The sequence below is a fragment of the Mesocricetus auratus genome, unplaced genomic scaffold (assembly GCF_017639785.1).
Source record: "Mesocricetus auratus isolate SY011 unplaced genomic scaffold, BCM_Maur_2.0 Super-Scaffold_100022, whole genome shotgun sequence".
Classification (NCBI taxonomy): Eukaryota; Metazoa; Chordata; class Mammalia; order Rodentia; family Cricetidae; genus Mesocricetus; species Mesocricetus auratus.
In genome coordinates, this window is record NW_024429203.1 from 32,440,934 (window position 1) to 32,580,953 (window position 140,020).

Consider the following 140,020-nt stretch of genomic DNA (forward strand, 5'->3'; position numbering starts at 1 on the left):
AACCTTGCTTCCTAGAGAGTCCCTCACCAGCTCATTGGTGTTGTGGAGGGAAAGGCGGAGCTATGCAAATATGGGAGGAGGGTACTGTTCAAATGACCTACAAAGGGCCACACCCAGCCTTTGATCTTCAGCCTCACCTCCACCCTTGGAAGAACCTTTCCCCCTGAATAATCATTTCTTTGTTACTATGCACTCATCTCTGTACAAATCTTTGTGGAGAGACTCAAGTGCCTATATCTCCACGGGTGCCCCCCAGACTCCAACATCCATTCACAGCAGTTCTAGCTCCAACAAGCTTGTAACATCATGCCAGGAAATTCTGACTGTAAAACGTGGGCTGGAGAGACGGTTCAGTGGGTACGGGGACCCAACTTCTGGTCCCCAGCACCTAAGTAAAAACTGAACATGACCCGGGCGTTGGTGGTGCACGACTTTAATCCCAGCACTCGGGAGGCAGAGGCAGGCGGATCTCTGTGAGTTCGAGGCCAGCCTGGTCTACAGAACGAGTTCCAGGACAGCCACCAAAACAATACAGAGAAACTCTGTCTTAAAAAACCAAAACCAAAACAGAACAGAACAAAACAAAACAAACCCCCCCCCCAAAAAACCAAAAAGCAACAACAACAACAAAATGAACATGAGGCCTAAGCACCTACAGCCCAGTACCTGGGATCAGTGTAAGAGGCAGAGATAGGCAGATCCCAGAGCCTTGTTGGCCAGCCAGTTTAACTGAATTGGTGACTTCCTGGTTTAGTGAGAGACTTTCAAAAAGTCAGGAGGAAGGAAACCAAGGAAGACATTGAACTCTGGCCTCCACACCTGTACTCAGATCAAATAGTTAATTCTCTCTCTCTCTCTCTCTCTCTCTCTCTCTCTCTCTCTCTCTCTCTCTCTCTCTCTCTCTCTCTCTCTCCTTAAAAAACAGGTTTATTTAGCACACTGCAAACAGAGCAGCGGGTGTGACAGCAACAGAGAACTACCTGCCAAAAGTTAATACTTTTTAACATAAGGTTATGTAATGTGTTAGCCTCTATGAAAGGACATGTTTTGACACATTTTCAGAGAACATAAAGGATCCGTCGTTCACATTTTAAAAGCTTTAGGAACATTAGGCACCGACAGATCTTCCCACACTACTCTCCCTTTGACCGACCTCTGCATTTTGTTTCTTCTCATTTCACTGTGACAAGGTTTGAGCAAGGCACAGGCGTGCTTTGGTTACCACTCCTGTGATGGCACCCAAGGGGCTCTAACCCCAACCTTCTTCCTGACAGCCAGATTAGACCCAAGGAGAAAGAAGCAGCACCAGACAGACTTCTCTTTAGAACTCAGTGTTGTAAAATTCACAACTGTGTCATTTTCACTTGGAGTGAGTGAGATGAACACGTATTTCCTCAGCTGCACACATGGAGTCTGCACCACGTGACTGTGGTCTGGAGCAGCCTCTGTTTTTGTTTTTGTTTTTGTTTTTGATACAGCTTTGAGAAGGTCCTGGAAAAAAAAAAAAAGGATGTTTGGCCAGGCCCCAGTCAATTTGTCTTCATGATGGCAAACTCTTTGAGAGCCAGAGGCTTCCTGGCGACCTTCAGAAACTTCACCATAAAAGCTGGTCGTACCTTTACTTTGTCCCCTTTAAGTTTTCCGTTCATCCAGAATGGTAAGGCCTTCTAGTGTCTTGCAGTCCATTTTAAAGTTTCTCTTTGGGGGCTGGGGGTGTAGCTCAGTTGATAGAGTGCTTGCTTAGCATGAAAATGAAACCCAGGGTGAGATCCCAACACTGCATAAACCAGGTGTGGTTGCTCCAGTAATCCCAGTACACAGGAGGCAGAGGCAAGAGGTTCAGAAGTTCAAAGTTATTTTCAGCTACATACATAAAATCTTGAAAAAAAAAAAAAACAGCAACCAACTAGCAAAACAATCCAGGAACAAACCACAAAAATAATAACAACCACAACAAACCCTTAAAAGGGAGTAGAGGTGATTTCTCTGTGAATGGAAGAGCTACGGTTGGAATTAATGGCATTTAATTAAGCCATTTCTGTCTCCCTTTCTCACCCTATCTGTATGACAGGAGTCTCACTTAGAATACAGAGCAACAGGAAAAGGGGGAGGCTGGACTTGGTCATGCGGCAGTTCCCATGAATCTTGACTTGGGAATGAGAGAGCCGTGTGCCATGTGAGGGACTGCCAATCTGAGATGTATTAACGGCAGACCACAGGTCACTGACTTTAAGGGTGACTTTGCACCAGTTCATTTTGAATGTCACTCATGAGAGAGCACATCTTTGACATTTAATAGGATGGAAGATTAGTCCCTGAGCCGTTGCACATCCTGGAGCAGAGAAAGACATGAGTAGTAAAACAAACATATGTCTACCCAAGAGAAAGATCTCTGTGCTTGGTCTCATCTTCCTTTTTTTTTTTTCTTCTGCTGCTATTTTCAGTGTCCTGGATATATTTATTCTAATATCACCTGGTTTATACACAGGAGGCTGTATTTAATTTGTTCTTCAGAATAAAAAGATGCCCTTCTTATCTCCAGTGGAATGGTAAAAACAAAAACCAGCCCAATGCTTCAGACCTATATTTTCAAGCTGTAGGGACACTAGTGTCTGGGATTGAGAATGCCAGGCTGGCTCTTCAGGGAGAAAGTGGTATGTTGTACCCGGCAGTTGGGCATACATTTTGATAGGCTCAGTTTTCATTTGCAATTCAAAATTAGCAAATGTTCTTTAGGATATTAGCTATGACTTGAAAAGAAAAGACACTAGGAGATTTTCTTCCATCTAGCTGTCAAACAGAGAAAGAATCTCGACCCTGAATATGAGATGTTCCTGGCCAGGAGAAATGGCTCAGCCATTAGGAACATTGCAGAGGCCCAGAGCTGTGTTCCCAGCACCCACTCTGGGATGCTCACGACTGCCTGTGACTCCAGCTCTAGGGGAGCTAAGATCCTCTTCTGCACTCACATTCAAAAACCCACACCCCGTTCCTAGACATAGGGGTTTTCCTGTGTAGATTTGACTGTCCTGGAACTAGCTCTGTAGGCCAGGCTGGCCTTGAACTCAAGAGACCCACATACCTCTGGTTCCCAAGTGCTGGGATGATAGGCATGCACTACCACGCCTGGCCTAAAAAAAAAATAATCTTAAACAATTATGAGTTGCTCTATGTCACTATATTGATTTAACTATAAATAATTATGTCATAATACATGTTTTAGGACAAGGCAATTTCGTTAGCATTTTCTTGCAGGGGACACAAGGGAGGACAGTGAGGGAGGGGATACCAAGAACATTTTGTTTGGCTTGAATTTCCTTGCTTTAAAAATGAAAATATTTATGTTATTAATTACTCATGTGTGTGTGTGTGTGTGTGTGTGTGTGTGTGTGTGTGTGTGTGTGTGCATATGTGTTTGGGTGCCCACAGAGGCCAGAAGAAGGGTGCCAGATTTCCTGGAGCTTGGAGTTATAGCAGGTTGTGATCTGCCTGATGTGGGTGCTGGCAACAGAATCCAGGTTGTCTTGTGAGAGCAATAATTGCTCTTCGTTGCTGAGCCAGGCTCTAGGAATAAAGTTGTTTGTTTGTTGGTTTCAAGACAAGGTCTCACTGTGAAGTAGCTCTGGCAAACCTGCAATTTGCTATGTAGTCCAGGCTGGTTTCAAACTCATGACAATCCTCTTGCCTCTGCCTCTGCCTCCTTACTTCTGGGATAATAAGCTTATGCCACCAAACCTGGCTTTCTTGAAGCTTTTACATCAATTTCCTAAGTAAATTAGCGCCTAGACACATTTAGTAAGGTAATTCTTAACTCATTTTTTAATTTTTATTTTTAAATTTAAATTAGGAACAAGGTTGCTTCACATGTCAATCCCAGGTCCCTCTCCCTTTCCCTCCCCTCCTCCTATGCCCTCCCACCAACCCACCCAATACCCCCTCATTTCACCAGGGAGGATGAGGCCCTCCATGGGGGTATCCATAGCCTGTCATTTCATCCAGGGCAGGGCCTAGATCCTCCCCGCAGAGTCCAGGGTGAGAGTACATCTCTCATTGTTGGATGGGCACCCAAAGTCCATTTGTATGCCAGGGATAAATACTGATCTATTACCTGAGGCCCAATAGATTGCCTAGGCCTCCTCACTGACACCCACATTCAGGGTGTCTTGATCAGTCCCATGCTGGATTCCCAGCCATCAGTCTGGGATTCAAGAGCTAACCCTTGTCAGTCAGCTGTTTCTGGGGGTTAAACCAGCCCAGTCTTAACCCCTTTGGTCATCAGTCCTCCCTCTCTGTCACTGGGTTCCTTGAGTTCAGCTCAGTGTTTAGCTGTGGGAGTCTGCGGCGGCTTCCATCAGCCATTGGATGAAGGTTCTGTTCCCCAGACACTCTGGCCGTGGGACTATAGGCTGGCACTCCCCAGATCTATGTCTAAAATCCATATATGAGAGAATGCATACCTTGTTTGTCATTTTGTGATTGGGTTACCTCACTCAGGATGGTTTCTTCTAGTGCCATCCATTTGACTGCAAATGTCAGGATTCCATTGTTTTTTTTCTGTTGAATAGTACTCCATTGTGTAAATGTACCACATTTTCTCTATCCACTCTTCAGTTGAGGGGCATCTAGGTTGCTTCCAAGTTCTGGCTATTACAAATAATGCTGCTATGAACATAGTTGCACAGATGTCCTTGTTGTATGGATGTGTATCTTTTGGATATATGCCTAAGAGTGGAATTGCTGGGTGTATGCTTATTCCCATTTTTCTGAGGAATCTCCATACTTATCTCCAAAGTGGCTGGACAAGTTGGCACTCCCACCAGCAGTGGAGGAGTGTTCCCCTTTCTCCACAACCTCTCCAGCATAAATTGTCATTGGTATTTTTGATTTTAGCCATTCTGACAGGAGTGAGATGGTATCTCAGAGTTGTTTGGATTTGCATTTCCCAGATGGTTGGGGATGTTGAGCACTTTCACAAGTGCCTCTCAGCCATTTTAGACTCCTCTATTGAGAATTCTCTATGTAGTTCTGTGTCCCACTTTTTAATTGGATCCTTTGGTGTTTTGGAGACATGCTTCTTGAGGTCTTTGTCAATTTTGGAGATCAGTCCTCTGTCAGATGTGGGGTTAGTGAATATCTTTTCCCATTCTGTGGGCTGTCGTTTTGTCTTGTTGATTGTGTCCTTTTCCCCGAAGAAGCTCCTCAGTTTCAGGAGGTCCCATTTATTAATTGTTGACTTCAGTGTCTGTGCTACTGGTGTTATGTTCAGGAAGTAGTCTCCTGTACTAATTCATTCTAGGTTACCACTCACTTTCTCTTGTAAGTGTTTCAGTGTGGCTGGATTTATGTTGAGGTCTTTGATCCATTTGAACTAAAGTTTTGTGCATGGTGATAGACATGGATCTATCCACATTCTTCTACATGCCAGCATCCAGTTATGTCATCACCATTTGTTGAAGATGCTTTCTTTTTTCCATTGTATATTTTTACCTTCTTTGTGGAAGATCAGATATTCATACATGTATGGGTTAATATCAGGGTGTTCAATTTGATTCCATTGGTCTACCTGTCTATTTTTGTGTCAATACCAAGCTGTTTTCAGGACTACAGCTCTATAATAGAGCTTGAAGTCAGGGATAGTGATGCCTCCAGATGTTGCTTTGTAGAATAAGGTTGTTTTGGCTATCCTGGGTCTTTTGTTTTTCCATACAAAATTGATTATTGCTCTTTCAAGGTCTGTGAAGAATTGTGCTGGTATTTTAATGGGGATTGCATTGAATCTGTAGATTGCTTTTGGCAGGATTGCCCTTTTTACTACATTGATCCTACCTATCCAAGAGCATGGGAGATTTTTCCATTTTCTGATGTCTTCTTTAATTTCTGTCTTTAAAGACTCAAATTTCTTGTGATACAGGTCTTTCACTTGTTTGGTTAGCGTTACCCCAAGGTATTTTATGTTGTTTGTGGCAATTGTAAAAAATGATGTTTCTCTGATTTCTTTCTCAGCCCTTTTATCATCTGTATATAGTAGGGCTACTGATTTTCTTGAGTTGATCTTGTATCCTGCCACTTTGCTGAAAGTATTTATCAGCTGTAGGAGTCCCCTGGTCGAGTTTTTTGAATCACTTATGTAAACTATCATATCATCTGCAAATAGTGAAAGTTTTACCTCTTCCTTTCCAATTTGATCTTGATCTCCTTTTGTTGTCGTATTGCTCTATCTAGAACTTCAAGTACAATACTGAAAAGGTATGGAGAGAGTGGACAGCCTTGTCTTGTTCCTGATCTTAGAAGAATCGCGTTGAGTTTCTCTCCATTCAGTTTGATGTAGGCTGTTGGTTTGCTGTATATAGCTTTTCTTATGTTTAGGTATGTTCCTATTATCCCAGATCTCTCAAAGACCTTTATCATGAAGGGGTGTTGGATTTTGTCAAAGACTTTTTCTGCATCCAGTGAGATGATCAGGTGATTTTTGTTTCTCAGCTTGTTTATGGTGGATTACATTGATGGATTTTCGTATGTTGAACCATCCTTGCATCCCTGGGATGAAACCTACTTGATCGTGGTGAATGATTGTTTGGATGAGTTCTTGGATCCGATTTGCCAGTATTCTATTGAGTATTTTTGCACCAATGTTCATGAGGGATATTGGTCTGAAGTTCTCTTTCTTAGTTATTTCTTTGTGTGGCTTGGGGATCAAGGTTATTGAAGCCTCGTAGAAAGAGTTTGGCAAAGACCCTTCTGCTTCTATTGAGTGGAATACTTTGAGAAGAATTGGTATAAGCTGTTCTTTGAATTTCTGGTAGAATTTTGCATTGAGGCCATCTGGCCCTGGGCTTTTTTTGGTTGGGAGACTTTTGATGACTGCTTCTATTTCCATAGGGGTTATAGGTCTATTTAAATTGCTTATCTGTTCTTTATTTAATTTTGGCAAGTGATATCTATCCAGAAAATTGTCCATTTCCTTTAAATTTTCTAATTTTGTGGAGTACAGGTTTTCAAAGCATGGCCTGATGATTCTCTGAATTTCCTCAGAGTCTGTTGTTATGTCCTCCTTCTCATTTCTGATTTTGTTAATTTGTATGTTCACGCTCTGCTATTTGGTATGTTTGGACAAAGGTTTGTCTATCTTGTTGATTTTCTCAAAGAACCAACTCTTCGTTGCATTGATTCTTTGTATTGTTTTCCTAGTTCATTGTTCATTGTCAGCCCTCAGTTTGATTATTTCCTGGTGTCTACTCCTCCTGGGTGAGTTTGCTTCTTTGTGTTCTAGAGCTTTCAGCTGTGTTGTTAATTTTCTAGTGTATCTATTCTCCAGTTTCTTCATGTGGGCACTTAGTGCTATGAACTTCTCTCGTAGCACTGCTTTCAAAGTGTCCCATAGGTTTGGGTATGTTATGTCTTCATTCTCAATGATTTCTAGGAAGTCTTTAATTTCTTTTTTTATTTCTTCTTTGACCCAGGAATGATGCAATTGTGCATTATTCAATTTTCATTAGTTTGTAGGGTTTCTGCAATTTGTGTTGTTGTTGAATTCTAATTTTAACACATGGCAGTCTGATAAGATGCATTGAGCTATTCCAATTTTTTGTACCTGTTTAGGTTTGATATGTTGTCAAGTCTGTAGTTGATTTTTGAGACGGTTCCATGTGGTGCTGAGAAGAAGGTATATTCTTTTTTATTTGTATGGAATATTCTATAGATGTATGTTAATCCCAATTGAGTCATAACTTCTATTAGCCCCTTTGCTTCTTCGTTAAGTTTTTGTCTGGTATTCCTGTCTAGTGGTGAGAGTGGGGTGTTGAAGTCTCCCACTATAAGTGTGTGGGGCTTTATATGTGATTTGAGTTTTAGTAATGTTTCTTTTACGAAAGTGGATGCCTTCATATTTGGGGCATAGATGTTCAGAATTGAAACTTCATCTTGGTGAATTTCTCCTGTGATGAGTATGTAGTGACCTCCTTCATCTCTTTTGATTGATTTTATTTTAAAGTCTAATTTGTTAGATATTCGGATTGCTACCCCTACTTGTTTCTTGGGTCCATTTGATTGGAAAATCTTTTCCCAACCTTTAACTCTGAGGTAATGTTTGTCTTTGAGGCTGAGGTGTGTTTCTTGTATGCAGCAGAAGGATGGGTTCTGTCTTTGAATCCATTCTGTTAGCCTGTGTCTTTTTATGGGCGAGTTAAGACCATTAATACTGAGGGATATTAATGACCATTGATTGCTCATTCTTCTTTGATTTGGAATGGTTGTTGTTGGTGGAATTATGTGTGGAATTCCACCCCTTTTTTTCTTTTGGCTGTTGGTAAGGTGGGGTTATCTAATGCCTATGTTTTTCTGGTTGTAGTTAACTTCCGTGGGTTGGAGTTTTCCTTCCAGAACTTTCTGTAGGGCTGGGTTAGTGGATATGTATTGTTTAAATCTGGTTTTGTCATGGAATATCTTGTTTTCTCCATCTATAGTGATTGAAAGCTTTGATGGGTATAGTAGTCTGGGCTGTTATCCATGATCTCTTAGTGTTGGTAGAATATCTAGGAGCTTCTGGCTTTCAGAGTTTCAATGGAGAAGTGCGGTGTAATTCTGATAGGTTTGCCTTTATATGTTACTTGGCTTTTTTCCTTAGCTGCTCTTAATATTCTTTCTTTATTCTGTATATTTGGGGTCTTGATTATTATGTGGCGAGGGGACTTTTTTTTTTTGTGGTCAACTCTATTTTTGGTCTGTAAGCTTCTTGTACCTTCATTGGCATGTCTTTCTTTAGCTTGGGAAAGTTTTCTTCTATGACTTTGTTGTATATATTTTCTTCCCCTTTGAGGTGGTTTTCTTCACTTTTTATTCTTAGATTTGGTCTTTTCATGGTGTCCCATATTTCCTGGATGTTTTGTGTTAGGGATTTGTTGGACTTAAGATTTTCTTTAGTCGATGAATCAATTTCTCCTAGTGTATCTTCAACACCTGAGATTCTCTCTTCCATCTCTTGTATTCTGTTGTTTATGCTTGCATCTGTAGTACCTGACCATTTGCCCAGCTTTTCTATTTCCAGCTTTCCTTCAGATTGTGTGTTTTTTTTTTATTGTCCCTATTTCAGTTTTCAACCCTTGCATTGTTTGAATTGTTTCTTGCAATTTTTGCTTTGTCTTTTTGTCCATTTGTTGCATTTTTTTAATTTTTTGGTTTGTTTTTTCCTCTATTTCTTTCATTTTTGGTTTGTTTTTTCTTCCATTTCTTTGAGGGATTTTCCTATATCCTCTTTTAGGGCCTCTATCATTTTCATGAAGTTGTTTTTAAGGTCATTCTCTTCTGCTTCATTTGCATGGGAATGTTGGAGTCTTGCTGGTGTGGAGTCTCTTGAATCTGGAGGTGTCACATTTGTTTTTCTGTTGCTGAGTGTGTTTTTGTATTGTCTCTTTCCCATCCCTTCTTTTAGTGGGTGCAAAAAGAGCCCCTTACTGGTCTGGTGATTAGGGGACCAGAGTTCCCTTTCGGTGGGTATAAGCAATCCAATACTCTGGTAGTTCTCTTCCTGGTCCTAGTCCTGGTCCTGTGGGTGGAGAAGAAGACCCAGAATCTGGGGCATGTAGGATCCCACCTGGGTGTGCAGGCTTGCGCTGGGAGGGAAAGCTCACTGGTGGTCTGCAGGTACTGTTCCCCTGGTCCTGTTGGTGGAAGAGAAGACCAGGAATCTGGGGTGCATGGCTCCCGCTGGGAGGGGAGGCTCTGTGGCAGTCCCCAGGCAGTCCCCAGGCACTGGACAATTCTTAACTCTTCTATAAACAATAACTTAGTAATGTTTGATGAGATTTGTTCTAATATTTTACAACTACAAAATGTTTCAGATCAAGGTGTTTGCATATGACAGTGTTCATCTATAACCTCATGTGTAAGCTGGAATTGGAGAAGTAGGGGTGTGTGTGTGGAGTGTTGTGGGGACAGGCAAGACCCCTAGAGTTCACTGACCAGCTGGTCTAGCTGAAGCTGGAGCTCAGGTTCGGTGAGAAACCCTGAATCAAATCAAACAAAAAAACAAAAACCAACTAACCAAACAAACAAAAAACTGGATTCTAAAGTTTTCAGATTTTTTTTTGAAAGATAGGATTAACCTAAAACCCAGGCTGGCCTTCAACTCATGATATTTCCTGCCTCAGTCTCCCAAATTGTAGGCATGTGCTATCATTCCTGGCTGGGCAGTGGGAAGAGTTGACATTTTAGCTGTGTGGAAAACAGGCAGTTGCCATGACCTCTGAGATTCCTACCATCTGGTTGGCTGGTTCCCTTGAGAACTTTGCTTATAGATGTTAAAAGCAGCTGCTTACAAATATCTTTCCCTACTCTCAAGGGACATGATCTAAATATGAACCATCACAGGCACCAAGTGTTTTGGCTAGAAAATCCTCCTACTGACACAGTATCCCCTTCCCTGAGATGAGCCAGAGACATTCTTTCCATAGCCTCTTCCTCAGAAGAGAGGTGGTGGTGTAGCAGCAGAAGCATGGGCTTTCACAGTGCCAGCTTGGATTTTAATCCTGATCTAGTCACTTAGTGATCGAGCCAGCATAAGTAAATGAAAGCCCCTGAGTCACAGTCTTCACGTCTGAAGATGGAGATGCTGGTACTTGCCTCAGAAAGTAAGGATGAAAGTTGAAAGAGCAGATGTAAAAAAGAGATAGGAAGAACCCAATACAGTAGATTCTAGATTAAGCGAAAACGTGTAACTGTGAGGTTTAGTTTAGGTGTGGCTAGTAGGATGGCTATTACACACACTTTCTATATAATGTGGGGTGTGAGAGTTTATTAGTCTCCAGAGCTGTGCTCAATGGTGTGTGTGTGTGTGTGTGTGTGTGTGTGTGTGTGTGTGTGCATGTTGGACTGGTTGAGAAAAGACAAGAAACATGTTCTTGTCTTTTTACTACAACTTTAGCATTTAAAAATGTTTTTCTGTTTCTTTTATTTCTTATTTACCTTAAAATATGTACTTTAAAAGTGCTGACACAGTCTTATTAAACAATGTAAGGAGGAGCAATCTTGGCAACCCTTTTTTCTGACTAAAGGAGTGTCATAGTAGAGTTGCTGCTAAGAGATGAAGCTTTAGCAGGCACACAGGCCAGACTATCCCTCCTGTCAGACGCACTGCTCCCTAAAGTGTCTGCACATTCATTCTGTTTAGAATCCATTTTTTTTGAGAACTAAAATAATCAAAATACCAAATATTCCCACCATACACAGAGTATCCCCCCCTCCGATTTTCTAATCTGTTCTTTTTAAAATAAGCTCTTCAGAACCGGCATAGTGTGCACATCTTTAATCCTAATACTAGCTTGGTGGCATACTCAGATATCTGTGTTTGAGGCCAGCCTGATTTACATAGAGAGTTCTAGGTGCAAAGACTACATAGTGAGACCTCATGCGTTACGATTTTTCTTTTAGGCCACCAACCAACTCCAAAATCATGACAAGGAGATGTCTTAATTGTTATGAATGCTCAGCCTAGCTTAGGCTCATTTCTGGCTAACTCTTTTAACTTTAACTTGTTTTTCTTCATTTACCTTTTGCGTTGGGGCTTTTACTTTTCTTTCTTTCTGTATGTCTTGCTTTCACTGCTTCACATGTCTGGCTGGCTGACAGCTGCCTGGCTTCTTGCCCCAGATGTGTCCCTCTCTTTCTCCCTTGTTCTCGCCTCCTCCTCCTCATCCTTCTTTTTTTTTTTTTTTTTTTGAGACAGAATTTCTCTGTATTGTTTTAGAGGCTGTTCTGGAACTCGCTCTGTAGACCAGGATGGCCTCGAACTCACAGATATCCGCCTGCCTCTGCCTCCCGAGTGCTGGGATTACAGGCTTGCGCCACCAATGCCTGGCTTTCCTCCTTCTTCTTCTTCTCTTTTCGAGCCTAGCTTTCTCCTCCCATTTATTCTTTCTGCCTGCCACCCCCACCTATCCTTTCTCGGCCTAGCTATTTGCCATTCAGCTCTTTATTAGACCAATCAGGTGTCTTAAGCTAGGTAAGCTGAAACAAATTAACATATCTTTACACAATTAAACACAGTCTTACATCATTAAAAATTAGAATAAACAAAAGTAGCAAACCTTTACACAGTTAAAGTAATTTTCCGAAGCATAAACAAATATAACATATCTTTTAGTAGTTAAAATAGTATTCTACAACAACTTCATCTCTAAAGCGGGTGGGGGTGGGCAGGACAGGTGCAATGGTTAAGAAAATTGTGTAGTCTTCCAGAGGACCTGGGTTCAGTTCCCATCACTCACCCACATAGCCACTCACAGCTGTTCCAGGGGGATCCAGCACCCACTGTGGCATTGTATGCATTTGGTACACACACATACATGCAGATAAAACACCCATATAAAAATAAAAAAAGCTAAAAAGGGGAAATTTCAAGAAAATATTTGGTTTTATTTAAAAGAGCTCATACATTCTTCTTATTAGAGTTATTTATGGTTCATATTTTTTTGCAATCACAAAATAAATGATTTCTATTATTTTTAAAATACTTAAAAATAAGTTGGCCATTGATAAGTTTATTAGCATGCTTGGGCATTTACTGTTCATCCAGTCACATGACTCAACTCCAAAGAGTGTTGCTTTCATTTCGTGGAACACATCAGAATGACTGCATTGAATTTCTTGTCTAACAGTGTCAACGTTTGGTCATCTCAGGGTGGCTGTCTGCTGACTGTCTCTCCTACTGAGAGTTGCTATGAGTTTCCCAATTATTCCTATGTTGAGTAAGTTTTAGTTATTTCCTGGATAGTTTAAAGATTGTGTTACAAGGCTCCTAATTATGAGAGCCTGCATTCTTAGATACAAATCCTGGTCTGTCATCTGTTCTTCAGGTCCAAAGACAGCCCATTAAAAAAAGACCTTGCCTTAATTGGTTTTATTTGTGTGTGTGTGTGTGTGTGTGTGTGTGTGTGTGTGTGTGTGTGTGTGTGTGTGTAGGTCACTGTGGAAGCCAGAAGAGAGCCTTGGATCTTGAAGCTGGAGTGACAGGTGTTTATGAGCCACCTGACGTGGGTGCTGGGATCCAACGTCCAGTCCTCAAGACTGAGCAGCAAGCACTCTTAGCAACTGAGCTTCTCTCCAGCCACAGAAGTCTATTATATATTCACCACTATTTTTCTTTCATGGTGCCAAGGACTGAACCCAGGGCCTAACTTACACTAGGCAAATGCATTACCCTCAAACTACAACCACAGTACAAAAAAAAAAAAAACAAAAAAACAAGGCAAAATACCCCTCTTTCTCTTTTAATTTGAGGCAAGGGCTTGCTTACCCAGATTGCTCTTGAACTCCTGCCCCTTCTCCTTCAGGTATCTGGGATTACGGGCCTTTGCCACAGCACTCAACTTCTGGTGTAGCATTTCAGCAGTGCTACTTTGGTAGAGGATGCTGTGCTCCACCCATTGACTGGATTGGGACATGGGCAGTGGTCTACATTGGTTTGGTTTTCAAAATCTTTGCCACACCAGTTCCTTTGGGAATAAAGGATTTTTCTGTGAGTTTAGATGCCCTTGGGTCCCTGGATACGGCTACTACAGTTCTGTGATTTACCACAAGGCAGAACCAAGAGGTTAAGAGTTAACTAAAGGCAGAAAATAGAGTTTATTGAGGGCTTTACTGTCCATTCCTGATGTGCAGTTCCAGGGTTTGGGCTGTCCCATGGTCTGTTAGGACATATGGATGGAAAAGTACAAACGCAGGAAGTCACTCATCTAGCAGATATCCTGTGCGTTCTGAGAAAGAAATAAGTTGGGTCAAGTTTACTTGTTTTAGCTAAAGTCAGAATTCTCTGAAGCCAAAATTGAAGTCTCTAAGTCTCTGAATAGTGATAGTGATAAGAAGTTGATGACGTCACAGGAGTCTTGTAAAGTACATGAAAACTCTCAGGAGGACAATAAAACCATAGGTTCCCAAATTATTATTATTTTGCAATTATATTTGGTACTCAAAAAAAGAAACCATGCATGATGCTAGCACCCAATGAGACACTACAAGTTTGGCAGAGCAATGTTCTTTGAATATGATTTTGGAATTTTAAAATTTATTTATGTATTTACTTACATGTATATGTGTGTGGGTACACATGTGTCATATGTGGCAGTCAGAGAACAACTCTTTCTCCCATGTGGGTTCTGGGGATCAAACTCAGGTCCTCAGGCTTGGTAGCAAACACCTTTACCCGCTGAACCATCTCACTAGCACAGAATATGTTTTTTAAGTAGAAACAAAACCCAAACCAAAAAGTCTCAACCAAAATGACATTACCTGACAATATTCCCCTTCTTACAATAGTATACAGCAGTAGCTGCTACTACAGAAATGATACATTCTTTTTAGGCAGAAAGTTACTCTTGTTGTAACAAAATTCTCAATAAAAGAAAGACTTTTTTTTCCTCTAGCTGGGAAGGCAGGACTGGGGGTGGTGTGACTGGTCACATTTTGTCTGCAGTCAGGAAGCTGAGAGAGATGAATGCATGAGCTCAGCTCACTTTCTTCTTTTTACTCAATCTGGGATCCCAGAACAGTGCATGGTTCTCCCCAGTGAAATCTCTATGGAAACAGTCTCCCCTCTCCCCCCCTCCTCCCCCCCTTATTATGTCTCTTAGGTGATTCTCACCAGTCAAATTTGCAATGAAACTTGTGTAGTCCACCTCCTGTCAAGCTAACACCCAAACATTTTATTTACTTATTTATTTTTGGGACAGAATCTAACTATGTAGCTCTGGCTGGCCTGGAACTGGATTATGTAGAACAGGTCTTGAACTTAAAGAAATCAACCTGCCTCTGCCTCTGCCTCCTGAGTAGTGGTGTGAAAGGTGTGCACTGCCACCCAACTCACCCGAACATTTAAGTCCTTGGCTTAAGCCTTAGCCACATATTCAGTTCATAATTCAAAACATGTCCATTTGCCTTTAGACTCTAACGGTGCCCTCACTCCTCGGAAGTCCAAAGTCTCTTCTGAGATTAAAGACAACTGCTTAACTGTGTGTAATTATAAAACCAAACACCAGTTGCATCCTTCCAGTATACAATTGCACAGAGAAATATTCTCATTCTGAAAGGGAGGAATGTGACCCCAGCAAAAAAATGATTGAGGCGAACAAGAATGGAAGAAAATAAGCCCCACTCAATCCTGCAGTTCCATTTTTGGCATCTTGAATTTCTATTGAAACATCTGAGCTCCAATAATCTTGGATAGTTCTTCCCTACCACACACATGACCTCCCCCAAGTCGCAGTGGGTGTCTTTGCCAGCTAGTTTCATGTCAATTTGACACAAGCTGGAGTCATCAGAGAGGAGGAACCACAATTAAGAAAATTCCTTCATAATGTTGGACTGTAGGCAAGCTTGTAAGGTGTTTTCTTAATTAGCGATTGATGGGGGGGGGAGGGACCAACCCATTGTGGGTATGTCATCCCTGAGATGGTGGTCCCGGGTTCTATAAAAAAGCAGGCTAGCAAGCAGCACCCTTCCGTGGTTCCTCCTTCCAGGTTCTTGCCCTGCCTGTCCTCACTTCCTTCAATAATGAATAGTGGTATGAAAGCGTAAGCCAAATAGACCCTTCCCCCCACCAGGTTACTTTGGTCATGGTGTGTTGCACCCTTCCCATGGGAGACTGCTGACCAGCTTGTGACTAGGAGCTTCTAGCAAAACACCTCTTATCCCCTCCTCCCAGTAAGGCCTACATGCAAGTTCCTGTTTTCTGTCCATCCTTATTGTCTAAATGCTAATTCCTGTTATGGGCCCATCCTTTGCTGGAGGGTGCTGGGAACCTAGGCTTCTGACTTTGCTGGTTTTCCACCATGCCTGATATTGGTACATAATGCTCCACTCTTGTTACAATAAATGCCATTCTCCTTCTAAGAATGATCTGCTGTCTTTGTCTTCATTTACATCCTTAGCCCTTTGCTGGGATCTTTGTGAAGTGTTGTAGCCCCATAACCGAAATGGTCGCTACAAAGATGTTTCATCGCAGCAATAGTAACTCTAAGACAACATCTCATGATCCTGGCATCTCCATCATCTAGGAGGTCTTCTTTGTAACTCAGGCTTATCTGTAGCCATACAATGGCCTCTCAGGACCTCTGGTAAGTGATATGGCTTTGCCACATACTGCCTGGCTTTAGAAGCTTGCTGGAAAGTTGGTGCAGGCCTCTATGAATCCCTGACTCAAGAGTTTTGCTTGTCTGCAAAATGAGGGTGGTGTGGATACTGTTGCCAAGGTCTGTTGCCAGTTTGTAATGCAGTCTGACTCTCATCTGTTTCAGCTACACTGGCCTCTGTGTGTCTCTGCTATTGAACTTGGGAAAAACACTTCCCTAGGTGATGGCTTCTTGGTAAAGAACTTCTGTGGCTGTGTTCTCAGTCCAGATTCTCTGCTTTCTAATTAATTTGCATTTTCTTGAATTAGGGCCTTTGGTGGGTTGGATCTTGCCACACTGTCTCAGTGCAGAGCACAAGGTGAACACAAGGCTTCTCTTTAATGACACTAATCCTTTTAACACATATATCTATTTTTCTCACTCAAGTCTTTAAATGTATTCTCTCTTCTTTCCTTGCTCACATGTAAACTTTCCAGCCCTTTCCCTCTCCTCCCTGTTATCTGAGTAAGTGCAATGAACAATAACCTTGTTGCAGCTTGAGTGCTGTGATGTCTTGAAATTCCCTCCACTAAAGAAATTGGTTCATTATCTTAAAATTCAGCCCCATGTCTTGGTAAAGCTTGGCAGTCACTTTCTTTTGCATCCTGCTGGTCCAGTTTGAACACTATATTGTCAGCAATTGAGGTGAGGGTAGTTTTCTGCTCAAATGGCTAGCTTTTGCCATAAAGAAAACAAACTTCTTACAGAATTTCTTCGATGGCCATCATCTTCTCTGAGGTAGATGCTGCTGCCAGGAGTAGATGTGTCTCACTGTCATAAATAGCCTAAGTTATTGAACATATTAGTTCTGTATTTTGTAGATCTTTGAAGGGTTTGAAGATCATTTATCCATCTAAATATATCTGTTTATGACCTTGAAAACATACCTAACATGACTATAAGTACGACTATTATAGATGACTATTAACCTGTATTTCTTAATTATATATTACATTTTAAATGAGCTGCATAAACACAATACCCTAAACAAGAGTAGAAATATACATTAAGTAAAAGAAATTAACTTTAGGTTTATATCAATATACCAAAAATCCATACCAATATAAAATATTTAAGATTAGTAGGGTTCTTTTAGTTTAAAAGTAGATTCAACAATCTACCCTTATCCTATCGTATCTATATCCCCCCTTTTCTTTTCAGAAAGAGATTATTGAATCTAATCTCCTTTGTCACCTTTTTTCCAAACCATAATAACAACTTGTAACCACCCCCCCTTAAATGATAATAAATATCCATAATCCATCTTTTTTGGAGTGTGGGCATTATTCTCTACACTGCTTTCTGTTGTTTGAGGTGCTGGTAATCTTTGGAGGAACCTTGAGAAAATCAGGATAATTGTTAGATCTTGGCTGGAATAGTCTGTGAGGCTGGACCACCGCAGACAGGAACCTTGAAGCTTTTCTGGGTGTTGGATCATGTGGGCCATCTGTTTTCACTAGTGTCTGGTCCCCTTGTTTGGAAAATTCATAAACTTTTAAAGTTAACATACATATCCTTATTAATACAAGTATAGACTGTGTATTGTACACAAGTCAGCCAGAGATGATTTTTTTTTGTTATGTGTCTGATCTGGTAAAATATATATCTTGTGTCTTGTAGTTCTTTTAAGTTTGTTTCTTTCTGTCTGCAGTCAGGATTTCAGGGGGTCTTACTTGATCAAAGTAGGACAGTCCTTCAAAATTCTCTGCTTCTCAGAAAAATCTTTAAGTTATTCTAGGCCTGTAGACCAAAGATGGATGCTCCAATGTTACAGAAGAGCTTAGGGTGACTGTCCAGGCATCCAGATGTCCCTGCCATTAGGTATTTCACCCTTCTGGGGTCTTTGCCAGAGTTAAAGACTAAATAATTAGACTTAAAGTTTTCTTTAGTTAGGATAGAAAGTGAATTAGGTATAAAACCTCAAACTTACCAAAGTAAGATAGATAATAAGTATTTTCTCTAAATTTGCCAAATACAAATGAACTAGTGATTGTAACTGTAATTCTTACCGACTGGCCTATAGCTGGGTAAGAAGAGTTTGGGCAGGAGAGCCAGACTAGAAAATTTTGGGAAGAAGGGTGGAGTCAGAGGAGAGATGCCAGTAGGTGCACAGGAAGCAGAACTTGTAAAAATGAGGTAATACTTCATGAGCACTTGGCAAAGCATAGATAAGAAATATGAGTTAATTTAAAATGTAAGAGTTAGCTAGTAACAAGCCTGGGCTATTGGCTGAACATTTATAATTAATATTAAAAAATTCAGCCTCATTAATTTTTTTAGGACATAGAGGAATGTGGTCAGTGTCTTTGTCAAAGGATAAGCTGAATGGCCTGATTCCAGTTCCCCTTTGGATCCTCACAAGCTGGGTCTCTACTGTTTGAATTTGGTCAACATTCTGGCCTTCCTAACTCTCCCCAGAACGGCCCACTCAGCTCTCCTTAGAGTGTTCTCAGGTTTCTCTGGCCCACAACTGCAAACTTCTCCGGCTTCTTTGCACAAACTGGTTCCAAAGGCTTAATGCATGATGACATGGTTTATCAGAGCAGTGGCACTTCCTAGTAGCGTATTTGTTAATTTTCTCATTGTTTCCACAACATACCTGACAAAGGCACCATGGTAAATGTTTACTCAGACTCGCAGCTTGAGGATGCAGTCCATTATGGCAGAAAGGCTGTAGCGGTGAGAACGGCTTCAGTTCTGGCTGCGGGAGGTGAGGTAATTGGTCATATTGTGCCTGCAGTCGGGATGCAGAGAGGGGCAAATGCTGGTTCAACCAGTTGTTTTCTTCTTATTATTTAGATTGGGATACTGGACCGTGGGATAGTGTCACCCATACTCGAGGTGGAGCTTTCCTTACATAAAGCCCTGCAGTGCTTGGAGATTTGTCTTCTAGTGATTCTGTACCTAGTCAAGTTCATGATGAAGGTTATCCATCACAGCAAATGTAAGTGATTTGTTAAAAGGTCAATCTTGAAATTTTATCTTTGCTATTTTAATAATGTAACAGTGATATGACTAGTAATCATGACCTATAAATTTGTTTATGAAAATTTTCATGTGGTAATCTGAGGAATTTCTTTATTCCCTCAACTGCAACACTGCATTCAGATGCCTATTATTAAACTCCTTTTTGTGTAGTTGCTTTCTGTCTTTCAGATAAGGCGGTGTTTTATTTTTCATCTCTAATATAATTTCTAGCTATCCATCTCCATTGCTGAAGGGATTATTTTCAATCTAAACAAGATACAAAGCCTAAACCAAAATATTTTATTGATTCAAACCACCAATAGGGGTAACATGTCTGTGACAAAGTCGGCACAGTGACTTTGGGGACTGGCATTCTTAGACTTTGTCTGGGTGGTCCTGATTGTGTGAACTCTGGGTCTAGATTAGTCCTTCCCCTACTTGAGGGCCTTTGGCTACTTTCTCCCCAATTGCCAGAAGCTGTGCTCTGGACACTGCAGGTTATCTCAAGGCGACTTTTTACAACCTCAGGAAAGATGCTGAGAGCTGCAGGACTAGACCCAGAAGGACAAACCTCCTCAGGTTAGCCAGGAGGGGGCTGGGTGGCTGTTCTCTGACACCTTAGCCCATTACAGCTAGGACGGCTCTTTCTTATTCCTCATTAAATGGCAGCTTTATTTTTCTACCAACAAACAAATACACATTAGTGACAGCTGTGAAAGGAACTGACCCTGGTTATGGCCCCAGGGAGAGGCCCAGAACACCCATGATTAAGGGCGCTTTGCCTGGAATGAGCCATTCTGGAAACTCATTCCCTAGTAGTGTGCACAAGACACACATGCACACAGCAGAGGGCGCCCCAGTACAACACAAGAGTAGATCTGACATTGAGCTTTGTAAAAGGCACCCGATTTAGCGCTTGACTTTTATGACATCATTTGCCCCTCATAAATAAGACTATTACTATTCTTTAGTCATGCCAAGACATGCTTTAATTGAGGAAAGATAGTGCTTGGGGAGAAATAAGAAAAATAATATGAGCCAGGCATGGTGGCATACTTCTTTAAACTAGGCACTTGGGAAGCAGAGGAAGTGGATCTGTATGAGTTCGAAGCTAACCTGGTTTACACAGTGAATTCCAGGCCAGCCAAGGCTACATAGAAAGACCATGACTCAAAAAGCTGGAAAAAATATGAAAAAAAACAGTGTCAAGAGAAAGAAAGAGGAGAGTAAGATAAATTAACTGGTTGGCTTTCCTTCACCAGCGATCTGGGGAGTGTACAGATGGCCATATTCAATTCTGACATCTCAGAGTCCTGTCTCAATAAATAACCGATGAATGGATGAGCATGCTCGTTGATGGACTGTGAATGATGAGTATAAATGCAAGATAAGGAAGAGAAACAAGCCTCCACAGCAGAGGGAACAGCATGCCAAGGCACTGAAATATGATTGTGAGACTCAGGCAATATTAAGTAGTTTGAGCTGACTGGAGGGAGGTGGGGAAGAAGTCAGAAGCTACACTGAGGTCTCAGAGAGCAATTATTGGATAACAAATCATCCTAAATGGGAGGCTTACCAGTAGGCTAGCTCAAGTTTTCTGCTGAACGGGGTCAGACTTGATTGGTTTCGGCTGGGCTTGATCATAAGTAGGTGGTGACCTGGCAGTAGGCTGAGAGCTAGCTTGCCTAGGCTGTGTAGGTTGGTTGGATGTTGACTGGGTGGATGGAGGTGATAGAACTGTATGATTCTTAACAATTAGTAGGGTACCCTGGGATTGTGCATGTGCATGTGTCCTAGAAGAAGGAGTGAATGTGGGCAAGGCCCCTTGAGACCTTGGTTTGGACTTGGTACTCTGTCATTTCTGCCATACACTATTTGTTGGAATGGGTTTCATGGAGGCAATGTAGAGATAAAAGACAGAAGGCGAGAATCCCCAGAAGAAGAATCATTCTTTTAACCAGAATAGTGGAAGGGCCACAGTCTCTTCGAGGAAATTGAGACTGTGCTCTGGCACTGGGGCCTTGAGGTTTTGTAGAGCATGAAGCAGGGAAAGGAAAGGGCATATCAGGGTGGGGGCTCAGTGGACTTGAGGTTTTGTAGATCATGAAGCAGGGAAAGGAAAGGGCATATCAGGGTGGGGGCTCAGTGGACTTGAGGTTTTGTAGAGCATGAAGCAGGGAAAGGAAAGGGCATATCAGGGTGGGGGCTCACTGGACAATTCTCTGGCCTCAGTTCTACCGTCACAGTTTCAGACAGGAACTGTCCATGTTATTCTTAACATGAGAAGTTTCCAGGCAAATGTTTGCCAAACTAAAATGCTTTTATTCTTTATTATTGGCCACCTCCCCACACGCCCACAGCCTAAATTCAAAGGTGGGGTACCGAGAGAGGAGTAGAATGGAGACATGTTTGCATTGAAGCTATTCCGTTGAGGTCAGAAAATACAGGGTGATCACTTTCTGAATGCTGGATTTGGACTTTATCTTGTAAGAATGGGGAACACTTAAAGTCATGACATAATTGGGTTTTAGAAAGATCTTTCTATGTTAGTGGCATCCTAAAAGGTTTGGAGGGAGCAGAGCATGAAGGTAAAGTTCCTTTGGGCAAGTTACTATAGCAGTCTACAAATGGGGGTTTGAGCAAAACCCATGATAATTTATTCCATCTAGTTAGCCAAGTATGGTCGTTGGAGGGGGGTAATATGTTTGAATGCTTAGTCACCAGAGAGTAGAGCTTCTTGGGAAGGATTAGAAACATTAGGAAGCATGTCCTTGTTGGAGGAAGTGTGTTGCTTGTGGTAGGCTTTGAGGTTTCAAAAACCCACACTAGGCACAATCTCTCTCTCTGTCTGTCTCTGTCTCTGTCTCTCTGTCTCTGTCTCTCTGTGTCTCTCCGTCTCTCTCTGTCTCTCTGTATCTTTCTGTCTCTCTGTCTCTGTCTCTCTCTCCCTCTCTGTCTTTGTCTCTCTGTCTCTCTGTGTCTCTCTCTGTCTCTGTCTCTCTGTCTCTCTGTCTCTCTCTCCCTCTGTCTCTCTGTCTCTGTCTCTGTCTCTCTGTGTCTCTCTCTTTCTCCCTTTGTCTCTCTCTTTCTCTCTGTCTGTCTGTCTCTGTCTCTGACTCTGTCTCTCTGTCTCTGTCTCTGTCTCTCTCTGTCTCTCTCTTTCTCCCTTTCTCTCTCTCTCTCTCTGTCTGTCTCTGTCTCTGTCTCTGCTTGCTGCTTGTGAATCAGTATGTAAAGCTCTCAACTGCTTCTGCAGCACCACGTCAGTCTGCCTGCCACCATGATTCCCGTCATTCTGATAATGGACTGACCCTGTAAAACTGTACGTGAGCGCCCAAGTTAAATGCTTTCTTTTGTAAGAGTTGCTTTGGTCATGGTGTCTTGTCTCTTCACAGCAACACAACAGTGACCAAGACACCAAGTTAGATCAAGGCCGCATCCTCTATTCTCATCTGCCACTAATTCACTTTGCACAACAATTTAAATAAGGAGTGAATTTAATCATGTAGGTCTAGAAAACAATTTAGTTGTGTAAATGTGATCCCTATGTTGTTGTCCCATCAGTCTAGGAAGAGTCTTGCCTATGATTATTGCAAAAGAATTGAGGATAAGCTGTGTCTTGATAGGGATGTCCTTTTGTATGCTGTGAATGTATGTTTCTCTTACTGGTTGATGAATAAATGCTGATTGGCCAGTAGCCAGGCAGGAAGTATAGGAGGGGCTACCAGACTAGGAGAATTCTTGGAAGAGGAAAGGCAGAGAAGCAGTTGCCAGAGGAGATGCCATGTAGCCACCAAAGGAGTAACATGCTGGAACATTATGGGTAAACCACAGCCTCCTGGCAATACATAGTTTGATAGAAATGGGTTAATAATTAAGAGAGAGCTAGCTAGTAAGAAGCCATCAGTCAAACAGTTTATGATTAATATAAGCCTCTGTGTTTATTTGGGATTAAATGACTGTGGGGCAGGGCAGGAAAGAAACTTCATCTACAGTGTCTAAAAAGTATTATTTTACATAAAATAAACATAACTTGTGTGGAATCAAGGAGGGCTTTGACCAATTAAATAATACAATGAGCACCATCTTTGATAGGTTCACATTTCACAATGGAAATGGGGTACATTTGTTGAGGAAGTTGTGAAGAGAGGCAATGTTTGCAGAATGTGATGGTTTGAATCCAGAATGCTCCTCAAGACTTCTTATGTTGAAGTACCAGTTCTCAACTGGTAGGTCACAACCCTTTGGGAGTCAAATGACCCCTTCACAGGGGTCGCATATCAGATATCCTCCATATCAGATATTTATAATACAATCCATAACAGTAGCAAAATTACAGTTATGAAGTAGCAATGAAAATAATTTTATGGTTGGGGTTACCACAACATAAGGAACTATATTAAAGGGTCACAGCATTAGGAAGGCTGGGAACCAGTTTAACAACAGCTAAAGGCTTCCTCCTCAGCCTGCTGGGCTGTTGGGAAGTGGTGGAGTCTTAGGAGACCTCACAGAAGCAAGTTGAGTCACTGGAGTTTGAGACAGGTGTCTGATCCAGTCCCTTCTCTCTTCCTGATAAATATGAAGCCTCCAGCCTTCCTTGTCACGAGCTCTTGTATTACTTAGCAATTTTCCCAAGTTGAAACATGCTACCCTAGGGGAGGCTCCTTAAAGCTGGGGAATTTCAAAGTTGGAGCTCTCCATCCAGGAAGGATGGGGAGGCTCACAAGAAATGTCCTATATCTGAAAAAGCTGAAACTTTGAAGGTTCACAAGGCTGCTCCCCAGGTTATAGAAAGAGCAGACAGCTGCTGAGGGAAGAGGCTCTCACCAGCAAACTGCCTGGGGAAAGGCTCAGACTTACAGAGCACCTGAAAGGCCTGCAGATGGTCCAAGGTTACAGTTTTTGAGTCGTCACTCATGTGGGGTGGTGGGTGGTGTAAGAAACCCCCTTCTATGTTCCTGTAAGCAATACCCCCTCCCGTGTTTACTATAAGCAAGCCCCTGCTATGTTACTGTAAGCTACCCCCTTCCATGTTACTGTAAGCAACCCCATCCTATGCCCCTGTAAGCAGCTCCCTCCTATACTCTCGTAAGTAACCTTTTCCTATGTTCCTGTAAACTACCCCTATAAGATCACTGGTTTTCTAAGTTGGGCTGATGTCATCGGTACTCTTGTCTGCTGTTGGGTCCCTATCTGGGGTGAGTAGATTCTTGTGTCTTGTCTCCCCAGGAAAGTCTCACTCAATGTCCTGCCATACCGCTCTGTGCTGCTCCAGAGACCAGCAATAGGGCCAATCAACTGTGGGCCGAGGCATCTGAAACTGGGAAACCAAATAAATCTTTCCTCTTAGCTAGATTATCTCAGATATCTGTCACAGTGACAGACACTACCCACGCAGAGACACAGAAACAGGGAGAAACAAAACTCCTGTCTTTCTAGAAAAGGAAGCGGGGGGGGGGAAGAAAATTGCTCAGACCCCTTCTCCTGTCCCCAATTACAATTTTGGAATGCACTGTCCTCCATGCCGCCTCTCTCTGTATGTGTCTGTCATTCAACAGCATTTTGAAGGCTGAATAAACACAACTGCGTAACTGCTTCTCTCAGTACAACCCCCTTCCTTACCATGCACCTATTGCTGCTGTCTCTTGCCAGGATGGGAGCCGGGGCACTCTCTACGCCTCAGTTCACTCATGTGTCAACAGGAGATGTCAATACTTCCCTCATGTGTGGCCGTGAGGCCCAAGTTAGTATATTTGTAAGTGCCTCATACAGCATAAGTTGTAGTGCAAGCTCTCAATAAATTTTGCAAGAATGTTATTATTATCAATATTATAAAACATCATCATTTACTATCCTACTGTAGTATTGGCCTGTTTACATTGTCTTCATTTTTAAGTATTACTAAGTTAATATTTCTTTGTATAACATACCCTCCACTCAGGTTATACCCTTGACGCCAATCTCTCAGAAGTGCAAAAGCTGTTTTGTGCTCAGTGGCTGTGGCATTTGACTTCGATGGATCAGCTGCCCATGTAAACTGAGCTGACTAACTTTGGTGCTCCAGACTGTGCTGTATAATGTGAATACAGGGCCCAAAGACCTGGCTCTAGGGCTGCGATTTGCCTCCCATGTTCTTTTCATTGGCGTTGCTTCATTGGTTTCTCACTTATATGGCATTTTGTTGCATTGAAGTCTCCGTTCTGAGGTCTGCCTTGGCAAAGGAAGCCTAGTCCTCACTTTGAAGGAATGTGTAACCCAGAGACAGTTACAATTCGGTGATATTGACTGAGTAGTATTGTAACCCGTTGTAGGAGGAAACAGTGTTCCGCCATTAACCATGTGACTTATTAGAGGCGCATACAGATGAGGTAATAAAAGGGCGGTTTACCGCACCACTAACCACACCCATTTTAGGCATGACTAAAGACATATACGGACGTAGGCGGTGAACTACGTCACTAGCCAGGCCCACTTTTGGGCATGGCTAGGGGGGTGTTATGGAGGAAGGTAAATAAGACTGAACAGCGGAAGTCTAGCTCTCTTTTCCGGCTTTCCGGCTTCCAGTTTGGCGGCGGAAAACTACTCGGCTCATCTGGGTTACTTGTTTGTCTCTTGTGAGTAATTTCTACAATAAATACTTATTTTTACTTTCTGTAAGTGTGCTGTTTATTGTTGCAGCATCAACCCGTCTTTGTGGGGGTTTCAGTAGGATCCAGCCAACTTGCCCAGTTCGTACCTGAGATGGGGAGTGTGGATTGAGAAACAGCAGGTAAAGATGCTATGAAAAAGACAGGGACACAGGATAGAGTCAGGAGGGCAATCCAGTGAAGTGCCCCAAGTTTGTTCTTCATCATTCTTGTATACCACAACCCAAAAGGGGAACATGGCAAAAGACTTTTTTATCATGTACTAGGAACAAACAGACTTTCTTCCTTAATTCTCCAAACATCTGCTAACCCTACCTTAGACTCAATTTCTTGTTATCTGGCCTTGAGGGTCAAGAGTAACCATACCTCAGACCAAGTCTGTTGTTATTTAGATAAGACATCCATAACCAAGATCAAACATCCTACAGTAGCCATGCCTTAGACCTTTAAGTCTTAAGACTTTAACCTGGGAAGACTAAGGACAGTTTTGAACTCTCTGACCTTAAATCAAGATGAAGTGGAGCATCTCTGTGGGACCCAACAAAGTAGAACAGGTCTTGATCAAAGCTAACAGAGAAGGGGATTCCTCCAACCAAGCTTCAGAATGTCAAGGCTTTCTGAAGGAAATAAACTCAAGGTGAGGCAGACAGCCAGACACTGGCATGGAATTGATTCTGCCACTGTTGCTAGATATAAGACTTAAGTCTTCAAATTCTTTGTGCCTCAGTCTACTCTTATTTACAATGGGTACAACTGTGCCTATTCTAAAAAAAGTATTGTAACAGGCTTAGGTAATTGTCTATGAAGTACTTAGTACATAATAGCAATAGTAAATAATTATCTAGCATTCACCAAATGATGGACACAACTCTCATTCAATACATTATTGAATTTCCTAAGCACTTATTTTCAGTGTGCTAGTCAGTTCTATTGCTGTGAAGAGACACCTTGACTATAGCAACTTTTATAAAGGAAGACATTCAATTGGGGCTGGCTTACAGTTTCAGAAGTTTAGTCCATTATCATCTTGGCAGGGAGCATGGTGACATGCAGACAAACCTAGTGCATTTGTGCTAGAGAAGTCAACTAGGGTTCTACATCTGGAACCACAGGTAACAGGACTGGCTGGGCTTTTGAAACCCCAAAGCTCACTCCCAGTGACACCCTTCCTCCAACAAGGCCATACCTCTTAATCCCTCTCAAGTAGTGCCATTCCTTGAAGACTAAGCATTCAAATAAATGAGCCTATAGGGGCCATTCCTATTCAAACCACACTCAGACACAATTATTTGCTGACTAGTCATAACAACTTTTTCTACTTTACTCTTTACACATGAAGAAACCTAAGTCCCAAACCTAGTTTGTGACACCGTTTCTGAGTAGATAAGGCAGGATTGTTAATCTGAACTTCTAATTGTTATCCTAGAGTTCCCCTAAAAATGTTTGTCATTCTTGCTGGGTAGAATGACTCAGTGGTAAGAAGCTGGAGAACCTTAAGATTAAATATCTAGCACCCATAAGTTGGGTGTGGTCAGTGCTGTGAGAGGTAGAGAGAGGAGGATCTTTGGGGCTTGCTGACTTCCAGCTTAGCTTGGGTTTCAGTAAGAAACCCTGTCTCTAAGGAATAAGGTAGAGAGTGATGGAACAGGATATCCAGCATCCTCCTCTGGCCTATGAATGTGTGTACATGAATACATATACCTAGACACTGAACACACACATGTACATAAACCACACACACACACACACACACACATGCACACACAGACATCTCTGTCTATTTCTTTTTATCATTTGATTAGATTACGTGCACAATCTCCCTTTTAATCCTAGTATGGCTTTTATGTGACCTTTTCAGAAAAAAATGAAAGTAAAAAGCAGAAATCTTAAAGTAAAACCCATATTTAATACACAAATTAAATGTACCTCCAAGCTTTCTCACAGCTACATCAATTCAGTGAAATATGATTCAGGCTGTACCACTCTCCTAAATTTTAAAAAGAGAAAAAATATAAACTGGGTGTGGTGTAGTATATCTGTAATTGTAGTACCTGGGAGACAGAAGCAGGAAGATCAAGGGCAGCCTGGGCTATGTAGGCCCTGCCATTAAAAAATGCCAAATACAGTGAGTTGTGATGAGTAGAAGAAAAAGCAAAGGATGCAGAGGGAACAGCATGTTAGAAGACAGGAAGTGAGAGGCATCCCCAGTCTGTGACTTCTGCATGAGACTGGTTCTGCCAGGGTGTCAGTCAGGGCATTCATCTGCCAACAAGCTTAAAAGCAAGATGGTCTTCCAGTAACATCAGTGAGCATGCTCAGACAGAGATTTGGATTGAAGCACCAGGCTTTAAAAACAGGTAGGCTGTGCTCGCTTCTGCGGCACATGTACTAAAAACAGGTAGGTTGTTTCCCCATCAGAAAACAGGCATGCTCTGTGAATGGTGGTAGATGTTAGAAGCTTGTTGATGTCTTGGTCTGCTACATATATTAAGAAAGTAATGACAATTGATACGGAGGTATCACTTCCATGTCATCAAACAAATATTTGAACCTCAAGGCTCTGTGTACCGAGGAAAGGAAGACACACACCCTAAGTGTATAACATTATGTACTCGCATACACTATGTATATAGAATAGTACTGGATATCACACTCAGAGCCTCACACATGCTAGGCAAGGGCTCTATCACTCAGCCCTAGCCCCAGCCTTGTGCTCCATGTATTCTTAGTCATTTTCTTCTGCTCCCTTTATCTCTACCCAGATTATAGTGTACCGCCGAATAGTATTTCAATGAATGTGTGAACGGAAACTTGCAGATTGAGTGGTTTGATTGGGCAGCCACTCTCTTCTTTTCTTCCAGCTTCTAACAGTTGAAGGCCTCAGGCTGCCAGTGTGCCCAGTGCAGCACTCAATTTAGGCAGCAGCCACGTGCACACCTCTTGCTCTGCTCTCAACCCACAAAACAACCTGTGAGTTTCTTAGGCTTAACTGCCTCTGATAATAATTGTATTAGTCTCCTTTAGATATGGATCAGTGCTTTATAAATCCTAAAATTTAGTGTCAGGTGATAGCTACTTATTTTTCATGAGTCTGTGGCTGGGTACCCTGCTGCTCTGCACCAGGCTTGGCTGATCTTGGCGAGGTGTGTGCAAGCATCTGTGCTTAGTTCACAGACCAGCTGGGGACTGGCTGATCTGGGAGAGCTCTGACATGCGCAACTTGGCTCTCCCTACATGGTCTTTAGTCTTCCAGCAGGCCAACTCAAGCCTGCTCTCATGGTGGCAGCCAAGTTCAAGTGGAGGAACAGCAGGGAATGCACAACATCTTCAAGCCTTTGCCTGTGTCAAGTTGATCTTGTCTATCGGCCAAGAGTAAGGCACCAGGCAGGCCCAGAATCAGTGGGAATTGCAGAGAGATTATACCAAGGGAAAGGGTGAAATTTGGGATGACTGGTCTAATCCACTGATATTGTAGACATCCACCTGGAGTGAAGATGTTCTAAGGAGAGACATTTGTGTCCCTCCTTATGACCCTTAGACTGTGAGAAAGTGGAACTTCCTCCAGGAATCTCATGCTGGGAGGAGGAAAAAGATGAAGCCTGTTGCCAGCCAGATGGGGGAGTGGAGCTTGTCTCCACCCAGTTCTTACAACTTGTCGGATCCTGGAGCTGAGATGATGATGGCTCAGGGACTGTCTGGGGGTGAAGCAGGCAAGCTATATCTTAACCAGCATTGTTTACTTATTATCCTCTATTTAAACCTGGACTTCATGTTAGAGTCCAAAAGACAGACTTGGGAAGCACCATGGAACCTCTTTTATTCCTCTTCTCGATGTGATCACATCAAATAAATCTCTCTTCTCTACTTTCATTATTACCTGTCGTCTCTCATTGGCTTGTTAAGGATGAATGCTCAAGTCTGGCTTGTAAGGACTACCAGAGCCCAGGCTCTGACTCTACCAACTCCAGGAACAGTACAAAATTCAAATTAAAGTAGTTTAAAACCGTGTAGGTTAGTTGGTTGTTAATGTAAAGTGAATAGTAGCTGGGTTTTGGCATTTGCCCCTTACTTTCCATTTCCACAACTTCTTGTAAAGGAACTTGGTTTCTTTAGTGGTGCATAACTCTCCCTGTGTAAGTGAGAGATGTTTTCAAAAACCATGTTTAGCCAATCAAAGCATCATGCTCTCCTAGCAATGACGATTGCTCAGGGATGGGCATATCTCAAATTGGGCTAATAAGACCCTTTAGTCATTGTTTGAAGTAGCCTCTCCCTTGCCTTGCTGGGTCACAAATCTCACAGATTGCAGAGCGGGAATTGCTTTTGCCATTATGGAGCCAAAGGATGGGGACTAACTTAAGTCAGCTGCTGTTTCTTTGAGCTGCTAGCTTTATGTGACACAGACATATGTCTCAGTTTTTCAGCCACACCAGACAATACATCATTTATTTTTATTTAAATGAATTCAAGATTTGTACTTATCAAATACTTAGATCCATGTCTTCAGGAAATACTCAAATATGTGCTATTATTTGTTTATACCAATTCAAGTTGGATTTTATGTCCTTTGCAACAAAAAGAATCTGAACTGATGCAACTAATACAAAATTAAGATGACAAAAGAACTCATTTACAGTAGCAACATGGGAAATTAAAATAGCAAAAAAACAAACAAAAAGACAAACAAAACCTATAGGTACTGACCTAAGAAATAAGAGAGAAGATATATGTGAAGAAAATGACTTAAATTTTTTATATGATCTAAAGAAGTTCTGAATATAGGAAAAAATCAGAGCCTGTGTGGAAAGACACCATATTTAAATGAATTAAATTTCCCTAAAATAATCTATAAAAATTTCTCTTAATGGATTCTCATCTCCCACCCTATACCCTTCCCTCATCCTTCCAAGTGGATACCCTTCTTCTATAATCATTGTTATGGTTTGAATGAAAATGGCCCCTATAGGCTCATATATTTGAATGCTTGGACCTCAGTTGGTGGAACTGCTAGGGAAGGATTAGGAGGTGTGGTCTTGTTGGAGGAGGTGTGTCTCTGAGGATAAGTTTTTTTTGTTGCAAAATCCTGTGCCATTGCCAGTTTTTCCCCCCTTTGTATCTCTGCCTCCAACTTGTGGATCAAACTGTAAGCTCTCAGCTTTTGCTTCAGAGTCATACCTGCCTGTCTTCCTACCATGCTTCCAGCCATGTTGGTCATGGACTATAACTCTGTAACCATGAGACCCCCCCCAATTAAATACTTTCTTATATAGGTTGCCTTGGTTATGGTGTTTTTGTCATGGTGATGGGAAAGTAACTAAGACAACCATGCCCTATTTCCTTCTGTTTTAATCATATGCATATTTTTGAATCTGTTTCTTCTACATATCCACCTCCACACTTCCAGTTTGGGAGTCTATAAACTGGGACTGCATTGCACTGTAAATCCCCCAACAGTCTTGCTGACATTTTCAAATTCACTAGCTCTTTAACAAAGCATTGAAGGTCACCATTATCTTGTCTCCCTTCTTATCCTATGTTCTTTTTCTCTGATAACTCTGAATGGTTTGTAATGCTCTGCTCTGATCACTTTTCCTCACTCTGTGTCTTTGTGCATGTCCTCAAGACTGGCTTCCCCAACACCATCCATGGTTCAGTAACAGCTAAGCTTGTTCATGCATCTACCTCTCAACTTGACTTGAAAGAAATATACCTTGCTCACATTGGTAAACTGGCTCTGTGTCTGGTATATGGTATGGCTTTGTGAGGATTTACTAATGAATAGATGAACGAATAAATAGCTCCCATTATCTCTACTGCGCAGGAGCAGGGAAAACAAGCATTTCCTGGAGGGATATTCCATCTATACAATAGAGACATAAGCAAGTCTGCTCTAGGATATGTGGAACTCATGGCTGAGAGGACCTAGGCAGGGTATTCAGGGTTGAACTCAAGCAGAATATGCAGGATTGAGCATCAAGAGGGAACTGAATATAGTCACTGAAACTGTCATTCCCTGAAGCAGTGACAATAACAAGACATACATATTCATGATGTCATTATCCTGAGACTTTACGAGGTGTTGGCAGAGGATGAACTTTCCGGAATTTTCGCTTCACTGCCTGAAATTATTACTGATAAAATAACAGTAATAACAAAACCCAACAAAGCAAAACCCAGCAGTCTCTGTGAGCCAACGAGATGGGAAGCTCAAGGTACTGGAAATGCCTGAGTGGAGGCAGGTTTGGGTGAGCGCCCGCCCAGGGCTCCTGTCTGCCAAGATGTTTACTGGGAATATCCTCAAGCTTGGCTTGCACTCCTAGGCCTGATTGCTGAAGACAGTTTCTTCCTTGCCAAGGAACATGCATAAATTTAGACTCCCAAGGCTATGCTTGCTTCCTCAGAGAGATTTATTTTATTATTCAAATGAAACTATAAATTTCTTCAAATTATGGGCACCATATGTGCTCATGGGAGGAAACATGGAAAATATAAGATATGCACACAGTAAAAGTAACTTCTAATCCCATTTTTCCAATACAATAATTTTGGCCTATTTTTGTTTTGCAGAATAAAGCTTAGTAAGTGGGATCTACTTTCTGGCTGCCTAATGAAGACCTGAAGAAAACCAGAACAACTGGGTTTGCTAGTTAGCAGCTGGAGAGCTTGGAACTTGGCTGCTCCTCAGTTTCTCAATCTATGAAGGATGGATAAAGGTAGCATTCCCCAGAGTGAGTTCTGAAGTGAACAAGACAATGATGTAAATAACCCGACTCAAAGAGTAGCATGGAGGAGGTAGCTGGTGACTGGGAGCTGTTGCTATTGTAACTTCCCAGAAGTCATTCTGCCCTCCTCTAAATAGCTAACTGCTGCATCCAATCAGTTTCCAAATCCTATTGATTTTACATATTTTGCATTGTTCTAATGTCAATGCCTTTCTGGAGGAGACGAGATACCTTATTTTATTCTCCTAGTGTCTGCTTTGGTTTAGGACCTCAGGGTTTCTTGCACAGGTGCCACCATTCCTTTTGCTACTTTTCCTACTAACTTCCCAATTATTGATCATGACAGAAGCAGAGAGAATTTCTTAAATGTGCTCTGATCATATCATATTTCTATGCCAGTCACTTCATTATCCCTCCAATTCTAACAAGGAGTGAACTATTGATGTATATAAAACAGGAATGGGATGGATCTGAAGGGAATTCTACTGAGTTATAGAACCAGTTTTTTAAAAAAAACCCCAAAAAACAACAACTCAGGGCTGGAGAGATGGCTCAGGAGTTAAGAGTGCTTACTGCTCTACCAGAGGACCTGAGTGTGAGTCCTGGCATCCATGCCTGTAGCCCCAGTTCCAGGGGATCCAATACTTCTATAGATAGACACTCTCATAAGCACTTATCTACACACACACACACACACACACACACACACACACACACACTCATAATATAAATAACAAACACTAAAAGAAAATGAAACCTCATACATACTGTGTAGCCCCATTTTTAACTCTTGAGATAATCAAACAGTAGGTACTGTTAGTGACTGCTAGGACTTGAGACTGGGGTGAAGGGTAGAAAGTGGGTGTGGTTATAAAAGAACAGAACAGGGGCTGGAGGGATAGATCAGCCGTTAAAAGCTAGGCTCACAACCGAACATAGAAAAGAACAGAACAAAATAACTTTCTCCCCAAAATTAATTAATTTTATCTACACTCCCTATAAAAAGCATTTAAATTTTGCATAATACCATTAACATAGAGAATCATTGTTCTAAATATTGTCAGTGTTGGTGGTGGTGCAAATCTGCCTTCATGTTAAATTACCTTAAAACTAAACAACAGACACTTTGGTTCATGTAAGCGTTGGTAGAACTGTATCAGCGATAGGTTTCTGATAGCCATATTTCACTATACTAACGTAAAGCATCATGGCAGGAAAAGAATGTAGGTTAGAAATGATCTTCTTATAGCATTCATGAAAGTTGTTTGTTATAAGACAAGATTCATAGAGGCTTCATAAAAATGCACGAGAACTGGGTTTAAAAACCAATATGATCTAAAAGTGTCAATAAGTAAAAAATAAACCCACAGAAAAACAAGAGTGTTTCAGAAGAATCCTATTTAGACCATTCCTGCAGACTTGGATAAACAGGAGTGATTAAGAAGAGAGAGCTTCACCCATTTGTATATCCACACCTGTTAATTCATTTACGTGGCTTACAACAAGGCTAAATGTAACCCTACAGTCTGATAAGAGCATTAAAATAACTGTCTTGTAATTGGATAGCATTTTAAATTGACTTTATATACATCATATTATAGATCATGAAGAGAGAATCAGATTGTTGTTAGTTGTTTCATTTAAATATTGTTGCTATATTATTCTTCAACAATTTGGTGCTGCTTAAAACGGGGTCAGCAGAATAAAGCAGAGTTCATTGTTTTGGTAGAATTGGTAGATTTAAGCTCCTGCACCCAATCCAGGAAGTACAAGGCTCAGACTTCAAGTAACTTCTACAAAAAATTACTGCTAAAGATTGAATCATGTGTGTCCCTCACCCATTCATACACTGAAACCCTCATATTTGATGTAACTATATCTGGAAATAATTAAGGTTAAAGAGTTTATAAGGGTGGGGCCTTAATCCAGTGGAGTTGGTGTCCTTTTAATAAAAGATTGATAAGTATCCCTCCATGTGAATACCCTGAGGAGGCCATATGGGCATAAATTAGAAGGTGGCTGTCACCAAGACATGGTTGTCCTGACATGCTGATTTTGGACTTCTGGCCTCCAAATCCTTGAGTATGATTAAGTCATCCTGCCTATGGCATTGTGAATAGTAGCCCGAGCAGATGAAAACAGTTGCCAAGCTACAACGGGGTGATTTTATTGCAGTGGTTAAAATGTAGAGTCTACTTGTTTTTACCACCATCTAGGAGGCTGGCCATCCTAGCAGACAACTTCAGAGAAGGAAATTCAAAGAAAGCCCTGCAGTGGGAGTCTGTACCCAGCTTTGCCTACTATAGGAAACACCCCGGGGAAGATACTGGTAGAAAGTGAAAACAAAATCTCCAGAAGCAGCTGTGTCAGCAGAGACTGATTGGCTCACTAGAATGTCAGTGATGGAAATGTCACAGGTGTAAAGGCTAGCTGCCTTAGCTTGGGCTAGTTCTAACCCTCAAAAAATAGCCATTCCTTGCTCACTTCTGGGTTGATACTAACATTGAAAGACCCCGGCCCAGCACAGGTGGCTGAGGCCTATGGAAAATTCCTTTCCCCCACAGCTCGGCCGAATAGTCATTTTTTTGATCAGAAAGAAGCTCAGCTCAAGGTCTTTACAGCTGAATAGTCACTACTATCTCTGTCCAGGCAGGACACAGGTGTCTGCTATCTGCATAGCGTCCGCATAGCCAGCCCAGCAAGATTGGGCAGGCACAGAGACCTATTGTTCCTCAGATAGGGCCAAGGCCGAGACTTGAGTTCTGAGAGAAACCTCAATAGCCCTCATTCTGTGAGCCCCGGCCTCATTGTCCAATCAGGGTCCTGTAACTAGGCTTCTTGCTTCTGTACTCCGCTTTTTGCTATAAAAGGACCCCTGAGCCCCCAGCTTGGGGCTCTCAGTTCCCGAGACTGAGATGCCCCGGGTACCCGTGTATTATCAATAAAGCCTCTTGCTGTTGCATCCAAGCTCGTGGTCTCGGTGTTCCTTGGGTTCGGGTCTCCCTCCCGTGAAAGTCCCCCGCCTGGGGTCTTTCATTTGGTGCATTGGCCGGGAAGTGAGACCCCGCCCAGGGACCACCGACCCACTTCTGGGAGGTAAGAATTGTCCGGACTAAATTTCTGTTGTTCTGTTGTCTGCTGTCTGTCTATGCCTGTTATTTTCTTGCGCCTGCGTTTGTAGTATACAGCTGTATGCATTTGTAAGCTCCAGGAGACGTCCTGGTAGCGTTTGGAGTACTCATTTGTTTGGGGGCCCCGTTTGTATTTGGAGTACTCATTTGTAGGGGTGGATGTCAGTCTGCCCCGTTTGTATTTGGAGTACTCATTTGTAGGGGTGGATGTCAGTCTGCCCCGTTTGTATTTGGAGTACTCATTTGTAGGGGTGGATGTCAGTCTGCCCCGTTTGTATTTGGAGTTCTTAAGGGACTCGGTTGTTTGGGGTAGATGCCTAGGAATCTGCCCCATCTGTTTGGGGAAGTCCCACTGGCCGAGGGAGTTTCCATCCTGATAGGGGACAAGGACGGGAGCACAAGGCCCCCGTCCCCGATCTGAATTTGCTTTTGACTTTCGTCAAAGCCGCGCAGCGAAAATCTGTTTGTTTTTGTTTCTTATCTGTTCGTCCGTCTTAGTGTCGTTTGTCATCGCTCTCGAGAAAATGGGCCAGACAGTTACCACTCTGCTTAGCCTGACCTTTTCACATTGGCAACAGGTCCAGGAGTACGCTCGTAACCGGACTGTCGATGTGCGCAAGAAGCAATGAATCACCTTTTGCTCTTCTGGATGGCCAACTTTTGATGTTGGCTGGCCACGAGATGGCACCTTTAACCCTCAAATTATCTTCCAGGTGAAAGAGAAAGCCATGGATCCTGGACCCCAGGGCCACCCGGACCAAGTACCCTATATAGTTACCTGGGAAGTGCTGGTCTATGACCCTCCTCCCTGGGTGCGCTCCTTTGTACACCCAGGAGGTCACTCCTCCTCCTCTCCCCACCCCCTGGCCTCCGGACTGCGAGGCCGCAGGGAGCAGCCGCTCCGGATTCCACTGCCCTGCCTCCGGACGGGCCATGATGGCCAGTTGCAGTACTGGCCGTTCTCTGCCTCAGATCTTTATAACTGGAAAAACAATAACCCCTCCTTTTCAGCTTTTTGCAAGTCCTCCTAACTTCGGAGGAGAGACAGCGGATCCTTCTTGAAGCCCGGAAAAATTGTTCCTGGGGCAAATGGACAACCTACGCAGCTTCCAAATGAAATTGATGCTGCTCAGACTGGGACTTCACCACTGAGGCAGGTAGGACCCATCTATGTCTTTAATGCCAGTTGCTTGTAGCGAGTCTCCGAGAGACGGATAAGCAATCTATAAATTTGGCCCAGGTAAGACAGATAGTTCAGAAGGCAGAGGAATCTCCAGCCGCATTTTTTTTGAAAGACTTAAGGAAGCTTACAGAATGTATACCCCATATGACAGGGGTATACACTACCAGATGTATTAAGGGAGACAGAACGTATTTTTTTAATGAAAAGAGAAGCTCAGACAGAGAGAGAAAAGATGGAAACAGAATGTCAGAGACAGGAAATGAGAGAGACAGGATAGCAAGGGACAAGAAGCGTAACAGAGAAATGACTAAACTGTTGGCCACAGTAGTCGCAGAGCAGAGACAGGATAGGAGAGAGAGGGACAAAAGGGGGCCTCACTTAGAAAGAAGGACCTTTCAGAGACCCAAACCCCCTGCCGGTCCCCCTGGAACACTCCCCTGTTGCCAGTCAAGAAGCCAGGAACCAATGACTATAGGCCGGTCCAGGACCTCCAGGAAGTCAATGAGTGGGTTGAGGACATACACCCCACGGTCCCCAATCCCTATAACCTCCTGAGTGGACTGCCACCTGACTATGTTTGATACTCAGTCCTGGATTTAAAGGGTGCCTTCTTCTGCCTGCGATTACACAAAGACAGTCAGCCACTGTTTGCCTTTGAATGGCAGGATGCAGACCTAGGAATCTCGGGACAGCTTTGACTGGGGGAGAGCCAGGAGAAAGCCTTCATGGACATCAAGAAGGCTCTGCTCAGCTCCCCAGCCCTGGGGTTACCTGATCTGACTAAACCCTTTGACAAATTGACTTTGGGGCAGCCTTTAACTATCTATGCCCCCCCCGCTATGGAGGCGGTCATCAGACAGCCACCGGGCCGCTGGCTCACCAATGCCAGGATGACCCATTATCAGACTCTGTTGCTGGACAAGGACCGAATTCACTTCGGGGCTCCGGTGACCCTGAACCCCGCCTCGCTACTTCCCCTCCCCGGGGAAGCAGAGACTCATGACTGCTTGCAGGTCCTGGCTGAGGTCCATGGGGCGAGAGCTGACCTCACGGATCAACCCCTTCCCAACCCCGACCATGTCTGGTTCACGGACGGAAGCAGCTTCGTACATCAAGGGGAAAGGAAAGCCGGTGCTGCAGTGACAACTGAGTCAGAAACAATTTGGGCCGAAGCCCTGCCGCCAGGAACATTGGCTCAACGAGCAGAACTGATTGCCTTAACACAGGCCCTGAGACTGGCAGAAGGTAAGAAACTCACTGTCTACACAGACAGCCGCTATGCTTTTGCCACCGCTCACATCCATGGTGAAATTTATAGGCGAAGGGGGCTATTGACCTCAGAGGGCAGAGACATTAAAAATAAAAAGGAAATCCTGGCCCTCTTAGAGGCTCTGCACCTCCCAACCGCCCTCAGTATCATACATTGCCCAGGGCATCAGAAAGGCGACAGTCCAGTCGCCCGGGGAAACCGGAGGGCAGACCTGGCCGCCCGGGAGGCTGCCCTGGCTTTGGAAAGCAGCAGTCACCTCCTCCAGGCAGCTGTAGTCCCTGTAACTAATGAGGCTTCCGAGAAGACCTCCCCGTCATGGGACTATGAGATAAAAGACATCAAAGCCATGAAAAGACTGGGGGCGACCCGAGTACATGATGGTCTCTGGACCTATCAAGGAAAAACTGTCCTTCCCCGCCTAATGACTAGATATCTGGTTAACAGCCTACACAAACTCACTCATTTGAGCTCCAGGAAAATGAGAGAACTGTTAGCCCGGGAAGAGAATACTCGCCACCTGTTGGGAATAGAAGAAATAATAAAACAAGTGACTGAGCAATGTGACGCCTGCGCCCGCGTCAATATGACCAGGCTAAAGCTACCCATGGGGACCCGAGCTCGGGGGCACCGGCCTGGGGTGCACTGGGAAATAGATTTCACAGATCTCCTGGTTTTTGTTAACACCTTCTCGGGATGGACTGAAGCCTACCCCACCAAGCACGAGACGGCAAAGGTGGTCACCAAGAAACTTCTTGAAGAAATCTTCCCCCGTTACGGAATGCCACAGGTATTGGGGACAGACAACGGGCCTGCCTTTGTTTCTCAGGTAAGTCAGTCTGTGGCCACCTTGTTGGGGATTAATTGGAAATTGCATTGTGCTTACTGACCCCAAAGCTCAGGACAGGTAGAACAAATGAATAGAACCATTGAGGAGACTCTAACTAAATTATCGCTTGCAGCTGGCACTAAAGACTGGGTCCTCTTGCTCCCCCTTGCCCTCTATCGTGCCCGGAATACACCGGGCCCCCATGGCCTCACCCCTTTTGAGATTTTACATGGAACCACCATTCCCTTTGTTCAGTTCTTTGACCAAGACATTTCTGATTATGCCAATTCCTCCTCTCTTCAAGCTCACCTGCAGGCACTCCAGCTGGTACAGCAGGAAGTCTGGAAGCCTCTGGCCCAAGCCTACCGAGACCAGAGGAGACACCCTATTGTCCCCCACTCCTATTACGTGGGAGACAGCGTTTGGGTCTGGCGCCACCAGGCTAAGAACCTTGAACCTCGCTGGAAGGGACCATACACGGTCCTGTTGACCATCCCTACTGCTCTCAAGGTGGACGGGATTGCTGCTTGGATACATGCCTGGCACGTAAAAGCTGCCTTCCCTGAGGATCTGGACCCAGGATGAAAGGCTCAGTGCACTCAAAATCCTCTAAAAATAAAACTTACCCGCTCCTCTCCCTCCTGCTAATAGCCCTCCTCATAAAATCAGACACTGGTGTGGCCTCCAGTCCCCATACCGTTTATAAATTAACCTGGGAGGTTCTCTCCCAAGTGGGGGAGGTCATTTATGCTGTCACGGAACCACATGCACTTGGGACATGGTGGCCTACTCTATGGCCTGAATTTTGTGATTTGGTAGCAGGGTTGGACACTTGGGACATTCCCCATTGCCACCCAAAGGCATGCGCCAGTGGTTCCCACTTTTACAGACGTCGACGTGCACTCATGGACTCCAGAAAAACCACCCCCGGGGTCTTTCAACATCTTGTGACTAACAGATTAAAACTTTTTGGAATCTATTAACTTAGCAGACTATTAGCTTCTCCCAATCCAAAAGTGAAGAATACCATCAGATATTGCTTTGGATCTATAGGAGACCTTTCCCCGTCTCACTATATTTGTCTCTCTGACATACCCACCAATGTATTTCAAACTTACCATGATTTAACTCTCTTTGTTCTGGAAAGCTAGCTTGATGAAACTACTTCCACATTGGAACATGGAACTTAGGGGGATCCAGATTTGTGTTCCTAGGCCGTGGTCACTCAAAATGGCTCCAGTAAAAAAACTCTTTTATTCCCTTTAAGATGTGATCTGTGGTTATGGAGCCAATGGAAAGCAAGTACCTGTTCTGGTGATGCCCCCCAGCCCTCACCATGCCCACTTGCTTGTACCATGAGATAAGTGACAACACAGCACACAACGTTTTTTATGATAGTGGTTGTTGTGTGAGTTTTTCTGTGTGACGTGGACTATGTCTACTGACACAGACCCAATAAGTGATCCCATCAAAACCTAGCTTAGTGAACTGCGGAGTTCATTGACATTACTTACTGGGTCAGAGGTGGGGGGTTACTTGTAGGATCATGGGTGACTCAATGACAGCTGAAGCATCAAAAAACCCACCCCAGAATGGATGACAACTCCCAGAAAGCTGCAAGGCTGGAGCTCCATGTATGACCTGCAGGCATGTCAGCCTGCTCAGTCTCTCTTCAGTTATGGCTACTGCTTTGGCAACCTTGAGGAGGGGCCTGTGAATTTCTTCTGCACTGGGAGTCTAGTAAGCCTCCTTTATCAGATAAGTCCTATGAAGCCCCCTCCCTGATCCCAGGAGAGGATTTTCCAAGTCTGAGGAAATAGCTACACTGCTGAGGAGACACGGTGTCAAGTTGTACTGATGAGAGTGGAGGGAAAACAAAGGGAAGGGTTACTCCCTTTCCAGATCATTTGCATTTGAAGGCAAACCTTGTCAGGTTTCAGTGGAGAGCCACTGGATCAATACCCCAGCGCAGCTTCTCAGCTTGGTGTACACAAATCACCCAGCCAGGGAGTTAATAGGACTGGAGAGGGCCATGGGACTGTACCTCAGTGACAACTACCTTCAACAAGCTGACCCACTGCTCACTAGACGTTATTGGGGACCCCCACTATGCAAAGCCATGTGACTACTGACAGTGAATGACTGGTTGTTTTCTGTCTGTAACTTTCTCAGGTACCACTCTTATACCTCCCTAATAAGAACAACTGTGGGGTTCTTTCCACAGCCCGTTGTTGGTGTGTTTTACATTTGTTGGGCACATATATAGCTGTGGATGATCTAGAGGATGGTTCTGTTTAAATTATATGATATTGATGGACAGAAATAATACTAGGATAATTTTCATAACGCAGACTGACATAAGAGAATTCTCAGCTACAAAGACAGCCTTTTATACATTAAGCCAAGACCTCAGCAGATTCTAAGCCGGCTGGTTGCCCCTGGAGACAACATCTGGTTGCCCCTAGAGAAAAATACACAAGGTCATTCTCCCAGGTGTTGTTTACTGATTCAAAGCCAGAGTTGGAAGCGACTTTAGTCTGCACATAGTTCCAGGCTCAGGCTCAAGGTCCAGCTAACACACAGTTATTAAGCCTCAACTTGCAATGTCATTTTCTGTCTGGGAACCCTCACCGACTTAGCTGTGTGCATGGGTCATTGTGACATTCCGAGGTTGAGAGGAACTACCTGACTTGACTTATATTTTGCGTTTGGGTAGGGGCCTGTAAAACAACCTGTAATTTAGTTGTTCAGAGTTTGGCGATGAGAGAAGAGACAGCGAAGGGAGAGGCAGCAGCGGAGAAGAGGCATGAGGCATGAGGCAGAGTGAGAGGGGAGAGGGCAACAATGGAGAGAGGCAGAGAGAGCAAGGGCAGAGGCAGCAGGGCGACCACGGCAACCCAGAGAGCAAAGAGATCTTTTAGAGAGAGCTCTGAAGAAGCAGTGATAAAGTTACTCTCAGATCCTGTGAACCTGTGCTTTTCTAATGGCCTTTTTGGGTAGATGAGAAACTTTTTTCCTACCTTTACTACGATGAGGTCTTCTTTTTGTTACCCTGGAAGCAGACTTTGGGAGCTGGCCTCTCACGGTCTGTGACACATGACAGTGTCACTGAGTGGGCCTTAGGGAGCCAGACCTAATGCTTGGGTTTCACTCAACAGATGTGGGAAAGTTCCTAGTTTTAGGCTCTGGTGCACCTGAGAGCAAAGTCACCATCTTGCTTCCCATTTGATCCCCAGACTTGGCCTGATGCCCAGCACAGAAATAATTCCTCAATAAATATTTGCTGAAGTGAATTGAGAGGTATTGGCTATAAGGACAAATCTTATAGATTCTTCTCTTGGTGTTAGCTCCTAGCCAAAGCTCAAATAGATACAAACTAAACCACAAGTAAACATGTGTTTATTACTTTGAAGCCTCCAAGCGCTTTAATTAATAATAACATATTTGATTCTCATGCTTCCCAGAATCCTCCCAGGAGGAATGGTCGCTATTAATTTGTTATGGGTATAAAAGCAAACTCAGACATTAGGTCACTGCCCTAAGGAAGGCTAGCAGCACGGACACTAGAAAATTGACCTTGCAGTTGCCAGGGTTCTTCCTGCTATACTTGAGGAAAGGTAAAAGCATAAATAATTCTTGTCAGCTTGAGACTGTTGCTGTCCCCAATTCCCTATTGTTGGTATGCACTCAGCATAGCAGCACCACTATAACAAAAATGTAATGAGGAAGTTTCTCAAAAACTTTGTTGAGCTCTGTTTGGGAGACTTGGGAAAACATCCTAACAGAACACTTACATCTCTTTTCAGTTTCTCCCAATCCTTGAGATGTATTTTTTTTTTTTTGCCCAGAACAGTATCCCACAGATGCCATGCTCTCCAGACAGGAGGGGCCAAGTCCAGCCAGCCAGCAACCAAGTACTGCCTGCCTGGCTCAATATAGCTCTGATAGTTTGTTTTCTTGCTTGTTCAAAAAGAAAAGAAAAGAAAGAAAAAAAGGAACAGGGAAGGAGCTCTCTACACATGAATTCAAATTTTGTCTTCTCCTCATTTTTGGATTTTGGAATTAGAAATATCCTGAATAAAACTGATTCTCCTGAGTCTTTTCATGTACTGTAGGTGACAACCATCAAGGGACATGTTGACGTGTGGGGTAGGGAGGGTTTAACTATTTCTCTTTTTAAGTGTGTGTGTGTGTGTGTATGTGTGTGTGTGTGTTCACATGGGTGTGCAGGTGTGCTTGCTTGTATGCAAATATGCAGAAGCCAGGGCAGGAGACCAGATGTCTTCAGGGTTCTTGTTACTGCTCTGAGACAGGGTCTCTAGCTGAACCAGGAGCTCGTCATTCAACTTGGCCAGTGGGTTCTCAGGATCCACCTGTCTCCATCCACTGATGCTGGGGTTCCAAACATGCATGTAACTTTTTACATGGGTTCTGGGGATTTAGATTCAAGTCTTCATGCTTGTAGAACAAGGCTCTCACCCACTCAGCCATCTCTCCAGGCCTGGGTTTTTCCAAATTTAATCTTACTTCCTCTTGTCTTTGCTATACTTCCCAAATTTTCTTCCATGGCTTCCCCTGAAAGCATAACATGGTCCTAGGTATTTAGGTAAAAGATAACTGTTGATCTGTGACCTTACTCTGACTTCTTTCCTTACCATGTCTGTTGGGCATCTGTGAAATACCTCAGGGATAATAACAGATGGCATCATACTTGTTAGGGTGTTTGTAAGCAGTAGCACTCTGGAGGCTGTGCCAGGTCAGTGGGATGGGGGCAGATATATTATTAATGGAGAGTCCACGTGTTAACTGTCTCACATGCTTCTTTTTCCACAGACATGCCCAGTAGTATCTGACCTGAGCATGACCCAGCCCAGGCTCTGCAAATCCATTTTGCTGAGGCTTCCCACTAGGAAGCAGGAAGAAGGAAAGTCAGCTTCCTTCCCCAGGGAGGCAGAAGAGAAAAAAAACTTAGGATGCTGTCACAATTGTTTGTGTATCAAAGCAGGGAATTCCCCCAAAGGCAAATAGGAAATGGGAAAATGCAATAGTATTTGTAGGTATGAACTTACCTTACAGGTATCGGAGTGAGTAATATTAATATGTTATCACTTAGGAGCAAGGTGCGAGCATCTATAGATGTTTACAATCCACCAGAAGCACAGACAGTAGGGTAGAATTCTAAGTGGAGGGTGTGGTGCTTTGAAAGAAAATGACCCCCAAAAGGACTATTAGGGAGTGTGGCTTTGTGGGTGTGGGCTTTGAAGTCTCATATATGCATGCTTAAGTCACTCCCAGTAACTCAGACTACTTCCTGTTGCTTGTGAGTCAAGATGTAAGAACTCTGAGTTCCTTCTCCAGCACCATGTCTGCCTGTGAGCTGCCATGATGTAATGGACTGAACCTCTGAACTATATCTGAGCCACCATGGTCAAATATTTTCCTTTCTAAAGTTACCATGGGCATGTTGTCTTTTTACAGCAATAGAAACCCTAAGACAGAGGATACAATGCTTGGCCATGGCCTTGTTTGGAGTCAAGGTTTAGCTTAGCATTCTTCTTATACCTTCTCGTTCTCCTTTCCTCCCCTTCCTTCTCCTTTTTTTCTGTCTCTACTTTTGGATTTTGAGATAGGATCTCACTCTGTAGTCCAGGCTGGCCTCGAACTTGTGATTCTCTTGCCTCAGTCTCCACAGTACCAGAATTGTGGGTGTGAGCTACCATCTCACTCATTTCCTTCCATGTCTTGATTCCTTTGGCACTGCACTGAAATCCTATACGCCTGTGTGTCAAGAAAAGCACCTGGCAAGGTGCTGGAGAGATGGCTCAGAGGTTAAGAGCACTGACTGCTCTTTAGGGGACTTGGGTTCAATTCCCAGCCACCACAACCATCTGATACCCTCTTCTGACATCCTTAGCTGCCAAGCATGCATATGGTACACATACATATACACATGCAAAGCACTCACACATGAAATAAAATGAATAAATCTAGTAATTAAAGAAAGAGAAGAAAAGAAAAGCAAACAATAAGGTAAGCAAAAGCTACCGGATGCTGTCAAGGAGCTGAAGCCGTTCAAGGTCAGGGCTAGCAGGGTCCTGACACATGGCACTGGGACTCACTAAATGCTACCATTAGAAATGGAATCCATGCTGGGGTCTCTTTCCAGGGCTTGATGTTGCAGTAGTGCTTTTTCGTCCTGTCTTGGAATTAGAACCTGCCCCGGATTATGCTCCCGGGAGAGTTGGAGGCTCTGCTTTGGCACACATGTGTTACTGTGCCTCAGGTTCCTCCATGTGGCTCTGGGCTCAGCGAACTGAGAGTTTCTGCTTTCCATTTTTCTGTCCTTTTCCTCTTTTCTCTGGAACCCTCTATTTCCTCCACTCTGGTCTGACCTCTACTCCCATTCAGTCTGGACCTGGCCTTCTATGTTTGAGATCAGTATAGATATGCCCATGAAATTTGATTGCCAGGTTTCATTTCCCCATCATATTTTAGGCCCAGCCTTTGCAGTTGAAATTCTCAACTCAGACAAACCATACCTCTGATGGGTACGGGCAGTATTTATGACAGGATCTCATGATGCACTTCTTCTAGAGTAAGAAAGCAAAGCAATGCATTTGTGTCTGCATCAATGAGTTATGAGCAGACAATTCTTATTTATAATCTGTCTTTTGGTCTACCTCAGTTATACAGCATCTCTATTTCCTTAGACTGATCCTTTCCAGCCTGTTGCATCAAAGAATTCAACAGCATCCTCTCTCTCTCTCTCTCTCTCTCTGTCTCCCTGTCCCCTCCCTCCCTCCCTCTCTCCCTTCCTTCCTCCCTCCTCTCTCTCACATTCTCTGATTTGGAAGATGTATTGCAAAGTCATCCCTTCCCATCTTTGAAATGATGGTTATCTAGGCTTCTTTACAAATACAGACAAGAGGATGGATTACCAGGAAAATGTTTTTCATTACAGCATAATAACAAGAACTGTGAGAAGGCATATCCAGCCGAAGTCTTGTTTTAGAAATGATGATTCAAAGAGCATTTTTTAATTTCTTTCCCTGTAGTGCAAACTAGAAATATTTTAAAAATCATATATCAAGTAGTGTTTTGGAAAACATGAAGGAAATGTGCTACACAATTTACATTTTATGTGGTCAACCCTTGCTCAATGGAATAAATATGAGACAAACTAAAAATACCCTAGGGAACCACATACACACATAGCATACATCACATATCTCTGATGCTTTTGAAACCCCCTTTTCTTTTTCTCACCCCACTCTGTGTTACTGGGTAGACTGCATCTCCTACAATGAGGTGTGAATGAGAAGGATAATAATACCTTGAAGGAGCCAGTAGCAACTGTTCATCCTAAAAGTCTACAGGAGCTGGGAGGGGAATGTCTTAGCTTGGTAACGTGAGCTGTCGATACCTGAGCACATGCCGTCACGCTGCATTGCTGATACAGGACTACAGTAAATAGGAAAAGGCACTGAGCATATGTGGCTGCCCTGACTGTGGAACCATACCTGTGTCTGCAGGCGCAAGTACTGCATGCTCAAGACAGACCATCGCAGCTTGGAGCTTTCACTTCTTGGTATGCATTAAGCATTCACGGACTCTCCTCTTCCACTGTCTAACAGAGCACAGGTTGAAGGAGAGGCAGTGGAAAGGCTACCACCTGGCTCCGGGACTGAAGAGAAAGCTGGCAATCCTAGAGTAGGGACATCCTACCAGGCAACAACAGGCAGCCAAGGGCTTTTAAAAACCAGACGCAGATTTTATAGGAAGTAATGAAGAAAAGAGGGTAAGGCATGGTGACACATGCCTTTAATCCTAATTTAACTGGTGATGGGGGCAGGTGAATATCTGAATTCCAGGCCAGCTTAGTCTACACAGTGAGTTCCATGTCAGGCAGGGTTACATAGTGAAATTCTGTCAAAAGTTAATTTTTTAAAGAGCTTATTCATTACAGCATGGTCTGACCTCAAGCTTAAGGAAATCTCTCAGCCATAGCACACTCTAAGTTACACCTGACCACTCTGAAAGACAGTAATTTATAACCAGTTGTTTGACAGTCCACAAACTCACATACTTGCATATCTTAAGACCTATAGAGCACAAAGACATTTGAATGAAACCCACTCTCCATTACTGTAGAATGATATGTAATTTATTCATATACCACACAGTTAGGCAGTACTCAAAATTCATTTAAGTAAGCAAGTGATTACATAAACATCTAATAATACTAAAATCGATAGTCCCAAAGTATAAAATACCATGGTTATGAAACACCATGGTAAATACTATTCAACAGACTACAATCATAATTCCAAACTAAATCACATTTTAAAGAAGATGATTCTTAGCAGTTTGAGGATGGTTTTGTTTTTCTTCTCCCAAGCACCTTCTTCCACTGTTGTAAGGATGCTAATTTCAAGAAATAGTGCATGGTATCATTGCTCAGGTTCCTGTGTTGCAAAAAAAAATTTAAAATATTGTCCTTCAACATAGAAAACAATCGAGTCAGCCCTCAATCCCCAAACAAATATGCTTGGTTTGGGGTAGTGCTAAGGGCTAACTCTGGGTTTAGCAAGAGGCAGGCAGTGAGAAACCCTTCGCAGCCTTGGGAAGATATGGCTTCTTTTCTGGGGCTCCAAGCATCATACACATACTTAGACATCCAAGCCATGATGTGATGGGAATAATATAAGTTTCTATCCTGATGACTACGGCACAGTTGCAACTGTGGTTAAGTTAGGCTACAGGTCTGCAGGATTTCATATAAGGATGGCTCTTTTAAAGCTAATTTCTTATAGCCTCATTACATTTTTTGTGAAGTGCAGTTATATGTGCAGGAAGAGTTTGGCTTATCATGTGTCTGTCTGTGTTAAAGTCTTATACTTTACCAGAATGAGGTCCAAGCACAAACCTGGCCTGAGAAGCTAGCAGCAGTCCTCATGAAACATTTTAATAAATATGAACACAGTATGAGATTCAGTTACATCCCTTACATACAAATTACAGGTAGAGAATCCTTACACATTTTTAATATTGAATGATGAGGGGCGGGGGAGGAAAAATCTAAAAAAATAGAAAACTTTCTCCATACCTGGGTGTCAAGGACAGATGCTAACACTGCATAATGCCACAATATGAGCAGTCGCTGGAGAGTAGATACTCCAGAAATAGTTGTATTTGGGGGAATCTTGGAATTCTGGCCAAGAGATGAAAATACTGTACCAAAAGGCATGCATATGTATATATATATATGTATAATCACTATGTGCATCGGTGTGTGAGCTGTCACCTAAGCAGAGATCTAAGACAACAATGAGGCAGTGTTCTTGGAGATCCATTGAAACCAGCGTGGGCACTACATGTTGATCAAACCCTCAGATGCAGCAAAATGCGGGCACAGCGCCATGTTTGGGTTCTGCAGCTGTTTTATGATCCTCTTGCGGAATTTCTCCCGTACGCGATTAAATTCCATTATGTCCATGGGGTCCTCCTCAATCCAAAACTTGTGAAACTCGTGCATCAAATAGCCTGTTAGGGACAAGACAGTGAGAAGACTGCAAGAGAATAGTTCCTAGCCACATTACAAACCACTGTGAATGAGTTAGACCAAAGCAACAGTCTCTGAGGAGTTCACAGGAAACAAGATCTCAATCCTCTGTTCATTTCAGTGAATGGAAACGTTTCTAAGATATCTCAGGAATAGCCTGGGGTAATTTTTTAGCCATGCAGACCCACCTAGATTCAGTCAGATGAATCTCTAACACTGAAGTTTAAAACCTAAGATCCAGAAGACTCCATTTTTTTACATCCCTGCAGGTCTCCTTCTAGGAATGTTTCAACTGATATGGTTATAAAAGAAATGAATGATAATTCATATTTTCTTTTCTTAATATATAAAACATACATACTATTTCTAAGTTTGAGCTCAAATAAACATACTGAGTTGCTTGGCTAGGAGAGTCAGATTTCTAGTATTATGGGTTAAAATCATCCATGATGCATCCATCTAATTAGCATCTCATTAGCATATTTCCATTGACATTGATAAAGCAGGTACTATGGGAACCATTTTTTAAATTTTGCGTTTTGGCTGTATTTTTGTGGTACAATCTGATAATTTGATGCATGAGTATGCTGTGGGCTATCAGATCAGATTATGTAGCATCATGATCTCCTTTTAATGAATACTTTATTTTTCTGTAGTATACATAAAGATGCTCACTTTTCTACAATGTGCAGATACCCTGGCATCTCACTTTTAACCGGATGTAACACATCACAGAGTTCTAGGATAACTGAGACACAGTTGTTTCCCTCATTTTTCTATTGCACACACAACTACAGATGACCACGTTGGAAGGTGATGGTGCCTCATAATCTGACACCATTCTCATGATACTGCCTTGATATGTACAAATGTAAACTGCAAATCATACAGACAGATAACTCTGGTACTCTCCCCATCTTATTGGGAAAATGAGTAGAGACCACATAACATGATTGCAATAAAAATACAGAGATGATGACCTGGTTTCCAAAGTACATATTATAATCATAAAACTCCACTCACTTATGTATTATTGCACAGCATTCAAATATTCATTCAGCCAGTTGTCTGCACAAGCCATCTACCAATTATATGTGTAACAGGTACACCATTAGGTGCTGAGGATGGAGAAAAGGGTAGAGTTCTCATATTTCCTAATTCTCTGTCTCTTGGAGAGAGAGAGACAGAGAGAGAGAGAGAGAGAGAGAGAGAGAGAGAGAGAGAGAGAGAGAGAGAGAGAGAGAGAGGGATGGGTATTCAATTTCTGACAATGATTTGTTAGCTGAGGAAGCTAACAAAGTGGTGTGGCAAGGGGAAGGAGAAAACAGAGTCGATCTATTGCCTCTTCAATTTCATTCATTCCCCAGCACTGTAGGTTGGCCAAGCAGATTATACATCTCTGCCTTACAGATGTGGACACTGGGTTCAGTCAGGAAGCTTGTACAGTGCACACTCACACAGTTAACACCTGGAAGCCAGGGCAGAAAAAGGTGTCTTCCCATTGTTGCTACAGGTTGCCACCTCTGGTGCTTATTTCTGTGTTAACAGTTCTCTCTCTTGAAGGTCAAAGAACAGATAATCTGCCCTGTCTTCTGTGCTTGTCCTTTTCTCTGCTCACTACACCTACCCCATTACAGTTGGGTCGTGTGTTCAGTGGAGCTTTAGATTGGATGGCATTTTTGCAACACGGTGCCTTGGCAGCGCAGCGTTCCCTGACTAAGACTGTAAAGTCAGGACGATAGAGCCATTACATTCTTATTTCCTTTTCTCTAAATGAAATACTTGTTTTGAATACTAATTTGGCTTGCCATCTGAAGCCTGCTGCATATTTATTGTTGCTCAAATGTGTCTTGGTTTTGCTTCACTGCATCCTGTTAGTAGAGGGCAGAGGCATGTGCAAGGACACAGATAATTGCAAGAATATTATGGAGGAGATTGCAGAAGTGACCAAGCCCAGTGGAGGGACATCTAGTCTCTCTGACCATAACCTAATCCACTGGTGATTGCTGCTCTTTCTAAAACCCTGAAAAGTGTCTCGGGAAATAAGATACCCTGCTTCATGCTTCTGATCTGGGCTATGACTCTTCTGAAAAACCTATCAACTGGGTAAGGCTAAAACATTTCCAGATCAGCTACATCCTCTTTTTGCCTGAAAAGAATATCCTTCAACATTGCAGTATCTTATCTGTCATCCATCCATCCATCCATCCATCCATCCATCCATCCATCCATCCATCCATCCAATATAGAGTTACTAAACATTCTACTAGGCTGAGAATATAACAATAAACAAAACATCTCCTCCTACCCTTACATGCCAATTCTTCTTGGTTTTAACTCTGATTCTTTCCCTGGAGATATCATTTGCTGTGTGGTTCTGATTTTTTACTCCAAGAGGATGAATTAAAAGTCTGTAGTCAGAGCCATTCTAACCCTTCAGAGCCCTATGGCTCCCCATAGGAATGTCCATTTTGTGGCTCCAAATAGATTTCCCCAAAGGAATGTACCTTCGGTTTGCCTCAAACTAAACTCATCCTATTTTCCCTTACAAGAGTTTCCTTGATTTCCCCCAAGAAAGGTGGAAATTATAGAATAGGGCAACATATAAAAGGCTAACAAAAACACAGGGCAAGAGAATTTATTTGTTAATAGCTATGCTTGTGCTCTCCAACATGGCTCCAAGCTCGGCAGGGTCCATTCCAAATTCTTCTCATAAATTTCCTGTATCATATCTGATCATACCCTCTCAATATCATATCTGATCATACCCTCTGTACTATATTGTTTGGATCTGCTGTACACTGTCTCATGGCCTGTGTCCTTACCACTTCTCTGGCTGGATCACTCAGCCCCCATTGCTTCTGCGACCCAGCCCTTGGTTTTCACTGGAAATGGCATTTGCCATAGGGTGCTCTCTCTGCTTCAGACTCAGTGGGTGATGACGGCCATATGCCTTTGCAGCATTTTAAAATGGTATGTTTATTTCCGAGTATGTTGTACTTATTTGTTTCCTCAGTTTAGACCCTGATCTACAGTAAAACCCCAGTTTTTTGGGGATAGAGTTGTTACAGGAGTGACTATAATCACCCACAGGTAAAAACGGGAGCTATGAATGTCAGGTGAGAGAACTTAGATTTTCTACTAACAAGTTATAAACACTTCTTAAATATCCTTTTCTTTTTTGCCAGTTATACTTGCATCGTTCAGCATCAGATAGTTTCACATGTTTTGATGGAAAATGAAGGACCATGAATATGGTAGCCTCTCCTACCCTAATCCTTGCTCTATAGTCACTCTGGCTATGCCTTCTGACTGCCAAACTCTACCTACTCTACTTTCCTGGGCTGTTTTTTTTAACCCCTATTTACAGAAGATACTGGTTTAGCCCCTGCTCACAGGGCCCAGTCATCTCTGTTCCTTACTGTTTTTAACCCAGGACCAAATGCCTACTTGTTCATTTACTTAGTTTTCCATTTAATTTAACCACAGACCACTTTCCCTAAGGAGTCCAAATGCATCCTAGATGTGTTCAAACATGGTAGACATTTGCTCAGTTCCAGAGCTTGGTCAAAATCTAGATCTGTTTAGCGGGCCCTTTCCTTCACCTGAGGGTTCCCTTCACTCTCCTCCTGGAAAGACTTCCTGTTTTCTGGCTTCATTTACTCTTCCTGGAATTACTCTCTTATTTTGTAGAAACATCATATTTTTCAGGAGTTTCCTTATCAAGTTATGGAGAAGTTAAATATTTAAGACCTTGTATTTATTAAAAAAATAGTCTGTCCTATTTTGATAATACTCAATTGATAAGTTAGACTGGGAATATAATTTGAAATTGTAAATCATATTCCCTTTATGCCATCTAAGTTTTTGTCATCATTATCCATTGTGTTTTAGAATAAAAGGCTGCTCCGGAGAAATCCAGTGTAGTTTTGATTCTGAAGTTTTTGAGTGACAGACAGTTTTAGAAAATTTCAGGATCATCTCTTCATAGTGCCATAGTATCTCACAGTGATGTAGACTTTGGTTTGGCAGACTTATTAGCTTGTGTGTGTGTGTGTGTGTGTGTGTGTGTGTGTGTGTGTGTGTGTGTGTGTCTGAGAGAGAGAGACAGAGAGGGAGAGAGAAAGAGACAGAGAGAGAGAGAGAGAGAGAGAGAGAGAGAGAGAGAGAGAGAGAGAGAGAGAGAGAGAGAGAGAGAGAGAGAGAGAGAGAATGCGTGAGAGGTCAGAGGACAACTTGTAGAAGTTGGTCCCAGCCTTCCATCATGCAGGTCTTGGGGATCAAACTCAGATCTTCAAGTTTGGCTTGGCAGCAAGAGCCTTCACCCACACAGCCATCTTGGTGGCTTGATTTTTTCTGGATTTATAGATTTGCTTCCTTTCCCTGAGTTTCTCCTTTTTGTGACATCCCCCTCCTCAGATGGGAGACTTCCCACAATGGCCTTTTTCACGTTTCAACCTTTATTTTTTTGCTTTTCATCAATACCCTTTTGATCTACTTTCTAGGCAAGTCTTTCAACCTTACTTTCTAATCTTCTTGTGAATTTCATTTCTGTCAAAACATAGGACCTGGCAGCCAACTCAGGCTGTCTTTATAGTTGTATTCCTCAGTGTTAAGCTGTGCTAGATCAGAAGGAGATGAACAAAATCAGACCTGAAGTTGACACATTGCATATCACATAAGAGCTGAGAAAAATCCACGAAACCCAGAGATATAAGTGTAAGTATTTAAATGATAAAATAATCAGACAATGAAGATACATGCAATGGAACTCCTTCCAAGGGACCAGTGTAGCGTCACCACAGTGATTTCTCAGCGTTGACTCTTGTCTGCGCTACAGAAATCCATACTGATCATTAAACAACAGGACACTTACAGAACGCTTGTTGGAAGTGAGACAGTGTTGGTGCTTCAGGGGCGATGTTGTAGAAATGAGTTTTCAGAGCACCACTCACGAGCAGATTATATGCCAGATCGGTGATGTTGATGCCCACAATTGCAAAGGAGTACCTGCAAGTAGGACCCACAAAACCCGAAAGTGTTGCAATACTGGTTACAGGCACTTCAAAAACCTGAGCTCTAAATTCCTATTAAACCACTAGGATGGCAAACCATCTGTCCATCGCTGCTTTATCGACGTTTTGTCCTCTAAATCTAGCACAAGGTTTTGATATCGCGTGCTGAGAGAACTGAGAGTTCACATGCTTTGACTGGGCAACTCTACTCCCAAACATACTGTAGGTCAGTGTCCGAAGTGGACAAAGCTTTATACATAAGAATATTTATCATGGCAAGGCAGAAACCACTCAAATATACTAAGAATATTCCTAGAGAAATTAATTATGGTAATTTTTGTGTTAACTAAATTATGGTAAATTTGTAGCTAACTGAAATTGTGTTTCTAGAGACTTTAAAGCAAGAAACGTGTGTAGAACAAGCCTCGTTTAGTGTAGGTGCACAGGGATGCATGGAGAACACTTAGGCTGAAAGGCTGTGAGTCCTTACTATGGGTGTGCAAAGACAATAGGATAGGCTGATGGACTGAGTTCTGGTCTACATTCCTGCATTTTTCTAAATTTAAATTTTATGTAAGAAAGATTTAAGGTATTACCACAAAGTGTATTTTATGTCCATCTTCTACAGAAAAGGAAACAGAATTCTTAAATTCTCTCTGTTCTTATAAATCCAGCAAAGAAATAATTTTGAATGGAACAGTTAATTAAGAACATATTAATTTGTTTGTTTGTTTATTTGTGTGTGTGTCTGTGCCACAACATGCGTGTGTGGATTTCATAGACAATTGGAGCATTATTTCCTTCTGCACATGGGTTCTGGGGATCAAATCAGGTCATCAGGCTCAGTGGCAAGTTCTTTACCTACTAACACATGTTATCAGGGTAATAATGTAAACATTCAAAACAGTTTTTAAATTTTATTTAATTATTTACGAGTATTGTCCACATGTATATCTTTGTACTGTGTGAGTGCCTGGTACACATGGAGGCATAAAAAGGGGCATTGAATGTCCTGGAACTGAAGTTACAGATGGTGGTGAGCTATGTGGGTTTTGCTGGGTCACGGCTGACAACCTTCATGTATGATCCCACACTTACCCAATTGCTTTATCCATCCTTTTCTTTTCCCATTCTGCTTTGCTGAATTTGCTGAAAGAAAGAATGAATAAATAAACGAACGTCGAATGTTTAATATGTTTTTGCTCTCTTTGTATGCTCATATTAAACAATTAACTACATGTGGAGATATATGTAACTCTATTATTACACTAGTCAGTCTGAATATATTACTACTAAAGGCAGTAGTATAAGCATGATGGCACACACCTGGAATCCCATCATCCACACTTGTATTGTTGCTACTAGAGTTGATTATATATATATATATCCAAACTGATTAGTGTTAGATAGTGTACATATACATACAGGTAACAGTGCTAACATAAGCCAACGCAGGAAGATTTTGAGTTCTAGACCAGCCTGGGTTACATAGTAAGACCTTGTCTAAAAAAACAAACAAACTTTAGCATTGGAGCTACATACAAATTTAAATCCATCTAAGCAGGAAAAAGGAGAATTTTCTAGAATAGATGGCAGATGACACACTACAAACACTCATGTACTACCACAGCACACAATCACAGAAATGCAGTACATAATGGATATTTACACAAATGTACTTTGTGAATGACTGATGCCAAGTACCTGCTGGAATTCATGGTAAAATATCCCACCTATTTTTAAAGTTCAATTTCTAACCAACAAAGTAAGCTAAAGAGGCACCAGGAGAGTTTTGCCTCTAAAAGATTCATCTTCAAAATGAGTTGAATTGCATGTGAAATTTAAAAATTTTGTAAGTATCCATTTTATCTTCAACAAATCTTTGAAAAGTCCACAGTATATCTGTATTTATTAAGTGAAATATTGTGTCTATATTTGTTAAATGAAATCTTTGTATTTGAAATATAATAAAAGGCTAAGTAGCTTCTACTCATTTGATAACTTTGGGAGCCCATTCCACAAAGAGGGATACTCTCTCAGCCTAGACACATGGGGAAGGGCCTAGGCCCTGCTCCAAATGATATGACAGGTTTTGAAGATCCCCCATGAAAGGCCTCACCCTCCCTGGGAAGCAGAAAGGGGATGGGATAGGGGGTTAGTGGGGTGCAGGAGAGGAGGGAAGGGAGAAGTAACTGGGACTGACACATAAAAAAGTTTGTTTCTAATTTAAATAAAAAAATAGAAAAAAAGATGGTCCCCAAGTAAACAAGCAAGAGTCAACAGGCATCATTCTCCTCTTAAAACTGCGTCTACCTTTATCCCTCAAGTTTCTTCGGGACCCTGTGAATGGTCCTGAACAAAAGTAACAATGCATCATGCTTGCTGAAGAAGAGCTGGGAACGTGTCCTTAGCACACATGTTCACATCTCACTGTTGAATTTCTGAAATGTGTAGGATCTGATAGAAGCTATGATGATACCATAATTGGTCAAAATATACCTCTTTCAGACAATCATATAAGAAATAGATTAGTGTTTTCCAGACATTTTGATTCAACTTGGTAACCTTCAACATCAGTTTGAAGAAATGAATACAAAAGCTTCTTTTTCTTTGACTGGATTGTAGCATGAGGGACAAACTAGGTTCCTTACAGCACACACATGAAGGCCAGTCTCTTTAAGGCCTCTTAGTCCCTCAAGCCCTCTCTGATGGCCGATGAAGGAGCCACAACTTCGGAACCTCTGTCTGCCCTCTCTTTGCTTGAGGATGGCTCGCCGTCAGAATGAATCTCCCTTCAACAGTCATTCAAGAACTATTTTAAGCTTATTGTCACTTCCCCAGGATCACAGAAAATCCATGATTCCTGGTTCTGATGCAGGAAACACCACTTAGAAACACACGCAGACTCTCAGCCAACTTTAATTAGAGGATGTTCCACAATGCAGAACCATGCAATCCAGAAGATACAGTTTAAAAGCCAAAAGAGCTTGAGGTTGATCATGCAATCTATCAAGAAAGAGCTAGACGATTTTCAGTTTTTTTCTTGAAATAAATAAAAGTCAAGAAGATGAATTTTTAATCTCATGAAAGACCATAAATGTAAGTTTGGGAAAGTAATGTAATCTAATGAACCTTAGCCACATGGAGCTAGGAGGAGGATAATAGTAACATGTAACATCAGTGAAGTGAACCCAAGTCAACTGCTTCCTGAATTTTAAGACCACTGTAGTAAAGCTTTAGGTTTATTTAGCCAATAATAACTAAGTGCTATTAGGTGGAAGACAAAAAAAATCTAATGGGACCAGGACAGTAAAACAGGAGGAATTCTCAGAAAAGCCACTAACTTACACATTAACTACTATTTATAATAATCAAATTGGAAATATATCAACCAAGGGCAGAAGTGGTGGGACAGGCTTTTAATCTTATCTCTAGGGGGGTAGAAGCAGGTGGATCACTGTGAGTTTGAGGCCAGCCTGGTCTATATAGTAAGCTCCAAGCCATCCATGGCTACATAACAACATATGTCTCCAAAAAAATTACTAATTGAAGAACAAATTTTCACTATGCAAGAAAATCCCAAATAAAATGTCCCTTGAGGGGATTTGGTCATGTGTGTGAGATGGTCACCTCTTTAGAGGAAGGGATTAAATCTCCCTCAAACTGGGTGTAGTTCTGAATACTTGATCCTGTCATTAGATTAGAACAATCTGTCTCTTAGCTAATAAAAATGAAAATGCAGCTCACAAGTAAACAACCATATAAGATTAAAAGCTGGCGAATGCTTGCCTTTAAAGGTGTTTTTCACAAATCTACTCATTCTAAAACAGAATAAAAACAACAAAACACAAAAGCAAAGAAAAATACCTTATTTCTTCTTTAGTGATATCCCTTCATGTGTTCAGTTAAAGGAAAGAAATCAGGTAAATGCAAATGCGAATACGGTCTTGAACTTTAAAACAAAAAAGGCTTAGAAAGTCCAGCTTCTTCTGTGGGGCTTGACTTCCTTTCTTCCTTATGCCACACCACACTCCTTTGTCCCTGAATTCTTTTCTCCATAGCCGTCTCTCCATGCTCACCTTTCAACTTTCCTAGACATACATCTTGACATACATCTTGCTTGAAGGACACCGCTCTACTTTCTAAGTCCTGCAATGAGTATCTGAAATGCTAACCTTCCTGTTTGGCACCTGTCCAAAGGGCTAGCGAGAGCACTTTCGCTTGGCTCCCAGTGAGCAGGCTCTCCTGATAACATTTCTCTGCAGGTCCATGAGGGAAATGATATTTAATGATCCCCAAACCGCTAACCCATCTTTCATTTGGAACAATTACCTGCATTTTGGATGAAGAGAGTCAGAGAGGACCTGCTGAGCCACTGTGGCGTCCCGTTCTGCGAAATATCTACAGGCCAAGGGAAAGAACACCATGATTGCATCGTCTGCAAGACAGCCACCCTCATCTGGTGGGAGGCCACTTGGCACCCAGAGGTAGACACTGGCATGAAGTCACCGCTCTTCCAGAGCCAGCGGACTTGAAAACTTAATTATAAACTTCATTACTACCCAGAGAGCCAAGTATATAATCAAGCATTATAGACAAGGGGTTGGGTGGCTCGGGATTGGAGACCCCTAGAGGCAGAAGGGTTAGAGAAGCAACATGGCAAAGGAGGGAGGGAACTCTAGGGCTCCTCCCTTCCCTCCCCCCTCCCCTCCCCTCCCCTCCCCCCTCCCTTCCCCTCCCCTTCCTTCCCTCCCCTCCCCTCCCTTCCCTTTCCCTCCCTTCCCTTCTCCTCCCTCTTTTCCTTTCTCCTCCCCTCTCTCTTCCTTTTCCCCTTCCATCCTTCCTTTCTTCCTGTTTTGTCTAAGACACTATCCTGCAGCTCAGGTTAGCATTAACCACATTATACAGTCAGGAATGAGTCCTGATCCCCTTGTTTCTGTCTTCCAAGAGTTAGGATTACGGGTATGAGCCACAATGCCCAGATCAAATGCGTCTTGCTGTGTTTGAATTCATAATGATCAGATAACATCTCACAGAACTTAGGGATGTTAATAAAATGAAATTTCTGCCCTGGGGGGAATTGGCAAAGAACTTACACAACATTAAAAGTACTTTATAAAGAGCATTTAACACGGGCAATAATAAAATTGAATTATAAAACCAAAATTACTAATGTATGGCTAGATATTTTATTACACAAATCTAAGAGGGTACAGGAAAATTCAAAACTACTTTTAGATTTGCTTATTTTGTATGTCTGTGCACATGTGGGTGTGCACAACTTAGCAGAGTCAGCTCTTGCTTTTTGCTAAGTAGGTTCCTGGGCTCAAACCCAAGTCACTGCATGTGACAGCAGGCAATTTTCCCTGCTGAGCCATTTCAAGGACCAGTATTGGTATTTTCAGAGGTACATGTTGAAATATGAGAGGTGAAATGACAAATAGTATAGGATTTTTATTAAGTTTTTTTGTCTAAAAATGTTGCAATTTCTGAATTCAGGCTATCAATATGAGCGAGTGCTTTTACATATGCTTGAATAAAAGATTAAGAAGACACAGCTAAGAGCTGCTTTAAAATTTTTCTGCGAAGTCTGTTGAAATATAGGCAAGGTGTTGGCAAGTTTGTATGAACCTGAGTTTCCTCTTAGAGGATTTGAATATTCTCCTGGCATCTTTTGGGAAGTGACTTTTGGAAGTGATAATTCTTCTTTGCCATTTCAACACCAGCAGATCAGCGCATTGCTCTAATGCTCAATCATTCTTCAGTTTACTCACTGTAAATTATAAAGTCCCAGGAGACCCATTCCTCGAAAATCTGTTTTTGGATCATCACCTTGGAAACCAATCTCACACCACTGCTTAGAGATTCGAGATTCCAGTGGTGTGTTGGGCTTCAGGAACTCCCAGAGCTGCAGTGGAAGAAAAGAGAACCACTCCTGGGTGTGCGCACACAAGTGCCCTGTCTTATTGGTTCAGATGCTGTGAGCTGTATTTTGACAAGAGGGCTTGCAAAGGTGAGTATATGCACATATATTACAATAGCAGTTCTTGAAGGATGATAGAAAGGCAAACATGTTATTTCATAATAAAAACAAGAGGTTATAAGCCTTTACTCTCAAGTGTGAGCTGTAGAACGCTGTTATAGAGTTGTTGCTTTGAAGGCAATGGAATGCATGCATGTAGATCCTAGTGTTTTAAACCTTTATACTTTTGTTCCTAATCAATGAGGTAAATAGATAAGTAATATTCTACAAAAATGCTCTTTTGGTGGGGTCTCTAAAATATTTAAGACTACAAAAGAAAAGGAGAATGGAAAATGTTGAGGTCACCTGTTGTTCAACTCCACAGAAACCTTTTTCTAATATTCCGTCAACATGCTTAGCATGAACACCATTTATTAAAACAACAGTGAACCCGCTCGAGTTTCATTTCTCAGGTCTCACCCGTGACAGGAGTGAGAGCAAATATCATACAGCCAGGTAAGGAAACATAACAGTGTTCATGAGTAAGCCTCAAAATACATTATTGTCTTGAAGGATTGCTTAAAATAATTTCATTCAAAATCACCTATATACTAGTGGAAAACATAAATTCAGTACATTATACTCTTCACTGCTTTATAAATTTAGTTTATTTTCCAGGTTTTCAGTAGAAAACTAGATTTAGCACACACCATAATGATAGAGATAGGTAGACAGATGGCAGGGATTGTGATCCATGGTTCTATACAATGTATAATGCTTAGAGGTAAATGCTGCTCTTAGCCTCCTGACTCAGGTGCTGAACCATCTCTCCAGCACCACAAATACTATATAAATCCATATATTCATATATCCATAAAGTATAAGTTACATTTTATTTCCTAGTGTATTTTGTGTATGTATATGTTGTGGTGTGTATGTATATGTTGTGGTGTGTTCCTGTGTGTGAGGGCATGTGTGTGGACATGTGTGCACATGTCTGTCCATATGAGTGGGGCCACAGTTTGTTATTGAGGGTGTTCTTCAATTGCTCTTTATCTTATTTTACTTTTTTAACCAGGAGCTCACCAATTCAGCTAGCCTGGCTGGCTAATGAGCTCCAGGGAGCCTTCAGAGTCTCTGCCTCCTCTTGTTTGTGGGTTACAGATACATGCCCATCTGCTTGGTTTTTGCAGGGTGCTGCAGATTCAAACTGCAGGTCCTCGTGCTTGTACAGTAAGCACTGTGCCGACAGCCTTTTCTCCAGGCCCGGAGATCATATTTTCTTCTGACTATCTCACAAATAGTTAAGCTTCTGAATTTTTATATTATACTATATGAATCTTAAAGCTTCAATAAAGCAGTCATATGACATTATCTTGCTTTACTGTGAATCGTCAGGTATCAGGCACAGGGTAAAGTCTGCTATTTAATGGCAGAAAACACAGAGGTGGAAATCTGCAGTTCACAGGTAGAGAGACGGCTCAGTAGGGCACGTGCTTGCTGCACAAGCATGACGACCTGAGGTCGATTCCCAGAATTCTGTACAGAAGCTTGGAGTGATGGCTCCTGCATTCAATTCCACTTCTGAGGATGGAAAGAGAGGTGAAACTCTAGAATTTGGTGGCTCCGGGTCAATGAGAAACACAGTTTCAAAAAGCAAGGTGTGGACTCTGAGGAGCGACACCTCCACAGTCACATGCATCAATGCACCCACACTTCGGTGCCCCCCAATCCTGCAGTTCACTTTCATGTAGTGTGGTTATTATAGACATGACTCTGATATTACCTCTTAATAAGATACAGCATTTATGCTGGTATCACAGCACTCTAATTCAACTTATCTAAAGGTACAGAGACATAGAGATATCCGGCATGGTGGTACATGCCTGAAATAATGGCACTTGGGAGGTAAAGGCAGGTGGAGCAGGAGTTCAAGGTCAGCCTTGGTTACACAGTGAACTGAAGGCTAGCCTGGGTTAGCCGAGCTTATAAACTGGGTTAGCAAACTCCGTACATGATCCTTGCGGCACTTTGGGCAGCAAGCTGTGTGTGGACTCTGCTGTAATTACTTCCTTTTGTCTTTGTAGTAGGATAGCAGCCAGGGACAACAGAAACACTCACATGTGGATATGTGACCATGAGACACTAATAAAAATGGGCGGTAGGCTAAACGTGGGAACACCAGACCTTGAGCAGAGACCCACTTCCCCTTCTGCCTGGGAGTAGGCAGCTGTAAGACAATGTTTAGTAAAAACATGTTTACTAAAAACGATACAATAAGTTCCTGGAAAAGGCCTTCCCACGGAAACCGCCCTGACCTCGACCTTGTCCAAAGACTAACCGCACCTTCAAAACCCACACACATCCATCTCTGGTGTCAGAGCAGAACCAGCCAGGGTAGAGGAGAGAGCAGAAGCTTCTCTGGTGGGAGCCTTTCTTAGGAGGTTTTCTTGAACCTTTTTGGAGCCTGTTTAAAGTTCTCTTTATATCATTGAACGAGTCTCTGTGTTTTCAATACCCGACACCCTCCGCACGTTCTCGGACACAGGCCGCGCAGCAGACGTGACAATTGGAGGTCCCACTGAGATCGTGAAAGCGAGGTAAGTGGACGGGGTTAAGAAACTATGGGGAATAGTTCTGGGAAGCTAGAATCATTACAGTATCAACTAAAAAAGTTACTTAAAGAACATGGGACTGCAATCAAGTCTAAAACCCTAGAAGGCTTTCTAAAATCCATCGAACGAGCCAGTCCATGGTTCATTACTGGGGGAAGCTTAAATATTCCAGATTGGGAGGAGGTTCGCCGTGATCTTCATAGACTTTTACGAAAAGAGGGATCTGAGTCCTTGCCCCCTACGACATTCTCCTTATGGAGATTAGTGAGGGGGAGCACTTTTGACAGATAAGGTTCGTCACCACCAGGTAGTTCAGGACACAAAAGAGGCTTTTTAGAGTTACAAGAGACTGAGACTCAAGCCTCCTTGAGTTCAGGGGCAGAGAGTGATGATGAAGAGACCGTGATTGAAACTAGAGGCTCCATTGTTAGTGAGGATGAGGAGGAGTCTCTTAGTAACAACAAAAAAACGGGTAGACATCTCCGGGCGCGACCCAAAAGAAGGACTCCGGTCAGAATCGGTTATATCCTTCTCTATCAGACCTAGAAAATGGAAGTAGCTCAGACTCAGACTCGTCACAGTCTGAAAAGGAACGGTTACTTGCTGAGATCGCGGCCCTTAAAAAAGAACTAAAAAAGATTCTAATTAAGGAAAGACAGGACAGGGAGAGAAACCCTTCCCCATACTCTGAAAAAAGGGACTCCTCCTATGAGATAACCCAGTCCTTCTTGGACCTGGAGGGAAGACCCAGAGGAGGGGTCCAATGCTGCCCGGTGGTGGCCCCGGTAATGGAAGTTCCAGACCCGAACAATTCTCGACAGGTCATTCGGCGCCATGACCCTTTAAGTTTCAAAGATATAAAACAACTGAAAGAGGCAACTTTAAATTATGGAGCACAGGCTCCCTTTACACTTTCCTTAATGGAATCTTTTGCGTCTCTTAATTTGACACCTGGCGATTGGCAGCAGCTTTGCAGAGCAGCTCTGTCGGGGGGAGATTATTTGATTTGGAGAGGTGAGTTTCAGGAAAGATGCAGCCAGACAGCCCAAAGGAATGCACAGGCCGGACAGCCCCAGAGAAATGTGGAGATGCTTACCGGGAGTGGTCAATACGCCACCATTCAGCAACAAATGCAATATGACATTGCAGTCTATGCCCAAGTGGCAGCAGCAGCCCAAGGTGCTTGGAAAGCATTGCCTTCCAAGGAAGGAGGGGATCATCTGTCCAAAATCCTTCAAGGACCTTCCGAACCTTTTCAAGACTTCGTAGACCGTCTCAGTCAGGTAGCAGAAAGAATATTTGGGGGCATTGGGCCTGCGATGCCAGTCATCAAGCAGATGGCATTTGAAAACGCAAATAAGTACTGTAAGGAAGCCCTTCGCCCCTATCGCAATAAAAGTCTAAATGACTATATCCGGATCTGTAGGGACATTGATGGGAACTTCATCCAGGGCCAAGTGTTAGCTGCTGCTATTCGGCCCCAAGTGGGGAAAGAAAGACCTACTCTGGGAGGGAGAAAAACATGTTTCAGCTGTGGTAGAGAGGGACACTTCCGTAGAGAGCGCCCTCAAAATAGTACTACGGGTCTCAAGAGACCTGGTTTATGCCCCTGTTGTCGAAGGGGATATCATTGGGCCAATAACTGCTACTCTAAAACTGACAGGGAGGGAAATTTCCTTTCTGCTAATAATAATCAGGGAAACGGGAGGAGGGCCCCGCCCCAGGGCCCCAAAACCAATGTGTACGGGGCAATGACCCCTGCTCTGGGCAGTGGCAGGACTCATTTTCTCTCCCAGAGCAACCCCTTCATATCTCAGACCTCCTTAGAGCCACCTCGGGGAGTGCAGGATTGGACCTCGCTCCCTCTGCCCGGGCAATCCTAACACCGGAAATGGGGATCCAGGCCCTCCCTACTGGGGTGCATGGGCCATTGCCCCCAGGCACGGTCAGACTACTCTTGGGACAGTCCAGTACTATTCTTCGAGGCCAGGCTGGACTGACAGCCTCAAACAATACAGAGAAACCCTGACTCAAAAAAAAATTTTTTTTGTAACAGTAAAGAGGTACTGGTATTAAGTAAAGAAAAAGACAAAGGTATATGGAATGAAAAATTTTGTTTACATTTAAGTTCTATTTTGTGAGTCATCTCTAAAAATTTTTGGCCAAAAGCCTGGCCTCTCCACCTTGCATCTACAGAATTACAAGGAGTAGGTATGGCTATACCCCATGACTGTAGCTCAAATGGAGGAATGATAAAGAACATACAGGACTTTTTAACCCTTGTAGTTCAAGGATTGGCTGGAGTTGTTCTTTTACATAGATTTCAATTAAGGAAGCTTCATTGCAACAGACTAATCATGACCTAGGGAAAAAGGATGACTGAAAGATGCATGTATGTTCTGAATGTATGGTGTGGCCACACCGGTATGTATGAAATGTGATTGTGAATGCGTGAGTGTAAACTGCTTATATGATTAAAAGGATACTTAAATCCCTTCAAAAAATAGTTAAGAAGCTACCTAGATTGCTTTATATATAGCCAAAAGGAACATCCAGCCAGTCTGTTAATGTTTTAACAGAAAAATTTAAGATGCAAATGAGGCCTTGTCAGCTAGTGAGAGCTCTACAGGTTAGATTGGGAAAGACTGCTCACAGACTTCAAATAATTTTCAAAAGTTATTTGGACACAGTATAGTTTACAATCTTTGAGTGATTTTCAGAAGTTTTTGGGAAATATTTAATGGATATGTCCTTTTTAATGGGAATCTACAAATAATCTAAGTAATAATATCAATTTACCTAGATAGTTAACCAAGGAGGGTAGACAAATCCTTCTACTGTTATGGTCCAGCTTCAACAGTTCAAAAAAATTTTTTTTAAAAAAAGGGGAAATAATGCCCCCAGTCCCCACATGACTCATCCAATAATACACTCTTCATTTAAAAATTTTATAATGTGAATGCCAGTGAGCTTCATTCAGACAGATTCTGGCATGATGGAACTTGAGCAACTATTGCTCAGGTCAAAATGGAGACATCCATGCACTAGACAGTGGAGAAGACCCTAATTTGGGGTCGAGGGCATGTTTGTGTTTTCTTGCAGGAAAAGAATAAAGCTTCGGCAGCCGTCAGACCATTTAGTGAGATGCATGGAGCAGAGAAAAACTGGACCTGAGACCATGGGAGCCCACCTAAGCCAGTTTGAGTGAGATCTCCTAAATCAGTGTTCCTGACCCTTGATGTCATGGAATCTAGAGCCCAAGAAAGAAAGAAAACAGTCGGTTCGAGATTTCCAGTTTCTCAACAGACCTGCTGCATCAACCTTCCAGACCCATGAGTTTTCATCATGAAGCCAACAGAGAAAAAAGGACCCATTTAAAGCATTTGGACATTGGTATGGACTATGATGAGTGGCAAAAGCCTCTTTTCAGTATTTGAACAGGACATGGTCACTTGAAATATCAGACTTGATGGTTCCTGTTTCTGGAATCACGACTAGGCCAGTGTATTTTTCTGGAGAAATGCAACTTGTCCTAATGCGACAACTACTGTTCATATTTTTCATAATGCTACATGTGTAACATCAATGATTGTGCCCAATGTATCTGTGCAAGTGCACTTTCTAAATGCTTTCCTGAGCAGATCTTGAAACGATTGTAAACTTTATCAAATTGTAAATGTAAATCACATGCGGGTTACCCTTGTAACAGAATGAAAATCACATGCATGTTACTCTTGTAACAGATGAAGGCTGGTAGAATGTTATGGCCCAGATCTGGTGATGGGTATGGTGATGGAGAGGCGCTATGTCAATGGGGGTCCTGGAAATGGTGGCAGTGGCAGTAGGCATTCTGGCTTTATGCCGAGCTCAAACGTGCCTTGTTCCAGAGGCAAGAGATCCGTAACCAAGTATTGCTTAGCTTAGCCCATGGCAATCCCGATAGCCATGAAGGTTGGTTACAGATGATTTAAGATTGGGGTGTCTCCGACGACGGGCAACCTGTGGGGAAGACCCCTCCCACCTAAGACAGGGGTTCAAGGTCCCCCAAAGACGGGAAAGGGAGGGTGACCCTACTTGACCTAAGTCAGGAGTGCCTCATTTGAAAATAAAAAGGGGTGAATTGTGGGAACACCAGACCTTGAGCAGAGACCCACTTCCCCTTCTGCCTGGGAGTAGGCAGCTGTAAGACAATGTTTAGTAAAAACATGTTTACTAAAAACGATACAATAAGTTCCTGGAAAAGGCCTTCCCACGGAAACCGCCCTGACCTCGACCTTGTCCAAAGACTAACCGCACCTTCAAAACCCACACACATCCATCTCTGGTGTCAGAGCAGAACCAGCCAGGGTAGAGGAGAGAGCAGAAGCTTCTCTGGTGGGAGCCTTTCTTAGGAGGTTTTCTTGAACCTTTTTGGAGCCTGTTTAAAGTTCTCTTTATATCATTGAACGAGTCTCTGTGTTTTCAATACCCGACACCCTCCGCACGTTCTTGGACACAGGCCGCGCAGCAGACGTGACAGGCTAAATTTGGCCCATGACTTTTGCTTGCTGACTCTTGTCCTCAACAATTTTGTGATGTAGAAGCAAGGGTCTCATCACTCATCTTAAAGATGAAGCTTGAACCCAGGCAATTAAATACCTGCACTGGCCAGTAGACCAGGCATGGTTTCCTCTGAAGAGATAATGCAGTGTAGTGGTTGGAACACTTTCTAATGATGTGAGCCTGCACGGCTACTTCTCAGCCTCGGTTTTCTCATGCCCCTCTCCAAATGGAGACAATACCAGTACATCTGCACAAGGCACTGTGAGAATTAAGACGGAGAACTCAGTGTAGGATTTATTGTCGTGACCAGAACACAGCAAACATCCAGTAAGAGTTTCAATATTATTATACTTAGAACCCAAATACCCAGAAGGGCAGAATAAAGATCTGTGTGTGTTCAGGAAGGCTAGACATTATTTCAAAATCCAGAGAATAAGAATTAAGAAAGCCAGGTGGCTTCTTCTGAGAGAGCAACGAATAGCAATAGAGCAGCATGGGAAGATTCCTGGACACTTGGTTGTCACAGCTTCCCCTATGCTATGGTGAAATGCGCTGTATGTAATGGAGGGGGTGCAGCAGATAGAGCTGAAAGAGATACATCAGGAAGGGGCTACCATGCTGCTCTGAGCAATATGGACTCCGCGCTAGCACACAGGAAGTTTGAAGGTGTTTTGCTTTGTTTGAGAAAGGATCTTTAAGGCCCGTCATTTTTGCTTCGGCCTCCCCAGTGCTGGGATTTCAGGTGTCTAGGGTTAATAATCCATCTTAATGGCTATACTTGCCTCATGAAAACCTCTCTGTCAGTATTTAGAAGATGGAAGAGAAGAGTCTGATAGTCAGGTTCAGGATTAGAATACTGTAAAAGCCAAACTGGAGACGATAGCAAGATAAGAGAATGGGCGCAGACCCACTGGAGACATATTTGGTGTGGATAAGAATTAGGGATTTCTGTAGATGTAGAGCATGTCCTGACTACATTGCAAACCACGTAAGATCAAAAGGGAAAAGCCTGTCCTCAAAGGACCTAGCTCAGAGACAGGCATGGTGACTCACATCTGTAATCTCAGCATTTTGGAAGCTGAGGCAGGAGGATTGCTCCAAAGTCAAAGACAGACTATTTGGCTACATGGTGAGTTCAGGACCAATTCACAATAACATAGCAAGACTTTGTCTCAAAACAATAAAAACAAAAAAGTGCTAAACCCGATAGTAAACAGTTGTGGATTTACTATTTACTATATATGTGATAGTCAGCCTGAACTAAAATAAATGTAGTTTTCTTACCTCTAAACAAAGAAAATAATCACTACCCCTCTTCTTTAGCCATGACATCGGAATGATAGCATGTACATACTCATATTATAACCACTGGTAAACATTAACAGACTAATCCAGGGGTTCTCAACTTTCTTAATGCTGCAACCCTTTAATACAGTTCCCCATGCTGTTGTGATGCCCAACCATAAAATTATTTTCATTGCTATGTCATGGTGGTAATTTTGCTTCTGTTATGAATTATATCAGAAATATGCGACCCCTTTGAAAAAGTTGTTTGACCCCCAAAGGGGCTGTGATCCACAGGTTGAGAACCACTGGAGTTGTCACATGTGTCTGAAATGAATGCATTACACTGGCCGAGATAAATTCAAAATTAACAAATAGGATTTGGTGTCTGCTCTGTGCCATCTTTAGCTATTCTTAACATATAGCTAAGTGTGATGGCTAATCTTGGCTGTCACTTGACCACATCTGAATTAACAGAAACCCAAGCAGCTGGGCACATTTGTAGTAGGTTTTTCTCAGATGGAGCACTTGAGATGGGGAAGCCCAACCTAAATCTGGGCCACATAAAAGGGCATGGAAGAGGGAAATCTTTGCTTTTTGCCTGCTTGTCCTCACTCTCACTGGCAAGCCCATCTGCCCTGTTCCTGGGCCTTTGTTGGTGCTAGAACCACCAATTCTAGCAGTTGCTTCAGGGTTTCAACCCAGACTGAAAATTGACAGCTCTCTAGGAATTCCCTGGGACTCCAGCACCAGATTGCAACTGATGAAACACAGCCATTGTTGGATTACTTGAACAATAGCTGGTAAGTCACTCTAATAAAATATATATATTCTGTCAGTTCTTTAGAATACTCTGACTAAGAAATTTCAGTGAATCACGCATTCACCCCATTCCTCTTTTTGCTGAACACCTGCTATCCTACTATAACCCAGTTCATATACCAGACAAGCCACATTGCAGGCATCCAAATACCATCAGCTAATTTTGAGTTTATCTCAGCCATTGTGAAGCATTTCAGACATGTATAACCAGGCTGTTAATTGTGCTTATTCATTTTATTCTAATTTTCCTTGATCCTTGCTATTATATAATGTTGCTGAGTTTGACAACCTCCATTAGAAAACAGTCAGGGAGATGGGCAATAGGAGAAGGCAGAACTCAGTGAGTAGGCTAGCTGAAATTAGCAAGAATGAGGTTTCTTCAGTTTTTTATGCTCACCTCAGATCCAGCACTACTTAGTAGAGATAAATGAATCACCAACTTAAGTACTCGTATACACAAAACACGCACTCTTTCACATAAAACACAAGACACATTAAAAAATTACATCTGTTGACATTTCCAGTTAAACAAAGGTGAGGCAGATAAACAAACAAATGCTTTCCCCCCTCTCCCTTTCCCTTCCTCTTTCCCTCTCCCCCCTCTCTCTTTCCTTTTTTTGAGATAAACCATGTATATGCGATCAGTGTATGACTACACACACATGAGTGCAGGTGCCTGAAGCGGCCAGCAGAGGGTATCATAGCCCTTGGAGCTGGAGTTACTTGCAGTTGAGAGCCACCAACTTTAAGCAGCGTGCTCTCTTGACTGAACCATCTCTCCAGCCCCTCCCCTTGTTTCATCACTGCCCATTTTACAAAACCAGTGCTCTAACCCCTGAGCTATGGAGCCCATCACTGCCCATTTTAATTTGAGGAAGACAGAGAGGAACACTTGATGCCAGGAGAGTGTCTATTTTCAGAAGTGCAGGTCTAAAACATTTTAATTTAGCTAGTACCTCCAAATGTTGCTCTGCACTTTATTCTTGGGGTTTTATTTACCACATAGTTTGGTGTTTTGTGGAAAGTTTTATTGCTATTTGATGATGCTGCAGCATTAGAGTTCACAAGATTTGAAGCAAGGAATACTTACAATTCCACATTACCTTCCTGGCAGTTTTAATGTGCCGAGTCTAAACCTTTAACCTGCTCTTTGAATGTTTGCCAAGTCACATGAATAAATAATCAGTGTGAGGATCTTGGGTAATTTCCCCAGAGGGCTATTGCTGAAGCAGAAATCAACCTTATTGTCTTTGATGTGTATTGCAGTCGTAAGTTAAAAACCCCATGACACTCTGACAAACACTGCCTCGTTTCTCCTACAGCTGTCAACACATTTGAAACAATCCCAAACTTGAGCCAAGTATGAGGTGCCCCTCCCTCATGGAAATCACCTCTGATGCTTTCTCAGATATAAAAGTCAACTAACTTTAATGTTAATTTCTCAGATTAATTTCTCCTATGAAAATTTTGCCCCCAACCAGCAAGAGAAGCCACCCTGCCAGTCTGCCACAGCACCCATGCCTCACTCGTTTTGCTGTCCTCGACGCACACAACAGCCTGGTCTGAGAGCTGGGCAGCCATCGGCTGATGTTAGAGAAGGACTCACCTTCAAAAGCATCTCTTCGTGCTGGGGGTTGTCAGAATCGTAGGGCTCTCTGCGCAGCTTTTCCACATCTGCAATGAGGTTTCTGTAACCCACAATTTGCAGAAGGCAAGCCTGGAGAGAGATCCCCAACCTAAAGCACAGAAGGGCTGAGTGTGAGGAGAAGAGGACTCGTGTGCTGTCGGCATTCGCTCACTTGATGCCTGTATGCTAGCAGTTGTGTAAATATCGCCACGTGATTTTCAGGGGTGCACATTCACGTACATATTCACCCTTCCCTTTTCTCCTTCCTTGTTTAGTTTCTCCAGACATGGCCTCAGGCTGGCCTAGAACTCACTTCATAGCCCAGGCTGGCCTCATATTCTAGACAATCCTCCTGCCTCAGTCACGCACCATGCTTGGCTAGAAGCACGCTTTTTGTTGAACTGTGAAAATCCTTTCCCTTCATTGTAGCTTTGTGCAAGTGCAAGTTTAACGGTTTGACTTAAAAACAAACAAGGGAGGCCTTCAGGAAGGTGGCCTGAAAGATGTAAAAACAGGGTTGACAGAGTCTTGGGGACCATTTAGGTGGGTATATTCCATTTACTTCTAAAGTCTGTGAGTGAGAGAGAGACAGAGGGAGAGAGGGAAAGAGGGAGGGAGCCCTCAGGAGATTCAGGACAAGAAACTTTTAGACAAAATAAAAGAAACAAAATGGCAGTGGCGATGGCCATGGTGACATCTCCTCTGTGTGCTCTGAAAGATTTACCTCCACCATTCCCCTTCCAGGTCCTGCTTGTTTTATGATGTCTATTCTTCTAGTCCAGGGGTTCTCAACCTTCCTAACGCTGCGGTCTTTTAATACAGTTCTTCCTGTGGTGGTGACCTCCAACCATAAAATTATTTCTATTGCTACCTCATGACTGTAATTTTGCTACTGTTATGAATCATAATATCACAAATATCTGATATGCAGGATATCTGATATGTGACCCCATGTGAGAATGTCATTCAAACCCCAAATGGCCAAGACCCACAGGTTGAGAACCACTGTTCTAGTCTCATTTTCCAGGGCTAGAAAAAAAATCAGTCCTATTCCTTCAATTCCCTCTCATGGGCATGGATTCTGATTCATACAGTACACATTCTGCTGTGAGTGCATAGCATGTTGAACATATCTATATCTATGCATACATATGTAACAATAATAATTAGAGAAAAAGAAGCTATGAATTAGAGGGGTAAGAAGGGCTGTAAGGGAGGAGGAGAAGGGAAATGATGTAATTACATTTTATTAAAAAATAAAAATGCCAGCTTTAAAATTTTAATGAAGATTTATTATTTGTGTATGTGTCTGAATTTATGTGCATCATGTGCATGCAAGTGACTGCAGAAGCCAGAAGGGGGCATCAGATCTCTCAGAACTGGATTTATAGGTAGCTGTGAGTTGCCAGTTGGGTCCTGGGAACCAAACTCAAGTTCTCTGCAGGAACATTAAGTGCTCCTAACTGCTGAACCATCTCTCCAGGCCATGAGAAAATTTTAAAGCTATATTTACTACATAATTAAAATAATTAAATCAACCTTAACATCTGAATGAGGCAAATGTACAACTTACTTACTAGCTTAGAGGAAATAGAGGTTTTTTTTCTGAGCTCCTGGATAGATGGAGAGAAAGAGCAGTGCCTAACATACTCTGAAATTCCCTTTAACTCTGTCTCCATCTTTGTTATTAACAGTCTTTCCCAGTAGTGACATCTGAAGTGCTCATGCACATAGATCTACGAGACAGTTTGATTGTTACCAACTTCAAGCTATCTTTAAATATACCTGTATTTAGAATTAATTCTCCTTAATGCCTGTAAGGTCCAAATTTCACTGAAAAATTGTTGCACCCAGTGGGAAATATAAAGCTAATTTAAAATGTCACGAACATTGCCAAATGCATTTTAATACTTCCAAGATGAGAGGAATAAATTATAAAGTTCTAAAGTATTCAGATAAAAACCATCTCTTCCTCCCACACAGGCCTGTCTTCTTGACAAGCAGGTAGGAACTGTCTCCAAGATTTTCAGCCCTGCATGATGGAATATTCATGAGGGACCTGAAGGACTATTCTAGATGGAGCGGAATCAGTGTAAGCACATTTATGATTTGAGCATATGAAACTAATGTAAAGCACAGAAATCAAGTGGCGTCCTGTTGATGAATGGGCTTTCATGATCTCATATTTTTGCTGCCAGCTTGCACACCCCTTTTCTCATTCATGGCAAGAGGCCCATAAGCTTACAAACCCAAAGCCTAAAGTCACTGCCACTTACAAACGTGAAGCACCTCTGTTTTACTTAATATTCATCCAGAAATCAAAACACTGCAGATAATTATTTTAAAAAAGGGGGGGGGGGGGGGAGAAAGGGGGAGAGAGAAAAAAGGCAGACACAGTCATGTGATCTGTGCTCTGTATTTCTCACACGCAAGTCCCATTCTTACTGTGGGTTGATGTCAGGGTTAATTTGTTTCAGCTCCATGATGTCGTCAATAGTCTTTTCGATGGCATCGGGGTGAACACTCACTGATGTCTGCAACAGCTGGAAAACATCTTTCAGTCAGTTTCTTTCATTAGCTTCAGTGGCTTAAATAATACCTCCTGGGACGAAGGCTTCAAGTACTACACTTCTATTTGAAAGTGGGCTCTAGAAACAGACTGGTGAGTGTTTGGATCCCAATGCACTGTGTGTTTCCACAACTGGGGTAGTGCCATCTTCCCAGTCAAGGTATTTGACATAAAGCAGTCACACAGAAGGTTTGTGTTTTGCTTTGTTCTTTTCATTGTCATTTGCTTTAAGCTATTTATATTACACTGGTATGGTTTCCTTTTCACCTGATAGAATGAGCCCCCCCCAATAGTCTAAAGGTTGCCAAAGTTAAAGAAGATTAAGATGAAAATTACTAAAAAATCTTGCAAAATAAAGCGTATTTTCTCTTATGTAGATAGTCAACTGTCTACTATTTTTTAAAAATTACTTTTTTTTCTGTATGTATGGGTGTTTTACCTGTGTGTATGCCTGTGTACCAGGAGTGTGCAGTGCACTTGGAGGTCAGAAGAGGGTGTCAGATACCCCAGACTGGAGTTACTGATGCTTGTGAGCCCATGTGGGTGCTGGGAATCCAACTTGGGTCCTCTGAAGAGCTTCTAGTCACTGAGCCCTCTCTCCAGCCCTGTGCTGTTATTACAATTCCTTTTTGTTTCTTTTTTTTTTTTTAGACAGAGTGTCTCTGTGTAGCTTTGGAGTCTGTCCTGGAACTCACTCTGTATACCAGACTGGCCTTGAACTCAGAGATTTGCCTGCTTCTGCCTCCCAAGTGCTGGGATTGAAGGTGTGCACCACCACCGCTGGCTATTATTGTTTTATGATTTAAGAGGTGGTATAAAATGAGTTAATTCAACACTAGACTAAACTTTACAAGTCTGCCTAGAAACTGTTACATATGTAAAAATGTATATTACTTTCTGTTTACATTAGCTTCTGGCCAGTGATATATTTTTGTCCTTGCAATTTTATTTTAGTCTTTATTGTCTTAAAGCATTTTATTCCATTGTGTATATAGCTGTGTGGGGTGCACACAGTACACAGCATGTATGGAAGTCAGAGGATAGTCTGAGGAGTCAGTTTCTCCATGTGGGACCTGGGGATCAAACCCAGGCTTGGTGGCAGCCACCGTTACCCGCTGAGCCGTGTCACTGTTCCACAATTTGTATGTTTTCTGATCAAGATAAGCCCCTCACTGAAAAGTCACTGAAAAATGAGGAAACTATTTCCTTACCTTACTTTTCGAATCCCTCAGTGATGTCTCTGTTAAGGCAATGACAAACACACACACACACACACACACACACACACACACACACAAATGTCGTTAGCTATAACCGGTTATGAGGGCTTGAATATTATTTACTTATATATCATATGGCATTCTCAATCCCACAACCCTGAACCCTGCCTTCCCATGCACTCCTCGCTCACCGATTTTCATGGTTCTAGAAGCTCCAGGCTTGGTGCTGTAGCAAATCCTTTGCAGCTCGCACCTTCCTGTGAGCTTCCGCATCACAAACTTCATGCAGCGCCACAAAAATTTACAGTAGAAATACAGGCAAACCTGGATCAGCATCCTGTGGGGAACAAAAGACAGCGCCCTTCCGATAGAAAGCTGGGAGAGGACAGAAAGCAACCACCACCAGCAAGAAAAGCAGCAGGGAAGAGAACCAGTTATTAGATCTCAGTGTCCACAGGTACTCATCAAGCCACTCCTGAGAGGGACAGTTACCATGGCTACACAACTCCAACAAGCGAGGGGAAACCCGAGGATTCTGTTTTCTCCCATCTTTGTCTAAATATTTTGGCAATCAATCAGTGTTGATATGGCCTCTGCCTGAGACATAAGGTGTGGGTGCCTCCTCTTGCCTGGAGGACTGGGTGTTTACCCCCCTCCGCACCTCCCATCCCAAACCCGCCTCCAGCCTTAATTCCTTAATGTCCTCCACTGGTGCCCCACTGCCAGCATTTTCTCCTTTCCGTTCTCCCGTCCTTTCGTGTCTGTCTGTGCTTTCCGTGGCCTCTGCTCGTCCCCTTTGGTTGTGTGGTTACTGCCTTCCTTGCTGACCACTCCCAGCATGCCTTGCTTCTGCCCAAAGGCTTCCTCATCAATCTGCAGAGGCAGCATTTTTGACCTTTCATTCTTCCTCCGAGAGGACAACGTTCTCTGATTTAAAATTTTCAGAAACTCTATGGGAGTCTTTTCTGGGTTCCTACAAAGCACTCTGTTCTTTACCACACACACACGCAACTCACTCCAGTGACACCTCAGCAAACCGTCATGTCTCCAAGCATGCGAGTATTCACATGTAACTCAACTCATGACTTTGTTTTTATTTTTATTTATTTATTTATTATTATTTTATTTTTTGGTTTTTCGAGATAGGGGTTCTCTGTGTTGTTTTGGAGGCTGGAACTAGCTCTTATAGACCAGGCTGGCCTCGAACTCACAAAGATCCTCCTGCCTCTGCCTCCCAAGTGCTGGGATTAAAGGTGTGTGCCACCAACGCCCATCTGTGACTTTGTTTTTATTAATGTAGATTTTTTGATTTAAAAATGGAAATGCCTGCTACTTTCTGCTATTGTTCAGAATCTCATGGTGACTCCAGGCTTTAGAAACAATGACAACCTGTCACCCAGAACGTTATGTTCAGCCCCTCTTCACACTGTGTTCTTAGGAGACAGAGTTATATCTATTACTTCCCTTTGATGTCATTTCTTTTTTTTCTCAAATGTTCTCTGATTTTTTTCTTGTTCCAAAATAAGGTGTTTGGGTCTATTTGGATCAATTACGGTGGTTAGCATTCTTAACAATGTGTCTCATTTAGTTGGCCAATTAGTCAACTAATTTGTTTATATTCATGTGTTCGAATTGTTCTGGTTCTAATATCATCAACAGCCTTGTGTTAAAAGTAGAGTCTAATGTGTATAAAGGCACATGGTTTAGATTTTATAAACACAAAGGAAATGATGATAAGAAACAGCACAGCACCCAAACTGTTCCACAAAGAAGATACCATGGAGTACTCCACAGGCAGGAAAATCACACCGCAGGATAGTAAATAACATGAGAACACTCATGATATTTACTTGATAGAAAAAAAAACCGCACACAAATACACATGCAATGACCTAGATTTCCTCCAAGAAGTAAAACAACTTTAATAGTGATATGTAAACAGTAGGAGGGGGCTAGCCAGCTACCTGATGAAATGTTAATAATAGTATTGCTAGCTATAGGAGTCATCAGTAAGAATTTCTTCTTGATTTACTAAGTACAGTTTCTTTTTCCTAAATATTATCTTAAGAAACATGACAATGATAGAAACCCTAACGTGTAAAATTATCACCAAAAGTCATGCTTTTTCTGTGTGCAGCCAGTTACTATGAAACTGACAGAATGCTGCACTTACTGTGTTAATCAAGCCTGACATTTAAGTGTTCTAGTCAAAAATATTCTGAGCTCTGGTAGGATTTGGGTTAACAGGTTTCAAAAAAAAAGTTACCCTAAAAAATAGTTAGTAGAACATTTTAATTAGTCAAGTAAGAAGGTTATAAAACCTCGATATGTTCATTTGGAAAATAAATTCTATTTTCTATCCGTTGGATGACTATTGCAGAAAAAAAGATTGAGTTGTATCTTTGTTGACTAGTATCCAGCCAAATGCTCATGACAGTAATCCTGGGAAGTATTGTCCTGTTACAATGTAAAGAAGGAAAGTTGTCATATCTGTTCTGTGTGTAGTTTTCAATGGCAAACGGCCTCAGCATGTGGATCAAGGTCCAGAAAAACCCCCTTTCAAGCCCGTGCAGCAGGACTCTACACCATGATCTCTGGGTCCTTGTAGAACTAAGTCTCCCAAGAGTTAAAAGGCTCTGAGAATTGCTTATGAAGTGCTATTGTTTATGACTTGCACATCCTCTAAAGGCCCATGTGTTAAAGCCTTGGTCCCTAGGAAGGTACTCTTGGGACCTAGCAGGAAGGGTTTAGGTCACTGGGGGCCTGTCTGTGACAGTGACTATGGGAGCCTGTCCCTCTACTCCTCTCCTCCTCCTTTTCTGTGTGGCCATGAGGTGAACAGCTTTGCTCCTTGGGTACCTCCAACCTGAAGTGCTGCCTCATCAGAGGTCCAGAGTGACAGGACACAGTCATGAGTCAAGTAAATCTCATTGAAGTTGCTCTCCGGTATTGATTATAGCAAGAGGAGTTTATTAACACATGGAGCTCCTTCATCATCACTCTACCCAGGGTAAAGGCACCACCATTTTACAGCTTAAATTAAGCTCAGGATGACTCCACTGTGACTACTTCAACAGGCCTACACAGAGGTGTGGCTTGAGACTTAGTTGTCATCCTAGGCATCAGGAAAGTGTCACTCTTAGTGACTTAGAGCCTGGGTATCATTTCTTCCCTAGGTCTCCTTGTATTGCAGGAGAAAAAAAAAACCCATGTGGGTTTCATAAGCAGATAAAAGACATCCTATCCTGTGTGCTTTTCTCTGTCTCTGTCTCTCTTTTCATACTCACAAGGATATTTACATTGTCAAAAGTAATGAAATGCAGTAGAAATGCCATGGTGGGTTAGGACAGAGGCATCACTCTGAAGGTATGCAGAAGACTGCGACAGCCCATAGTCACATGAACCACACCACAAAACACAAATGACAAACTCCTAAATGAACTGGCATACTACCTACTCTTTTGTAAGTTTCATTCTTGCAGTCTTTGTAACACTATTTGTTATCCAAGATAAATTTAAATTTCCCCTTATTTTTCTCTTGTTTTTTTGAAAGAAGTAAAGTTTGTTTTTTTTATGGTATAAGAGTTGTGCCAGCATGTATGTTTGTATACCATATGTGTGCCTGGTACTGAGAAATCCAGAAGAGGGAGTTGGATCCCCTGAACTGGAGTTAGGGATATTTGTGAGTCACTGCGTGGGTGCCAGGAGCCAGTCCCTCCCTTATTTTTCTAATGAGCCAACATCCACAGTCATTTCACCTAAGGAACAGCTTGCCATGCTAAGCACTATCTTTTGTTGTTGTTAGGTAGTGTCTTTAAAAAAAAATCACCAGATGAATCAGTATTTTGATAGACATAATCTTTTAGGTCCAGTCTAGGCAAGGCATGCTTGAAGGTGGAAGCTTGGAGTTCCCCGCTATATTGACAGTCCTATTTTGAGGACAGAAACTATATCCAACTTTCTGCTATGCAGAAAAAGCATATTGGCACAACTCTTCAAGCACGTCCCAAAGCTTGAAGTTTGAAGGGGAAACTCGAGATGGTCAAGAGCAGAACAAATTTTAAAATGGTGGCAAGCTTTGTGAGGTTCTTAGCTACTTTGACGTATTACTCTGAGAAGGAGGAAATTAAGGAACAGATGCATGAATATGTTTTTCCTTTCTGCTTGAGGAAGGAGAGGAATGGGGCGAGGGAGGAAGGACCTGTCTAGCTCTTAGGGTTGTGGAACTCTCAGACTCACTCTTCCTCATTTCCCATTGTGGGTTTCTGCTTGTCTGTTTTTCCTTTTTTGCTTGTTTGTTTGTTTGAGACAGGGTTTCTCTGTGGCTTTGGAGGATGTCCTGGCACTAGCTCTTTGAGACAGGGTTTCTCTGTGGCTTTGGAGGATCTCCTGGCACTAGCTCTTGTGGACCAGGCTGGTCTTGAACTCACAGAGATCCGCCTGCCTCTGCCTCCCGAGTGCTGAGATTAAAGGCGAGCACCACCATTGCCTGGCTCCCATTGTGTTTTATGCCCTAAGGTTTGAGAGGAGGCATTGTACACACTCATGCAACAGACCTTGTTGGCTTCCTCTTTCACAGCCAGTCATCCTGTTTTTCTATCTCTCACCACGTCCACAAACAACCCGTGCTCAGAGTGGCTTCTCCCAGCTTGAACTGACATAAGCTTAGTTTTCAGGACACTTGCTTTACTCCTTTCACTTCTGATAAAGTCTGTCATATTTTAAAAGGATTCTCACGACTAGAAAGCAAAGCCTCTGACAGTCACCCATGCACAGGCAGCAAGGTTTTGCACTTGCTTCTGATTTTCATTCTTGTCTTCCTGATAATGTTCCAGAATGAGGAGCTGCAGCCTCTGAGCAGGAATGCTTTGCTGAAACACAGGGGACTTTGACTCAATTGTAAGAGCTAGTATAAATCTCACATCTCCAACATTGTCTGCTACTGCTGTTTATTAACACACTGTATAGTGGGGTTTATTGCTGAGTTCACTGCAATGTTCTTCCATAAAACAGTTATGACTATGTTTAGTATTGAAAATCACTCTCTAGCCTGAGCCAGAATAGCATCCAGTGTAAATTATTGAAAATAAATCATATCCTTGTCACCGAATAAAAGTGAACTCCTGTCTGGGCTGCTTCATTAGAGGAACACCGTCAGCATGGACGGGGTCTCAGAAAAAGGGGATTTAACTAGAGCTAGGTCGTGCCTCGCTCCGAGGGTGAGGGTGGGTACCTGTGTTGCACACTACTCCATGATCTTAAATTTGGGGATCTGATGTCTTCATTTGAAATGATAAGAGAAAACAGGGTTTAAAAACATAGTTTCATTGAATGTGCTAATGAAAGTCAATTCCTGCTTGGAGAAATCCTGCAATAAACAAGAAGCCGACTCTTGGTGAGAAAAGGAGATATCCAAAGGCAAATCAGTGCTTGCTCACATCACAGTTTCTCAAATGAAACACTTCTCACGGAAATGAGCATTAAGCACAGCAAGCCACTCAGCATTCGCAGCATCAAATACATACTCTAACATGAGTGAAGAAATCTATGGTTGTCCTCCTGAAGTTCTTAATCAGAGATACTGCGCAGTTAGAGTGGGATTAACATGACAAAAGGTGTTTGACCTTGTGAAGGGGACCCTTTCCCATGTAAACTTCCCAAGGGGAAGAGAAATTCAGAAGATTTGAAATGTGACCAGAATGTGAAATCACACATGGAAAAGATTCCCCTCTTAAAGAGCAGGGAGTCCCCGATCTTGTCACCAGCTGGAGTGGGGCTCACAGTCTTTCCTAACATTCTTTGTCCAGAAACCATCCTGTTTTCTGAAAAGTAAAAATTAAAGGGGCTGCTGGGTAACTGTCTTCCATGGTTTCATGTTATCGCTAACTCTGTTGCCATGGTGACAGGCATCATGTTGCTGTTCAGAGAAATTTTGTCTGTGGGTTTAGAGAACAAGCAGTGATTGTGGGTCAGTGAGATAATTAATTAATTAATGGCTCGTCCTTTTCCATTCAAGGAGAAGGGGATGGAGGTTTAATTCAACGTATTAATGGCATCATTACTCTAGTTAAAAATCTGATTTATAAGAGCTTTCCTTTTATAAGACTCATTTTTCTGAAAGTCACGACTTTTTTCTTCTGTGTATATGAAGGGAGCAGCAAACACTATATGTTGACATTTAGAAATACTTAAATGTCACATCAACTGTGAACCTTTATTGGTAAATTAAAGTGTTTTTTAAAACTAGGGTCAGGGGAGGTGACTCAGTTAGTAAGTGCTTTCTTCACAGGCATGAGGACCAGAGTTCAATCCCTAGCATCCACATAAAGAGTCAAGGGTGGGACTGTGCTCTACACTGGTGATGAGGAGGCAGAGAGAGAGGAGGATCTCTCAGGCTTACTTCTCAGCTGCTCGAGCCAAACCAGAGAGTTCCATGCTTAATGAAAGGCTCTGTCTCAAAATTAAGGAGGTAAGTAACTGGGGAAAATACCCAGTATTGACCTTTGGCCTCCACATACATAAACATACATATGCATGTACACCTGACCATCCATGTGCACACAAACACATCCACGTAAAAATACCTCTCAAACCATGAAAATTAAATAAATAAACAAATACAGCACGGCCATCTGTGGTAGTTTGGATGTAATTGGCCTCCCTAAGCTCATAGGAAGTGGCACTATTGGGAGGTGTGTCCTTGCTAAAGGAAGTGTGTCACTGTGGGGCAGGCTTTAAGGTCTCTATTTTGCTTAAGCTTCTCTCAGTGTCACCATCCATTTCCTGTCACTTTCTGATTAAGATGTAGCCAGCACCATGTCTGCCTGCACAGTGCCTCGCTCCCTGCTATGGTGATAATGGAATGAACCTCTGAAACTACAAGTGAGCTACCCCAATTAAATGTTTCCCTTGTAAGAGTTGTCATGATCATGGTGTCTCTTCACTGAAGTTGCTACCAGGAGTGGGGTATTGCTGTGATAGGCTGGACCGTGTTTTTTTTTGGAGTAATATGGACTTTGGTACTTTGGGTTAGAAAAGCAGTGGAATGCTTTAAGCACTGTTTAATGGGCCATGCTAGTAGGAACATGGTAGACAGTGGTGCTGATGAGATTTGATAAACTGTGGAGGGCTACCTCAAAAGGTTTCAGAGGAGAAGAATTTTAATGTGTTGCTTAGAGATCATTCTTGTGATATTTTGGTGAAGAATGTGGTTGCTTTTTGCCGGTGTCCAAAAAGTCTGCCTGAGGATAAAATAAAGAGTTTTGAGTTAATTCTGTTGGCAGAAGAAATCCTCAAACAGCCTAGTATAGACTGATGTGTGGCTATAGTGAAGGTTTATAATGAAAAGGAGCAAGCAGAGCAAAAAAAAAAAACAAAATGTACATATTGAGAAAAGGGGGCAGGAAGTGGAATAGAGCTAAATCCTGTGTTCAAGGAGATAAACCGATTAAGAAATCAAATAAAGGGAGTGGTGACCTCAGGGCAAGATCCCACCCAGCTAAGTTTCCAACTTGTGAAAAGGAATTAAAGAAGAGTTTAGAGCTGGATGTGGTGGTTCACACCTTTAATCCCAGCACTCAGAAGGCAGAGGTTTTCTATTTCTGAATTTAAGGCTAGTTTGGTTTACAGAGCTAGTTCAAGGACAGCCAAGCATAGGTAGTAAAGGTAACAATTAAAAACAGAAAGCTAGTGAAGATGTAATTGAATGAGGAGGCCATGTTCCAGCTCCAGCAAGCAGAAGACCTTGGTGACTTCAGCCATGTCATTCTGGTGTTAGAGTTAAGGATAGAAGAAATGGGTTATGGAATTTGTCTCTGAGCCTAAAGAAAGCCACAGAGGTGAGGCATGTGTCAGGGGTCTTACTGAATGGAGGCCTAGAGAGACCAGTTAGTGAAGCCGTGAAGGTGAAGCCTTGATTGCCTTGGATACCCTAAGATGTCAGAGATGCCAAAGCCATTGGTCACCTGCTGAGGAAAATTGCTAACAGGGAGTGGAACCATCCAAAGAGAAAGAACTGTGTTGTAGTCAACACAGATGAATAGAGTTGGAGATCTGAAGAGCATTTTGACATCAGACATGGACATGCAGAGTTTGGAGTTTGCCCATCTGGTTTTCGGTCTTGCTCTGGTCCAGCATTTCCTCAATATGCTCCCTTACCTACATTTTCAAATGGTAATGTATACCTTGTACCATTATATGTTGGAAGTATGTGATCTGTTTTTTTTTTAATTTTGCTTTTATAGGGTATTACAGTTAAGAGATTACATGCATCTCAGAAGAGACTTTGAACTTTGCACTTTAAAGTATTGTTGAGACTGTGATAGACAGTGGGGACTTTTGAAGTTGGATTAAATGTATTTTGCATTATGATATTGGTATAAGCTTATAGGGGCCAGGGAGTGAATGCAGTAGTTTGAATGTAATTGGCCCCCATAAGCTCATAGGGAGTAGCACTGTTGGGAGGTGTGGCTTTGTTGAAGTGTGTCACTGTGGGGCAGGCTTTGAGGTCTCTAACACTTCTTAAGCTTTGCTCAGCATCACGGTCCATTTCTTGTTGCCTTCTGGTCACAGTCCATTTCTTGTTGCTTTCTGAGGAAGATGCAGCCAGCACCATGTCTGCCTGCACACTACTACGCTCCCTACTATGATGATAATGGATTGAACCTCTGAAACTGTAAACCAGTCCCAGTGAAATGTTTTCCTTGTAAGAGCTGCTATGGTCATGGTGTCTTCACAACACTAGAAACCCTAATTAAGACATCCTCTAAAGGTAACATTAATGTTTTATCATCTATTATAGACCTCAAAATATTCTTATAGGAGATAGAAATGGGCCTTTTTATTATTGATTTGATATATAATATAATAAAAAACCTTAGACCACTAGGTCAGAGGATCTTATCATTATTGTGAATAACCCAATTTCCGTTAATAGCCTAGAGGATTTTGAGGACAGAGACCTGAAGTGAGTTTAGGTGAAAGCTAACATTACCCTCAGACAGTGGACTTAGTCCCTCATGGAACTGAACACACACACAATGGAACTTACAATGTCATAAAGAGGAATGAAGAGCAGGAATCATGGAAGAGGAAGAAGAGAGTCATTTAATATCCTTGTCCCTAATGTATTCACAGTCTAGTAAGGAAAAAGGACAAGAAGAACAAAATATGGGGGTCGGCAAGATGGCTCAGTGGGTAAGTCAGTAAAGACTGGTGACCTGAGTTTGCTTCCTGGAACACATATGAAGGTGGACTGAAAGAATGAACTCCACAGAACTGTCCTTTGGCTGCCATACATGTGCTGACACACACACACACACACACACACACACACACACACACACGTGCGCGTCCATGCACAAACTTAGCAACAACAATAATAAATAATTAAAAACTGAAATATTGAAAAATAGAACAATAATTCTAGAGGAGGATATATGGTTCTATCCTGTGAGATGGAAGAGAAAAGCTAGTCTTTAAAAGATTCTTTTGAAGATTGATCTTATTTTTAATTATGTGTGCATGCATGTGTAATGAGTGTGTGTGCATATGAGTGCAGGTGCCTACAGAGACCAAAAGAGGGTGTAGGATCACTTGATATAGTTGTGAGTTGACAGATGTGGGTCCTGGGAACTGAACTATCTCTGATCCTCTGCAAGACCAGATGCGTTCTTAAACACTGAGCCACCTCTTAGACAATAGGAAAGCCAACCTTGATTGTCCCACAGGGAGATAAGAAATGCCTGGGAAGTCAGTGTGTTTTCCTTCAGAGGATGAGGGGAAATTCCAACTGATAAATAAATAGAATCCAGAGCATCTTATATGGAGTGCCTCTGGCTTTCATTGATATTACCTCTGTAGGAGAGGGCTTAACAGTCACATAGCCAAAGAGTGAGCCCCTGAAAAACTGATGGAAAAGAGTGGACAGGATGGGCAATATCACACTCTGGAGGTGTAACCCAGAGGGAATCACCTGGAAAAGGATTTAATAAATTTTACGAGAGTGTGGAGATAGTTGACCATTTGAATGCATGGAAAATGTATGCACATAGAAATATGTACATTAGTCAGTTATATGTATGCATATGTACACTTAAGGTCTACATGTATGCTTTGTATACACATATGAACATGTTTGTGTATGTATGTATGTATGTATGCATGTATGTATGTATGTGTCCTGAAAAAGGGAAAATTATGACAAGGGATTAAAGAACCCAGCTGATGTGAAAGGAATTGGGTGTGTGGGCCATCCATTCACTTTTCTGGTTTTTTGTTTTTGACTTATCTTCTCTATCTAATAAGATCATCAGTGCTTCAAGTGATATTAAGCAAATTCAGGGACAATCACATGCCCCTATGCTGTTGTCCTTTAAGAACAGAAGAAACCAGTTGGTACTGAGGGGATATTTGCCTGGGTAGTGTAGAAATCAGACTTCAAATCTACTCAAAATTTGCCAGGATGGGCTGTGTGTCTTCAGACGAGCTACTATGCCTCTCTGGATCTCTGCTTTCACATTTATGTTAAGGGACAGAATTGGACTAGGTTTTAAATTCTTAAAAAATATGAGATGTTCTACCAGAGAAAAAGATTCTCTTCACAGCCTGCTTTGAATTGGGGCAAAAATGTTAACATGCTCCTGGACTTTGGATGCTACACTTGCAAATGTGTCCACAGACTGCTTCTGCATTCCTTATCTACCCTCTGCTCACTCTGACAGAGTCCACATCTACTGAAGTGGACCACTGGCCCTGTGGCGCTCACTCAAACTGCACCTTGCTCATGGTGGCTTTCCGTCTTGAATGCCTGCTGTCCTTATTCTAAACTGCTAAGGTCCTAGGTTCTGGAGATGGCGTTCAGTGACCCAGGACATTCTAGGAATGTGAAGGCCCAGAGTTTGACTACCAGTTCCAAATGACAATGTCTTAACTACCCTTGTCAGTATTACCTTAATGAAGACTTCTGTGAACAGAAAGCCTGCAACCTGCTACAGGCCACATCCTTCCTCATATCTTTACTTGGCATTACCTCTCCAGTTGCTCTGTTGTTTGGGTGCAGAGACTATCTCTCAGCCATTCATCTCACCCAGAAAGACTAGAAGTGGCACACGGTAAGGGGATACATAATGCAGAAGCTACCAGAAATACTTCTGGGCTCAAATATCTGTATGCCTTTGAACAGGCCACTCAACCAACTAAACTGCCTTGTCTTCGAATATAAGATGGTCCATTAAGTCCTTTCTCCCACTTGCTCTGAGAAGAAAAATGATATAATATGGGTGTCATCACAGCAAAAGCTGATTAAAAGAATCAGTGGACCAAACTGTTAGCCAAGTGTGAATGACTTACAGGGCCCCAATCAGTTACATTTGTGAGTGATGAGACTTTTATTTAGCCAATCAGAATACTAAAATATTTCCCCCAATTACTCCAAAGCCTGGAGGGAGGGACGGGTCTGCCGAGTTGCTCAGTTCCTCTCATGGAGGTTTGAGTTTGGCAAATTCTTGCCATTCCTTTGTTACCTCAAGAACAAACACACACATGAAGGTTTGCTATGGAGAAGTGGGAATCGAGGCTGGAAAAGTCCGTGGCAATTATTTATGAGGCGTGGAGTTTAAAATTCCCTTTCTTTGCTTCAGGAGGTCCCATTTATTAATTGTCTGTCTCAGTGTCTGTGCTACTGGTGTTATGTTCAGGAAGCTGTCTCCTGTACCAATTCATTTGAGGGTACCACCTACCTTCTCTTCTAAGAGGATCAGTGTGGCTGGATTTATGTTGAGGTCTTTGATTCATTTGGACTTACGTTTTGTGCATGGTGATAGACATGGATCTATCTGCAGTCTTCTACATGCCAGCATCCAGTTATGCCAGCACCATTTGTTGAATATGCTTTCTTTTTTTCATTATGTAATTTTAGCTTCTTTGTCAAAAATCAGTTGTTCGTAGGCGTGTAGGTTAATATCAGGGTATTTAATTTGATTCCATTGGTCTCCCTGTCTGTTTTGTGCCAATACCAAGCTGTTTTCAGGACTATAGCTCTATAATAGAGCTTGAAGTCAGGGATGGTGATGCCTTCGGATGTTCCTTTATTGTACAGGGTTGTTTTGGCTATCCTGGGTCTTTTGTTTTTCCGTATACAGTTGAGAATTGTTCTTTCAAAGTCTGTGAAGAATTGTGCTGGGATTTTAATGGGGGATTGTATTGACTCTGTAGATTGCTTTTGGCAAGATTGCCATTTTCACTACGTTGATCCTACCTATCTAAGAGCATAGGATCTTTCCATTTTCTGGTATCTTCTTTAATTCTTTAATGACTCGAAGTTCTTGTGATACAGGTCTAAATGACAGAGCACAGAATGGGAAAAGATATTCACCAACCCCACATCTGAAAGAGGGCTGATTTCCAAAATATACAAAGAACTCAAGAAGCTAGTCATCAAAACACCAAATAATCTAATTAAAAAGTAGGGTGCAGAACTAAATAGAGAATTCTCAATGGAGGAATCTAAAATGGTTGAGAGACACATAAGAAAGTGCTTAACATCCTTAGCCATCAGGGAAATGCAAATCAAAACAACTCTGAGATACCATCTTACTCCTGTCAGAATGGCTAAAATCAGAAACACCAATGACAGTTTATGCTGAAAAGGATGTGGAGAAAGAGGAACACTCCTCCACTGCTGGTGGGAGTGCAAACTCGTACAGCCACTTTGGAAATCAGTACGGAGATTCCTTAGGAAAATGGGAATCAGTCTACCACAAGATCCAGCAATTCCACTCTTAGGCATATACCCAAAAGATGCACATTCATATAAGGACATCTGTTCAACCATGTTCATATCAGCATTATTTGTAATAGCTAGAACCTGGAAGCAACCTAGATGCGCCTCAACTGAAGAATGAATTAAGAAAATGTGGTATATTTACACAATGGAGTGCTATTCAGTGGGAAAAAATGGAATCTTGAAATTCACAGGCTAATGGATGGAACTAGAAGACACCATCCTAAGTGAGGCAACCCAGTGACAAAAAGACAAACATAGTGTGTACTCACTCATATATGGATTTTAGACATAGGGGAAAGGAGTACCAGCCTACAATCCACACCACCAGAGAAGCTAGGAAACAAGGAGGACCCTAAGAGAGACAGACATATATGGTCCCCCGGAGAAGGGGAAAGGGACAAGATCTCCTGAGCTAATTGGGAGCATGGGAAGGGGCGGGGGAGGGAAGAGGGAGTTAGAGGAAAGAGAAGGGGAAAAGAGGAGGGGGGAGGAGGACAGGAGAGAGCAGGAAGATTGAGTCAGGGGAAGAATAGAGGAGAGCAAGAAAAGAGATACCATAATAGAGGGAGCCATTATAGGTTTAAAGAAAAATCTGGCACTGGGGACATGTCAAGAGATCTACAAGGTTAACCCAATTAATAATCTAAGTAAAAGTAGAGAGGCTACCTTAAATGGCCTTCCCCAATAATGAGACTGATGACTACCTTATATGCCATCCTAGAGCCTTCATCTAGTAGCTGATGGAAGCAGAATCAGACACCCACAGCTAAACTCTTAGCTGAACTCTAAAATCCAGTTGCAGAGAGGGAAGAGTGATGAGCAAAGGGGTCAAAACCAGGTTGAAGACACCCACAAAGACCACTGACCTGAACAAGGGGGAGCTCATGACCCTCGACTGACAGCTGGGAAACCAGCATAGGTCTGTTCCAGACCCCCCGAATGAGAATGTTAATTTGGAGGTCTGGTTAATTTATGGGGCCTCTGGTAGTGGATCAGTATTTATCCCTAGTACACGAGTGGACTTTGGGAGCACATTCCACATAGAGGGTACTCTCTCAGCCTATACAGACACACAGGGTAACCACAGACAGTTACTTAGTCAATATTCCAGGACTGCATTAAGTTACAAACATATCCTCTAGATGGATGTACTCATCTTGTAGTAATTATTTGTTATCCCTAATGTATTAAATAACACACATGAAACATTTTCTCCATTCCGTTATGCTCTGGGTAGCTCCATCATTGCTATATTCATGGCGGCAGCAACAGCAGAAGAGACTGCTATTGCTATGCTTTGACTGCCCCGTGCAAAACTCATGTTCAGATTGATCTCCACTGCAAAGTGGAGGGACCAGAGGCGCCTTTCAGAAGTGTCTAGGCCATGGATGTGCCACCCTCGTGGATGAGTCCATTTATGGGTTAGTAGATGAATCCACTTATGATCTTGGAGTGGGGCTGTTATATAATCTGGTTTGAGTGTCTGTCATGTGCTCCTCTCACCACGTAAAACTTTGTGAAGTCTTGGGATTCTTCAGGGTCTCTGGCAGCAAGTAGGTCCTCTCCAAATGCAGTCCTTCAACCTTGGACCTCCCAGTTTCCAAGAATCATGAGCTGAATAACCCTTTCTTATAAACTTCTTGGATTGAGGCAGCACTTAGGAAAAAAGTACTAAGACAGACACCACATCCTTTAAATGTGAGTTAAAATTCATTATTTCTTACAATCTTGATTCCTCAAAGTTCATTTAGTTTTTTCTGGTCTGGGCATGGAGCATTTCATTTCAGAACATTTCAGAAGCTGACAGATTAATCTCTCTGTGGCCTTTTAAATAACGCTGAAACTCTCCTCAGTAAAAGTCAGCTCCTCAACGACTTAATGTAGAATCAGGAATTAATACCTAATTCATTCAGGCTGTGTTTACACAACCTTCTTTGTGGCTGAAATGATAAATAATCAATGGAAACGTGTGTGTGTGTGTGTGTGTGTGTGTGTGTGTGTGTGTGTGTTGGCTCAGGTTTTTCTGAAACACATTGAGACACTGTAGAAAAAGTTCATCAGTACAGGCTTGACACACACCTCACTATCACATCCCATAGCCCCTCCTGGATGCTAGAATTCATATCATATTGAAGCTTCCTGTTGGAATGATTCTACAGCTAAAGGATCCACATTTGCATTTAGGAGATAGTCATACATACCAGCCTTCCTTGACTGTATAAATAGGTGAGTATAATAAGCATAGCAACCAAAAAACATTATCAGGTCAAACAAATGTCTTAGTGATATCTCAAATCCTATTTTGTCACATGGCTGAGATAAACAGGTTAGTGACTATTCTGTTCAAGATAATAAACTCCAACATTTGGAAATGGTTTAACTGTGGTCTCCAGATAGTGTTGTATAATTACCTAGTAGTCACCACTGATCACACCCAAGCACAGCGAATCCCTCACTCCCCTACCTATGTCTCCAGAAGCAATGATGGAAACAAAACCAGTGGGGAGAAGAAAGCCTTAAATTGCCTCTGATAGCGTCAAATAATTTCTTGAAAGAAGAAAGCCCACCTACAACTCACTTAGAGGGTAACGCGAGCAGAACAAGGAATGTGTAACAGCTGGAGGTCACTATCTTGAGGGAAAGAAGACTACATTGGAAAATGTGTTGAATTTTCTAACACTCAGACTAACTTTACTTTGGCATATTTTAATGTGACTCAATATATTTCATTAATAAAAATTGATGGCAATTAACAGCCCAGGAGTTGGTCATAAGAGGTCCAGTCAATGGCTTCTAAACAGCAAGATCGTCCAAACACAAATATACGCAGGCCAGCATGGGAGCTGGTAATGGATATTGCAGAGACGTCACTGGGCAGCAGGAACAAGCTGAACGCAGGCTTTGATCAGGGAGAAGAAGTACTAGTGTGGACTGGTGTGTTAGCCAAGCACTAAATTTTGGAGACTTAGAATTCTTTATTTCAGAACGATTTTACACAAATGACATTCATTGATCCCTTGATAGCTGGTTCGTAGACCTCAACTTTTAGGCAGCTGCATATCATCCTTTAGGGACACATTTCTCCAAAGTTGTGAGGAAAATTCAAGCTCTTGAGCCCAGGCTCTCCTGGCATCTACAAGTGCTCGTTCAACATCAAAATGCATACAGAATTACAGGTTACCCTCATCTAAAATGCAAATACAATGACCCCATCTCAGGACCACAACTGAGTAGCAGTGGAAAAAGCTCTGTCACTGGCAAGGAAGTTTATCCATGTTGCAGGGCTTGCCCGGGGAGCCTTGGTCACTTACCTCAGGAAGTGCTTCATTGTGCTACTGTTGATTCCCCAGATGCGATGCCAACTGTCTCCAAGCAACTGCTTCCAAATTTTCTTTTGCCAAGTAAGTGTGGGCTACAGTGAAAAAAATTAGAGTTACTGGGATTTCTAAAAACCTCCTTCTTTTCTGGGGTAAGACAACATGCTCCGTGCCCAGAATACTATCACTAGAACCACCCACAAAAGGAATTCAAGGGCTGGTGATGGACACCACAGCCTTTCACCTAATAATGCTGTATTTAACTTTCCATTTTAAGGCACTCACTGGGGATGATTTTATAAGCTTCAATAGTAAGCTTTTCTTTTTGGGGTGTGTGTGTATTTTTCCTAAATTTCTGGGAATAATGCATGCAAGAAAAATAAAATAAAGAACCATAAACATTACTAAGGACTGTAAAATGCCATCTTCTGGACATGACATGGTCATTGCAGTCTTGAATGCACAGGAGCTGCGCTTATATGCACTTGGCCTTCACAAGACTGGTCCTGTCAACAATAAGTTATGAATGGGACAATACACACCCCCTCCCACTGAACTATTTGGCTACTGATAGATTCTGGGAGAGGAGAAGTCATTATCCTCAGTTGTGTATACATTGGTAAGGGCACCAAGTTCCAAGTGACAGCCCTGGTTAAAGTCAATGGGTAATGAAATAAGATAGGAAGTCATGAATGTGAGAAAGAGATTTACAGGGAGGAACTGGGTTGACAGGGGAGGAAGAGAGAGTGTGTGTGAAAGCAATTAGAATGCATTATAGGCATGTATGAAATTGTCAAACAACAAATTTAATTTTAAAAAGTCTCAAAGCTTACAACATCTGGCATGACACCCTCTGTGGTGGTTTGAAAGAAAATGGTTCCCAAAGGGAGTGGCACTATTTATGAGATGTGGCCTTGTTGAAGTAGGTGTAGTCTTGTTGGAGGAAGTGTGCCACTGTGAAAGTAGGCTTTGAGTTCTCATATATGTTCAAGCCATGCCCAGTGAATTAGTTCACTTCCTTTCACCTTTGGATCACGATGTAGGACTCTCTGCTCTGGCACCATGTCTGCCTGCATGCTGCCCAATGATAATGAACTAAACCTCTGAACTGTAAACAAACCACCCCAATAAAATGATTTCTTTTATAAGAGTTGCTGTGGTCATGGTGCCTCTTCATAACAACAGAAATCCTAACTAAGATATCTTCTTTCCATCCTCTTTCTTCTGGGAAGGATGATACATGGGTCAGCCTAGGGAGAATCAAGGATGGGTGAGATGGATGCAAATAAGAGCAGAGAGAAGATACCCTGAAGGAGGGGCAAGGGGCAAGTCCAGCTTTAGGAGGAATGGAACAATGGAGGGAAAAGTAACAGTTACCACCTAGAGCAGCTCAGAAGTCAGGAGACACAGGACAATTAAAGACCAGTCTTTTCTGTAACATGCTTTGCTTCTGCAAGTACTCTCTACAGTGTAGAGTCTACATGTTTGAAGAAGACAATCTACAAGTGGAGACTGTGGTTGATTGAGGTGAGAAATGACCTTTAATCTTTTAAGCCTTTTCTCTTAAAACATGTCGGAAACAAAATTAAAAATACTTGTTCATTTTGGGTGGTGTGACTATTACATCATCTTTTACATTGTGACTTCTAAATGAATCAAAATTCAAATTTAATTATGTAGTACCTCCAGAGATCCTAAGGTTTCTCATCACCTTTGAAAGGAGCCAGGGAGTCTTGGAGGAATGATCAATCTAAGACAGTTAGAGTTGGCAAGACTTTTATGAACTGACCGATTGATGTTGGGGTTGGTGAAGGAAAAGTAAGAGCCAACACATGCCCCTGTTTGTGGATGGCAACTGGATAGAGAATTCACTGAGATTCAGAACTTTGAGAATTGGACTTTTTGGAATCTAGGGTATTCTAGGTTTTAGGGCCAAGTGATGGTATAGAGATAGATGCATTGGAGATTAGGAGATCAGTCTAAATTCTAGATAAATATTTAGAATATAATTAGAGCCATAGTTCAGCAGGAATTACTAAGCAAACCAGAAATACAACCCACGTTCATGACAACTGTTCTTCTTTGTGAGGATGAGACTAAATTAGAGTTCTCTTAAATACAGAGGTAGCAAAGAAGAGATTACAGCCAGAATGCATTACAGCCATGCATGTGTTGTCAGACTTAACAATTTATCCTCGAGTAGTTCAATTTCATGTGGTTAAGATATTTTTATCTTAAAAACTTTTATGTCCATTTAGCAGAATAATAGTACTAAGTTTTGCTCTAGGGGCTGTGACCTTTCTAGTCACAGGTTCTTGGCTGGACACCAAGATGGGTGGGTGGATCAGGGAGAAGCCGGGAGAGGGGTGGATGTGATAAAAACACATTGCCTGCAATTCTCAAAGAACTAGCAAAACTTTAAAAGATAAAATTAAAATATACAGACTTCATTTCATAACAATATGGGGAAAATGAAACGATACAACACTAATGCTTTCTCTGCTATATACACCATAGTCCCTGAATTTACCCATGAGGAAAAAACTTCTCAAGTGTGTGTATGGACAGCACTGCTCTGAATGTGCAACACAGTTTGAAACTATGAGGAAGACTTACTAACCTGGGAAAAGCCACCTATGTGGTAGGGAGGGTTACGAGCAAAAATTGTGGTTATGAGAAAAAATTGTGGAGAGAAAGTACACACAAGTACAATGAGCCAGCTGATAGCTTTAGTCAAGTGACTTAGCCTGTCTAGGGTTCAGTGGAAAGGGTAGGTATAGCTGCCTTGCAAGGTAATTCCAAGGACTGAATGGACCAAAGCATATAGGCGCTGAGTATACTTATAGGTACATATGGGCACCTGGGACCTGATCACTCATGTCATGGTGCTATTACTTTGTTATTGTTATTTTTAATCAATTTATTTTTATGTATGAGCTCTCTGTCTTCATGTACACCTGCAGGCCAGAAGAGGACATCAGATCCAATTATAGATGGTTGTGAGCCACCATGTGGGTGCTGGGAATTGAACTCCAGACCTCTGGAAGAGCAGCCAGTGCTCTTAACTGCTGAGCCATCTCAGCTCCAGACTGTCATTATTATTATATCTTCACCTACAGTAAGAGATCATTTTGTCAAGAGTCACTTAAGAAATTGTCAAAATATGTTCTGGTACATTTTCTGACCTGAATTGACACTATGATGGTGGTACCAGAGAGAAGCAAAGGGGTGAGGAATATCCATCAGGTAGAATCAACTGGGTTCGCTTATTGGGTGGAAAAAAGTGATGGGAAAAAGTAATCATCAGTTTTAGCCTCCTGCCCTCCAAATAGGAGGGGCAGCACAACTAGGTCTAATTTATTTTCACCCCTTGGGGGGAAAAAGAGACACCAAACATGGCTGGTGTTAAAGAGTAAGCGAAATACCATTTAACTCATTGCTCATTTGGCAAGTCATTAAATAAGTTAGCTCAAATTTGGCCTATTTCTTTGTGTTTCAAGAGGGACACCGTTTACTGTTAGACAATCTTTGTAGCCGGGTGTTATGGGGTGTGATCTATGATGCTCTGATCTGCTGTTGATAAGGAATATCCTTTGCTTGATTTTTGGTGAGGGTGCCAAGTGCTGTAGTCCTCCTTTGTGGCCAACTTAGCACTTTCTGGGTTTCTCCTCATCTTCACCACTGTCACAACAGACATTGGTGTAACAGACATCTTGACAGTACACACCAAGCCACTGAGTTTAATGATTAAATGTAAATTACCTGTGTGGTTACAGCTAGTTCACTCACTGGCTAATACAGACAGCAACCTTTTTTGTTTAATTCAGACAAAGCTTCTCATTTTTCTGGCTAGACATTGTTGCCACCTCTTTCATGGGAATTAAGGAGAACATAAAAGCCATTCTGTGCACTGTCCCTTAACCATTATTTTCTCTCTAGAGGGAGGTTATTCTGGGGTGGGCATCAGAATTTTCTGTTGTATTCTGTATCCTTAACAGTGTTTCAAAACTTAAAAAAATTTTGAGTGTGTGTGTGTGTGCGCGTATCTGACACACACACACATACACACACCCACACACGCTTGTGCGTGCAAGCATGCACATGCGAGACTCACCCATGCGCTTGCCTGAAGACCAAAGGAGAATGCCAAAATTTCTGCTTTGGGGGTTTCTTGTTTATTTCCTTGAATCAAGCCCCAGAAATCCTCCCATCTCTGCCCCTACCAGGACTGGAGTTATAGGTGCTTGCATCTATGTCCAGCAAAAGCACAGTACATGGATACAAGGGATCTGGACTTAGGTCCCCATGCTGTGCAGCAAGCATCGTTTCCACTAAGCCATCTCTTTACCCCCCACTAATGATCTGTGTTATGTTTCTTTCCTACCCAGGCTCCTGAACTGTATGATGCCTGATATGCTACACACTGTCATATTTGTCAGACTGAATTCTATACCTTTCTTAGGAAAATACACTTTATAAAAAGCAATTGATAATAACACTAGTAAAACAAACTCTAAATTTCCCACCTGGAAGAAAAAAATCATAGAGCTTACTTTCCCCATAATAAAGAATACGATTATAAACCAGGCTTGTTAAGCTTGGCAAGACATGGCAGTGATTTGTCTCCATGTGCACAGAGATGAACAGATCCAAAGAGAAAGATCAAATGGTTGGGCTTGCTGATCAAATACCCCAAGATGAGCTGGCACTTCAGTATGGGGCTCCGCTGTTATCTGACTCGTCTCTTTTTCCAGCTGGGAGGGAAGGGATGGTGATTAGTGGTCCAAGACTTCTGAAAGGCTTCTCACCCCGACATCATGGTGCTTGCCCTGCCTTCTTTGAACATGAAGCTCCCAGAGGTTCTTTGTAAAGTACCACAGTGTAACCCCATCTCTTCCATCTAGTCATTGAACACACCAGGGAATGAGTTAGAGACTCCACTAAAGGCATCAGAGCTCCTTTGTTCAAAATCTTAATTCCTACATCTCTCTCTCTCTCTCTCTCTCTCTCTCACACACACACACACACACACACAGAGAGAGAGAGAGAGAGAGAGAGAGAGAGAGAGAGGAGAGAGAGCACCTTTAAATTTTAACTGACTCTATCCTCTAACAAACACGAGGTGCTTACACACACATAAAAAGCAACCCACAAAGTGAGTGCTATTTCATTCTAACATCTGTCCAACTTGTGATTATCCCAGTAGTTAAAAAAGTAGTTAACATTTGAAAATAAAGTTCTAAAATCCATTTATGAGTGAGTACACATCATGTTTGTTACTGGGTTACCTCACTCAGGATAGTTAATTCTATTGCCATCCATTTGCCTGCATGGATCAGGGGACGGCCAGCCTAGGATCCCGATGCCAGAGTCTGGGAAACAGGGAGGACCCTAAGAGAGATATGTATGGTACCCCAGAGAAGAGGAATGGGCAAGATCTCCTGAGTGGATTGGGAGCATGGGGGGAGGGAAGAGGGAGATGGGAAAAAGGGGGGGAGCAGGAAGGTTGAGTCAGGGGAAGAATAGAGGAGAGCAGGATGAGAGATACCATAATAAAGGGAGTCATTATAGGTTTGAGGAGAGATGTGGCACTAGTGACATTTCCAGAGATCTACAAGGATGACACCAACTGGCAATCTAAGCAATAGTGGAGAGGCTACCTTAAATGCCCTTCCTTGATAATGAGCTTGACTACTACCTTAAATGCCATCCTAGAATCTCTATCCAGTGGCTGATGGAAGCAGAGGCAGACACCCACAGCTAGACACTGAATTGAACTCCTGGAACTCAGTGGCAAAGAGGGAGGAGTGATGAGCAAAGGGGTCAAGACCAAGCTGGAGAAATCCACAGAGACAGCTGACCTGAACAAGGGGGAGCTCTTAGACCCCAGACTGATGGCTGATCCAGACCCCCTGAATGTGGGTGTCAGTGAGGAGGCCTAGGCAATCTATGGGGCCTTGGGTAGTAGATCAGTATTTATCCCTGGCATACAAATGGACTTTGGGTGCCCATCTCACATTGAGGGATGCTCTCTCAGCCTGGACACATGGGGGAGGGCCTAGGCCCTGCCCTGGATGAATTGACAGACTCTGGATATCCCCCATGGAGGGCCACACCCTCCCTGGGGAGAGGAGAGGGATTGGGGGTTGCTGGGGGAGGAGGGGAGGGAGAGTGAGCTGGGATTGACATGTGAAGCAAGCTTTTTTCTAATTTAAATAAAAATACATAAAAAAATAAAGTTCGAATTCCAGCACTCAGGAGGCAGAGGCAGGTGGACTCTATGAGATCCAGGCCAGCCTGGTTTACAAAGTAAGTTCCAAGACAGCCAGGGCTCTTACACAGAGAAACCCTGTATTGAAAAACCAAAATAGATAAAAATAAAATTCAACCTGCAGAATTAAATCTTAGTTTAAGGTTTTGTGGAATTAATAACAGCTAATATTCATACACAAGTTGCTAAGAGTTGTTTATATAAACTCAATCCTAACCACTTCAGAAGTGAATCATAACTACTGTCTTCACTTTGCTGCTGGAGAAATAGAGCTAAAGGGGTTAAGGGACATTCTGAGGAAGGTCTGTGGTTAGCATGGGACAGAGCTGAAATTCAAGAGGCAGTGGCACTGGGCTTTCTTCTGTGCTGCCTCTAGAAGCCACTGGGACAAGACTCCAGATAGACACAGAAAAGAGAATGAAAACTCCATTTAAATTACTCTAAAGTACAAAGCCAGGAAGCCATCAAGGTGTGGGTCTGCGCCTGTACCCCAAGCTTCACAGCATCCTTGGGGAGCTACCTGGGAGACCACCTTCCAGACACTTCTGATCTTATGATGCTTGTGTGCCTTCTAGAATGCAATGAACTAAGAACAGAGATGGCATTCCTCAGTCAGGTAGAGATTTGGAAATCTAGTAGAAATAGATATATCGGCCCAGAGAGATGGCTCAGCGGTTAAGAGCACTGGGTCTCTTCCAGAGGACCAGGGGGTTTGACTCCACTACTCACATGGTGGCTCAGTCTCACAGCCTTCTGTAGTGCCAGCCCTAGGTGATCCAACCCTCTCTTGTGGCTTCCACAGACACTGCACACATGTGGCGCACAGATACACATGCGGGTTAGCCCCCCACCCCCACAGAGTAACTATAAAATAAATATTAAAAAGAGAAATAGATATGTTTCTTTTTGACCCACCCTTTCCTCAGTGATGACATGTTAAGCGGAGAAGGCAAAATGGAGGGAAAACATGAGCATTCTAGAAGAGGCTCGCACTAACAAATACCTTAAGCTGGGCTAGTTTTAAGATCAGGGGAACTCAGCTCACATTAATTCTTTCTTATGCTTTGCATGTATGTCTGTCTGCGAATGATTCCCAGTAAATTAGAAATAAAAATCTATCTAAAATGAGCATGGCAGAAAGGAACACATCTGCACGGGACACGATGTGTGGGTAAGGAGGCTGGGTAAAAACAACTTGTTGAACTGTTGGGTTCTGCTTGAGCAGGACCACAAACCAAAGGATACCATAAGTCTTTTCAGATCGAATAGGCCTAGCAGCAGATTTAGGTTGGGTGAGTAAATAGGTCTAAATTTAGTGTGGTGCTTTCAAAGAAAATGGCCTCCAAAGGGAGTGGCACTATTAGGAGGCGTGGCCTTGTTGGAGGAAGCATGTTACTGTGGAGGCGGGCTTTGAGGATTATTTTCTCAAGGTTCACTCAGTGTGACAGCCAGTTGACTTCCTGTTGCCTGAAAGATGTAGGACTCTCAGGTCCAACACCTGCATCTGCCATGCTCCCCTTCAAGATCATAATGGACTGAACCTATGAAACAGCAAGCGAGTCACCCTCAACTAGATGTTTCCTTTATAAGAGTTGCTGTGGTAATGGTGTCTCTTCATAACAATCCCTAACTAAGACAATTAGCAAATTCAAATAATGTCTCTATTTTCAGCCTGCTTCATACTTGAGAAAGTTCTATGAAGTAACAAATCTAGGTAAAGAAAGAGACTTCTGATTTTAAAAGAATATAATGCATTAAAATAGCAAATTGAATTAAAAAGACAAAATAGAAGGAATCAGTAAGGTGGTGGAGGGCTGAAATGGAATGGGGAAAAAAAGGAAAGAAAAGAAAAAAATCCTAAGGCTGTGAACATTTGAAGTATGGATAAAATGTAATTTTGGGTTTAAGGTATTTACACGATGACAGAAAACTAGCAATATGAAAAACACCACCCTGGAGAATGAAAAGGTCTTTGAAATTTTACAGTTACTATTCACACATGCCACCCAGCACATCTCACTAGAGGTGCAATGCTCACTGATGACCATCTCCCTGAGGCCACGTTCTGGAGCCGTTCTTTTCTCCTTCCTCAGCAATTATCTTTAAAACCGACCCACTGAATGCCCTAACATGACAACTCTGAAGCCTTTTCCCTTCCTCAGATACACGCACTCATCTGGGATTATTTTGTGATTTACAGCAATGGCAGGCAGTCCATGTTCGCTATAGAAGTCAAGGCTGCCCATAAATTTACTTATGACCTGCTTCAAAAGCATATGGTTTTCTGCCTTTCCAGGCGGCGAACTGTTGGCGAGCACAGTGGATGAGATATGTCTCTGACCTTTAAAAGACTATGGAAATGTTAAAAAGTAACAGTTCATTTGACATAAAATGTTCTCAACATTAATTTTGAAAATTAAAATTCTAAATAAAAACCACTGTAAAAGACAACAAAAGATGTGGACACAGTTTCTCACATAAAAAGTAAAATGTGTTTTCCTGAGAAAGACAAGTTTGGCATGAAGAAGGATTGGGTCCTAGGGACTGGAGTACCAAGACTTACTATTGTGATGTTTTAAGTAATGTGAAAGTATTACCTGGTATAAATAAAACACTTATTTCATGTATTTATTTTCTTACCTTATTTCTAGTTTTGTGTATAGTGCATGTGTGTGGATGGGTATGTGTGCCTCTGTGTGTGTGTGTGTGTGTGGTGGATGGGTATATGTGTGTGTGTGGTGGATGGGTATATGTGTGTGTGTGTGTATGGGTATATGTGGGTGTGTGTGGATGGGTATGTGTGCCTGGGTATGGATGTGTGTGTGTGTGTGTGTGTGTGTGTGTGTGTGTATGCGTGTATGTGTATGGGTATGTGTGGCTGTGTGTGTGTGTGTGTGTGTGTGTGTGTGTGTGTGTGTGTATGTGTGGACATGAATGCAGGCAGTCATGGAAATCAGAGGCCTCCTCTGTTGCTTGCTGCCATATTTCTTGAGTTAGGGTCTCTCACTGAACCTAGATCTCACTGATTTGGCAAGATTGACTCCACACACCCTCTTATGTCACCAGCCCCTCCCCCCCTTCAGCTCTGAGACTACAGGGACACACCACTGCACCTGGCTTTTTACATGGGGATTCAGGCTCATGTCCTCTTGGTTATGTGGCAAGAACTTTACAGACTGAGCCATCTTCCCAGTTCCTTACTGAACTTTTTACTCAGAATATGATAGTTTATATCAATAGCATCCTAGGTTCAGTGAAATATACATGGGGTGAGCAGGGACAGATGATGATGGAGACATGACAGCGACATACTAGGTTTAGTGACATATGGACATGATACACTCTAGGGACTTCCATACTTTATATGTTAAAAAAGAAAAAAATTGTTGCATCCTGAAATAGTTGAAACATAATATTTATTCTAACAAATATCATTTCTTATACCAACTTCCCATTTCCACACTAAAGCAATCTTTAAGATCACTATAATCATAGATTCACACGTTACCACTTAAGTTTGCCACTGAGGTTACCCCTCCTTACTTATCCCCAGAACACAAGCTTAGGCCAAGCAAGGTGTCTTATCTCATAAATACCAAGAGAATGAATAAAATCTCCCCCACCTTGTGCCTTTCACGGTGTTGTGCACTCAGTGGGTCCCCGTGGCTGAAGAATGTCCCTCCATTAGCATGGGATTAGTCCTGTGGCTTTATTTTTATTATTGCAGAAACAGAAACTAGTGGGCCATGATGGATCAAGCTAATGACCCCAACGTTTAAGAGGCAAGGACAGGAAGATCTTCAAGAGTTCAAGGCCAGTCTGGGCTACTCTCTTAAAAAACAAACCCCAAACCAAACAAACCATCTCTCCTATTTAAACAGAAAATGTAATGAAAGCAATCCCTAGATTTCGCAGTGGGCAAGGAAAGGAAATCAGGTTTGGAGGCTGTATAGCCAAAAAAAAAAAAAAAAAAAAAAAAAAAAAGGATGCTTAACATGTGACATAGTAAAGAAACCTCCACTGCCACCACCAGACACCGGCTGGTACTGCTTCTGCACTGTCTGGCATTGGTAGAGAGGCTTTAGTGACTAGACTCCCTGCAATGGAATTTGGATGCCAGGAGCAAGTCTCAGGCTCAAAGGTATGTGAAAAAAAGAAACACCTGACTCCTTCAAAGTCTGTTGTGGGAAGTGGATCTGTTTCATAATGTAGGGGAGTCTTGTGATGGTTAATTATACATGTCAACTCTACTAACCCAAGGAATCCCAAGTACATTATTTCTGGGGATGTCTGAATGTAGTTTCTGAATAAGATCAGTGTTTGAATCCCTAGACTCAATAAGGCATATTTCTCTTCCCAGTGTGGGTCACCAGTATCCAATCTACAGTGGGCCTGAATGGAACAAAAGGTGGAGGAAGGAGGAACTAGACTCTCCCATGGTGGGCTGAGGACTGGTGTCTTCTTGCTCTTGGACAGTCTCCAGTTTGCAGACAACAGATTAAGGACGTTTCAGCTGCCACAATCAAAAGTGACCACTTTAAAAAAATAAATCTTTTCATGTATACACACAATTGCGCGTGTGCGCACGCACGTGCGCGCACACACACACACACACACTCAGAACATGTGTGTGTGCACAAATGTGTCCATCTCCTGTTGATTCTGTTTCTCTGTATAACATTGAATACAGTTCCCAATATAGGACAGGGATTTTGAAGGCAGTGTTTAAAGGAGTAACAAATGTCCATTCTAGAGTATAAACACATGTCTTTGAAAGAAGAAGACCACACACCCACTGTCATGCTCAATTATATGTACAACTTAAGACACATGCCTAGTTTTCCAGCTGCTGAAAAATATCATCATCCAGAAAGAACATTTTCAAATATGATCTTAGATAATTAAAGAATATTCTGGAAATAACCCAGTGGTAGTCACAGAATAGATGTGCTTATTTAATTTTTATTGATTAATTTTTGACTGTTAGTTGCCTAGACAATAATTAAGTATGAAATAATGAAGTTATATATTCATTTTAGAACAAAGGACAAGCTGGGTGGTGGTGGTGCATACCTTTAATCCCAGTACTCAGGAGGTAGAGGCAGAGGCAAGTAGATCTCTGTGAGTTTGAGGCCAGTCTGGTCTACAGAGCTACCCAGAGAAACCCTGTTTCAAAAAACAAAAACAAAAGTTCTTCAAGTGAAAAAAAACTGTTTCCATAATCCAATAGTAGAAAAACGGGTACTTCCACGCTGTGGTCTTGGAATTGATTTTAGATCCTAAGTGAACCTCATAACCATCCCTTTAAAAACAATCTTACTCTTGATTATTTTTTCTGGGCTAAGGGATATCAAATTGAATCCTATTGTCCAAATTCTCTATTTTTGAGATGTTCATGATGACCTGTGTAGATTTGGATCATTGATAAAGATACAAAAATATTATTGCCAGTAAGGAATTCTAAAGGGAACCAGAAAAGCCCACCTTCCACACTGGTTTCCACATTCTTTCAACCTAGTTGGTCAGCATGAGTCCACATCTCAGATTTCAGCTCTGTATGGAACTCTTGGGTTATTCAAGGGCTGAACTGATGAGCTGTGTTCCAGAAGGATTCTATATGTATAAGTAACTTTTATGGATCTGTGATGAATATTTCTGGATGAACTATCATTTAAAGGAACAGTGAAGGAAATATCTGCTATAGAACTGCAACTAAGACGCAGTCATTTGTAGTGTTAAATCTTGCTTTGTATTTATTGGGCCACACATTGGGTCATGCACACTTTAAACACAGGGTAGAATATGAAGGCATTCTATGTTAGGCATTTTAATAAAGGCTTTTTAAATCATGACTAATGATATGTGTAATATACATCTCAATTAACATAGTTTTAATGAGTGTTTACCATTTTAAGGCAACCTATGATTAAGCTTCACAACTAAAAGTAATTACTTGCATTTTTAAAAAGTAGTAAATTAATCTCCAGGCTAAAGACACTTTAAAACTAAAACCTAAGTGTCCCACTTTAGTTTCAGGATCTAGAGATATCAGTTTGGACTGGCCATCGAATTTCTTTTCTGCTGGCCAACTTTTGGAGTGCTAGCAGGTGTTATACAAGCCACTGGAAGAGAGAAGACACTAGTCCTACCTAGCACTGGATCCTGTGTTATTCCCATAAATTAATGCTGTGCCCAACCTTGATCAGAGGAGCTTCTTTTTAGAAACGGGCATCAGTTAGTACAGAGACTCAAAACTGGTCCAAATGTTGAGAATAAGGGGTTGTGGGTACCCGGGCCTAATCAGACAACTGTATCAATTCCTCCCCTTCCAGGACTCAGGAAATACCATGGAAAGGGGAGCAGAAAGAATGCACTCACTGGAGGATGGGGAGAGTGTTGTAAAGTGCTGTCTTGTGGAGATGACATTATCATTGCACTCCTGAACTCACAGCAGCTAGTGAGCTACACCGGATCAAGATAGTCAAAATCCCAGGATGAATACGGACAGGTTCAGATGGCCTCATCTCTGGCTAAGGAGCTGCTGGCGGTTAATGACTGCCAGAGAAAGAATCATGGGTATGGGCACTGATAGGCTGCCCATGCTCCAGTGAATGGCCCCATACCCATGGGCAAATGGATAGCACTAATTTGATTCACTGGGTTATTAAAAAGAAGAAGCAAAGAAGAAAGAATGAATGAGCTTGGGAGAGGCTGTGCTGGTGGAGTTTGGTAGGAATTGGAGAAGAGGAAAGGTACGTTATCAAAATCCATTGTATGCTTGTGTGAAATTGTCAAAGAATAAATAAAAGTATAGGGGTCAAAGCTGGGCGAAGTGGTGCATGTCTTTTATTCCAGCACTTGGGAGGCAAAGGTAGGAGAAACTCTGGGTTAGAGGCCAGTTTGGTCTACATAACGAGTTACAGGTCAGCCAGAGCTCTATAATAGAGGGACCCTGTCTCAAAAAACAAAGCAAAACACACAAGCAAACAAAGATAAAACAGAAAAGTAAACGGTTTACTACACTATACAACTTTTAGACAATTTTCTTTCATATTTTGAATAGAATATCTCTCTGCTTCATTAAAAAAGGAAGAAATGTATTTGTACAATAAATGCTCCCTAGTGACTGATTTACATTTCATATATTTACAGTGCCAACTGATGGAGGGGAAAAAAGATGTAGGGAACAGAATTCAAGTCATTGATGATACCTGTTAAACTAAAACAAAAAATCAAAACATCTATGAGATAGATAAGTGATAAGTTTCATCATGAATGAAACCTTCAGAACGCATGGCAGGGGCTGGAGCGATGGCACAGTGGTCAATGGCACATACAGCAGAGGTCTTGCAGAGGACCATATATAGCTCAATTCTTAGACCCATGTCAGGGGTCACACAGCAGTCTTTGGCTCTAGTTCCCCTGAGGACACTGGCCCTCACACACATACACAGACACACATAGTTTTATCTTTGGGTGTGAGCCTAGCCCTGCACACATAGTTTTAAAAGTCAGCTTTTCATTACCTAGTTGCACAAGGAGGAAATGGGAAGGAGAATTATAGTGACATAAATAAGCTCTTATATCAGGCTTTTAATTAGTAAGTTCAGCCTAATAATTGAAATGGAAACTTCATTGCAAGAGTATGTAAAGAACTCTGAATCTGCATCATTAGCTTGCTTGTGACTGGTCTTTAAAATTACATTTTTTAGTTTGTGTGTGTGTGTGTGTGTGTGTGTATGACTTGCACATGCATGTACCATAGTGCATGCAGAGACCAGAGGACAATCTACTGAGTTGGTCCTCATATTCCATTATGTGGGGCTCAGGAAAGTCAGGCCATCATGCTCGAAGGCAAGTGTCTTTACTGTATGAGCCATCTTGACTCTAAGGACTGATCTTTGTCTTTTTGGGGTTTTGTTTGTCTGTTTGAGACTGTTTTTTTTTTTTTGAAATAGGGTCCCTGACTGGCCAGAAACTTATTATGTACATTAGGCTGGTCTTGAATGAGTAGAGATCAGCCAGCCTGGTCTCCCAAATGCTGGGACTAAATGTGTGTGCAGCACCACATCCAGCTTAATAAATTCTACTTAGGCAACAACTAAACTGCTTCACCTCCAAAATGTAAAAATAAAAAAAGTCAAATCTGTGTAATTATTTCAACAGCATGGGAAACATCACATGGATTATACTTACTTTCTATACATTCCTAATTTCTTTAAGAACAAAGCTATTTGCCTATTAAAACCCCAGTGACGCCTCAAATTTATTTTATAGATACAGACATCCGGGTTGACATCATATCATTATTTTAAGCTTTCATATTTCCCCTCTTACAGAAGAGGAACTGGAGTAAGATGTGATGCTCTTTGTCCACGGCCAGCATGAGAGGGTGGGAAGATTGCCTGCTTGTGGGATGCATGAGCATTCTGTATGCAGAATGTTCGGATTCAGGGTGTTTACTAAGGACTTAGATGGCAGATGGGCATCTGGTATTTCACCTGAGGCTCTCTGGGTGGTAGTTCACATAAGTTGTCACTGGGGACCGCCACAGCAGCAAAGTTTCCTTTAATAAGCTGTGTGAAACCTTCCCGAAAACAAGACCTAAGCTCTAATTGCCTTGAACTTTAATAATTTCGGTATATCCTTTGGCCACAATTTTGTCTCTCGTATAAACTCAGAATTATAAGGCAAGAAGATGTTTGATCTTCTGCAAAAGGACTGGAGTAAGTTCCTGAATTAGACTCTTTTCTGCTCTATCTTGGAGGATGATTGTTTATTTGATATCAAAGACTATCTCACTAGATACTACAGTGTAGGGCAATTCTTAGGATTTTGAGAATTTGTGGTAGAATATGAGCTAGGCCTCATGGGTCAGGCCTGTTAATCCCAGTTTCTCTAGAAACTGAGGCAGGTGGAGCACATGCTCAGGACATTCCTTGACTACAGAGAATGTTCAAGGCCACACTGAACAACTTAGTCAAACTGTCTCAAAATTTTAAAAAAATGTTTTTTCTTTTTCTTTCAGGGATGCAATACGGCTCAGTACTAGAATGTTTGTCTGGCACCCATAAACCCTAGGCACACCCCAAGCACTTTTTTCTTAAAAAAAACGAAACTAAATTGAAAATTATCCCACATGTGGATAATTAAACATTTGAGGCTCTCTGAGGGAAGATTGCTAAGATAGCTAGGTTTCTTGAGAAGGGTGATCTAGATTGGCATTCTGTTACTGGGCATGGCACTTTTGCCAGTTAGAATCATGAAAAAATGGGTGATAGGTCTCTCCACTGACTGCGTGGGTTTAACCTTCACCTTCCAATCATCATCCTACACTGTTCCTCAGTGCTAAGCACTTTCAGCGTCTTTACAGACACAGTCGTGTTTGCCGTGTATTGTTTTGGAATTAGTTTCCTTTAGAACACTAAGTAGGTATTCTCTGATACTACAAGCATATGGTCATTTTCACACGGCACTATTTCTGTAAAATATACTTTCTTTCCATCACCAGCATCTGCTTCCTTCAAGACAACTCAAATGAAACAGAAAATGATAGCAATTTAATGTCTTTTCCCACTTGGAGCAACAGATTTGCTAAAACCTAAACATATGCTTATCTTATTTCAAGAAAGTGTACCAAAAGAAACTGAATATTGATTGTCCCCTTAAATTATACATTTAAATATCTACATTTATATCAAAGTAAAAATTTAAAGAAACCATGCTTTCCGATACTGTGTAACAGTTTTTTATCCGAAGAGACCAGGAGATGGTACTGGAATAATGAAAGAGAACCCAATAATTCTAGTCAAAAGTGGGTGGCCTGCTTTATAAAATGCAATGAGAGGGACTGGAGAGATTGTTCACTGGTTAAGAGCACTGGCTGCCCTTCCAGAAGACCCAGGTTCAATTCCCAGCACCTGCATGGCAGTTCATAACCATCTGTAACTCCAGTTCCAGAGAATCCATTGCTTTCTTTGGGCCTCCAAAGGCACTAAGTACATACATGGTGCACAGACTTACATGCAGGCAAAACACCCACACACATTTAAAAATGTTAAAGATTTTTTTTAATGCAGAGATACCTTTGCCTAACTGCCATTGCCAGTCTCTACACTTGCCTCATCTCAGGTCCCTCTGCGTTCTGGTCAGTAACTCTTTAAAAGTCTTCCTTTGGGGGAGGAAACAATGCAAAAGCTGGAAGATGGGGGGGAGTGCTTTGAAACACTGTATTTAGGACATGACAAAGCTGGTCTGTCTCTCTTACTGAGTCTATCAGCTAGACATTCTGAAACTTCTAGCTTCGTTCTGTTCCCACCATACTTTCTTTACACCTCTTCTCCCATGGCAAGAATTCATTCTCATATCTGAGGTCAGCTCTTTCAACCCTGATGGGCAGTCGACTATCTCATTCCTTGACGGAGATATCTAGCAAAATTCTGTGTCTTCCTTCAGGTTCTTATATTACACACCCTTGATAAATACACACCTCACACTTCTGACAAAGCAAGTTCTACATTGGTTGATGTAAATCTGTCTCTAGCCCCCGCTTCTTCTCATCTTTGGATTCTTGGCAAATCCCACAGAGCCTAACAAGTAGAAGTATTCAGCAAATATGTGCAAAACTGAGAATACTCACTTTCAGGCATGAGTTATTTTCAATAGCACAAGAGCTGAGCTTGCCCCAGATTGTCTGCAGAGCAGCATACGACTTCTGTTACACTTGTTTTTTTCAAGCTATAGGCGACCCAGAAAAGGAGAAAGAAAGAAACGCTTCTATTGTGGACTTGCCAGGAGGGAATATGTCTGCCCAGTCCAAACTCAATTTCAGAGAAGCAACTAATAATTTTTGAAGTATAATTCCAAATATCATACATGACATTTAAATTAAATTAAATTAAATCAGGATTTGCTGTTTATTTGAAATTCAAATTTAGTGAGACAGCCTGAATTTCATTTGCCAAATCCTAAAAATGATTTTTAAAAATTCTTGGAGGACATAAGGGTCTGCTCCCTTGACACACCTGGAAGTTTGTGTCTGAGCTCTGCAAACTTTCCAATTAGCCAGATTTTACATCCGTGAATGTAGCTGGGTTTATTCCTGAGCGATTTGGTGACATGCTTTAGGAAATGTTGCTTGTTACATAATATTTTCCCTATTTTGTTAATTCAATAGAATTCCTTTATAATACCATCAGCAGTTTTTAGCACAGAAGATACTCTAATACTGGTTTCAAAAATCTCCCCCAAATCTAACATTCATGTATTTTTATTCGAATCCACAAGACACAATAGAGAAAATGAGCAAAGTTTCGTTTCTCTGATGCCTTTCTCCATTAATCTAGCACAGCACTCACTGGCCTCAGGCTGGGAGAAGCAGCCTGGCAGGCCCATGATGTAACTGCAGCAGTCTTTGTGGGAAGAGCCTTTGCTAAATGTGAAACATCTGTAAACTGGGACACCTCAGCCACTTCCTTGTATGAGAGAGAATTATCACCTCATTATTCTTCACAGGGAATCTTGAACTTCTGGTCAACGAAAGAATTCCTTATAGATGGGTCAAGATTATCTACCTGTCTCTCACATACCCGGGGGTGGGAGGTGGGGGGAGGAACTGACTTTGCAAACCAGTACCATCTTAGAGTATTGACAGTTATGCAGTATGTCAGCTTATTGGTTAATCGTGATGGTACAATGAGAGCTATAGCTCAAAGTGTAAGTCTGCTACAACCCAGAAAGTTCCCTGCAATAAAACATTATGTTGCTGTTCTCAACAGAGATGTCTTTCAGAGAAAGCATTCGTTTTCCCATAAGAGAGAGGTCGAAGGGAATATCTCCCAATAGTGAGGAATAGCAAGAATGTGTGCCTTTGGCAAAATTTCAACTAGATTGACCCAAAAGGAAACTTCTAGGGAGAGAATGACTAAGACCGCTGTTACTCCGTGTTGTCATAAGACAACAAGGAATTATGACGTTTATCCCAACGTAGGCATGCTACCCGCTTTCCACCATATTGGTAATACCAGTTAAGGACGGTTGTCAAGCGACCAACACAACACGCACAGGCACGATGCTGAGATGCAGAACAAAGGCTGAATGACTGCCTAAAATCGGTCTCTCCAAACGACAGCCTCAATTTATGACACCAATCTAAAGCTCGTGGGGATGGGTGACGTCTTTTTCTTGGTTTGTGAGGAGAAAGAGATGGAATTTGGAAAGCTCCAAGCAGTGGCTGAGGCTTCCATCTGCCTGTGCGGGGCAGAAAGGCTCCCACACATATTCATTAAACTTGATCTGAAGCAAGCGAGTCTGTGAGGTCGTTTCTGAAATATTCATACGGTGTGTTACCGGACTCGCCACTTAGAGGGTGAGCAGACACACCAAGAAGGGGAGTAGTCGGTGCCCACACTTGGAAAAATAGCATGTCTCACTCCACTGTTCTGGCTTTAATAGCTCTCGGGCTGTTGTTCTCCTCCCGCCTGTTCAGCTGCACCTGTCCAGGAGATGCTCCAAGAGTGGAGTTTCCCACAGTGGGAGGAGGCGGAGAGCCAGCCCCGCAGACCTAGCTCGGGGTGGAGGCTCCAAGACCTCCCGTCAACAGCTCTGCCACTCTGCCGCCTGGCACCGCCCTGGGGCCTGACCCGCAGGACAGAAGGCTCCCCGGGGGCCAGGACCCTCCTCTCGTCCCAGTCAGGCCGCTCTTTGTCCCCGCTTCGGATCCCTCCCTAGGCACCTGCAGTGGCGTTCAGTCGCTAGGCGACCCGCGCCCCTGGGACACAAACAGCTTCCAGAGCTGACCCGCAGCGCCGCGGGTGTTAATTTCCCGGCGCAGGATAAGAAAGAGGATTTATAGTCTTGGGTGACCCTGGCGCTCCTGCACCCAGCTAGTGCGCACTTTCATCCACGTCCCTTCACTGTCCCCAACCCCGAGCATTTCTTCTGTACCCTACACAGCTCAGCAGCCGCCTCTCGGTTCTCCAAGGGCATTCGTCCCTTGGCTCCTCTGGGGTCGCAACTCACCGGGACAGGGACAGCGGTGGGCTCAGCAGCTCCGGGGGAGCGCCAGGGTGGTCTCCATCTCCGCGTTCGCTCTTGCTAGGCGCCGGCGATCCTGAGCACCGCGGCCGGTCCCCGCGCGGAAGCTGGACAGAGGCTGCCGCACTGGCTGCGGGCGCGGGAGGGGCGGGGGAGGGGCGGGAATCTGGGTCGCGTGGAGCCCAGCAAGCCGGGATGCACCCTGGGCGGCCGGCGGCGAGGAGGCGACCGAGAGCAGCTGGGGAGGGCGTGCAGAGGTTTCCCTGGGAGCTAGACGCGGGCGGCTACTGAGCATGCTCAGTCCCGGAACCCCGGGGCGCGGGCGCGACGGGGAGGAAAGAGCGCAGGGCCCGTGCCTGAATCTGGGAGGAAAGGGTTAAAACTGCGGAGTTGCCCGCAGTGGCCCAGTTTAATTGCCCGGGAGTCGACCACCCCCAAAGAAGTCCCAGACTGTGAAACTGGGAAGACCTGTCAATGGGATTCCAGAAGAATCTAGGGCAAGGCGTGTTCCTCCAACTCCTCCTCGGGGGAATTGCCCAAAGTCAAAGTTTGTTTTTAGTTTGCCCTCAACCTCCCCCCAAGCCAGATACCCAACCCTCGTTTGCTTTCCGGTGTGCTCTGCTCTCGGGCATCACCTGCCTCTCTTAGATTTTGGACAGGTCAGGTCAAGTTGTGAGAGAACCAGCTCTTTAATTAGGTGTCACTGAGAGCTCATGTCAGTCTTCCCAGGGCCATACCTGCATTTCAACCAGGGCTTCAGAGACAACACCTTCTCCCAGGCTTAATTATAATGGGATGGATTACACACATCCTGGTCGGCAGTTACTTGGGAAACACTGCTTAGTGGAAGGGCCTGACGCCTAAACACCCACGCTACCCCATCTCCACTCTCTTTCTCTCAGTCGTATTTTCTTTTATGGAGAAGATATTAATAGGCAAGAGCTTCTGGACAACACAGAGAAACAGGATGACCTTTGAAATCGACTGTTCTTCATAAGACTCTGCTTTTGCTCATGGTGTTCTGTTCTTCCTGGTTCCTCTTTCTATTTCACTTCATGAAGACCTACTCACTGTGGTCAATGCTACTGTCTCTGAAACTTGCTCCAACACTAGCTAATGCCTCGTTGTCAGAAATCACCCCTGCACACCGCTGTGGCAATACTAACCATATTTGGCTACTACTGTATAAGAAGCTAAAGCAACTGTGCCAATTATTTTGTGTAGGCTCTGAACCAATGTGATGAGAAAATGACAATCAAGACAGACATGGCTTTCCTCTTCAGCAAACTCACAATCTGCTGAAAGGATCGGCAAGCCAGCGTGATGGTAGCACTTGGGAGGCAGAAGCAGGTGGATTTTCTTATTTGGAGGCTAGCCTGGTCCATGCAGTGAGTTCAACAACAACAACAATATAAACAGGCAATAAATACCTAATATAGAAATCATCACCAAGGACAGAGGCCAGGTGGTTTTTAATTTTGTGTTACCTATCAAATGAATCTACAGAAATTTGACTCCTCCTTTGAAAACAATGGATAGACAGACGTATTAATAATAACCCAAGGCTGGCCAAATTGTATGACTTGTATTTATGGCAATAGTTACTCTACAACATTCATTATCTGACTCTTGTATCTTCCTGCTGTCTGGATGACTTAAGTATTTCACCCTGATCCTGTTGTTGTCTGAACCTGAGAACCAGCGTTCCTGAAGCATGTTTGTACATGGGTACTCAATCACCTTGGCACTGTATAATGTGGACACCTCCGGGGTAAGGTCTCATTCATCCTTTTATTATAGAATGTGGAATATGTAGTGGATCCTCAGTGAGTTTACAGATTGTAGGAATGCTGGTCCCTCAGACTGTAGTTCTTTTTAATAGTCTTCCTACTAACCCTGGGATGAATTCACCATTATGTAACTTAATTGGCCTTTGCCTGGACTATGACTTTCCCATTGGTCACACATCTATTTTTTTTGGCTTATGAGTTGCTTTTGGTTTAAAAAAATGAAGCCAAGGGTGGTGATGCACACCTTTAATCTTAGCACCTGTGAGGCAGAAGCAGGCAGATCTTTCCATGAGTTTGAGGACAGCTTGGTCTACATAGGGAGCTCCAGGCCAGCTAGGGTTACATTGTCAGACATTGTCACAAAAAAGAAAAAAAAATCTGTTCAGAAGATAAACATGCAATCAACAGCAAAGAGATTAAGATCATGTGATTTATCATTTACAAACAATGCATAAAGAATCCAGAGAGGAGGACCTGTACCAGAGTCAGAGCAGGAGAGCTGAGGAGGAAGGGAAGGGCTAGGGGCTGCCAGGCTGTCATCCACTCAGGCTCTGCACTGAGTCACCCTTAGGGATGCAGAACTCTGGTCTCTCTGGGATAGTGGATATACTTCCTTGATGCCATTGCTTACTGAACAGTCTCTTTAGGAATTTATTTGACTAAGAATGTCTCCACCCAAGGCTTCTTCCTTTAGCAAGATTATATTGGGCAATAAGCAAGTAGGAATGTCTCATCTGGATCATTGTGTAGGTGTGGTGGATAACATGGCCCATTTGTTCATTTTCAGTCTAGACTGAGCTTTGAGTATTGTAACTTGGAGAACTAGGAATTGGAAGAGATTTTTTTGATGAATTTTCTCAGTAAGAAAGAAATCCATGAATGTAAAAGGATTTTGGTCTTGTCTACTTTTGCTCAGTTGTGCAAAGTCAAGAAGTGAGTAGAAAGTCACTGTGCTTTGTAGTAAAATGGGTTCTGCAGACTGGGGGAGTTCTGGGTACAAAGCTCAAGTGGCAGTTGGTCTCAGTGGACCTGTTAATATCTGTAAATACCATCAAGGATAGTCCTGGATTCTCAGATGGTCAGGTTTGAAGGACCCTTTGGGTTCTCCATTTACTCCTGTCATTGACTTGGAGGAGAGACTTAAGCAAGATATGGTCAACATGGCAAGAAATGGTTCTTTTCTAATCTGCTGGGGAAGAATTCTCCACCCTAGAGAAAAGACAGGTCTCATATCTGAGAAGAAAATAGCTATCCATTTGGGAGAAAGGAAAAAGGGGAGTTGTGGAAGACAGCCAATAATCAGTAATCAATAATGCAAAATACCACAGGTGGTCTTTTTTTCAGGAATGGATACCCAAACAGCCTCAATAATTCTGCTATTACATACTATTTTCATAAACATCATGGTCTTTTTTTCCCTTGTTGTGTTTTCTGTCACAATAAACTTTGTTTGCTTTGGAGAGCAATCTATATGGTCTTACAACATAGATATGAAAAATTAAGACAGTTTTCTTGGGAGAATTCTGATGGACATTTAGTTCAGAACAAAGAAAAATTATAAACAAAAATCATACAAAATTACATATGTGGCCATATAAAATACTGGAAGAGAATTCCTGAAGGAGACTAACACATACACATTCCCTTACCTGCAGTGTAATTCCAAACAATGCTATGACCTTTTTGGCGGGGTTCATTCTAAATATTTTTAAATGTAAGATTAACATTGAGCAAAGATGGGTATTGAGCAAAGACAGGAGACTAAAATAACTGGTGATGCATTATTGTATCATTTGCTTTAACACGGAAGGCCTTCTTTATCTCGCAATGAGTGTAAAGCCTACAGGCCTATTTGCGTCTGTGGGCATAGAGTGCTGTGTATTTGTCATTTGTTACAAGATCTCGCTTTGTGGCCCACCCTGGCCTGGAACCCACTACACAGCACAAGCTGGACTTGAACTCAAAACAATCCTCCGGTCTTAGCAGGATTACAGTGTGAACCACTGCTCTGGCTTGCTTATTTCAGAGAGAAAGTCTTCCTATGGAGCCCAAGTAGGCCTCAGATGCTCCATCATCTTGCCCCTACCTTCCAAGCACTAGGATCACAGCCTCGAGCCTTGAGCCTTAGCCAGGATCAGGAACTTTTCACTTTTTAAATTTCAAAACTGAAGATTTCCTATTCTTTTTAATATCTATGCAATTGATTTCCTTTTAGGTGAGGAAACATTGAAGGTCAAGTTAGTTACAGATATTGGGGCCTTTAGTTTCTTTTTTTTCTTGCCATCTTGTGGTAGAAAGACATGAGATGGGATAAGGAACATATATTCTTTGCCATGATAGTTGTTTAAGGTGGAGAGAAAATTTTGATTTGGGTTTTTGTTCAAAATTTCATAAAGGTTTTAAACTATACCCATAAATGTAATTAAAAGACATCTTATGAGCTACAAAATATTACCTAAGAGCAGAAAGATATTGTTTTGTCTATATAATTATTTTTGAAATTTAAAACACACTTTATGTTATTGAAGATGATGATGGTGTGTGTGTGTGTGTGCACTGTGCACGTGCTCGTGCATGTACAGAAGTGCTCTGGCTATGGTGCCCAAGTGGAAATCAGAGGACAACTAGTTTTGTGGATTAAACTCACATCTGCTAACTTCAAAGTAGGTCCTTTACCTGCTGAGCCACCATGCTGGCTTTGATTATATATAGTGTACACATATATACATACATACATATATTAGTTTATGTGTGTGGGCATTGCCTACATGCATGCATACATGCTGCACATGGGCTAGGTACTCGAAGAGACCAGAAAAGGGTACCTGATCCATTGGAAATGGAGTTAGAGATGGTTGTGAGTCACCATGTGCATGCTGGGAACAAAATCTGGGTCCTTTGGGAGAGAAGCAAATAATTTTGACCATTGAATGACTTCCAGCCCAGCCTTAATTATTTTAATAAGTCAAAGCAACATATTTTTGTAACTATGTGTTGGTAGCATACATTAAATAAGTATTAGATGGATGTAGATGAGCAAGTGAGTAGACAAAGAGGGAGGAATGAGTGAATAACATAGACAATACGTGGACAAGCTCTCGTCTGTCTAGGTCTCTCTCTCTCTCTCTCTCTCTCTCTCTCTCTCTCTCTCTCTCTCTCTCTCTCTCTCTCTCCCTCTCCCTCTCCTCCCTCTCTCTAGCCAGGGTCTCATTGTATAGCATTGGCTGGTCTATAACTCTTTATGTAGACCAGAGGGGCATTGAACCTATAGAGATATGTCTGTCTCTGCCTCCTGAGTACTGGGTTGGATCCCTAGAAACACACACACACACACACACACACACACACACACACACACACCCCTATAGATGTGGGGACATTTTTTCCTACTAACTTTATTTTGAAATTAAGCAAGAGAAGATCACTCAACACCCTGCTGCTATTCAACACTTTGGGGGTGCTATATGCTTGGCTCTGGTGGGCACTAAGAACATGCAGATAAATACCTGCAACGTGCCCTTGAAAGGTTCATAATATAATATAAAAAGATAAACAGAAAGAGATCAACTTCAAGAAAAAGAGAAAGCTTCGGGATGGACATCAGACAATTTTCCTTGGAGGGAATGTCTAAGACCTCCCGAATGTACAGCTATTTCCTGAACACATGGCAATACTCCACTCAAAAGCAGGTCTTCGTGTCTGCCATGGCAGCATCCCGTGCTTCACAAAGTGCCGTTCTGTAGTTCCTGCTAAAGTCGGTGGCTTCGCATCTTATTTAAGTGTATTTAATTACCATATTGAATAGCCTGGAGTGATGTGCATTTGGAAGTTTGACCTTTCAGCTCTTGGAATCCCACATAAAAGCTGAGCTTAGAGTACCTGCTCTTTTCTTTTGTCTTGTGGAAAGAGCATTTCTTGTATGAAGCATCTCTGAAGTAGGGCATCAGGAGCTCAGCGCATCAGTATCCTTTACTTCAACTCAACGGGCAGTTCTCAAGTGCCTGCTATGAATGAGACACGTTTCCAGGGGAGATTGCTATTCAGTTCCTGAAACTCAGATATACATACATATATATTTCAACCATGATTTTCTTAGAGCACACATAGAAAGGACAACAGATTGCAGAATCAGTAGCAGTTTATTTCTAGCTATGATTATGATTGTTATTTGTAGTGCTGGGATGGAGTCCAGGACCTTGCATGTACTAGGTAACTATTCTACCACTGATCTACAATCTCAATCAACAGTGTTTGGAGCGAGGCAGGAAAGGGCCCAATGATGGTAACTTCTGAGGCTTAGAAGCCATCAGCTGTGACCTAATATATAGTTTTTGTTTGTTGTTCATAATTTCTATCCTTTTATGGAACTGAAAAGCATGATTTAGGACTGGAGAGATGGCTCAGTGGCTAAGAACACATACTGCTCTTCCAGAGGACCTGAGTTCAGTTCTCTTCCACATTAGGTAACTGACTGTAACTCCTGTTCCCAGGGACTTGATACCCTCTTCTGTTCTCTGTGTTTACTCAGACACATGAATAAACATTTAAAAAACCTATTTCTTTAAAAAGAAAAGTAAGCCGGGCATTGGTGGCACATGCCTTTAATCCCAGAACTCAGGAGGCAGAGGCAGGCGGATCTCTGTGAGTTCGAGGCCAGCCTGGTTTACAAAGCTAGTCCCAGGACAGCCTCCAAGCCACAGAGAAACCCTGTCTTGAAAAAACAAACAAAAAAAGAAAGAAAAGTAAGCATTAAAATCATTATTTATTTAAGTGGATAGAATTCAATTACACTTTCCTGTTCTTTGTTCTACTCTTATCTCTCCAAGTTTTGAGTGACTTGAGTCCCTTTAATAAGAAGGTAGACAACCACCCTAAAGTTTAAAAGTTGTGAACAAGTATCTAAGAGAAAACTATATATTGAGAAAGCAATGCTACCATGTGTTTCGCATCCTAGAGCAGCCTCAGCCTGCAGTCAAAGGAGTCAGTCCCCGGAGACAACTCAAAGGTTCCTCTTGCCTCTCTCATTCAGACTGCAGGAAATTTACTAGACAATCTTCTAGTCACTCAGTTCTCATGGAACATCGTCATAGTCACATGAGATATTCAAACAGGAGAGTATTTTTTTCCTGTGAGTAGAGAACTTGAGAAGAAATGTCTATTAATATTATACCTCCTTATATGAATGTGCTATCAAAACTGTGGATGGGGTATATTCTGGTTGAAGCAGGCTTTGATTGAATGGGTGGAAAGGAAACAGAAATGGTTGGACCAGGAGATATATTCAGAATTATCTGGATAAGTGTCTTTCAAATAAGCATGCTGGAACACTACTTGGGCCCTTTGAATCAGAGCCCTTGGGTATGAACCCAGTGTGCATACTCCCCCAGGTGATTCTGGGGCACATAGATAATTAAGAAACACATAGGATACTTGCCTAGTTCTCTAAAAGTATCAACCAATACTCACTTGCTTCATATTGAAATGAAATTTAGATGTTCTAAGCAGGCTTTCTCTGCATAGACATTATTTCCTCCCATTGTCAAAGTGAAGCCATCAGAGTTGGCCTGATGGTGAGAGTATTTGATAGGCATACCACTGAGAGAAGCCAGTGTGCCAACTGTCCCCAAATGCTTGCCACTCTGTACCATTAATGTTTATTAGACATGAGAAGGCCACAAGGGACTAAGACAGTTCTCTTTGAGGGGCAAGATGCAGTTGACAGAGATGGGAGGAAGAACATTCAAGCTTTAAAGTGAAGCATCAAAAAATAGCATCCAACATTTATAGAGCCTTACTTCATGGCAGGCCTTATTCAAAACATTCTATCCACATTATTTAATTTCATCTTCATAACAGCCCTAAAGGTAAGTCTGTTATTGTCCCCACTTTACATCTAAATGAGGAACAGAGGCAGAGAGAGCCAAGACTCCCAACCCAGTAATGATGTAAGAGACCAGATTCCAGGCTGTCTGATGGAAACACACACACATAAGTACATATGAATGCAAACACATTCACATACACATATGAGCACATGATGCACATATGACACACATGCACATATAAACATAGTTACGTACATATACACATATGAATATCTGAACACATACATGTACATATAAATATGAACTTCTTCAGGTACATATGTATGCACACATATACATTCACATATGAACACATAAATGCACATATGAAAATATACATGAACATGAACATATGAAATCATACTTGCACCTGAACATATTAACACACATGTGCATTCATATATGAACATACACATGCACATATGAACACAAACGCACACACACATATGAATGCACCCATGCATCTGAACATATTAACTCCCATACACATGCATATATAAACACAGACATGCACATATTGACACAGACATTCACATACATATGAACATAAATGTACATTCACATATGAATACATATGCACATGCACATAGAACCGCACATGATCATATGTAAAAAATATACATGTGCAAAAATGAACACAGAAATAATACATAGTTACAAACACACATACATGTTGTATTTTTTACTCTTTATTCTTTTACTCCTTGCTTTTTGGGGGACCACCACTCAGCTCCCAAATAAATATACAGACTTATTCTTTCTTATAAATGTCTGCCCTTGGCTTGGCTTGTTTCTAGCCAGCTTTATTAAATTATCTCACTACTTTTTGCCTCTGTATTTTTATCTTTCGCTATTCTATATGCCTTTCTTTACTTCTTACTCCGTGGCTTGCTGTGTAGCTGGGTACCTGACCCCTGGAGTCCTTTCTCCTTCTTTTCTTGTTCCTCAAATCTCTCTCTCCAGATTTCCCCTCCTGTTTATTTTCTCTGCTCACCAGCCCCACCTATCCATTCTCCTGCCTACCTATTGGCCATTCATCTCTTTATTAGACCAATCAGGTGTTGTAGACAGGCAAAGTAACACAGCTTCACAGAGTTAAACAAATGCAACATAAAAAATGCAACACATCTTTGAATCATAAACAAATGTTGCCAGGTGGTGGTGGCACACGCCTTTAATCCTAGTACTTGGGAGGCAGAAGCAGTGAGTTGGAGACCAGCCTGGTCTACAAGAGTTAGTTCCAGGGCAGCCTCAAAAGCCACAGAGAAACCCTGTCTCGGAAAACCCTCAAAAAACAAAAACAAAAACAAAAAAACCAAACCAAATGTTCCACAGCATAAACAAATATAACACATCTTCAACTAATATGCCACAACACATACATATGCATAGAAACATAAACATATATACACATGCATAAATTTCCGTAGCTATATACATATGAATAAAAACATTCACATGCATATATAAACATATCCATGTATGAACACATGCATATATGATGCACATATGAACCAATAAAAAATATGACCATGCACACAGTCACACATGAATATAGGTATGCAAAAGAATGAACACATGTACATACAAATACACATTTACACAAGCACATATGTGTGCACACATAAGTATTCACATATGTGTACACACTCGTACATGTCTGAATTTTTAAATAAAGATTAATTGTGTATGTTTGTGTAAGAGAGACAGAGACAGAGAGACAGAAAGAGAATGAGACAGGCAGAAACAGAGACGAAGAGACTTTGGAGCCAGAAGAATGTGTTGGATCCACTGGAGCTGGAATTACAGATAGAGAAGGATAGAACCAACTACAGTTTGTCCTCTGACTTTCCCATGCTCCTGTGAAAAAAAATGTCACCCATTCTCCACTAAATAATGAGTATCACATGGCTCCCGCTTGCTACCAAATAATCATGAGTATGGTACACATGGCTCCCACTCCCAGTGGCATACAATAAACATTAGAGAAATGCTGCTGGCTTTTTGGCACAGGCAGCAGAATCCCAGTGATAGCCAGACTGAGAAGAGGGGAGTAAGAGCAGGTCAGGCTCTGTGTCTACAGAATTGAATCTGCACGGTTCCACACCACAGTCCACGCACACACTATGCCAGACTGTGGTACTGACACAAGTGTCTAGACAGACTAAAGGCATCTCCAATCAGGAACAGAAACACAAGAAAGTAGGTTTTATTTTGATTTTTGAGGCAGGGACTGGGTCACCATAACTGGCCTGGAAGTCAGTATATAGGACAAATTGGCCTTGACCTCACCAATGCCTTGACATGTACCTTCTGAAAGCTGAAGTTAAAGTTACATAGTGGAATCAATCAATAACCATCTAGAAGAAAATAAAAGGTGGTTGGCATTTTACTTTATAACATACATAAAAATAAACTTCAGAGGATCATAGTTTACATGTGTAAAAACTCAGGCTGTAGAATGCTCTTTTGAAAGCATTCAGTTTTATGGGGCAGGAGAAATGTCTCAAGTATTACGAGTATTAGCTGCACTTTTCAGAGGACATGGGTTTGCTTTCAGACCCTAAAATGGGAGCTGACAGTGGTCTGTAACTGCAATTCCAGAGGATCCAATGCCCTCGTCTGGCCTTCAAAGGAACTGCAAGTATATATACAGACCATGCACAACAGAAAATTAATCTGAGGAAGAGTGGAAGGGGAGGAGGGGAGAGGGGAAGGGAGAAAAGGAGGAGGAGGAGGAGGAGGAGGAGGAGGAGGAGAAGAAGAAGAAGAAGAAGAAGAAGGAGAAGGAGAAGGAGAAGGAGAAGGAGAAGGAGAAGGAGAAGGAGAAGGAGAAGGAGAAGGAGAAGGAGAAGGAGAAGGAGAAGGAGAAGGAGAAGAAGAAGAAGGAGAATAAAAAAGAAGGAGTCTCTTGATAGGCTATATCTTTCTAGCTGTACAAAAGCTTTTTTCATTTTATGATAGTCCATCTGTAAATCCTTGATCCATACCACAGGGCAAATAAAGTCCTCTTCAGAAGGTTCTTTCCCACACTTATACCCCATGGGTATTGCCTATATTTCTTATAGTGGTGTCTGTTTTCACATTTATGTCTTTGATCCATTTAGAATAAGTTTTGTGCCTGCTGGTTGATATGAATCCAATTTAATTCTTCTACAGGTGGGCATCCAGTTTCTCCAACACCATTGTAGAAGATAGTGTCTTTTCTCCAGTGTGTGTTTTTGGCATTTTTATGGAATAGTAGCTGGAATATGGTATACTTACACATATTTATGTTGGGGCCCTGGATGTGGTTCCAACAGTCTATATGTCCATCTGTTTTTGTACCAGTAACATATAATTTTAATGACTGATACTATGTATTGTAACTTGAAGTTTGAAATTGCATCAGGGTTGTTTTGACTAACCTCAACTTTTGTGGTTCCATATAAATTTTAGGTTAATTTTCTTTCTTCCCATTTTTGTGAAGAATAATGTGGGACTTTTGATTGTCACTGCACTGAATTTAACCGTGCCTTCATGTAGGATCATCATATTCATGCTAGTAATGCTACTGATCCGAGAGCAAGGTATGCTTTCCCAATTCCTAAGTATCTTTTTCTAGCTCTCTCTCAGAAACTTTAAATTTTATTTGTAGAGGTCTTTTACCTCTTGGGGTAGGTTTAGTCCTAGATACTTACATTTTTCCCAGGTTACTGCAAAAGGGAATTTGTTCAAGATCTCCTTCTCTATGTTTATTATTGTTCATAGATAGGTTCTGGAGTTTTGCAAATTGATTCTGTATCCTGTTGCCTTGACAGCATGGTATTTCATTTGTAATTCTCTTGTAGACAGAGTTTCTGTTCTACTTGGTCCTGCAGCTGTTTAGGCCCAAATAAACACACCATGGCTTATATTAATTATAAACTGTTTGGCTGATGGCTTAGCATTCTTATTGGCTAGCTCTCTCTTAATTATTAACTAATAACTATTAATCTATGTGTTTCCACATGGTCTTATCTTACCAGAGAATGCCTGGGCATCCTACCTTCCCAGTAGCGACATGGCATCTGGCTGGCAGCTCCTATCTGTGTCCTCTCAGAATTCTCCCCATCTGGTAGCCCCGCCTATGCTTCCTGCCTGGCTACTGGCCAGCTAGTGTTTTATTCATCAACCAATAAGAGCAACATATATACAGAAGAACATCCTCCATTATCTATTCTTTTCTGTCTAAATTAAAAGGAAGGTTTAACCTTAACAATAAAATGTATATAACAAAACAATCATCAATCAAGAACTATAGTTAACAATATTTAATCCGTTAACATTTGGCAAAATTTAAAGAAAATATTCTATCATCTCTCTTTGTGAGCCTAAAGTTTTATGTGTAACTTATCTTTTATCTTAATTAAGGAAAACCATAACTGTCTGTCTTCAACTCCATGAAAGACCTCAGAAGGATAATATATAAACTCTAGAATTGACAGAGACATCTCATTGCCTGTACAGTCACCCAAAGTTTCTCTGTAACATTGGGGCATGCATCTTTAGCCTACAGGCCTAGAGTGTCTGGCAGATTTCTCAGCGAAGCAGGAAATTCAAAACTGTCCCACCTGTATTGGCAGTTTGACAGTCATTTTTCTGTGTCCTGCAGAATGTCTGGTAGACTATTCCATGAAGCAGGAACCTTGAAGGACTGTCCCATCTTGTTTTGACAAATTTAGCAGTCACTTTCCTATGGGTCCTATATGTCCAGTCTGTACAGCATACAGTCAAACAGTCCAGGCAAGAGCATTTTCTTGACCAAATGACCAGTGTCACCATATTGAAAGCAAATTCCATATTGAGTTTCTTCTCTGCCCATCTTCCTTTCTGATGTAATTGGTGTTGCCAGGAGCAGCTGTGCCTCATTGTCATGAAAACCCTAATAAACCATTTTAAATGTCATAATCTATAGATTTTTGAAAGGTTTTGAAGTCTATCCATCCTAAATATATCTCTGTATTTTCAGAAAACCTAACTAACATAACTATAGATTTTGACTATTATAGATTACTATCTATAATCTGTATTTTATTATGCATTACATTTTAAAAAGAACTATATATTATAGTTTATATAACTGACCCAAAAAACTCTACCAGGGAACTCCTACAACTGATAAATACTTTCAGCAAAGTGGCAGGATACAAGATCAACTCAAGAAAATCAGTAACCCTACTATATACAGACAATAAAAGGGTTGAGAAAGAAATTAGAGAAACATCCCCCTTTATAATAGCCACAAACAACATAAAATAACTTGGGGTAACACTAACCAAACAAGTGAAAGACCTGTATCACAAGAACTTTGAGTTTTAAAGAAAGAATTTAAAGAAGACACCAGAAAATGGAAAGATCTCCCATGCTCTTGGATAGGATCAACATAGTAAAAATGGTAGTCTTACTGAAGGCAATATACAGATTTAACACAATCCCCATTAAAATCACAGTACAATTCTTTACAGACATTGAAAGAACAATTCTCAACTTTACATGGAAAAACAAAAGACCCAGGATAGCCAAAACAATCCTGTTCAACAAGGCAAAGTCCGGAGGCATCGCCATCCCTGACTTCAAGCTATAGTCCTGAAACAGCTTGGTATTGGCACAAAAATAGACAGATAGACCAATGGAATTGAATTGAACACCCAACATTAACCCATACACCTATGAACACCTGATCTTTGACAAAGAAGCTAAGATTATACAATGGAAAAAAGAAAACATCTTCAACAAATGGAGCTGACATAACTGGAGGCTGACATGTAGAAGAATGCGGATAGATCCATGTCTATCAAAGATCTCAACATAAATCCAGCCACACTGAACCTGTTAGAAGAGAAAGTGGGAGATACCCTTGAATGAATTGGTACAGGAAATAGCTTCCTGATCATAACTCCAGTAGCACAGACACTAAGATCGACAATTAATAAATGGGACCTCCTGAAACTGAGATGCTTCTGTAAGGCAAAGGACACAGTCAGCAAGACAAAAAGGCAACCCTTTTTTTCCTTAGAAAGAAATTGACTGTGATCATTAGCCATTTATAACCAATCCCATTTAAATGAAAACAAACATTTATGAACAATATTTGGGAATCTGTGTGTCATTTTCTCCAAACTGCTTCCTACTGTTTGGGGGCACTGTCAATACCATGGGGATCCTGAGAAATCCCAGAAACATTACCAAATCCTGGCTGTAGTAGTCTGAGACTGCATTGTCTCAGCTGTTTTGGATGTTGGATCACCTGGGCCACTGCTTCAGGGGGTCTTGCTTGATCAAACCATACTAGTCTGGAGGCAATCCACAGCTTTTCACTTTCTGTAGAAACAAAAGCGAACCTCTTTTCCAAAGTAGCATGTCTTTAGAATTAAATGTTGAACTCAAGGCATTTTCAAAATATATAGGTTGATTAATCCAGCAGCTTTTATAATCAAATGTCTGTTAACAGCTGTGGCTCTTTACTCGGCAATCAAACAATTCAAAGGCAACACAATAATGTATAGTTTTCATTTTTATGTGGCTTTTTTCCACTCTATTTCTTTTACTTTTATCTTTTGGTTTTTTGAGATAGAGTTTTTCTGTGTATGTTTGGCTGTCCTGGAATTCACTCTGTAAACCAGGTAGGCCTTGAAATCACAGAGATCTGCCTGCCTCTGCCTGGAGAGTGCTGGGATTAAAGGCATGTGCTACCACATACAGCTACTCTGTTTCTTTTTTAAAGAACTTTATCCTTTTTCTTTTCTCTCCTAAGCGTATGCATATTTTTAAACACATTGTAAAACATTTAGAGGTTTTTTCTTCATCTGAATCTGTCTTTGCTGTATATTTCTATCTTTTTCTGATCACATGAGCTTCAATCCGCACGGCTAAGATTAAATCAGTGGCTGGCCCTGCTGTATTCCTTGGCTTTATGAGAGTCTAGGTTTCATTGTGGAGTTTCTAGGTTCATGTTACCACCAAGAAGCATGCTGTGGACTGCTTGTAAACACCATTTAATTGTTTGTTAGCAGGGCCTCTTAAAAGAACCCTTGTTTTTATTTTCCACTAATGCTGAGTCAGGAAGCCTCTCTTAAAGGAGCTTAGAGCCTCTGCTTGCCTCTAGCAAACACAGCCCACCTGAGAAAATGCTGCTACCAAGAAGTTGCGCTTGACTTTGTTCTTTTGGTTTTAGAATCCCCTTTTAAGCTTTTGTCAGGTTTTAAGTGGAAATTCTTGCCCCATGTTTGGGGTACCATTTGTTGATGGAGTTTCTGTTCTGCCTGGTCCCGCAGACTTGGCCCCAAATAAACACATAGAAACTTACATTATTATAAACTGTTTGGCTAATGGCTCAGTCTTCTTATTGGCTAGCTCTTTCTTAATTATTAACCGATTTCTATTGACTTACCAGAGAATGCTCCAGCATGTTACTCCTTTGGCGGCTACATGGCATCTCTCTTGAGGCTTCTCTCTCTCTCTCTGTCCCCTCCTCAGAATTCTTCTCGTCTGGTAGCCCTACCTATACCTCCTGCCTGACTACTGACCAACCAGTATTTTAAAGACATCCCCATCATTCTCTGGTGGAAAACTCAGGGTCTCTTACACACAATGTGTCATCTGCAAATAGAGATGCCTGTCTTCCTCCTTTCTGTTTGTGTCCCTTTACTCCTTCCCTTGTCTCATTGCTCCCTCTAGTGCTTTGCCCACAAAAGGAGCTGGGATAAGCAGACAACCCTCTTATTCCTGAATTCAGTAGGATTGCTTCAAGCTTTTCTCCATTTAGGCTGATGTTGGGCTTAGATTTCTCATCTACAGGTTTAATATATAGAAAATAGTTCCCTATAGCCCCCCCCCCACTCTAGGACTTTTATCACAAAGACATACAGGATTTCATGGGTGGTCTTTTTGTCATGGGGATGATCAAGATTTTTTTTAGAACATTTATGTGGTTCATTTAGTGATTTGCATGTGATGAACTATTCTTGCGTATCTGGGATAAAGCGAACTCAATCACGGTGGATAATCTATTTGATGTATAACTGTATTTGGTTTTCAAGTTTTGACTGAGCATTTTTAAGTCTATGATCACCAGAACTCCCACTCCCTCCCTCCCTCCCTCCCTCCCTCCCTCCCTCCCTCCCTCCCTCCTTCCCTTGCTGTGTCTTTACCTGGTTTTTATTAACCTGAAACTGGCCAATAAAAGCTTTGTAGAGGAGTTTGGCTCTCTTTCATATTCTGTATTTTTTATTTATTTCTTGGCTTGTTCATTATGCAGTAATGGACGAGTTGCTTAATCTCCAGTTGTAAGGGACCTGATGTCCACTTAAGTCCTGTGAGGGCAATAGGCACACATGTTCTCAGACACAAGTACAGACAAAACACATATCCCCGTAAAAATAAAAAAGGAGTGAGCCACTATACATTATTATTGTTAGTATAATTATCTTTATTTTTAACAAATAACAATTACTATCTGTGGCCAGGGTACCTACTTGCTTCTCCAGCTGGGCTGAGGGTCAGGATGCATTTTGATGGAGCACAGCCTGCCTTCTCTCCTCTGTCTGGGGCGAGTGTCTGGGCTCTTACTGCAGCATATAGAATGGTGGGTGTGCTTGCTGTCACTTCCTCTCTGACCCTTGTCTCTACCAAGTGCCCGGGCTAGGGTAGGGGACTCGTGGCATAACCCAAAAAGAAAAGTTAGAAATGGAGAGCTGCCAGCATCACAGTTTTCAGGGACACAAGGGTCAGCTGGAAGGAAGGGAGTTTTTCATCACGTCAAAGTATATTTCTCCACTCTATCATCAAAGTGCCTATGCCTTCAGTAATGGGGTGTCTCCAACTTGTTTGTGGTGGGCATGAGAGAGTGATAGTTATAGTCTGTGTTTTCTTTCTTTTTTTTTCTTTTGTGTTTGTGAATATGTGTCTGTTTTTGTCTGTATATCTGTCTGTCTGTGCCCTCCTTGACCAATAAACTCTGGAAACGTTTCCCTAATCTCTCTCTCTCTCTCTCTCTCTCTCTCTCTCTCTCTCTCTCTCTCTCTCTCTCTGTGTGTGTGTGTGTGTCTATGTCTGTGTCTGTGTCTGTGTGTGTGTCTGTGTCTCTGTCTCTCTCATCACCCAGGCCCTCAAACTACTTAAATTGTGCTGTGGTCTCTTTAACCCACCGGGGCCTGTCAACTACATGGATACCGGTACACAGACCAATGAGTTTTGTGACGTGGAATTCTATCATGTCGGACTTGGACTTGAACAAGAGAAGATGGGACCTGATGGCATCTGCCTATGGTACCATCAGTTGAGAAGCAGACTCAGAAGGATCAGAAGCTCAAGGTCATCACCCATCACCTTGACCCTGTGCCAGAGACTGCGGGAAGAACAATGACAGCAGAGCCAAGGCTGGACAGCACAGGGCTAGCCTTTCAGTCACGCGGGTGGGGCGGGGGAGGGAGACGCCTCCGTGCAGAAGTCTAACATCCAGACTCTTTAAGGAAACGCTACACTTAAGTTCGTTTTAGCTTATTTGACTGTACTTCATTATTTATTTTGGTTTTTTAAGACAGGGTTTCTCTGTGGCTTTGGAGGCTGTCCTGGCACTTGTTCTGTAGACCATGCTGGCCTCGAACTCACAGAGATCCGCCTGCCTCTGCCTCTGCCTCTGCCTCTGCCTCTGCCTCTGCCTCTGCCTCTGCCTCTGCCTCTGCCTCTGCCTCTGCTTCTGCCTCTCGAGTGCTGGGATTAAAGGCGTGTGCCACCAACGTCCAGCGACTGTACTTCAATTTTATCTGGAGGTCAGTAAGCCCTACTGATTGTCCTGACCCCTTACCCTCCAGACTTCAGACACATTGTCTCACTCACTGCCTAGCCCAGGACTACCTGAGCGCTGCCATGAAAGCACTGCACCTCTCACAATTATTTTAAATTATTATCGTTATCAATTACTAAATAATCAAGTGTGTCTTTAACCTTTACGTTATTCATGGGAGTTACAGGGGTAAGTGTCAGAGGCTTGACAGGATCTTGAGACCTTCTTCCTAGTGGGATCATTTTAAATTAATCTCCTTGAGTTCCGGTTTTTACCACCACCTCCGCCTCTTTGCTGACTCCCCTCCCACATCTGAATGCCATGATCCTTCTGGGTTTTTTCTTACTTGTTTATTTCTGCATCGTGTTAGGCGTTGAACCAACAAAGAGAAACATAATTTATAGTTATTGTGCATAATGGACACTAGATGGCGCAAGCTCCCTTAACATGGGCTGGAGCCCACTGGCACACATCAAGCCCCATTGTTTCCATCAATCTTTTCTCTCCCTCCCTCCCTCCCTCCCTCCCTCCCTCCCTCCCTCCCTCCCTCTCTTCTTCCCTTCCTCCCTCTCTCCATCTCTCTCTTCTTCCCACTTCTCTTTTGTAGATTCTTCAGATCCTTAATTTTTCTGTATACTGTGACTTTCTATAATTTTTCATGCAAGCCTGGTCTACAGAGAGAGAGAGAGGGAGGGAGGGAGGGAGGGAGGGAGGGAGGGAGGGAGAGAGAGAGAGAGAGAGAGAGAGAGAGAGAGAGAGAGAGAGAGAGAGAGAGAGAGAGAAAAGAATGGAAATTTAAACAGCACACTAGGTACCTGGTATTTGGCAATGTCGTTGACCTTAAAGGAAAGTGATTTTACTCCATTCTGGTGGGTGGGTTTCATCCTGGAAGAGGCATTCTAGTGCACCATCCCATATTCTCCCCCCCCCAGCTACAAGTGTGTATTTATCTGTTGCTTATTTATGCATTCATTCATTAATTTACTTGGAAAAGTGTGTACGCATGTGTGCTTTTATCCGCAAAGTCATCTTGCCTGCCCCAAAGTGTTTTTATATGACACCTAGAAAGTGACCTAAACATGTTATCTTTGCTTTAATTGACTTCTTTTCAAGAATGAAATGAAAATATTGTTTTAGTATCTGTAAAATAGGAACATAATGATTGTCATGGCTTCCCAGGTGTCCTTAGTGCTGATGCCCGGACGTCCATTGCTCTCCTCTGCCCCACTGTTAGCATCTGGACTGATGCTAATGAGAAAATGCCTGTTGTGGAGTTTTTAATATTTGGGACAGGGTCTCGATGTGTAGAGCAAGCTGGCTGGAGCTCACAGATCTGCCTGCTTCTGTCTCCCAGGTGCTGGGATTAAAGGCGTGTGGCACTACACCTGCCAGGCATTAATTCAAGAAAATCATTTAAGTCAAAAAATTAAACTTACACACAAAATAAGAACACATGTTCAGGTTGCAGGGAATACAGCTAATTTGGTAGGTAGTGTTGAAGAAAATGGAAGTTGCATACCTTTTTTATATATTTTATTTTTAAAGTTAAACTTTAATTAGAAACAAAATTGCTTCACATGTCAATTCCAGGTCCCTTTCCCTCCTCCTGTGCCCTCCTACCAGCCCCCCCCAATATCCCCTCATTTCCCCAGGGAGGATGAGGCCCTCCATGGGGGTGTCCATAGTCTGTCATTTCATCCAGGGCAGGGCCTAGATCCTCCCCTAAGAGTCCAGGGTGAGAGTGCATCTCTCATTGTTGGATGGGAGTCCAAAGTCCATTTGTATACCCGGGATAAATACTGATCTACTACCCAAGGCTCCATAGATTACCTAGGCCTCCTCACTGACACCCACATTCAGGGGGTCTTGATCAGTCCCATGCTGGATTCCCAGGCATCAGTCTGGGATTCAAGAGCTAACCCTTATCAGGTCAGCTGTTTCTGGGGGTTAAACCAGCCCAGTCTTAATCCCTTTGGTCATCAGTCCTCCCTCTCTGTCACTGGATTTCTTGAGTTCAGCTCAGTGCTTAGCCGTGGGAGTAGGAAGCTGCATGTCTTTGTAAGGTAACTCAATAGCCTCAATTGTGGAGAACATCGGACAGATTCTCTTGATGTCATGTGCACTGCTAATTTGCCCCAACTAGATTGTCTTTAAAAACCGATACACATTTATCTTCACTGATTCTCTTGCCTTCTGGTCCCATAGCTTCTTCCATCCAGGCGTCCATCTCCTCATCTATGTCACGCAAATCCCAGCTCCTGATAAATCTGCCTTTCATTTATTTCAGCATCTGGTGGGGGAGGCTGGGTCCTGTCCTTCTAATAACTTTTTAATTTCAAAAACAGGATCTCACTATGTATCCTGGAGGCCGATACGTAAGCCAACCTGTTCTCAGATTCATTCTAAGATCAAAGAATTGTACACCAGCCAATTTGGTATCAGCTTACTGCTCAGCCCATTTGTCTTACTCAAATGTACACAATAATTTGTGTTCTATATACATAGGGTTTTAAAAAATTGTTTTATACAGAGTCAAACTATGTAGCCTTGGGAAACCCAGAGTTTTCTATGTATGTGATAGATTCTATGATGTCTTCCTCCCCCTTCTGGTTCACAGAATCTCAAGCTCACACGAAATGGAGAGCCCCACCCTTTCCTTGTGAAAAAAAGTGTGAGTGTGTGTGTGTGTGTGTGTGTGTGTGTGTGTGTGCATGAGTGCCTGTGACTTTGGAGCCAGAAGAATGTGTTGGATCCACTGGAGCTGGAATTACAGATAGAGAAGGATAGAACCAACTACAGTTTGTCCTCTGACTTTCTCATGCTCCTGTGACATACATGTCATCCACTCTCCACTAAATAATAAGTGGCTGCCACTTGCCACCAAATAATCATGAGTATGGTACACATGGCTCCCACTCCCAGTGGCATACAATAAACATTAGAGAAATGCTGCTGGCTTTTTGGCACAGGCAGCAGAATCCCAGTGATAGCCAGACTGAGAAGAGGGGAGTAAGAGCAGGTCAGGCTCTATGTCTACAGAATTGAATCTGCATGGTTCCACACCACAGTCCACGCACACACTAGCTCTAACATTACCTTAAGCCTACAGCTAACCATAGCTCCAATTGCAGCCCAGACTCACCCTTGATGTGGGATGTCTTTCTGCATGCTGTAAATATGTTTTATTACCATTGGTTAATAAAGAAGTTGATTTGGCCAATAGCCTGGCAGAAGAGAGCCAGGCAGGAAATCCAAACAGAGATACAGGAAGAAGGGCGGAGTCAGAGGAGAGGCCATGTAGCCATTGGAGGAGTAAGATGCCAGAGCATTACTGGTAAGCCATGACCATGTGGCGATAAACAGATTAATAGAAATGGGTTAATTTAAATGTGAGAGTTATAGGCCAAGCAGATTGTAATTAATATTATGCCTCTGAGTGGTTATTTAGGAAATCTGAGTGGTTGGAGAGAAAAGTCTGCTTACATACCCTAAAGCTAGAGTTAGAGTTAATCATAGCCCTAACACGAGAGATCAACATAGTCTAACCCAGTCCTAAAGAAGGGTTAATGACCTAGAGTAGAGACTGCACGGGGGGGTGTAGGGGAGGGGAGATCAAGAAGCTCTGGACAGGAAAGCTGACTTGACAGATGACACCTGTGAAAGATTTGATAAGGAGACCTACATAACAAACCCACTGGCCTCTATCACTTCCAGACTGAATGAGAACTGACCTGTAATTGGACTGTTTCATCCCCAGAGTTGCCCGTTTTCCATCCTATAAAACCCCAAGATCCCTGCTCCATGTTTGTGCAGTCTCATTTCAGTGGGAAGACTGCACTCCTTGGTCTGCTCAGGTTAAAGGAATGATCCTGCTTCTGCAGATGTCTGTTTTTCATTTCCATGTTGCCCCCAGCAATCCCTATCTAACAGTAAACAAATCGAGGACCACAAAGCAAAATTCTACACCTAACACAAACACTGGATCCGACACCAGTTTTAACCACAAAAGGAATACTAACAATTGTCCTAATTCTAAACCTCCCCCCAAACCCCATTTCTAATCCTAGCCTGCAGGGAGAGATCTTAGGTACCTCTGCCACTGACCACGCCTACTTTGGGCATGGCTACAGGTGCATACGGATGTGGGAAATAAAGGGCTGTGCAGGAGACCGTGGGCTCTCTCTTGGGGTTCTGGTTGGGTCTCGGAGAGCAGCAGAGCACTGACCTTGGGTACTCGGTTTCTCATGTAAGTGACTTCTTCCTAAATAAATACCATATGACATCCCTACATTATGTAGCTTAATGTTTCCATAATACTAGTCCTAACCCCAAACCTAACACAAGTTCTAACCCTAGACCTAACTTGAATACCAAATGCAACCCTAGCTCTCATCTTAAGTTTAACCCTATATACTGGACCTAAATGTATCCCTAGACCTAAAAGGATGTGTAACCGAATCCCAAGCCCAAACCCTAAATCTAGGTCTCAAACTAACCTTAACAGTAGTTCGATCACCAACTGTATACTAACTAGTTCTATCACCAACTGTATACTAACTAGTTCTATCACCAACTATATACTAACTAGTTCTATCACCAACTGTATACTAACTAGTTCTATCACTAACTGTATACTATATTAGTTCTATCAATAACTGTATACTAACTAGTTCTATCACTTACTTTATACCAAGATCTAACCAACTCCTGTCAATAATCCAAACCATGACTCTTCTAACAAGCCTGAACTTAAACCTATCTTTATCCACAAATCAAGCATTAACACTAAACCTTAGTGTGAACTAAGTCTTAACCCTAACCCTATGTCTAAGTAATCCCAACCCTTAAAAATAGCACCAATACCATCCTTAGCTATAACCCTAACTCTAATAATAATCTCCTATTTCTAACTCTAACAGTAATATTAGAAATATACCTAAAATTGTCCTTAGTCCTAAAACTATTCCAAACATAATGTGAACCTTGAGCCTAACAAACCCTGATCTGCCACAAGTCCTAACTCTAAACCCAGAATTAGCAATAACCTTAAAAACAAACTAAATTAACCCTATACCTGCATAAATTCAAACCCTAACCTTAGAAATAGCATCAATGATTTTTAAACCTAATCTTAGCCTTACTTCTAACTCTAACATTAATTTTAGAAATATGCCTAAACTGTCCAAACACTGACAAGTACATCAATAACACTAACCTTACTTTTAATTCTAACATTAATCTAGATATAAATATAACAACATTTCTATTTCCAGTGGTAACCCTGGAACCCCTAACCATAACCATAACCATAACCATGTCCATGCACAACACTAGTAATAGCATTAGCCTTAAACTAACCTGATATAGCAACAACCCAAACACAAATCAAAAAACAAAAACCTAAATCAAATTCTAACCATAAATGCAGGACTAATATCAATGCTAACAACAAAACAAGCCCTACCCTGGAACCGGAGCCTGCATCTGACTCTAATATTCGACATAATGACAATGTTTCCTCTCCTTAAGCCCAAAACTAACAGGAACACTAATATCAGAAATCAACCTAAAATTGTATCTAACCTTAAAGATACATTAACCCTGATCTTAACCCTAAGATTAACCCAGTATCACCCTAATCCTAAACCTAACCCAGTATTACCCAAACCCTAAGCCTAACCCTGAGTATCACCTTAACCATAACCCTGACCCTGACCCTGACCCTGACCCTGACCCTGAGTATCACTCTAACTCTAACCCTAACACACACCCTACACTTCAGTAACTCCAATCGGACCCTATCTAAAACCTTAACACTTCATCTAACCACAACACCAAAACTGGTCCAAAAACCATAAAGGATTTCTAACACTAACTGTACCCTTTACCTTAATACTCTCCCATTATAGAATATTATTTTAAGATGTGTTACATTTGTTTATGCTGCAGAATGTTTGTTTAAGGATGCAAAGATGTGTTTCATTCTTTTACATTGCATTTGTTTAATTCTGTGAGGCTGTGTTACTGTGCCTGTCTAAAACACCCGATTGGTCTAATAAAGAGCTGAACGGTCAATAGCAAGGCAGGGGGAAAGGATAGGTGGTGCTGTCAGAGAATAAATAGAAGCAGAGAAAGAAAAGGAGGAGGACTCCAGGAGCCAGCCACCCAACTACACAGAAAACCATGAAGAAAGAAGTAAAGAAAGGTATAGAGAAACAGAGAAAGATAAAAACCCAGAGAAAAAAGATAGATGGGATAATTTAAGCAGGCTAGAAATAAGCTAAGACCATGCATTTATAAGAAAGAATAAGACTCTGTGCATGATTTATTTGGGAGCTAGGTGGCAGACCACAAAATAACCAACACCACCATCCCAAACTCTTCCCCCGCCCGAGTCCTAAGCCTCACCCATGGTCTGTTAAACATTACTCCAAACCTAAACAATTCACACAAAGTTCTATTTGTAAGGTCAGATCTAACATTAATCCCAACCCTAGATCCAATTTACCCAGAACCAATACTCAACAGAACTGCAAACCCTGACACAGCTGCTGCAACTGCAAACCCTAACACTAGCACAAGTCAAAACCCTAACTGTAATGGCCAGCCCAGCCTCAACTTAATTCTAACTCTAGCAGTATCCATAACCTTAACTGTAGTTGAATACTGATTTAATATGTGCTGCAATGGTTTATGCTGTGGGACATTTGTTTAATGATGCATTCTTTTATGTTGCACTCTGAAGCTGTGTTACTTTGCCTGTAGAAAACACCTGATTAGTCTTATAGAGCTGAACAGCCAAGAGCTAGGCAGGAGAGAGAAATAGAAAGAGAGAATAAATAGCAGAAATCTAGGCTCAAGAGAAAAAGAGGAAGAGAGGGAAGAGAGAAGAACTAAGAACAATAAAAGAAGAGGAGGAGGATGCCAGGGGCCAGTGGCCAGGGGCCAGCCACACAGTCACACACAGTCACACAGGCTCACAGGCTGACAGCCACACAGCCACACAGCCACACAGCTTCAGAGTCACACAGTCACACAGCCACACAGTCACACAGTCACACAGACACACAGTCACACAGACACACAGTCACACAGTCAGCCACACAGCCACTCAGTCACACAGTCACACAGTCACACGGTCACACGGACACACAGCTACACAGACACACAGACACACAGTCACACAGCCACACAGTCACACAGTCACACAGCCTCACAGTCACACAGACACACGGTCACACGGTCACACAGCCACACAGCCACACAGTCACACAGCCACACAGTCACACAGTCAGTCACACAGTCACACAGTCAGTCACACAGCCACATGGCCACACGGCCACACAGCCACACAGTCACACAGTCAGCCACACAGTCACACATCCAATCACAGAGTAAGAAGGGAAGAAAGAAACAAAAATAAAGGTAAAAAGCCCAGGGACAAAATATAGTTAAAGAGAAATGGGATAATTTAAGTTAAATTACAAAAAAAGCTAAAACAAGACATTCATAAGTAAGTCTCTGTATTTAGTTAGGAACAGGGTGATGAACCCCCAAAGAGAAAAAAAAAGAACAAAACCCCAGCTACACTTAAACATGTACAGATGACCCATGCATTGGCTCTAACCCTAGATTTAACACTAAACTTAACCCTGAACATAGTCCTAATTCTTATCCTAGCTCTGACTTACTTCTAACTGTAGCCCAACCCCAGCCCTAACCCTAAACCTAACACTGCTTCTAACCCTGTGACTAACTTTACTATTAACCCAAACCTTAGTGATCATGGTGAAAATCAACCCTAGCTCAAATATTACCTCTAATTATATCCCTAGACCTAATCCAAATTTTACCCATACCTCCAGCTAGAAACCTAAGATTAGGCTTAACCCTAAACTTAACCCTTGTATTAACACTAACTACAACTCTTACACTAACTTTGCTCCAATCTCTAACTTAGCTTTATCCATAATCCTTACCCTGGCAATGCCACCAACCCAAACCCTAATACTATGGTGGCTTTTTGCTATTGTTGTAGGTTGTTGTTGTTGGTGGTGGTGGTGGTGGTGGTGTGTGTGTGTGTGTGTGTGTGTGTGTGTGGTGTGTGTGTGTGTGTGTGTGTGGTGTGTGTGTGTGTGTGTGTGTGTGTGTGTGGTTTTTTGAGACAGGGTTTCTCTGTGTAACCCTGGCCAGCTTGTAACTCTCTCTGTAGACCAGTCTGGCCTCAAACTCAGAGATCTGCCTGCCTCTGCCTCCCACCACTACCTGGCCCAACCCCTAATACTAAACCTAGTTCTAACCCAAGGACTAACATTAAAAATACAACCTAACCCTAACACTAGCCCTAACCAGACCCTAGTTAAAACCCTAACTCTAACTTCACACCTAGCCTGTACACTAAACTAGTTCTAAAACTCAACCATAAATTGATATCTAACTCTAACTGTACCTCTACCCTACTGCTACACTGAGCGAATTCCCTAACAGAATTCTGTCTGTCTGACCTGTTAGAATTTCTCACTATAATAAGCCTGGGCATTTGATTCATGAGGATTCCATAAAGAGGAATGGTAGGCACTTGTCCTTATAAACCAGGACTAATAAAACATAATTGTTTCATTTCCAAGCCCAGCTGAATCTTCCATTTGTAATCAGTTAGAAGCTCACTTTCCTACAAGAGACATTTTCAATGTGTAATTAGAATTTTGATGCCTCAACTCTGTGCCCCAATGTTAGAATTATATTTGATGGTCTGTTGTGAACACTGCTTACTAGACATGCCTTTCTTAAGTGCTTTGTTCTGGAAACCATTTACCACTGATTTGTGTCTGGGTGCAGTTATCCTGATAGCCCAGCACGGTAATGAAATGGCCCAAGTTGTTCTATGTACGAATTCAGTGGTCTCGTTCCTGCTATCTTACTCAACTCAGAATCATCTGCAAACTTGTAAGCACTTCTTCTACATCATCTGTACCCTCAGTAACATCCCTACAATAGAAATGTCTTTCATTTTCAACTGTAGTTTCATCTGTTGCAGATCACAATATAGATTTGTGTGACGGCAAAATGGCAGAGCTGAGAAATAGCTAGTTTATAAGCCTTGTCCCTTACCTTCAGAATGAATCTCACAACAGAGGATTGAACTATTTTATTTTCATATTGAGGTGGCTATAAAAAGTACTTTCTTCAGATCTTCTGCAGCAGGGGGTGTAATCAACAGCCCCAACTGATGCCTCTCTGGATCTACAATACTATTCTAAAGCCCTTTTTGCCTCTGCTCAAGAATGCCCATGTTGTGAGCTATTTTATGTTGGGCACAAATGTTTCTAAATGCAGAAGAGGTGTCAGAAGTGGCATTGTCTTTCCTGAGGTGCTGTGGATAGCCCCATAACACCAATCAGAGCAAAGCAAAGAGCAATGATACATTCTTACAGCCTCCTCCATGTGGGCAGAGGCAGAAACAAAATGAAAATAAGTATCAATAGAAACATGCACAAGTTGTACTCTCCCCAAAGAGGAGACACCAGTAACATCTGCCTGCCAAAGAGCAACCCTCCAGGGTTAATGCTGTCATGCATGACAGGCTGAAAAGGAACACAGTGGGAGCATTGCTTAACTATCTGCCCAGCTAATTCTTAGGAAATAGCAAGTTCCTTTCATAAAGAGGAGACGTCTTGATGTAGAGCATGACCGCATGGGCTTTTATCAAGACAGACTGCAGAGAAGCACATACGCAGTGTGTCACACATTGGCTTGTGCATTACCTCCAGCTGATGGCCTGGGGAGACTTGAGTGTAACCGAATATGGCCAACACAGTGAGGACTCTGGCGGCGACACAGGAGTTCTGGGTCCTGTGGAAAAGATGGTATAACTCTTGAGTATTCAACTAATGCTGGCTAACTCCAAGACTTGTATTATTCCTACCACACAAGCGCGGGCACTGTAAATACTGACAGGAAAAGCACATATCTCAAAGTCATGTGGATCACAAAGACTTCTGTTTGACTGAAGTGTGGAATGCATTGCACTTTAGAACCTGAGGAAGAGTGGTAGGCAGCCATGCCATTGCCAGAGGTGTCCGTAAAGACAGTTTAGTCAAAGCAAGGGTGTGAGACTGTGTTATGTTGGCAAAAATAAACCTGAGTGGATGCAAAATGTAATATCCTGAGTGGTGGAAAATGAGGATCAAGCTGGGCAAGGTAATTAGCCAGGGTATTGTCAGGCAGTGAACTGATGTCAGGGCTGACGTGGCTGATCTCCTGAATATGGCACAATAATTATTTCTGTCTCTTTACCTAGAATCTCTATAGCACATTGCACCCCTTTGAGATTAATTTTGCCACCAAATCATAGTAAGGGTTTAGAAGCCTGGGGGTGGAATGCCCCAAATGCAACCATCCCAAAATGCAGTGCAGTTTCCAGAGTAGTCCAGTAATGGTCATAGCTGCTTCCACTTCAACTAAAAGCCACTCTAGCCTCAGAAATGGAGAAGAGGGATTGGCATTCTCTTTTAGGTTTGAGGAGAGATCTGGCACTAGGGAGATTTCCAGAGATCTACAAGGATGACACCAACTGGAAATCTAAGCAATAGTGGAGAGGCTACCTTAAATGCCCTTCCCCTATAATGTGATTGATAACTACCTTATTGCCATCCTAGAGCCTTCATCCAGTGGCTGATGGAAGCAGAAGCAAAACACAGCTAAGCACCAAACTGAACTCCTGGAATACAGTTGTAGAGAGGGAGGAGTGATGAGCAAAGGGGTCAAGGCTGGGCTGGTGAAACCCACAGAAACAGCTGACCTGAACAAGGGGGAGCTCATGGACCCCAGACTGATGGCTGAGAGGCCAGCATGGGACTGATCCAGACCCCCTGAATGTGGGTGTCAGTGAGGAGGCCTTGGCAATCTATGGGGCCTCAGGCAGTAGATCAGTATTTATCCCTGTCGTATGAATCGACTTGGGGAGCCTATTCCACATGGAGAGATGCTCTCTCAGCCTGGACACATGGGGGAGGGCCTAGACCCTGCCAATGATGATATGACAGACTTTGGGGATCTCCCATGAAGGGCCTCACCCTCCCTGGGGAGGGGAAATGGGGTGGGGGTGGGAGGACTGGGGGGCAAGGGAGGAAAGGAGGGAGAGGGAGCTGGCATTGACATGTGAAGCAAGCTTGTTTCTAATTTAAAGAAAAAAAGTTTGAAAGGTGTACAAAGTTTCTGGGTAGTAAGCTTAAGCGGGAGTCTGAGTCAATTATTAACTCCCAGCAGTTTTTAGAATCACCAAGTGTTTTGAGACAATCCTTGCAAATTTTTAGATTTTGATAGCATAGAGAATATTCCTCTCTAATTATACCTAGATATTGGACTAGAGATGTCTTTTGGACCTTTTTCTGGAGAAAATTGAAGCCCATGGGCCTAAAAGCTGTTTTTGAGGTAGACACAGATGGCTGCCAATTCAGAAGTCAGGATGGCTGATTAGGATATCATCTATGTAGTAGTACTACAAGCCTCAGGGTTTTGTCAGACATGGACTTGATAGCCTCAACAGATTCCTGGTGCATAGTCGGGCTGTTTTCATACCCCAGAGAAGAATCTGCCGTTGGAAGCAATGCTCAGGTAGATTAGGTTAAAAACAGTTTATGGAGATGAGCCATGAGCACCTTCTCTTGGTTAACATTGAGGAATATCATTAACCGAGCCACTTTTAATTCATGTATAATATCAACTAAGTTTGGGGCAACCGAGTCTTAACTTTAATTTCCCCTATATAATCTTTATTTATTTCCTCTGGTGGAGCTGTAGTCCCTATAGGGTTGGGGTCCCGTGTCAGAGGTTAGTTTAAGACGTTGTAGAAATGAGGTACAATCCTCCACTGTCTCAGGTTGCCCGAGAGAGCTGATCATGATGGACTTGGATGGCTGAGAGCCATCCATTTGCTCTGGTGGCTCACAGGGCCTCACTAGGTGATAGCCCTTACAGTTCGATGGTGCTGGGGCAGACCCCATTCCCAGTCTTGTCGGAGGTTGCCCATGTATATCTGTCTATGAATGGAATTCATTAACCCAATGGATTCTTCTCTAACATCTTGGGCATAAACCAAGGGGCCATGCAGGTCATGCAGATGGTACTGGAGCCTGCTTGTTTTCTAATTTTAAATCCTTGTGATAATCACAAGCAAAATGCCCCATTTCCCACATGTATCCCACAGGTGCCCTCCCCCAAAGCATGCAACTTCCTTAAAGGATGCTGTGAAAGCATCATCTTGAAGGTGGCTAGGACCAATGTCTGCATACAATCTAATCACAATGTAAGTGCTTATACAAACCCCTAAGTGCTTCCTCACATCTTGGTTGCCTTTTCAAAGGCCAGCTGTTTTATAAGCACCTTCCCTGCATCAGGACCATCTGTAAGGTGTCCTTGTAAGAGCCAGGCCACACAATTCTGGGCTCTGCTGAATCTCAGTTATCCATGATGGGCAATTCTCTCCTTGCCTTTAACACATCAATATGTTATTGGGGCAGGTTTGCAAAGGTTAGTGTAATTGGTTACTGGACACTTCATAAGGTCCTGTATGCAGGAGCAAGTCTTTAGTTATAGCAACTCCATGGGCTAGATCATGTTGTTCCTGATCCTGATATAATTCTGTAACTCAGTTGTAAGTGAAAGGTAATGCTGTGTTATGTGTGTGTGTGTGTGTGTGTGTGTGTGTGTGTGTGTGTTAGTGGATTGCTGTGGTAAATATATGTTTTCTGGTAGTGGAGTCTGTGTTATGTGTGAGTGTTGTGTGTGTATATGTGTCTGTGTTAGGTGTGTGTGCATGTGTGTATGTCAGTGGATTTCTGTGGCAGTGAACTAAGTGCTTTTTTTTATTTGTGTGATGCGAAATGTAGCTAGACCCCTTCATTCTTCATTCTGTTTTGCTATCCTCCTGCAATAAATCTCTCCTGGGTATTTTAGAGAAAAAACTTTGTTCATAAATTTGAAAAACTTTAATCCATAAGGTTTTTTATTCTACTGAGTCTTGAGGCAGTTT

General features: G+C 42.2%; 1 protein-coding gene across 3 annotated transcripts; it reads right to left on the minus strand.

Annotated features, from left to right (window-relative positions):
• Nucleotides 1–47,045: 47,045 nt before the first annotated feature.
• Nucleotides 47,046–109,785, minus strand: Elmod1 (ELMO domain containing 1). 3 transcript variants are annotated; one of them, XM_013112996.3, is made up of 12 exons: nt 109,514–109,785; nt 90,217–90,317; nt 74,313–74,458; nt 74,113–74,141; nt 72,778–72,875; nt 70,312–70,441; nt 59,255–59,388; nt 57,813–57,881; nt 57,348–57,371; nt 54,579–54,629; nt 53,342–53,475; nt 47,046–48,446 (listed from the first exon to the last, which is right to left on the minus strand). In XM_013112996.3, the coding sequence occupies exons 2-12, from the start codon at nt 90,231–90,233 to the stop codon at nt 48,274–48,276; spliced, it is 1,005 nt and encodes a 334-aa protein (XP_012968450.1). In that variant the 5' UTR covers nt 90,234–90,317; nt 109,514–109,785; the 3' UTR covers nt 47,046–48,273. The 3 variants fall into 3 exon arrangements, with proteins under 3 accessions (XP_012968450.1, XP_040585853.1, XP_005069602.1); XM_040729919.1 differs by lacking the exon at nt 109,514–109,785 and adding an exon at nt 107,133–107,157; XM_005069545.4 differs by lacking the exon at nt 57,348–57,371 and having other exon boundaries at nt 109,514–109,782.
• Nucleotides 109,786–140,020: the final 30,235 nt, after the last annotated feature.

Bases quoted from the DNA above. Each gene is read 5' to 3' on its own strand.
- Elmod1 (XM_013112996.3), bottom strand. The intron at 70,442-72,777 runs GTAAGAATGGGA...TCTGTGCTTTAG, and splicing joins AACCCTGACATCAACCCACA to GTTGGGGATCTCTCTCCAGG. The intron at 59,389-70,311 runs GTGAGTCCTTCT...CTTCCACTGCAG, and splicing joins ACGAAGAGATGCTTTTGAAG to CTCTGGGAGTTCCTGAAGCC.